Source organism: Haliotis rufescens, unplaced genomic scaffold, assembly GCF_023055435.1.
Source record: "Haliotis rufescens isolate VD_foot unplaced genomic scaffold, xgHalRufe1.0.p SCAF_44, whole genome shotgun sequence".
NCBI lineage: Eukaryota > Metazoa > Mollusca > Gastropoda > Lepetellida > Haliotidae > Haliotis > Haliotis rufescens.
Window position 1 is genome coordinate 1,320,785 of NW_025964157.1, and position 144,179 is coordinate 1,464,963.

Genomic DNA, 144,179 nt, shown 5'->3' on the forward strand with positions numbered 1-144,179 from the left:
CACTGTTATCAAGCAGGATGTTTTGATGTAAATCCTTACATTGTTATCAAGCTGGATGTTTTGATGTAGATCCTTACATTGTTATCAAGCTGGATGTTTTGATGTAGATCCTTACATTGTTATCAAGCTGGATGTTTTGATGTAGATCCTTACACCGTTATCAAGCTGGATGTTTCGATGTAGATCCTTACACCGTTATCAAGCAGGATGTTTCGATGTAGATCCTTATGTACATTGTTATCAAGTTTGACGTTTTGATGTAGATCCTTACATTGTTATCAAGCTTGACGTTTTGATGTAGATCCTTACATTGTTATCAAGCTGGATGTTTTGATGTAGATCCTTACATTGTTATCAAGCTGGATGTTTTGATGTAGATCCTTACATTGTTATCAAGCAGGACGTTTCGATGTAGATCCTTACATTGTTATCAAGCTGGATGTTTTGATGTAGATCCTTACATTGTTATCAAGCTGGATGTTTTGATGTAGATCCTTACATTGTTATCAAGCTCCACCTAGCAATTGAAGTTGTTATACATAAAGTTGTACATTTTCTTACTCACCAACTTCTAGAATGCCAATTAAACAGTTAATAGGCTCCTGGCTCCTCCTTATTAAGAAAATATATGGTGTGTCTTGAAGCAGCTGTCGAAACATTATTCTGTTATATTCCAACTATATCTTGTTACTACAAATTTTGGATGCAACTCCAAGATTCCGGATGGACAGTCTAAAAACACAACAACAGTTTACTGTTCAACATTTTATTTATTTGTATAATAAATGTTGATGTAACACCTACCCTACACCCCTCCAAACCAACATGGTACAATCCTTAACATATGACAGGTGATACCATACTTGATCATGGGGGGTGAGGTTGTGAACACAATGTTGTTATACCAAGATGGCATTCACAAATAGACACATTCTGTCAACAACAAAGTATTGTTGAAATTCATGAAAACAAAGTGCTTTGTCAGCATAAACCTTGCCAGGGCTTCTCTCCAAATTGAAATACACACCAACGATCAAGTCCTTTTCTGTCACTTTACAGAACAGCAGTAGTTCATATTATAGAAGTATGCACATGCATCAAGTAGTTCCGACCTTGCACAAATGACAAAAACACATGCAGATAAAGAAAGAACATAAAATCCTGTTTGTGACATGTTTAGCAAGAAAACAGATTTACCCTGAAAATATTCATGTTGAGGGGAAAATGTTTCTTTTTAAAAAATAAGAAAAAGAAGACTAGACAACATGCATCTTACACCATGCTCCATATAACTACACCAAAACCTCCTTCAAGCACAAGTTTATTTCTCAGTTTAGGGATTTGAGCTATCAGAGACAAAAACTGTTCTCAGAAAAATATAATAAAATAGCTTTTACATATTTTTATTCAATTTAGACTGAATAATAAAAAAGGATACCACTACAAACATACAAACTTAAAGTAACTACTTTTTAAATATTATTTGATCAAATGCATTATCCCAAACCTCTAATACTGCCAGATTTGACAAAATTTGGATTATGAATAAGCTGACTCGAAACAATTGAAATGTGAAAACATAAGTTAAATGAAAAGCAGAAATAAGTAAAATGTTTCAAAATAAGATTCATTTACAAGTGTTATCAATATCAATAAATAACTTAAAATACTTTAATCGATATCTTTGGAAAACATATCTTTAAAACTCCTGCATTAACAATAAACATATATATCAGACAATACATGTCGCTGTAAACACAGTTACTAAATGTCCTGCACTGTAAACACTATCAACACTTATTTCCCCCCACAAAACTCAAATTTAAAAAAAGCAATATTCAGCTACACACACAAAAATTACTTGTATTCCAACTGACCAAAGCTAAAAACTTATCAAAATCTAGTCTTTCAATAATACCACGTGCAGATGACCACAGAGTACGCTGATCACGGTCGGATTAACGAGATTGGTTAATGAGTGATTTCTGTAATTCATTGCAAATCAGGCGTGTTGGAGTTGAGTGCGACACTGTTGGATTGACGGGTCTAAACAGCACTGATTTAACCGGTTCCCATCTTTTGTGTCAGATAAAGCCGATTGTCAGATTAACAAGTGTCAGATTAACGAGATTTGACTGTAGTTATGTAGGAAATAATCCTTACATTTAACAAGTAGTTTGAACCTAAGTAGAAGCAGGGTTGCAGTCTCAAGAAGAACTAAGTGAACAAGCTTGAAAGCAAAAAATGTCACATCTTGGCTGTCAAATTCGGATTCATTAAGATATGCATGTTATTTATCAGTATATAAAAATAGCAGATATTTCAAAATATGTTTTTATATCACCTTCAATATTGAAATGCACCCATATTGGGAGACAGACTTTACAACACACACATCGGTAAGAAGCACTTAACAGCAGTAACACGACACACTTGGCTGAAACAGTTGCAGATACAGGAAGTATTGGCTTGAACTGAAGTAAAGAAAAACAAACGACAAATAGTCTTACCCTAGTAACCCGGGGCTGTTCCACAAGCGATCTTACATACTTACATAAGGCTAAAAAAATAATAGTCTTGGTTCTCAGGCAACGCACGCATCATCATAAAGTCAGCCGCATGTTTCGTTTTTATTTCCATTTTTAAAAAAATCAAAAAATCCTAATACTTAAATAAATGAGATCCAATTTAACATGCAGTTACTTCCCTTTACATGGCAGCAATAGGAGTTTGTATGCTTGTTGATGTAGGGAGGCCCTTTCCCAGGTTGATGGAACACAACTGTTTGTTTGGTTACATACTAGTTTGAACAAGCAAAAAAAACCCCCAAAAACTCACAGCACTATATTTTCAAAAGCCATTGCCTGAGTACCAATTCTTTCATTTTGAAAGCCTAACTTGCTTTGTAAACAACAAATCATACTATAATACACCATAATAAATAACTAAATTAACCATATCTTCAAGAGAGGAGCTTTTAACATAACAAAAGGTGTTTAAATTTGTACCCCACAAGAAAGTAGCTGACACAATCACGAGCCTGGAGACACCTTAACCACTGGGCTACCCTATCACCCCTTAAAACAGCAGACAAAATAATTAACGGTTGTGTGTAGAATAAAACTCCTAATTGCTGCATGTATTGCACAGTCGTTAAATGCTTGTCTTTTATTCTGTTGTATGTAATGTATCAAATCTTAATTAACTTATTGGATATTACTTGAAAACATAGTTCCACAATGAGTTGATTAGACAGATGTAATTTCATATGTATAATGAAAGCGCAGAAACTCCTCATTCACTTGAACTACAGGAACTCAACATATCAATAAAACATTGTCAATACTTCACAGGTTTCTACACACTGTGTTCCTCCATTATCTGTGAATTCACAGAGTAATATTTATTGTCATATGGCAGTGCATTTTATTGTTGAACAAAGAATGTAACTGTATTACACTGATTCTGTGGAGATGCGGTAGAAGCTAACTGCATTGTATTTACTAGATTAGTTGTCTGGAATGTAGTACTATTTAATGTAAGCAGTTGTGAGGAAGATACTATATATTGATGCTAGTGTGATGTGTAAGATTCCGGAATACCGTGGACTGTGATAGATTGTATAGAAACATGTGGAACATTCTATGTTGTGATGGCATCGTGTGGAAATATCCAGTAGTTAGAGAAACAAGGGGACAAGAGCGTGCCACCCGTATCTCTCACGCATTTCATTACATCACCAGTGTCTTTTTGTATTTGATACTGACCACTGTCATAATAGTATATACTGCCATTGAATATAGTACTACCACTCTATTGTGTACTGCCATTATCATTTCTGTGCAGTAATTTGTGTTGATTTGAAAACCTTGTGAAGTTTGAAAAACATGTGTTGATTGTATACCAGTTGTTGGTTGTTTGATGGTTTCACAATACATTCTTTTATGTACAGATTTCCATTGGCTGATATTGAAGCAATGTGTGGAGTAGATAGCCTCCAGGTCATGGCACGTATTCCACCGCGTGGGGATTCCGGGTTAGAATTTGTCCCCAGCAACCTGTGCTGGTCGTAGTGGTGGCCAAATGTATCGGGTGATCAGGCTCAGTGACTTGGCTGATAGTGTGTCATCATACTCCAACAGCGTGGATTGTTGTTGACAACATCGATCAATGGATTGTCCAGTTCAGACCCGATCATTTACAGATTGCTTTCGTATAGCTGGAATATTGCTGCAAGTGCAGCGATTTTTGGAGTGCGGCGATACACAACAAAACATGCTGCACAAGAGATATTACCAGTATAATCTGGTTGCTCATTGGTGCGAGTCCTCCTAGGTCTCCCTCTCCCAGGAACGAGGTCCTTGTCCAGGTCCTTGTCCAGGTCTGCCCTTAATTCGGTGGTAAAAAGTGACTACCTGTAAAGTGGTGCTATGTATTCACAGGTGATGGAGGAACATACTGTGTACAAACACTTGAAGTATTGACGATGAAACAAAGACAGTGTTGTGTTAAAATCCCAAGAGTAACCATCTGGACACAAAGGCCACGTATTTCAAACTCCTCTGGTTGACGGGAGCTACATAGAGGTTGTCTCTGCATTAGGGTGAGGATCAGGTATGTAAGGACCCTTTCAGGCCCATTGGAAACGTTAAATATTCAGAATGAAAATAATTGCACATGTTCAAATGGTTGACAATTAGACTTTCTTCCATCTTACACTTGTCAGTTCTTTACTTCTGACATCATCAATGAAATAAGAAAGGATAAAATGAGCAAAACGTTGATTCACAAGAAAGTTTGGTTATGAGCAAGAGTGTATACTTACTGAAAACCTCTATACCAGCCTTTTTGGACACATTGTATCATTGTGTGGAAAAAACTGTGCAGTTTTATTCATATGAACACATCTGATAACCTTTAAAATGATTTCTTTGACATTATTTCTCAGTCTTTAAATGACATATTCTGAACCAAAAACGTTAGGGATCAAGAAATATTTTTATATACCGTCCAAATTTGCAGAACCTTGGTCTTCACTACAAAACAAAATCCAAAACATTATTCATGACCCCTAACTACTTTTTTTCAGTAGAGAACAATAGAATACATTTCTCAGCAAAAAGAGCTGCAAGAATGCTGATGCGGCGTTAAACAATTTTGACTCACTCATAACGATGTCTAACAGTTTTGCTCATCTAGAAAGTGATGCAGATTCTGAGGGGCAGACAGACAGTCCTCATTACACCTCATTCTTGACTGGATACAGAAGAAGAAGTTCGCAAGTACCATTTCTGTGTTGTGTAACAAAATTTAAAGCCAGGAAGAAAAAACATGTGGACAGGCATAATTTACATTATTTTCTTTACCAATAAATAACTTTTTGAAACTATTACAATTAATTATAGCACTATGTAACTACACTCTGTATGTATCCAAACTATTTTGTGTCCGTTTCAACTTCACATCCATGATACAATTCCCAATACAATCTTATTCAACCAATCGTGTGTATTCATTATCAGTGTCATAATCATCATAACCATAATTTGATATGATGACAAAGCAATGTCCTGCACCTCCCAAATGAAGTACAGCACTTCGGCAATACTTCAATATTACTATTTCAAGTCTACAACATTGTTGCACCGAGAAGTCTCAACAGATATGTCCTGGTGGTTGTCATGGTGATGGCAGTGATGAGTATGATTGACAGGTGTCATCTAGATACGAGACAGCTGATGGAGAAGGTTGGAGGGGAGGATGGCTTCGAGTTTCTCCAGGACGTAACTCAAGGGCAGATACATCCAACTCAGCATCTGAAACAGCATCGCGTACATCAGTAAACAACATCTTCCGTAAATAGTTATCACATCAAACATCAACACAACTACAATAGGAATTTCCCAGGTTCCATATTGTGAGGAGTGTCGTTTAAAGTTGCTTCAAGTTATATTTCGTGAGCTCTACGTGAGAGGAAAGTTAATTACCATATTCGACGTAATAAGCGCCCAGGGTGCTCTCAAAATTAGAAATATGGGGCTCTTATTAGAATATTATTTCCGTGAAAAAAAGAGAGTTGAAAGATAAATTTCGTGGTTTATGCTGACAGCCTGAAGTGTTTATGTGCGACAGATATATTTTTGCAGAATTTAATTGCCCATAATTAAGGGTGTATATAACACACGAGTGCGTATTATACACAAATAAATAAGTCCTTTGTACATTGATCAATCGGAAGGGATGCAAATTGGGCTTCTCCACTAGCCAATATATCAGCAAATATCGCCGTGGGCGCTTATTACGTCGAATACGGTAGGTCTGAGGCATTTACCACTTTGGTGACCTCAGCCAGTACTGGTGTGGTGCTGACAAACCAACAAACATAATCAGGGCAAATAGAAGCTTTGAACCACGGTGATAGCTTTCTGGCACTACAAAGGACACAACCGTGGTGCAAAGGACAACTAGAAAATATTTCTAAAGACAACTACCTTTCCTGTTCCAATTTGATAAATACAGCCAGAAAGGACCTCCCATCTTGTCATTATAATAAAGATTCTTAAACAAGGTCACATGAAATTCAAAACAAACGTACAAAACGCTTATTGGAGAAAGATGCTTTGTACGTCAAATACAGAAATAACTTTGCAAACAGAAGTTGTCCATCCCAGTGTCAATTTTAGAGCAAGGGTGAGTATGTGAATTTTGTCAATGAACAATATTCCAACTAAAGCATGGATGCCAATAAATATCTGTATAAGGAGCACTGGTCTCATTCAACAAAGCAATCTCAGCACAAACACTCCTATACTTCAACAAGGGATACAATAATGATAGCACTAGAATCACTTGTAGAATAAAACCCTTAACTGCCCTGTGGATCTGACGTGTGATAATAAACATAATTTACAACAAAACTTATGATAACAATATTTACATGTCTACCACAAACAAGCATGAAATACTCATATCCCCTGCTAATACCACTATTTTCAGTCTAAATCAAAGTCGTTGCCATTGAAACTCGAACAATAATTTTTTTAAAAATTCCAAACTATCAAAACGCACCAGTTCACCAAAAGACTTTTCTATGTGCAAGTTTGGTTAAGATATCTCTCATGGTTTTTGAGTTCTGCTCCGGAAATGAAACCTGATGGATAGACAGAAGGACAGCACCCATTCCAATATCCCCATTCCACTTTGTAGCGGGGGATAAAGCGCCTGTCATACATTCAGTACAAGTTCTGATTCAAATAAACGTCTTCAATAAGCTTAGACAAAGTGTAGTATGTCTTGTTTTTAAGAGCTGAGATGGGTAACTCGGTACCCGGGTCGGGTGGGTACAGAGTAGGACCTGGGTACCCATAGGACAACCCAGACCCGTGGTTAGTCACGTGATATATTGTTTAATGACTAAAATTATCTGGAACTCTATGGTTACACTACAAGTCATTAATGTTCGCTTTTCTTTCTGACTATGCACCCATTCCTTCTGATTTTTCGTATGGTTGAATAAAGATATAACTTAAGTCAACTTCAGTGTATGCATGGCCAGATTGCTTAATACATGTATCTGAATATGTTTTGCCAGGTCTATGCTAAAAAAGTTCCCAATCGGACATTTTGAGACATCTCCTGAGACCTACAGTGGGTACTCGGGTAGGGTAGGGTAATAGGGGGGCGGGTACCCGGGTAGTAAATCTGGACTCGTCCCAGCCCTACTTGTTGTGTGTCAAGAGTGACGCAGGATTTATCCAGGATTCAAAAAGTATCTTAACATTGAATTCAATGCAATGAATTGGTCAAGTTTTCAGTGAACTACAGTCACCTCACCAAGCCATCACATTAATCATAAATATTAACATTAATGGAGAATTGTTTTACATTAGCTACCGACTTGAGTCTGAATATCTGCCTCTGAGCAGGTCAAGGTAAAATCATGGTGAAAATCTTACCGTTCTGACAACAACGCCCATGGGTTCTGGGTACTGATGTGTTAACAGCGCCAGCAGTGCAGTAAAGGAACACAGACCAGCAGTGAACAAGATGAAGAAAGGCAGCTCTTTCTTGGGGTAAACTGACACCTCGTGAAAAGCTGTGGACAGAGAAATAACGTCACATCCAATGCTGAATTTCATGTCAGGATGAGTGAGTGAATTGGATTTAATGCCACTTTGATTCTGTTTTTATTTGTCTGTTGTTTGACGCCACATTCAGCAATGTTCAAAAATCGAGTCTGGACCAGACAATCCAGTGATTGACATCATAAGCATGGATCCATGCAGTTGGGATACGATGACATGCATCAACCAAGTCAGCGAGCCTGACCACCCGATCCCTTAAGTCGCCTCTTACGACAAGCATGGGTTGCTGAAGACCAATTCTAACCCAGATCTTCACGTGTCTAACACTGCTTTGAATAGTATTCGAGTTATATCATTAGGGGTCAGCTTAAGTTTGGAGGAAAAACCGAAGTGATGCAGGTCTCAGATGTTAACCATTTTGGTGCAACTCACAAGGATGGGTATGGTGCCGATAAACCCAGAAACATAATCTGGCAAACCAGAATTTGAACCTACGTTCATAGGTTTCCGACATACCCAAGGGACACAACTCTGCACACCTGATTGCAGCAAATTAGATGACTGGACCATCCATTCCCCCAAATCATGATGGAAAAGAATACACCGACTGAAAAAACCAGCTGAAACCTCTGGTCCAATGGGTGTTCTTCATTTGGGACATACGCAGTACAATTTACAATACAGCAATGCTCTTTATACAATACAACAGCAATGCATGGGCTGCAGGTACCTCACCAAATTTTCTGGCGATGTTTTCAAAAAGAAATTATAATATATTTCAAATTCATCATATTTACAGAATTTGGTTTAAAAATAGGCAATGATTTCACCCCAATCCTAATGGTTGGGATCTCAGCCCTGCCCCGCCCCGCCCCGCCCCGCCCCGCCCCACCCCGTCCCCAAGGCCCAATGTGTCTACTCACAAGGCAGCAGTTCTCTGTCAGCACTTTCTGTACATGTGGGGTAGGGGTAAAACAGGTGCCCCTTCTCTAGTGGGTAGGGAATCATTCGGAATGCTGCAATACATAAGAGCAAATATATACAAATATTTTCAACATTGCAATACATGATTACAATTTTTGTAACAAAGGACAAGGTATGATACATCAATATTTTTGCCAATGGGAAACTATAAACAAGAAAGTTTGAAATATTGGAATGAAACTCATAAATCATGTTCAAGAGTGAGTTAAACACCACTTTGATGAGTATTTCAGACAAATCACAGCATGGCAGTGTGTGGGAGGAAAGCCCAAAGTGATGCAGGACCCATGAGGAAGGTGATGATTCTGACAAATATGACCAACTATGAGATAAGGGACGTTATGGGTGAAAAAAATCACATTTTGACTTCACATTATATTTTAAAACTACAGTATCTTTGTAACACAGAAACACACAGGCTTCAATTCTTATGTATTACAGAGATACTTGTCAGCAAACAGTTGGACCAATTTTCTGCAAACTCCCATTTTCAGATTCGAAATAATAACTGTTGGAATAATTTAGATATAGTGATTGATTAATCAAAAAAGACATGTAGGCTAAAATATTTTGAAAAAATGGTATTATTACATTACGACATGAGAAAAATAAGACATTTGTGTACCATCTGCATACAGTAAACTAAGGTTATAACGAACTCAAAGGGACCACTTATTTTAGTTTGTAATAACCGTAGTTCGTTATAAGTATATATACAACATATATACAACAAATGTCCGGGACTAAAAAATAAGTTGTTATATCGGTCGGTTTGTTATAAGTGTGTTTGTTATAAACATAGCTTACTGTAGCTCTACATGGCCATTTTTGCGGAAGCAGGTTGACGTCAAACGTTTTTTTATATGACATCACAACACAATTGTCTCAAAGCACCCACAAGGTCCCATTTCTCCTAGGGTCGCAAACAATGAAACATAATCACAGTGAATCTAGGAATGGAAACAACATTCATCAGTTTCTGGCTCCTGAGGGATGCTTCACTTGAGCAGCAAGGAATACTTACTGCCCTCCCACGTACAGTGGAGAAGATTCAGCGCACCCTCTACCCTCTTCCAATGCTGGAGGTGGAAAAATGCATACGCTAGAGCTTCGCTGTCCCCTCGCTTCAGTATATGTTCCGGGGGGAGCACCAGGCTCTTCATTTCTAATAAGTACTGAAACAAATGTGTCATGCATCTCTTTATCTCTTGTAACAATTTATCCAATGTGAACATCAATGTTTTTACAAATGTAATATTTGAGATAAAACTTTCTTAGTAAAGTTCAGATTCTCGTACTTTTGGGGGCTTGAGTCCCGTCCGGGATTAGGTGTCTGACTCTGGCGGGATTCAACCCCCCAAAAGTATAGAATCTATACTTTACTAAGAAAGTGTTATCCCAAATATAACATTTGTTACATTTGACTACTTTCTAAATGGCATTGTGTGTTCATCAATGTTGTTGTTCTCCCTATCATTTCTTCTTCCTCACTAATAATCAAGTGGTTTTGTTAACAAAAAATAATGTTCCACAGGCAGGTGATTCATCAGTAACTCTGCAGTAAGTTTTGTTTGTTTCTTTGTTTGTTGTTGAACGCCACACTCAGCAATATTCCAGCTATGACAGCGGTCTGTGAATAATAGAGTCTGGGCCAGACAGTCCAATGATTGACATCATGAGAATTGAAATACGCAACTGGGATATGATGACATGCATCAACCAAGTCAGCAAGCCTGACCACCCAATCCCATTAGTCGCCTCTTTCGACAAGCATGGGTTGCTGAAGACTAATTCTACCCTGGATCTTCACGGGACTCGATATCATGAGCAGTAATCATAACTCGAAAAGGTAACAACTATCAGTAAAGTAAAACTTGGAGCTGGTTTAGTTTGCTGGACTCATTAATCAGCACTATCAACAACTCAGCAACACTCAGCAGCCAACTAATACCCATTTACCTCTGTTCTTACATGAGGGAAAAGGTACTAGGGATCTTCCGAGGATGACTCATGAACTTCACTTTAAGGACACAGAGGAATATATCCAGATAAAGAAGGGACGTAACTCCATCAACCTTGACAGTCATTGGATTGCAGGCAATGGTGTTATTGTCAAGGGACACAACTCTTGTAAGGCTAGCACTATTTACCTTAGGAACATGTGGATTGAACTCTACTGCCCTGTGTATAGCTTCCACTGCTGTCATCTCGGCTGTGCTGAGACCTCGTTTAGAGGCTATATCAGGGGAAAATCTGGAACAACATAGTGGAGGTTGTGGCGAGATGGACAAACAGATTAATGTAATCATGTATTCATCCCAATACACAATTCTGTGTCCCAAAATAATTCAGGTGTACAGCATACTGGCTTCAAACTCAAAACTATTAACAATCCCTGGGTATCCATCAATACATTGTACAGAAGTTTGCCATGATAACATTTTAACTTTTTCTAGTAAATCTGGTCAATAATATGGTCTCTAGGTTCTATTTTGTTCCTTTCCTGTTTCACCCAACTCAGCAATATTCTTTCTATGTGACCGCAGTCTGTAAATAATCAAATCTGGACAAGACAATCCAGTGATTGATATTGTGAGCAACATCCCACACACGATGACACACAGGTAACCATGTCATTGAGTCGGACCACACGATCCATTTGGTTGCTTCTTAAAGGGGCACTGATCTAACGGACTGGTTGTTGCCTTTGTTATTGTTTTTCCCCCGTGAGTACCCGGATGATACGCAACGCAACTGAGCGTGACCAGAGACTGGGGTACCGTCTGCAAGGACAGCTAAATAAACTTGGAGGCTGGAGGCAATATTTGTTTTACGCATTTTTGAACACTGATTGGTTAACTGTGATCTATAAAGATTTCGACAAAGGGCGCATGTTAATTCATTTCTTCAGCCTAAACAAACAGACAAAAAGAACAAGGGAGCTCATCGGATGTCGTCATTTGGAAATACCCCAGATGGTTATAGTTTAATACTAAAAACAGTATCCATGCAGTGAAAGCATTTTCGGATTTCGGCTTGCGTCGATAATACGATTACTACTCCCTTGTTGTCATCCACGTTTTCTCGTATAACCCTACACTTATGTATTTGTCGTCATTCACTTGATGCTCAGTTAATGAATGGTAGCACCACTTATATTACCTGACAAAGGTTCCCATTTGGCATTTATTGTGTCTGGGGTAATTATTCAATCTAAATCCAGGTTTGAAGTGAGGTGAAATGTGTGTTATGTAATATGCACGTGGCAGCCCAGCAAGAGATGAATGATCAGTTGATTTACTTTTTTTGTAAATGAACGGATCGTTCCTAGTCATCAAAGGATTAACAGAAAATACGTTGATTGATTAATCACTGTTATCTTGCACAGTGGATATGTCAAGAGTGAGTGTTTACATGTCTAGGTTTACTAAAACAAAGGGAATACACTCATATCATGGCGCGAAGTGCCGATGTAAAAACAACATACTTTGTTCAAAGGGTTAACTGATAATACGTTGATTGATTGATCATTGTTATCTATCACTCAATGGATTTTTTAGGAACCGTGGACGCTATGAAAATAGTTGTCACGTGGGCTTTCTCAGCCGACCATTGAGACTTGACACCTATGTAAAACACCTGAAACAATCCAAGCGATCAGTTGAGAAACGAACACGGGTTATAATATCCCGAAACGATATACGGTATATCTTTTAAAATATTTGATTGTTACTGAGACACGTGACATCGAATAAGTTTCTTTGTACAGCTGCAGACGAGTGGGATATTGTTCCTTTGTGTGGATATTCACGGATACATTCCTCGAACAAGGAAGCTGCCTAAAACTTATACACATAAATTTGGTAGGTTGTAATTATGATATCTGCATTTTGTTTTCCTTCATTTGAACCGATTCGTTCTTGTTTCTCTACGTCTTGGTTGGGAAATTCTTCAATGCGCGATAGACGTTGTCTTCACAGGTCTTTTCCTTTGTAAGCGTGTATATATTACCGTCAATTTGTAAAATGTGATTCTCTCAGGCAATTTATAAAATGTGTAAATATTTCAGTCATTTTGACCAAACAATCTGTCCAGATTGATCAAGACGATCAAAAGGGCCTACAAACATCACAACAGATTATTATGTAGGATTAAAAGCCAAACAACTTAGAAATGTACTTTTCAACGTTACATTTTCAGTCTCTTGGTGATGACATTAAACATCAAAATGTTTAGAATTCGTTGTCATAATAATACAGATGGAAATGTTTTTCAGTCACTTTGTAAAATAACTGAATATTTAGACGTTTAATAAATTTGTTACACATTTGACAGTAAAAAAATATACACACTTTAAAAAAAGCATATGCTCAGGTGAAATATATACTTTGTGTTGCAAGTCAAAATAGTGTAAACGAAAATCGCAAAATTACCAAGCAAGTGACTTATCAAAACTTCGTCACCATTACCGATGCTACTCACAAAGATACCTACATTTCCTTATTATCTCGAAAACTGTATTTCATTTTGTTGATCAATGTGACCACACGCCCTTATTACTACCCATAAAAGTGACAAATGCGCTTACGAATGGCGCAGCAGAGGTCGCGAACTAGTCTAGATTTCTGCTATACATCCGGGTATTCACTGGGAAAAAACAATAACAAAGGCAACAACCAGTCCCGGGGAATTGCGTTAGGTACGTGCCCCTTTAAGACCAGAATACGTTGCTGGGGACAAAATCTAAACCCGTTGCTGGGGTCAAAATCTAAACCCGTTGCTGGGGACAATATCTAAACCCGTTGCAGGGGACAAAATCTAAACCAGAATCACCACAGAGTTAAGGACTCAATTGGGTGGGTACCCATACTTTCAAGTTAGTTCACTTGCAGGGATATTGGGAAAGAAATCATAAACCTGAATTCAGACAACTTTAATTCCAACTTTTGGCATAGACCTGGGGCCAAATATCAACCTCTGAGGATCCCCTGACAAATCCCTTAGTACCCATCAATAGATAGTACAGAAGTCTGCCACATAATATTTCTTGTATTTGTTTGTTTGTTTGTTGTTTAACGCCGCACTCAGCAATATTCCATCTATATGACAGCGGTCTGTAAATAATCGAGTCTGGACCAGACAATCCAGTGATTGACATCATGAGCATTGATCTACGTAATTGGGATCAATGACAATTATTAACCAAGTCAGCGAGCCTGACCACCCGATCCCGTTAGTCGCCTCTTACGACAAGCATGGTTGCCTTTTACGATAAGCATGGGTTGCTGAAGACCTATTCTACCCCAGATCCTCACGGGTCGCTTTTGTTTTGTAAGATAATTTGCTGTGAGTGCATCAAGCAGGGATGAGTGTGACACTTGCTACGTACTTATCTGCTACAGCTCTTGCTTTAAGTAAGGCTGCTGTGTAACATATAGTAGCTGACTTTGGGAGGCTGATATCTGAAACAACAACAAATGTAGTGGGTGAGTGAGTATGCTTCAACGCCACTTTCAGCATTAGTCCAGTGAAGGGCTTCATTATACTAGGGGTGTCACGATACATAAATCACGATATACATATTGACGTCAAATCTCATGGAAATGTCTTGACAATAAATACTTCAGAGCAGGTTCAAAAGGAAAAGCTAGCATTCGTTGTGGCTAATTTGAGTAGAGAACTTCAAATGCTAATTACAACACATTTTGCGATATCTGACTGGCAAAAACAACTACAAAAACAAGCAGTAAGTAATATATATCAGCAAGTGTATCGGCTTGTATGGATACAGAAAAAAACGTATTGTGTATCGTCACATGAAAATTCACGATGCACCGCTGCACCGATGTTTTGTTTCACCCCTATATTGCACCCATTTGGGGAATTGAGCCTGAGCATTCGGCGTGAAGAGTGACTGCTTTAACCACTAGGTTACCTCACCGCTCCTACACAGAAGGTGCTCGGTCAGCAAGGTGGTCCGGTTAACAACAGCATAACAGCAGCTCTATTAGGTTCTCGTGGATGTAGAAGCTAACACCACACAGCTACAACTCACCATCATATCTGGCCAGCACTGCCTGAACATCGGCGTATGCCTGGAGCTCTAACAGCAGCTCTATTAGGTTCTCATGGATGTAGAATCTATCCACACAGCCACAACTCACCATCATATCTGGCCAGCACTGCCTGAACATCGGCGTACGCCTGGAGCTCTAACAGCAGCTCTATTAGGTTCTCGTGGATGTTGAAGTTCATCAAAGGGAACTCCTTCATAAGCTGTAGAGGAAACAAAGAGAGGACAAATGTGTTAAGGGCAGAAAAACATGTTTCTCATGCCACACCAATTTACTCATTTTGTACTGAATAACATCAGATGCTACTTTTGGAGAAGGCAAGATTTGGATGCTACTTCTGGAGAAGGCAAGATTTGGATATTTTATCAACATGGATTGGCGCATCTCATCCTGAAATTTCTCCTCTCTTTATGACGAGAGATCCTTTTGTACTCCTCCCCCCTCTCCCACACCCCCAGCAAGGCATTTTATATAAAAAAAATACACATAAAAACAGGAAGTCATTACAATGTACAAATATTTTTGTCATCTATCATATTTGCTGAACAAATCACAAAAGCTGACAAGTGGCCTGGTTTTCCAATCATTACAAAATTGAAATAAAAATTGAGACATGATATATCAAGGACACAAGATCTCGAAAACATGTCCGAACCAACAAAACAGCTAGTGCAACTACTTACATCTCTCATCATTTTGACTGCTTCTCTAGTCCGCCCAAGTTTGCGGGCACACATTGCTAGCCTCCTCTTTATATAGACCAATACATTGGTATCTCGCCCTGCAACAGACAGAAGAAGACACATATAGAGGAGAAAGAATATTCTTACTGCCTCAGGAACATCACATAGCTGGACGCCATACACACTCTCCCATATCACTGTTTAAAATTATGCATTGAACTCAAGGGGTCCTTGTCATATCTCTTAATTTAATAGTAAAGATCAACCAGGTTTTTCTCACTAATGAAAAAAAGACCATAATTATGGAGCATGACAAATGTAACACGATGTCATAATGTCTGACTTTCAATGTAATATCTGACTCATGAAGTTAAAACAATGTCTGACACAAAATGCAACAATGTCAGACAAATAAATGCAACAATGTCTGACATAATACAACAATGTCTGACAAATAATGCAACATGTCTTACAAATAATGCAACAATGTCTGACAAATATTGCAAAAAGTCTTGTCTGACACATAATGCAACAATCCTTGACAAAATAATGCAAAAAGTCTGACAATTAATGCAACAATGCCTGACAAATATTGCAAAAAGTGACAATTAATGCAACAATGTTTGACACATAATCCAACAATGCCTAACAAATAATGCAACAAAGTCTGATAAACAATGCAACATGTCTGAATAATGCAACAATGTCTGACACATAATGCAACAATGTCTGACACATAATGCAACAATGTCTGACATATCATGCAACAATGTCTGACAACACAATGCAACAATGTCTGACACATAATGCAACAATGTCTGACATATCATGCAACAATGTCTGACAACACAATGCAACAATGTCTGACACATAATGCAACATGTCTGACACACAATGCAACATGTCTCACATATAATGCAACAATGTCTGACACATAATGCAACATGTCTGACAAATAATGCAACATGTCTGACAAATAATGCAACATGTCTGACACATATAATGCAACATGTCTGACACATAATGCAACATGTCTGACACACAATGCAACAATGTCTCACGCATAATGCAACAATGTCTGACACAATGCAACAATGTCTCACATATAATGCAACAATGTCTGACACATAATGCAACAATGTCTGACACATAATGCAACAATGTCTGACACATAATGCAACAATGTCTCACATATAATGCAACATGTCTGACACATAATGCAACAATATGTGACTTACGATGTAATGCTTCTAGCTGGGAGTTCTGGTGCTGAGTCTGCTGGGACTTCCTGTAGGAGGTCTCTGCTGCCTTGTATGCCTGCTTGAACATCTTCTCACTCTGGAACCAAGAGGTGAGGGGTGAGTGATATTTAACACTGCTGTCACACTCATGAAAATGAGATATTCTGTGCTAGGTTAGTGATAAGAGTGATGGCAGTTGTGATGAAATTTTGAAATAAAAGCATGCTAGCACAAAGTCATGGGTCCCATGTATTTATATTTGTTTTCAGAGTTCAAGCAATAGTGAACAAACTTCGGTTAAATGTCAGTGAAACTAAACATTTTGGATGATAATTACTGTTGAAACATGAGTTTGGCACTGACAAACCAAGGATCATAATTAGGGTAATCTGGGATTTGAACCTAGGACCAACTCTGGGATTTGAACCTAGGACCAACTCTGGAATTTGAACCTAGGACCAACTCTGGCATTTGAACCTAGGACCAACAAAGCACATGAAGTTGTGGCATGTTGAAATTGTGTTTCCTTTCATTGAATTTTTAAAGAAAATTGATTGAGACATTCTCATATTTCATTCACGCTGTACATGACGTTTCTCACCTCTAAAACAGTCTGACATTCTTCTTCTGCTAGAAGTAGCAAGGCTGTGGGACACCTGAAACATAAATATATTATCATTATTACAGTTAGTATTTCAGAAACTCTGTAACACTGAAATCTAAGGAACTTTCCTACTTTGGGAACCAATCTGTCACAGTGAGGTTAATTACATCCACCTCCCGTGATTCCATCTGAAGTATTTTCAGACATTAGTTACATATAACATGTTTCATATAATATGATTAATTTCTTTGGGAAAAACTTGTCTCAATCAGTCTGGGGTCTCTGGGTGCATAGCGTGATGGCATCTCCTTCAAGGGCCTGAACAAGAGAGCTCATACCATCCCACTCTCAGATGTCAGTACATCACAAGAAATGATTTCTATTGTTGAAGATAAATGCTATAAATATGATAATACTTTATTAAGCATCCCACATTAATGGTTGCTATCCCCCTACTGGACGAAGATGCAATCACAATATTATGTCAATCAAAGACCACTTTGGTACAAAGTTAGACTTCCATAATCCCTTTGATGAAACATAGCAAGAAAAGGTTTTTGAAACAGAAGGATACTTTTAGTAGTAGTGTGTTCTTAAATATTCAAACAAAGATCAAAAGTCACTGAAATGCTAGTTAGAAACAGTACAATACACAAAAAATGCCCTTCTTCAATCAATGTCTGCAAGAGAAAACTGACGCATTGTCATCTCTGAACTTTTGAGATTGCACATTGTTTAAGTTATCTTGGAACTGTCAAAATTTCTGAACATTTGATTTCATAAATTTTTAGGCCTTATTATTATTTTACACCCAAATTTTGATAATGATGACTCCCTGAATAGAATATAATAGAATAGAAGTCCATCTTACGAACAGGTGGGTTATTTGGTATTTCCTGCATATATTCTCACAATAATTACTTCAAATATATGTACCTTTTCTCTTAATCATGTTAATACAGATTGTCATATCTCTCTCACTCTTGGATGTGATCGTTCGGTCACAGCATTTATCTGCCTAGCCCAGCTACATCTATGGGGAACAACTTACTAGACATCCCTCTCAAAAATAACGTTGTCCAATATATGACGTCATCAAGCTCATATTCAAATCTCCAGAAATGACATCATGATAGAACAATGTTTTATCATGAAATAAACCACTACCGGTAATCATTCTTCTTTGTTCTTTGTGATTTATCATGTTGCTATCTTATATAATGACAATAATGGTGATATGACTTTTTTTAATGAAAATTAATAGAAGATAAGCTTTCTAAAACAGACGGGTACCTTTAAAGGTAAGTGCTATTTTTTCAAAATATTCAAACAAAGATCAAAACAGTCACTGAAATGCTAGTTAGAAATAGTACAATACACAAAAAATGCCCTTTTTCCATCAATGTATGCAATGAAAACTAACATGTCGTCATCTCTGAACTTTTAAGGGCACTGATGCACGCTGTTTTAGTTATCTTGGAACTGACAAAATCTCTGTATATTCGATTTCATGACCTTTTTTAGGCCTTATTATTGCTATCAATGACGGTTATCATGGTCATATCTAATGGTTGGTTGGTTTGTTGTTTTACGCCGCACTCAGCTATATTCCAGCTAAATGATGCCGGTCTGTAAATAATTGAGTCTGGACCAGACAATCCAGTGATTGATATCATGAGCATCGATCCACGCAAATGGGATCGTTGACATTCTTCAACCAATCCTGTTAGTCTCTCTCTCTCTCTCTCTCTCTCTCTATGTATATTTTGAGAACTTTTTAAAAATAATATGGAATCATGGAAAAAACCACACATAATGATAATGTTAATAAATAAGCTTAAATGCCCATTGTTATACTTAATCACAGTCAATATTCATGAAATGAAGTTAAACAGAAGCTTTAAAATTTTGTTTCTTAACACAATCTGACCTGTGAAGTGTATCATCCAACCCAAAGAACCCAACAAACACTCACAATGATATGATGTTGACTCTGATTTGCTAGATAGATCGTGATAACCTGCTTATATACTTTGCTTAGTATTGTAAACTAGTTTGCCTTGATAAATCAACCATTCTGTCCTTTCATTCATTCACATGGTAAACAGCATAAGAGTGCGTTGGGTTTAACGCTTTTAACAGTATTACAGTCATATATCGCAGCGTGTCAGCTAAATGCGAGAGGAACGCCCGAAGTGATGCAGGTCTCAGACGTTTACCACTTCAGTGAAACACACGAGCTTGGGTATGGTGCTGACAAAGCTAGAAATGTAATCGGGGCGAACTGCGATTTGAACTCACAATCTTATGTTTCTTGCGTGCCCATGGGACGCAATTTTGCACATGGAATCACAGCGCTTTAGACGACTGGACCACCGGCGCCCCCAAACAGCACAAGAAGACAGTTCACTGATTAAATCTTGTATGTTTTTTTAGTTGATATTATGAGACTTTTCTTTTGTATCATTTCAGGCTGTCAGCATTAACCATGGAATTTACGATCTCTCAACTCTGTTTTTTTTTACTAATAATTATTCTAATAAGAGTCTCCTATTTCTAATTTTGAGAGCGCCCTGGGCGCTTATTGCGTCGAATACAGTAGTTTGAATACAGCCAGGGCATGGACCCAATTTCCTGTGAAAATGTTGTGCAAGACATCTAAAGAGAGGGCCAAGTATGTATGAATTCATATATCTGGTTTGATAATGACGGTAATAGTGATTTGACTTCTTTTAAATGAAAATTAGAGGAGTGGAGGTGAGGAGATGTGAAATGGGGTTTAACGCCACGTCCAAGATTATTGCACTTACCACAGACGCTCTACCACTAGACCATGGAGGCGGTCTAGAGAGGACTGGGAAACAGGTAAGGGGAATTGTGTTTATAAACGTTGCAGGACTGAGGACCATACCATGAACAGCTCAGTCACAAAGGATGCTGACGTAGAAATCTTGAAACATCTTGTTTGACTTGTATTAATCAAACTTTGGATCATACAAACACAAACACCATAAAAACATGCCTTTATTAGACATGATTGTGACTTTGCATGATAATTCTTTATACTACTCTGGACTAATGTCCCTTTTTTCATAGTGCTTGCTCCTGGAGATCAATCCCCACTTTTAACATGGACACACCATTCAGAGAGTCCCCTTAATGCCAAGCAGAGTAACAACTACAACCATCTTTTAAAATCTATTGGTATGACGTGACCAGGAATCAAACCACAGAGTCTTCTCTCCAGGCAGACACTGTATCCACCAGACAATGGAGATGGTCACTTGAGACGGAGATGTTCACTTAGTTGAAGAAGGCGGCCAAGTTTTCCTGCCATAACTACAAGGCAACTTGGCGAGTTGATTACAGATATTAAAACAGGCTATAGCCAAAATCAATAATCACTTCCATTCTGGAGGGTCACATAGAAAATGGCTTCCCTTTAAATCACAATCAAGATCCACGTTGTAGGGTCCAAAGATGAGGTACAGTTATTTACGTGCAACCCGGACACGAGACGTCACGGCTGGTGATGCAACTGTTGTATTAGTAATGGCGTCTGGGGACACAGGTCAATCAATACGGAGCTATAAATACTCCCTGTACCCATACCAACTCCTGTCTGACGTAGTGGGATGAAGTAGGTGATCCTCCACATACACGCAATGAAGTCCTACATAAGTCGTGCTACACAATTAGACGGCAGGTTATTTTGGGTCTATAAAGTTATAGAATTACCCGTTTTTTGTCATTTGAAGGAAAAGGATTCAGATTGGAGTCATTTATAAAGAAGTGGGTTTTGTTGGGTGAAATGGTCTGTTGATAGATTGGCATCTGTGTTGGAGTTTTTGTGAGAAGTTTTGAAATTGTTTCTTAATTTGGAAGAGATCTATCCTTGTTTTTCCTTGTCAGGGCAGCAGAAGGTCGTTAGGTTTCTGAGTAGGAGGTGCATAGACAAGAAACAGGATCTATATTTTCAATAGAGCAAATGGTTTGTCAAACAAACAATATTCAATAGAATTTGACATTCAGAGATCATGAGGTTAAATTTTTGTACAATTAAATGTTAATGTCAATTTTCATTCTTTGTCATGTTTTGCTTAAGCCTTTACAATGTTGGACGAAGAGAAGGATTGATGTCTACAATGCTAAGGGGACCTCTTTTCCTCTTTTCTCATTAGCCTGGAGTGAGTGAGTGAGGGACCAGAGTTTAATATCTGTAAAGTACGAGCAGACCTTTCAACGTACACAGAGAACATTGTTCGTTTATTTGTTGTTTAACATCACACTCAGCAATACTCCAGCTAAATGACCGCCGCCTTTAAATAATTGAGTCTGGAGCAGACAATTGAGTTCGGTTACAATGGTATGCAATCAACCAAAGTTATATGATGTGTCTCCGAATACTGTTTGATACCAAATAGGAAGATCAAAAGAATTATGAAATTTACACCTTCAAAATATTTGCAAAACCTTCATTTAAATATTGTTGTTGTTATCACTGGTACTTAAAGAAAGTCTTTGTCAAGACATAGTCTGTGCCAAAAACGTTTGAGCCTACTGGACGAAACTTGTATTTTAGCATTATTCACAGTATATTTTAGTTCTAGTTTATGGACTGGTTTCAGCTGACCAGAAGAAATATCACTAAGCTCGGGCTTCAGACATGTGACTAAAAACAGACTGCATATATAGTTAAAGAAATTGACAAAGATAAAAAAATAGTTAATAATTCAAAGAATACTATCTCTATTACATCATAGTCAACTATCTTGCATTCTGGCTTTCATCACACGATGAAATCTTCAGATTTTCAACAGAAGTCCTCTTCACTGTCAACTATCCATAAGAAGTTGTCCAAGTAATAGTATCTGGCTACCCACACCTCATTCCCATGACAAAAATACATACCATGCTACAATAATAGGAATCATTAACCAGTTAAAATCACTGACTTGTTTAAAATACTGTGTCTATTGTATCAGTAATTGATATTTGATATTTTTCTCTGGGACATTTCCAATTAAAGAGCACCAGGAAGACAACCACATTATTCTCATTACGATGACAAGAAAACTCTTTTCCCACAATACTGGTACAGCGCCATTAGGAAAATGAGGCTGTGTGGCAGGATGCTATGTGATGTCATTGGAAACATGTAAAACAGGAAAAGGAAGTCGGCACCTGATATCCAACAGTATAGAACTGTCTCAATTCATCACAAACACAAGAGTCCACTTGGGACTATTTCAGGAAAATTAGGCATTGTATTTTTTTTCTTCAGGTCTTCAAAATATTTTGACTACTTTGGGTCCATTCTAAACAAAGAATTTTTAAATCAGGGTGTAGACAAGTTCTTTTACGAACAATTCGTAATAATTCATCTTAAATGCTGTTTGACAAAATATTGGATGTTTTGAGCCATTTGGAGCACGGATGTTTGCCTCTTGCAGTGTTTGGTAGTCATTTGGTATGTACTTCCTTCTGGAAGTCATGTGACCCTCAAGTATGGATTTATGCCGCTTTTAGCAAAATTGCAGCAACATCATGGCAGGGGGACACCAGAAATAGGCTTCACACATTGTACCCATGTGGGGAATCAAACCAGGATCTTCAGCGTAAAAGGGCAAACGCTTTAACCACTAGGCTACCCGACCGCTCCGACCCTCATTTGAACCGAGAGGTAGTGCTTTTTTTTGCTCTTTTTACGGCAGTAGAATTCATGAATGTTCAGTGAGTTAACAGTAATTAGTATGGTACGCAAGCCGAAGAGACTACATTGAGTAATCAGGTGAGGTGACATGTGGTCGTTGCATTCAAAATAATTTCACTTATGTAATGGAGGACATGCACATGTTGAGTGTGGCTGCTTATATTTGTCCATACTAATGCCAGCTTATTGAGCCAGCCCACTGAGATACCAATGCCACAGTTTAACATGAAGACCCTGCTCAGTCTAGTATACTGACTCCGAGCTGACTACCTAGTCCTTGTTTTATCTGCTCATTGCTGTCTCTGGGGAACAAAGACCATCATTTAAAGTGTTTTGGTATGACACTGTGGGTGTTGAATCACCGACCTTACTCTCTCCGGGCAGCTGCTCAATCCACTAGACTACAGTTACTTTTTAACAAATTATTATTGTATGTTATCATACAATCTGTTTTCCCACTAACATTAAAAGCATTCAACTCAGTAGGTGATGAATCAATAATTGATATAAATAACAACCTTGACAACAATATGAATCTGTTTATTTTGGAAAACACTGAATATCAAAATCAGAATAATATCAGCAAATTGCAGGGGCCTCGCAGATAAAAGGAAACATGACGAAGTAATGAACCTATGGCGAAAGAAGAAATTTCCTATAATATGTCTACAAGACATTCATGTTTCTAAAGAAGACAAAACATTAATGAGAAATGAATGGGGACTTCAAAGTATAATAGCGCCTTACAAGTCAAATGCAAGAGGAGTTGCCATTTCGTTTTGTAATACTTTAGAAATAAAAATCCATAAACTTAAACAAGATATTAATGGAAACTATATAACAGCAGATATCACAATAGAGGGCATAAGGTTAACTCTGACTAATATTTATGGGCCAAATCAAGATGAACCTGTTTTTAACAATACTTTATTCAATAATATTGATGAATTTGAAAACGAATCACTGGTTATATGCGGAGATTGGAACTTGGTACTCAATCCAGCTGTCGATTTGGATACTGTCTCTTGTGAATTGGAAATAATCAACTAATTACAATTGTATTGCCATGTATATGTATGTGTATGTATAGAGCATGCAAACGATCTCAGAACTGGGAAGGTTTGATACCCCAAATTGATACCCACATTTGCTACCTGAAATTTGAGATTTGATACCAAAGCGTTGGAAAGACTTTACCCCGAGATCGATACCAAAGCTTTTGAAATATTTGATACCCATGATTTGTGATTATTTGATACCTATGATTTGAGAAGATTTGATACCTGATTGGGGAGATAATAGTCCACATTGGTGTGGATAATTTTGTTCTGGGCGGACTTTAATGACACACAGTAATCAACCAAGTATAGACAAGACCAGAGTCAAGAGTGTTAGCAACGATCCATGCTGATTGGGTACAAGGACAGTTATGAATATGTTTTTAAGAACATTCATAATCAACCATAAAATATACGAAAAGCTACTCCATACTTGGAATGACAAACTTCATTGCCTGTCATGGGTCCTACAAACACATTCAACAAAACGCCATCCAGTCTGTCATCCACACCGAATTGCAACTGCTTCTGAATTGAATTGACCTGGATAGAAAGCATAATTCCACGATGTTCGTCTGTTCCGTTTGTGAGAAGCTAAACACCAAAGTGAGACCTAGACACATAGATTCATCTTCCCAACAGACTCACGCTTCCTGCTGACGTCTTCCCCAGACATGTCTGTTGAATTTCCTGTCACATCTTTAATGTATACAGCACCGTATCACCCGATAGCTTTCATCAGTTTAGTCACAACTAGACAAATATTTCCATCCCGTCTGACTCATTAATTAAGTAGGCTGCTGTGATTATTCCAGACATAGTGATTTTTCTTTCTTTTCCTGTTTTGATGTATGTTTTGTCTGATGAAGTTTGTGACGTCAACACATGAGGATTAAGTTTAGAAAGTTCTGACGAGAGCTCAAAGTCATGGACTTCGAATCAATACAAGTCTTTTGTCTGTCAATTACACGCAGTTCCGAGTAGTTATTGGCACTGTTGGTTGGATAGAGGGCCATCTATTTTAGACGACAAATGAGGGAAAGTGACATCCTTCATACAGGGTAGTAATCGTGATGGTGCTTTGGGCTCAAAATACCACAATGCTTGATGCAATTTGTGAGGAATGTGGTTCGGCAATTATTTTGTTAGCTTGTGTCTTCACCTACAAACACTTAGATACTGTGAAGTGGGAACTGACTGGTGGCACTGTCACCATCTATAAACTAGGACCTGAACATACAGATCATGGTCACAATAAATGTTCCAGTGTGGCGGAGACAGAGAACCATAGTGTCAGAGCTAGTGTCAGAGCTAGTGTAGATCTAGTGTAGAGCTAGTGTCAGAGCTAGTGTAGATCTAGTGTCAGAGCTAGTGTAGATCTAGTGTCAGAGCTAGTGTCAGAGCTAGTGTAGATATAGTGTCAGAGCTAGTGTAGATCTAGTGTCAGATCTAGTGTAGAGCTAGTGTAGATCTAGTGTCAGAGCTAGTGTAGATCTAGTGTCAGAGCTAGTGTCAGAGCTAGTGTAGATCTAGTGTCAGAGCTAGTGTAGAGCTAGTGTCAGAGCTAGTGTCAGAGCTAGTGTCAGAGCTAGTGTCAGAGCTAGTGTCAGAGCTAGTGTAGAGCTAGTGTCAGAGCTAATGTCAGAGCTAATGTCAGAGCTGGTGCTTCTTGACACACTAGAAAATGTTTTGCCTATGAAGATGTACATATTTGATATTAATCCATATGATTGAGGGAATTTCTGTACATAATGACAGTGTTTCTTATTTATCAGAGTGCTAACTGGGGAAGCAAACCTCTTTTCAAGACACAAGGAAATATGTTAAGAGTATTAGAGTTTGAGTGAGAGTGAGTTGGTGAGCGAGCAAGTGAGTGAGTATGTGAGAGGGTTGGTGAGTTAGTGAGTTGTGTCGGGTGGATTGGCAGTTGATGAGGTTGTCGGTTGTGGGGGGGGATGGGTGGTTGGGTTTGAGGGAGAATGAATCTAAGGGAGGGGGGGGGGGGGGGGGGAGGTGTGGCGGTGGTGGGGGGAGGGGGGCGCTTGTGAATAAATGTATGGTGTGCATCTGTGAGCATTCAAAATAAAGTAATCAGAATGAAATACAAAATATGCATAACTGAAATTGGGATTGTTTCGAAACAGCAACAACCAGGAAGTAATCACAATACAATTTTGCAACACTCCTGCAGCAACACCCACAAATAACGACAATAACACGCAGCCAGGTTATAAAAGGTCCAATGATAGTTCCCCACTATTCCCTCCCAGCAAAAAACTTAACTGAGCTGAATAGCATCAAAGCTTCACAGAAGCCACCCATTCCAGCTGACCAGGCCTCCAGATCATTTTAACCATTCCCATTGGGGATTGATAGTTTTCTTGGGATATTCAATATATTTTTACACCCTTGGTCTATTGGGTATTGTTACACCATTGATTAGATATTCGTTTAAACAATTCTGCATAAAATACCGTTTCAGGTGACTTCTAATTTGTGTCTCTTCATGTCCTGCCCTAAGTGCAACATGGCGCCAAAATTCACAACACTATACATGTCTGATTAACTAGAAGTGAGACATGGCAGCTTGTTCATGCATTATTCATTGCAGTTGAGTTCCTGTATGTATCATGAGTGAGTGAGTGAGTAAGGTTTTACGCCACTTTTAGCAATATTCCAGCAATATGCCAGCAATATGCCAGCAATATGCCAGCAATATCCTTTCTTTCTTATGTCAACCACACACATTGTCTGAAAAAGCAATTGAATGTTGTTTTACGCATCAGTCGGCAATATGAAAATTCTAATGATAAAAATAGGACTTGGACCAGACAAACCAGTGATTGATAGCATGAGCAACAATTCTTGCCAACATAAATAATGACACAATATCAGCCAGGTCATACACTGTAAACGGCCAAATCTTGATTTCCATGAACTGCTACAACATACATGGTATAGTAGGGACATAGTCTGTCATGGAAGCCAGTATATGTTTTCGTTCATTGTCTCTCCAAACACTTGCCCAATAGTATAAAAAAAATTGTAATGCCAAAGTTAGTTTGTTTCTTTAATTGTTTGGTGTTTAAAGCTGCACTCAGAAAAATTCCAGTTTCATAATGATGGTCTATAAATAATCAAGTCTGGACCAGACAATCCAATGATCGCCATCATGAGCATCAATCGATGCTATTGGGAAACAATGACATGCATCAACCACGTCAGTGAGCCTGACCACCCGATCCTGTTGGTCGCCTGTTACGCAAGTGGAAGACCAATTCTAACCCGCATCTTCACGGAGCAGAATCCGAAACAGATATCAGAGACGGCAACCAGTAGATGTACTTACTCAGAGTTTTTCTCCAGAGATTCGTGCGCAGCTTTTATCCTCGACTGTGGATTCCGCTCCCTCCATGCCATCTGCATGACTAAACACACAAACATAAACAAGTTGGCTGATAGTCACCAGTGTTCAAAACAAGGGGAGCTGGTGAGGTAAAACGGGTATAAAACTGCATTCAAGATTGTTGCTCCTCTATAGTGAAATGATATTCAAAAATCTCTATTTTTCCTTGAGGGGAGGTGAAATGGGGTCTAACATTGCATTCAAGATTATTTCATTTATATAGCGATATGCGTGTGCGTGTGCATGTGCATAATGTGTTTGTTGTATAATATCAGCAATATTCTAGCTAACCCACTGACCAAACAATCCATTGATCGATATTGTGAGTGAGTGAGTGAGTGAGTGAGTTAGGTTTAATGCCGCTTTTAACATTATTCCAGTTATATCGCAGCGTGTCAGCTTAATGTGGGAGGAAAGCCCAAAGTGATGCAGGTCTCAGACGTTTAACACTTTGGTGAAACCCACGAGCACGGGTATGGTGCTGACAAATCTAGAAACATAATCGGGGCGAACCGGGATTCGAATCCACAATCATAGGTTTCTGGAGTGCCAAAGGGATGCAACTCTGCACAGAGAATCGCGGCGCCTTAGACGACTGGGCCACCCGTGCCCCTGATCGATATTGTGAGCAACCATCCATGTTGCATACAATGACATGCCATCAACGCCCCAAGTATAACCCATTACGTCGCCTCTTAAGACCAGCATATATCTTTTACAGCTGTTCCTTTTTTTCCTTCATCAGTATATGAAAGACATGCCAAAACAAGTACCGTATTCGACGTAATAAGCGCCCCGCTCTAATAAGCACCCACGGCGATATTTGCTAATATATTGGCTAATGAACAATCCCAATTAGCACCCCTTCCGATTGATCAATGTACACAAGACCTATTTATTCGTGTATAATACGCACTCGTGTGTAATATGCACCCTCAAATATGGGGAATTAAATTCTGGAAAAATATATATGTCGTATATTAACATTTCAGGCTGTCAGCATAAACCACGAAATTTATCTTTCAACTCTGTTTTTTTCCACCAAAATAATATTTTTTTAAGAGCCCCCTATTTCTAATTTTGGGAGCGCCCTGGGCGCTTATTACGTCGAATACGGTAAGAGAAAAAGCAATATGAACTGTTACTTTTGCATATTTCTCAATACTAATATTTTAACACAAACAAGCAGCCACTGATCCTTCTCAACTTTACTTACTTTCATATTCTGGTTTTCCAGCATCATATTCACACGTGAAAAAAGTCTGATGATCTTGTGCAGAGAGATTCATGTCATAATATGTCAACGGATCTTTATTTGTTGCCCAAATAAAACGCTGGTACTCCGATCCACGGAATAGGTTGAGGGGATTCCGCCAAACTTTGCATTCTGGAAATAAGAGGCAAGGTTAGCCATCGCATGCAGAATATTGATTACGCCATTCTGATGTAAATATTGGCTGATATCAACCTACGTGACCTGGCACTTAACATCCCCTATCGAAACATGCCGCCAAAAATCTCATAAACATGGCTAAAATGTTGAAAGCTACATCTAGCACTGAGCAAGGAAGGGTCTGGAAAATCAAAACATAACGATCCAGAATACAAAAGACAGGGAATGAACGAAATGATTATTCAAGAGTTGATCAAAGCATCTCATGATGATATTGGAACATTTCAAAGGAATCTGCTGTTATCAATAAAACAGATATTCATGTATTTCATTCAGGCACACACTGAAGTTCAAGAATAACAATGTTTGTTTGATGAGAAGAAAAATATCCACGCCAGAGACAAGCCATACTGTAAATTCTTATTTACCAGGCGATTGATTTTTGTTAGTTAACAGGAAGATTTAAAAGGCATTTTTTTTTATCTACTTTTTTAATTTAAATTTCAAAAATTCAAATATCAGCTAAATATGGATTTTAAACATTAAACTTTTCCAATAGACATAGAATACTTCATTGCACACCATCATTCTTAAATTATGCAATCAAATCACAAATAAAGGCACTGCATGGTTGTGTAATTCTTTGAATTATTTATGAAAAAAAGTAAATCGCAAAAGAAACGTAAACTAACATGTTTTTCTGAAGTCTTCAAACAAAATCATATTGGAAATGAAAGATGAGGATCACAAATGAAGACAACTAACATCCCTTGAAACCACATTTTATGTCTTGGCTACAGTATCTAAACTGGAAGTTGTGATGAACCAAAATGGCATATCACTTGATGTGTAAAACCATATGTTACAAGATACATCACCAAATATTGATTTCCTGAAAACTACTCTTGCTTCATTATCAGCTTTGATGCTAGATTCCAGGCAACTGTATTTTACCATGACACTCACAAACACAAATTCTCTGAGTAGCTTTGACAATATGACACTTGAAACAATTAAATGCGAAAAATTACAAATCTGATAGCCAGTGATAACATGGTCTCCGCTTATTACATGACAGTCCACATTTCTTACTTCCCTGATGAAGCCTTAAAAATCTAGGCCTCAGGAACTCCATGACAGGGGGGGGGGGGGGGGAGGGGAGAGAACAGGGAACATATACTACTCAACATTTGCAAAGACCACACCTTTGACTGAAGAAGACGATTTTAGCAAATGTGGAGCAGTACCGGTATACATAGTGTCTCACAAACAATGTCACGGGTAGATTTAACACCAAATTTGTATGTAGTCAGCAGAGCTTGCTCCTTCTAAAAGTTACTGGCTCTTCTCCAAACTAAGAGGCCTACAACTAAATGGTGAAGGCCACGAAGTGGCCGAAACCTGGGGTCACGTAGCCACCTTGCAGGGCTCAGAAAACTGTTCACCCCTGAAACGCCTTTTCCTGCACTCTTGAGATTAAATCATGGCTTCCGTTTTGCTCAATCCGAGGTGATTTATGAGCAAATAAAGATGTTGTACACAACATTACCAAATGGCCGCCTGGTTGTGTCATTCTACCGAGATGATCTTGATACATCTTTCCAAAAGTTTACCATTCATACGATCTCATCCCCCCTAAATATTTTCTTTGTCACCAACATTACATGATTATTGAGCAGTGTCAAATAAAAAAAATTAAACATACATGAGAAGGGGTGAAATTTAGGATAGCCAGACGGGCCATCTACGTTATGTTTCAGCTCGCCCTTTGTAATCTTAACTGGCCTTGGGCCAGCAGGCCAGCAGTTAAATCAACCCTTGAATATTTCTCAAACTGCCAAATATCAATTATGATAAAGTGGCAACCCTTGCTACAAATATGCAATGGGCTTGGCCAAACATTCATTGAAAGCATCAAATATTTCTATTGAATTATGGTGGCATCAGTAGATGAGAAATGACAGTTTGTTGTCTTTACACTAGAATGTCAAGGATACGGCAATATAATCAACAACTCAAGTAAATGGCAGTCAAACAGACATACGAGGGTTGTGTGTAAGTAAATATTCTGTATTTGTCAATCATATATCTACATCTGAATAAATGAATAAACCATTAAGAATGGCATCACATTCATGTCAATTGAGTTAATCAATACAATTCCCAGAACTCATTGTATCTCGCCACCTTCTCCCTAACAGAAATAATTATTTATATTTCCACATGTCATATATGCATGCAATTTGAGTGAGTTCGTTGGGTTTAGTGTTGGGGTGTATATCACGGTGTGTCAGATTGATGTGGGAGGTGAGCAAGTCTCAGACATTTGGTGAAACCCATGAGCACAAGTATGGTGCTGACAAACTGGGATTCAAACCCCAAACCATAGGTTTCTGGTGTGCCCAAGGGACGCAACTCTGCACAGTTAATAGTGGCGCCTCAGAGGACTGGCCCTTGATAACCACCTCCGCCGCCGCCTCCTCCGAAGTTGTTACCATTGCCCCCATGCAAAATCAGCCAAAATAAGAACAGGGACTCTCTCAAATTCATTTAGCAGTATATTTAAGGTCATGGAGCATGTTGACAACAGAAAAAACAACAACCCCCAAATCCCACCATTCTATGTTTTAACCCACTCAACCCTTATTTTTAATCCCATTTCCAGGCAGGGTCCCTATATTGTTCCAAGTTAAGAGGCGGTATTGGCACTATTGGGATTGGTGAGGTGTGCTCCCTTAGCATGTGATGGTGGCACAGACGGCTCTTTCTTCTAAGGCAGCACAATTCACAGTGCAGAGTTGCGTCCCTTAGATGTGCAAGAAACCAGTGAATATGTGTTTGAATCCCAGATCCTCCCTCAAAACATTCCTAGGTGTGTCAGCACCATACCTGTCCTTGTGGGATTCACTTCGGACTTTCTGAGCTGACACACTGTGATACAACTGAAATACTGTTCAAAGTGATGTGATTTATTTGTTTGTTGTTTATAATAACACCGCACTCAGCAATATTCCAGCTATATGACCGCAGTCTAAAAAGTCAAGTTTGAACAAGACAATCTAATGATTGACATCATGAGCATCAATCTACACAACTGGGATACAATGACATGCATCAACCAAGTCAGTGAGCCTGACCACCCGATCCCGTCAGTTGCCTCCTACGACAAGCATGGGTTGCTGAAGATCAGTTCTAACCCGGACCTTCACGGGGTCCAGAGTGGTGTGGAACTTACCTGGCAGAGTCTGTTGTTGTGTTGTGGAAGTGTTGCCGCTGCTGCTGCTAGGGGTCTCAGTCGTCCCCTCCCCGCCGCCCAGGAGGGGGGATATGTGGTTGAGGGACACCTGCTCTATGAAGGAAGTTCCATATTTCTTGAAGTACCACCATTCAAATATCTGAAAGAAGAGAAAATAAATATGTAAATAAACTCTGGATGATATCAGTATTATATAATGCAATGGATTAACTACAATATCCACATGGGTTAGTGACACATCTAAGTACCCGAGAATAATGATTGTGCCACGAGGCCCTGAATGGTCTCTTGATATCTTATGATGCAAAAAGTTCCTTCACTTGACCAGAGTGAGGTGAGGTGAGGTGAGGTGAGGTGAGGTGAGGTGAGGTGAGGTGAGGTGGGGTGAGGTAAAAATGGGTTTAACGTCGTGTTCAAGATTATTGCACATATACAGCGACGTACATGCTTGTACTAGTCCGGACTGATGCTGATTTACTCTGCTAGCTCACTGAGATACCATGCTGCAGTTTAAGATGAATACCCCACTCAGACACAGTATACTGACTCCGAGCCGACCAGTCCTTGCTTTAACCCCTTAATGCCGAGCGCCAGACAGGGTAACAACAAGTACCATCTTTTAATGTCTTTTGGTATGACACAACCGGGGATCAAACCCCGAACTTTCAGTCTGTTAGTCCGTATATTGAAAACAAATAGCAAAACGCTCAAAAATGGCAAATTGCTACTCGTCCTTATGATACCCTAACTATTGGGTGGTTTGGCGAGGATAACAGGACAAGTGCCAATTTCTAATGCGGTACTTGGTACAACACCAAGACACACTGAATATTTCAGCCCTGTTGTCCAAACTGAAAGAACATGGTAGCACTCAAAAGAAGTTAGAACATGATGTCATCTGATTCTTTCATTTTGCTTTGTCATGGCAGTTTAACTACATCCATATGAAAGAATCGGTGATCTTCAATTCTTTTGCATAGTACACATCATGTATTCACAAGCAAAACTTTTAATCATTCATAAAAGAATTACCGTCATTGTAAAAAATTACTTATTTCATACGAGAAGATCAAGAAGACATTGACATTTCAATAAGGATGACGTCAGTGACAGCTTTAGGTACATCACGGACGTCAAAGACTGATACATTAATATAACACCAGATCCATAATTGTCCAATGAACCAATGGCAACCCATAATCCTAATATCGGAGAAGTAACTTTAAGCAAAAATACTAAAAGCTCAGAGACAAAACAACATATTTCACGTCACTATTGAGTGGTGACACATTAATGCATGGATTACTTTGTTGATATTTAAGATATAACAAAATCAGTCACTTTCCATCTTCAATGGACATAACAAGTCAGCTTGGGTAAATAAACTTCATTTCATCACAACAGTTTATGAAAGATATTATCAATGACACAATTTTCATATCGATAATTGTTAATATTTCTTCAGAACAACTATAATTCTGATTTTCAATTTTTTTAGGCAGCCCTAGTTAGAATAATTTCCACATAGAGTGAAATCATCAAGTCTCAACTAAGTGGGTGCTGGCCTGTCATATCCAACTGACACTGTCGTTACATTGGGTCCAGACAAAGATTCACATCATCAGTAATCGACCGCCTCCGTGGTCTAGTGGTAGAGCGTTCGCCCGGAGAGCGGAAGGTCCAGGGTTCGATCCCCAGCCGCGTCATACCAAAGACGTTAAAAGATGGTACTTGTTGTTACCCTGTCTGGCGCTCGGCATTAAGGGGCTAAAACAAGGACTGGTCGGCTCGGAGTCAGTATACTGTGTCTGAGTGGGGTATTCATGCTAAACTGCGGCATGGTATCTCAGTGAACTAGCACTATAAATCGGCATCAGTCCGGACTAGTACAAGCAGCCACACAAACACACACACGTACATGCACGTCGCTATATAAGTGCAATAATCTTGGACGCGACGTTAAACCTCAGTAATCTTTGAAGACTGAGCCTAAAACATTCTCAAAACATTCCTATTATTGATAAAATGAGTTGTGTTTACCCTTTTCACCCTTTTATCAATCTTACGGCAATGCCAAGGCTGGATAACGAACAATGAATAACTTCTGCTGCCATAATGACTTGCACAGTGAGATATTAAGTATAATCAAATATACGTCAAATCGTAAGTACTGCAAGACTAGCGGGGAGCCTTTATTCAATCATAGTGTTGATAGAGATTTTATTGTGATCATAAAGTTATAAATCCTTAGTGAATTATTAAACGTTTGAAACTTTCACAAATGTTTGACTGAACATATTGTGATGGGGTGGGTTGTGGAGCGTGGTGAGGAGTTTGCAGTGTGGAGGGTGGGGCGTAGAGCGTAGAGTGTAGGGTGTGGGGGGCGGGGCGTGGAACGTGGGGGATGGGGCATTGAGCATGGGGCATGGAGTGTGGGGCGTTGTATTTAAGCCAAAGGGACAAACCATTTCAGTTTCAAGGGGAGCTTGACTATTCTCAAAGTTATTTTTTCCATCCATATTTTCTCAGCTTGCCAGCCTTCACCTTGAAATGTGTTTATCTTATCGAAAAACAGACTCAAAAACAAATTACATGTATCTGGTTGACATAGCCATGATATATTTTACATTTTTATTTTGTCAACTTTATTTTTTCATCAACATGATCCTGTTACAGGAACAAAACAAGATGACTTCTGCCCATCTGTGGACATGAAATATTGAAGCATATTCAGGGTTTCAGACAGTACATGTTGACAATGACTCGTCAGATTGGTTCATTATGAAAACAACTTGTTTGATTGGTTCATTATGACACTGACTCTTGTCATCCATAATGTTCTATAGATTCTTTCAAAGTTGGTAATGATCCATGATTGGTAAGGATCCAAACTGGTAATTGTGCAATCAAAATTTCTAAATTTATGAAAATATCCTCATTCCCCTTGTCTCTGGCAAAATCACTGCTAGTTACAGAGAGATAAGCAGCTGAATCGCTGTTTCTTTAGCACAATGCAGATTCAGTTTACAACCAAGGTGAAGGTCAAGCAATAAGTGCCACATGTTACCTGGTTATTGGAACACATACAGTCTGTCGAAACTGAATTCTTGTCAAATTTGGATTTTGGTGAAAACCATTTTTTTTCAATTCCTCAATAAATTATCATTACTCAAACTGACCTATAACTCTCTAAATCAGACTTTTTACACTTGGGACTTCGGACTAAAATTACGGTCCTAACAATCAATTTACTATTGAAAAGAAGCTGTCTAAATCGGACTTGACCAGACCAGACTGGACCGGACGGAAAGTTCTCTCACTTTCAAGTAAGCTCAGTCATTGTCAGCTAAAACAATGATGCTAATCCTGCATGTAATCCTATCGATCTTAACACTTTGTTTTCTTAATTAACTGTTAATGAGAAACTCAGCTTAATTAGATTAACTCCATGAGCGTGTCAATAAATAAATAAATAACGGTAAACATAGCTTGTCCTTATCAATCACAAACGCTGAGGGAGCGGCAAAGAAACAATGTATCAAACTTAATCTTGGTAAGAAAGTTGCTTTCATTGAGGAATTTAAGTCAGAGCAAAAACCAAAGCATAAAGATTTATCCAATAAGTGTTAGCATCAGTAAGCAGGCTGTCTAGCATATTCTTTAATGTAGCGAAGACTATCTGCAGTACTTCCCACTTTGAAAAATGAATGATCCTGCTATGGTGAACTACTTACTTCACCTCGAAAATTATGACGGAGGACACGATTTTGAAATATAATCTTTAGAAACATAAGCAGTCTGTTCTCAATGACCTTTTAAGTAAAGAATGTTTTTATGTGTATTTAATGTGACCCCATGTACACGAATAAAGATGAATGATCGTTGCTTATCATTTTGTGTTAAGTCCGACATTTTTGTACTTGGTACCCAACCGAGTCCAAATGGGACAGATTCCACTCTATTGAGTTTAAGTAGATAATGTTCATTCTTATATATAATTTTCATATTTTATAATATATTAGATACAAACAGTGATTCAACATGTTCAAGAGGTATGGCGTTTTATTACAGTACAGTCACAATCTTGTTAAGCTGAATAAATACAGATGATACATCATGATGATGAAACAAATATTAACCCAAAAACGCATGTCAAAAAGCTCATTACAATTATTTGTTCTAAATCGTAAACCCGATATTTCTGTGAATTTTTACAACCAAACAAAACACAAAACTCCGCCAATCAGTGTCCTTTCCTCTGATCCTAGTGCCTCAATGGCTTAATCATTGATAATTGTCCCCTTCCACAATCAGTATAAATTCTTAATGATGTCTCCGTTATTAGGTGCAGTGACAAAATGAGCTTTTAGAAATCTCGGCTCGTCCTGGGCGGTGAACTCCGAGGCCAAGTTATACATCGGCGGCGGCCATGCTGGATCATCTGCCATCATTCTCCCTGTATTGCTCACTCATACATCTGTCTGGCGCCGGGGCCGAAAAATCAATACCCGATTTGGAGAGGTAACAGTACAAGCTAGAAATAGCCTGGCACTGTGTTTGGTATTTAGCCAACGATTCAGTATTCTATACATGCTTCCATGTAATGAGAGAATGCTTTATGGTGATATCTGGCATTATTAAAACTGACCCTGTTATATCATGGCGGCATTATACGATGACATTGGACCATCCTTGGCTTGTCTACAAGATCTGTGTATTTTATAGCTATCACTGTGGAGCAATGGCAGCAGTAGGCTATTACATTGTATACAGATAATAATCTAGGACTATGCCGGTCATGTTCTGGGATCTTCCTCTTTAGATTCAGCAGCTGATATTGAACATGATGCCATTTATGAAACTGTTTGATAGTGAACATTTAAAGATAAAATATAATATCATAGGTACAGTTTCCCTTGGTGCATATACAGTAAGCTATGTTTATAACGAAATCACGCTTATAAGAAACTGACTGATATAACTGACTTATTTTTAGTCCCGGCCATTTGTTGTATTTATGCTGTATATATGCTTATAACAAACTACGGTTATTACGATCTACATTTAGTGGTCCTTTTGAGTTCGTTATAACCATAGTTTACTGGATATGTTTTACATATGCTCAGAACTGGTAGAGATACATTCTGAGAAGTCTTTGAGGTCTTCAGCTACGGTATTTTAACAAAGGGATCTGCTAAATCTTTACTTTTGACTTTTTGTTAATGACAAGGAGCCCTTGACTTTCGACTTTTTTGGTGTAGCTTGGTTACAAAAGATAAAAAACAGTGAGTGAGTGAATATGGTTTTACGCTGCTTTTAGCAATATTCCAGCAATATCACGGTGGGGGACACCAGAAATGGGCTTCACACATTGTACCCATTTCGGGAATCGAACCCGGGTCTTTGGCGTGACGAGCGAACGCTTTAACCACTAGGCTACCCGACCGCCCCTGATAAAATACAAGCATCATAGACGACATAATGACTGACCAAGCTCAGGATTAGATTCTCCGGGATTCAGGATGGCATAATTCTTTAGGTACTAGAGCATTTGAGAATGATTCCTTGCTACAGTATGGGGCAGTTCTTGGTGATATGATACAAAATTTTGCAAAAATACATTCTTAATTTAATATTGTCTAAGTGCTCCTAATGGCTATAACTTATAGGGCTCACAAGGGCAGCTCTTAATTTGATCATGTATTGGGGTTATTTTTGTGGGATATTTTCGTGAACAGTTTAGATATAATCTCCATTGTCATCATGGTGACGTCATTATTAAAAGATGCTGGTGCAGCTCTCCATGTCAGGGTATTGTGAAATGAACCCAGGATGATACATGTTCCAACAGTCATAACCAGTGTTGGGAGTAGATCTGTGTGATGGATGTTTATTTGTTGATGGAGTCTGAGCATTGATCCACGCAATTGGGATACAATGACATGCATCAAACAAGCCTGACAACCCGATCCCGTTAGTCGCCTCTTACGACAAGCATACTCACCTCTTACAACAAGCATGGGTTGCTGAAGATCTATTCTAACCCGGTTCTTCACGGTTGAGTAGATCTTAAATTTTTCATGGTAGGTGTAAACTTTTGTGTTAGTTTTGTTTTTTCACTGTGTGCCTGCGTGCATGCATAGGTGTGTGTGCATAGGTGTGTGTGCATAGGTGTGTGTGTGTGTGTGTGTGTGTGTGTGTGTGTGTGTGTGTGTGTGTGTTAGCCTACTGAGATACCATTTCACATTATTCTGTTTCCAAGCCAACCAGTCCTTGTCTTATCCCCTTAATGCCGAGTGCCAGGCAGGGTAACACCAAGTACCATACAGTGTGGCTGGGGATCGAACCACCAAACTTGCACTCTCCAAGGAGATACTCCATTAACTAGACTATGAAGGTTGTCCTTTTTACCTTGAGTTTAAATATCACAAAACGGCTCTTAAATTCCAAATCCAACTGCCACACCATGGAAGCCAAGTGTATGACTTTATTGACCCACTGCGAGTTAATCCAACATTGATCCCTTCTGCACACAATCCCTGGAGCAGAAATAATCATTTCCCACTCATTCATGTGAAATATGTCCTTGTTGAAGGACCCCATTAGGGACTGGTCATTTAATGGTCAGAGGGACGAATTTCTTGTTCCAAGGATGGATATGGTTTGTTTGTTTGTTTAATGCCGCACTCAGCAATATTCCAGCTGTATGACAGCGGCCTGTAAATAATTGAGTCTGGACTACTCAGTCCATTGATTAATATGACAAACAACAACCCATGCTGTTGGGCAAGGTGACACACTGTTAACCATGCCTGCCCACCCAATCCACTTTATTTGCTCATTACCAACATAAGCTGCTAGAAACTAATCTTAACGCAGAATCCAAGCAGAGCTCCAAGGATGGAAACTGTATACAACATACTTTGTTTGTTTGTTTGTCGTTTAACGCCGCACTCAGCAATATTCCAGCTGTATGACATCAGTCTGTAAATAATCGAGTCTGGATCAGACAATCCAGTATCATGAGAATCAATCTACGCAATTGGGATACGATTACATGTATCAACCAAGTCCGCAAGCCTGACCACCCGATCCTGTTAGTCGCCTCTTACGACAAGCATGGGTTGCTGAAGACCTGTTCTGACCCGGATCTTCACGGGTAGGATACAATATGCAGTGATGGAACCTCATCTGACACTGTGCCGAAACATTTTGCCACTATAACCTGAACATGACTCATTGCACACTTGTGATTAGTATTTGGTGCTATTATGTGGATTATTATCAGTTACTTGACCGAACAGAATTTTGCTAGATTCGGGCTTTGGACAAGTGGCTAAAGTTGCACACTTGACATGAAGCCAACCCTGACAAATTAGTGAATGAATGTTGTTTAATTCCATTGTTAGCAATAATCCAGCTATCTGACAGGAGCCTCTAAATAATCCAGGCTGGACCAGACAAACCAGTGACTGAAAGCATAAGCAATGATCCTTTTGAGAAGTGTTAATTATTAGAAAATATTGCCAATTCTGTTTTTAACTTCAACTGCTGTGCCGTCTCTTTTTTAAATGCTACAATAACATTGATAATGTGTGTGATTTTCTTTGGTACAAATCCAAGGCTGAGGCTTCAGTGGATTGCAATTTTTTCTAGAATGCGCTGAAGCCAAATCAGCAGACATCAAACAGACCATGTACTATGTGTGATGGAAACAACCTACATCTTCCCGGGGCAAGCGTGTCCACTAGCCTATATCAAAGCCTAGTTTCTACCCTTGCCACATCAAGGCCACTTTTCTTGGCTCGACCCTGGTGCCACCTTGCGTAGTTCACGAGTTGTGCCCTTTGAAATGAAGATGCGATGTCCAATATGATCGCTGTTCTTATCTCATATAGCTTCACAAAGACGGCGACTACCATATGCGACGCCCTAGTCGATCAGATAATGAAAACATTCATGATTTCATACCTGACATAAAAACATAGGAAAAAGTTGGGTGGTTAAAAAGATGAAAAAGACATATTCGTGTCAACAAAGACAGGCAGTGGTAAATCACTTTCATACGAAGACGTAGATGGATGTAGACGTGGATGTTGATGTTGTGAAATGTTCTCTGATTGGACTATCGATATGTGCAATAGTCCTATCCCATTTGGCACAGGAGAGTGGGCTTGATGTGGCAAGGGCGGAAACAAGACCTTGATAAAAAGACTACTGGAAACTCTTGCCTCGGGAAGATGACACAGAGACTGATATTCCAACCCACGCAAATATCAAATGTCAGTATAAATTCCCAATTCGGATATAAACTTTTCTCTGTTCATTTCCATATAGTTATTACCATGAATACTGATAGCTTTGTAGAGATGACTTGTATTTCACTGATAATAGGAGATGAGGTCAGGTGAAATAGGGTTTTATGTCGCGCCCAGGATTATTGCACTTGTCCTAAGTTATACAGCGACTTGCATGCACGTGTGTGGCTGCTTGTACTAGTCCGGACTGATGCGGATTAACATTAATACCCATTTCAGACCCAGTATACAGACTCCGAGCCGACCAGTCCTTGTTTTAACCCCTTAATGACAAGTGCCAGACAGGGTAACAACAAGTGCCATTTCTTAATGTATTTTGATATGACGAGGCCGGGGATGGAACCCCAGACCTTCTGCTCTCCGGGCGGACGCTCTACCACTAGACCCAAGGGGCGATCACTGATAATTATTATGTCCCATATAGAGGAAGATGCCATAATGTGTAGTTTTACATTATTGTATTCAATGCAAAGTTACCAAAAAATGCCTCTGAAATAAAGGAAATAGTAACTTAAAAAAATATAGAATTATTTACATAACTGCGTTTATGCCAAAATTAATGATCACCAAAGATTTTTTTTTCAGATTTGAATTAAAATGACTGTACATTGTTAAAGAGACAGTATGTTGATGGTTCTGTGTGTTATGAAATCATGCATGATATAATTCTGAGTGTGACGTCACATGCCCGAATTAATTCTCAAGACAACAGAGCTCCGCACAGTGAAGCCGATAACACAAACGCTGCATAGAGTAACCTGGCTTCAGTCTTGTTCCTTAATTGAGGTAAATTAAAGAGAAAGCTTGTGTGTTTTTCTTACGGCTGAGATACAAAATACTAATTGTCAGCTTGATTAGATTAGGCACTGGTCAGTGTTTATCAAAGCCGAGATTACAATATAAATATGTCTTGGGTGTACAGAGCCAATAACTCTCCTACCCAGAGTCCCTTGCGGCCAGCCTGCTACCTCTGTCACATCGTCACATTTTACACAGTCCACTCATGTGTTTTCATCTATTTCATTTTGGACGAGTCTACACACTGATAAACATATTTCATGAAATGTTTATGTTTCCTTGATGAAATATCCCAAAATGTGTGTGTATTTATCCGGTCATCGAAGCCCTACAGAAAGCAAGCAATATAATTAGTCCCTTTTATGTGTAATGCTATATTGTCATGCACCTCACTGTCACAGTTGTAGTATAATATCTACCGTATATAATTATGCAAAACAAAATGTAAAGCGCATCAAAAGGCTTGCATTAGGCCCGCTTGTTCTGATTTCAGAAGTAGTGTGTTTGTTTACAAGCAAGAGGACAGTCCGGTCACATGTTAGGCCTACACCCGCGGTGTGGTCACAGGAGCAGAAACGGAATAAGGTGAGCACAGCCGAGTAAACTCAGGGGTTATTGGCCATTGTTTACAAATAACAGGCAAGTAAAGTCAACATAGCAAATTTGCAGACTTTTATACTTTAGGGCATACTTAATCACAAGTGGTCGACTTAAATTAAATTTGAAAAACAGACATGGTGTAAAAAAGACGATAAAAGACGATAAAAAATGACACGCGAAATCGTCCCCCCTAACAAAAACGAGTTCCTGCTGCCTGACCACTACGCAATTTCCACGATCTGGACGGCACCCAGTCTGCCTGGTGGTTTGTTTAGGGTTTTCCGACTTGTCAGGCACCTATTGTTATGGGGACAGATTTACTCCAGTGTGGTGATAGGTAAGACAATAGGAGGGGAACTGTTTTCATATTCTTTCTGGCTCAACTTCGGCAACAAATGCTGAATGATATCAGCATATTGTCTGGTGAACAGTCCTGAACACATGGGTGATCCTTGCATTCTGCAGAGTTACATCCCTTAGACACACAAGGATCCACTTGCCAGGGTTTGAATCCCAGATTTGTCCTGATTATGTTACTCACCAACTCTATACCCTTATAAGCTTACTACCTTGTTTCACACCACAGTAAGTAGTAAACATCAACAACACATCACTTTCGGCTTTCCCCCACATCAAGCTGATGACATTGACTACTACTTTACAAAATACTGCTGAGAGGGGAACCAATGAAGATTCAGGGTAGAATAGGTCTTCAGCAACCCAGGCTTGCCGTAAAAGGTAACTATGCTGGTGGTAAGAGGCGACTAACGGGATCGGGTGGTCAGACTATCTGACTTGTTTGATGCATGTCATCATATCCCAATTGCGAAGATCGATGCTCATGATATCAATCACTGGATTTTTTGGTCAAGACTTGATTATTTACAGACCGGCGCCATACAGCTGGAATATACCTGAGTGTGGCATTAAACAAACAAACAAACAAACAAACAAACAAACAAACTTAAAGCAGTGTCAAAACCAACTCGCTTCCTCACAACAGCTCAACAATATCCTAACAGCACTGGACATATCCTAACAGAATGGTTGTCAAGCTAATTACTCATCAATGACGTCAATCTGTTCCAAGTCCCTGCATCCACAGCACAAAACACTTGTGAGTGGAGTCATAATGATTTCAAATTGGCCAAATTAAGTCAGTCAGGAGTTAGCGTGGTAGATTTAAATGTTTGTACGGATTGACAGGTTATTGATTCGGACCATGCCCCCACTGCAATGTGCGAGATACACTTTAAAGTTCACATCTTGCTGTCTCCCTCTGGCCACAGCGTAGGATTCAGACATCCAATCAATAGTCTTAACCCATTCAGGGCTGATAATTAGCATGGACAGTCCGCCACGTGTTTGTATGGATCACGGTTGTGTCAGGAACAACATGACCAGCTTTCAGTTTACAAGGAACAACTGTTGGAAGAAGGTTCTCTTTGCTTCAAATAATGCAGTCTTTTAGTATTTAGAAGTTGGTTTGCAAAACATTTTGGCCCAAAAATCAATTTAGGTGGTAAAATTATTTCTTTAAAATTTCAACTTTGAGATTAGTGCCACTACCAATGAATAAAAATGGCAAGATACCGAATTATAAATGCTTTTTTTGCAAGAATACAGATCTTTATATGTATTATTTATCATTTCTTACAAACAGCTGTGAAAACATCTTATGTTCTCATTCTCCAAATTGTAAAACAGAATCAGAGAAATGTTTTTTTTGTCAAGTCCTTATTTTTTTTATCTAATTTCAGGTTGTTGTTTTTTCAGTCGGCCTTCTAAAACAACTAAAAACAAACATAAAGCCTAAAAAAGCTAACTGTTTTATAATGCCATAGTTCACTGGGATTTCTTCTATATGGCTTACACAAGGGCTGAATAGACCTACATATGAACAACTTTGGGGACTAATTTGTGGGAACATACTTAACTTGCCTTCAGATGGTAACAATTCCCAATTTCAACCAGATTGAAAATACACATATAGGCCAGGACAAACATATTCTTTGTTTAACAGATCTTTAAGGTCAATGTGTCGAAGAGTCAGAGGCAAAAATTAAGTAACAAACACCTCAGGTTAAATCCCTCCACTAACCTTGAAACAAACATCCATCAAAAGTTAACAAAACAAAGAAGATGTTAAAAATAGAATATTTTAAAACACTGGAATTTTTATTTATTTTTAATATTCCCTTGCCAAATGTGGTATAAACATGACAAACTCTTCTGTACACCAAAACAATCTATTGGTCTGGATTGTTAAAGAATTATCAAGAATTAAAGCAGGAATGGGACAATGGCATGTCATGAAGCGTAAGAAATATTTTCCGAAGTTCACTGCCCAGAGGGGCTTGGAATAACATTTGTTTGTTTGTTTGTTGTTTAACGCCGCGCTCAGCAATATTCCAGCTATATGACGGCGGCCTGTAAATAATCGAGTCTGGACCAAACAATCCAGTGATTGACAGCATGAGCATTGATCCACGCAATCGGGATCAATGACATGTATCAACCAAGTCAGCAAGCCTGACCACCCGATCCCGTTAGTTGCCTTTTACGACAAGCATAGTCGCCTGCTTGCTGCAAGCCCTTGTGATTTTTTACTAACCCTACTTTCTGGCAACAACCTACATATTCTGTGTTAACTTCGATGTATCTTGTAGGTTTTGAGACCATTACATTAACAAACAGGAAGGTGCTTGGCTGCTTGCTACTATATGTTTGTTTGAGGTGAGGTGAGGTGAAATTGGGTTTAACGTCGCGTCCAAGATTATTGCACTTATATAGCGACGTGCATGCACGTGTATGTGTGTGTGTGGCTGCTTGTACTAGTCCGGACTGATGCCGATTTATAGTGCTAGCTCACTGAGATACCATGCCGCAGTTTAACATGAATACCCCACTCAGACACAGTATACTGACTCCGAGCCGACCAGTCCTTGTTTTAGCCCCTTAATGCCGAGCGCCAGACAGGGTAACAACAAGTACCATCTTTTAACGTCTTTTTGTATGACGCGGCCCTGGATCGAACCCTGGACCTTCCGCTCTCCGGGCGGACGCTCTACCACAAGACCACGGAGGCGGTCTGTTTGTTTGATGTTTGTGGTGGTCCTAAGACTTTCACATGCATCATTCATGCTCAGTGTGCAGCAAAGGCCAGTATACAACGTTCCAAGGAACAAAATGATACCAGACTTCGACCCTAAATGACGAAATAAAAATGTCTTGACTAGTTTTCAATTGGCCAGTCGCGCCAGCCTTATGGAAATGTTACTAGCCCAATGTAAAAGTCACCAGCATTTGGCTAGCGGGCAGGCAGCTATTTCGAACACTGATAATTGCTGATGACATGTGGTGGTTGACAGATTGTGTTGTCCTGGAGCTTTTCTCCTTCAGACAACAATGAATTCTGGATGACAAACCACTGGACAATACCACTGACTCTCCAAGATGGGGTGTCATTGACTGGACATTTTAGCATTAATGTACTGACATAAACATGATAAAAGTATTACAATATATTAATATAATGATCAAATTAAACAGTGTTCCCGCTGGCTTTTGAAACTGCCAGTCCTGCTGTACTGGAAACTCTAAAAATGACCATGTTTTTAATTCTTTCAACATCATGTTAAATGCAATGATGTCATCTCTGAAGTAACTTAGTTAGATCTGCACGTCATACACACAAAGTCCAGTCACAATTTTCTCTTTTTTTTAATATTTCGAGACTAAAGCGCTACAAATATATGCCTTTCAGCCCAAACTATGAAACTGGCATCACTTGTCTTGAGCATGGCTTTTGCATAACAAAACAGAGGAGCTTTACTTGAATGACATAGCATACATGCAATCAAGATTGTGAGTTGAGGTCACATGGGGTGTAACGTCACGTCCAAGATTATTGCACTTATATTGCGATGTGAATGCACGTGTGTGTGGCTGGGCTGGGCTGGGCTCAGCGCGGCATGTGTGCGTGGGTGCGTGGGTGCGTGGGTGCGTGCGTGCGTGCGTGCGTGCGTGCGTGCGTGCGTGCGTGCGTGCGTGCGTGCGTGCGTGCGTGCGTGCGTGCGTGCGTGCGTGCGTGCGTGCGTGCGTGCGTGCGTGCGTGCGTGCGTGCGTGCGTGCGTGCGTGCGTGCGTGCGTGCGTGCGTGCGTGCGTGCGTGCGTGCGTGCGTGCGTGCGTGCGTGCGTGCGTGCGTGCGTGCGTGCGTGCGTGCGTGCGTGCGTGCGTGCGTGCGTGCGTGCGTGCGTGCGTGCGTGCGTGCGTGCGTGCGTGCGTGCGTGCGTGCGTGCGTGCGTGCGTGCGTGCGTGCGTGCGTGCGTGCGTGCGTGCGTGCGTGCGTGCGTGCGTGCGTGCGTGCGTGCGTGCGTGCGTGCGTGCGTGCGTGCGTGCGTGCGTGCGTGCGTGCGTGCGTGCGTGCGTGCGTGCGTGCGTGCGTGCGTGCGTGCGTGCGTGCGTGCGTGCGTGCGTGAGCAAGCATGGTTTCATGCCTCTTTTGCCAGTATTCCTACAATCTTGGGCGTGACAGGCGAACACCTTAAAACAAGGCTACCACTGCCCCTGCCCCGAGTGAGACACATGTTGTAGAACCTTTTAACAAGTTGCAGTAACTGGGAGGTTGCACAATGACCTCTGCAGTATTCACATACCTGTTCACAAGATATACCTGTACTCAAGATATACCTATACGTAAGACATACCTGTACGTTAGACATACCTGTATGCAAGACATACCTGTACGTAAGACATACCTGTGCGCAAGACATACCTATGCGCAAGCTACATTAGATAATTTGCAGTGCTGTTATCCTAATCACGCTAATGGGTTATCAAATTCCTTCATGTGTATTTGTACACAAGCAGGTTATGGAAATAAAGTTGGTGTATCTTAAACAATACAAGCTTATCTGGAGCTCTCAAGGGCTCTTGAGCCTTCTGGTCTTAGGGTTTGACTCAAAGATGACCTTAATAGTGGAGTACAAAGTGACTAGAGGTTAAAGTTAGGCATTTTGTTCCCCATGTGGAATAAAACAAAGACGTTTCACTCCCCGCCTAGACAACTTAGGAAATAATGTAATCCTTTGACCGGTCAGTAAGCCTCATCTTTTCTAATTTCACCTGTCTGACAATATTTTTCAGAATCACACGTAATAATATTTTTTAATTTTTGGGGGGGGTATTGATTAAAATGAGGCGTGATATAGATGTATTTCGCTATGTTCAATAACTTACCAATATAAGCCCTGATATGAGAGAGGACGTCCCTGTCAGCGCAACGTAGAACTTGGGGGTGAGAGTGTTGAGAAACATGGTTGCTGAAACAGAAGACACACATTACACATCCAATCTACATCACTGCATCGTATTGGAAAATTCAATCATGAAGTTTTTATATACAAGGAAACCCATCTGTAACAATGATGTTACATGTTACAGTATTGTATCACGATATGAAGCCAACGCTACAATACGTCAATTTAAGACCCCTGTATCTGATACATATAATACATTTCATTACAATTTAAATTGTAAAAACATGTGAATAATAACAGAAACTGTTCAAGTGCCAGCTAACATGGCTAATGCAGATTCTCTTGTATTTCATGGTTGGACATAAATAGCATACCGTATTCGACGTAATAAGCGCCCCGCTCTAATAAGCGCCCAGGACGATATTTGCTAATATATTGGCTAGTGAACAATCCCATTTAGCACCCCTTCCGATTGATCAATGTACACAAGACTTATTTATTCGCGTATAATACGCACTCGTGTGTTATATGCATTCTTAATAATGGGCAAATAAATTCTGGAAAAATGTATCTGTCGCACATAAACATTTCACAGTGTCAGCATAAACCACGAAATTTATCTTTCAACTCCCTTTTTTCTACCAAAATAATATACTAATAAGAGCCCCCTATTTCTAATTTTGAGAGCGCCCTGGGCGCTTATTACGTTGAATACGGTAACATTCACAGTGCCCTCTACCAATGTGTTTCTGCCCTACAATGTCCAATCTTTGATCTCTGAAATTAAGTAACAAATGATTCAGGGTTGTGATTCACCTGCTAAAAGAAAGAATATCAACCTGTGATATACAAGTATAGTATTGGGAGACGAATCATATCGCACCTATAGTATGGGGATACATATTGTATCGCGACCTCACCGTATTGTTACACCTCTAGGCTTCACACATACTTCACACTTTATAGGCCGTTGTTTTTTTTGTTTTTGTTGTTGTTGTTTAACATTAGCAATATTCCAGCTACAGGATGGCGGTCTGTAAATAGTCAACCCAGAGCTATAGATAAGCTTTTGGTTATTCATGTTAATTGGGTATTTTACCCAGGGGTTTGATTTTGATTGGGTACCCACAAGTTTTAGAGGGTATTCAAAGTTTTTTTACCCACCTGTTTCTTAACTTAAAACCTGTCTCGTAACAATCCCTGTAAAACATTTAAACCTACATTGTATGTGAATAGTAGTATACCCGTCTGCGTCTGCTTGTGGCTCTCCCGGAAGCAATTATTTGTTTACAAAACCTAGCATTGAAAGAAAGGCACTATTGTTTTAATAACCAATCAGCATGATCAGTGTCTTATTAAGATACAACATGTACATTGACTAGGCACGATGTGCTTTTAAATTGGCATCTATCAGTATGGTTTGTCGCACAAGCTTATCTGTAAGTGAACAAGTATTTGTCACAGAGTGACGAAATATCCCCCGCCATATACACCATAGTACCAAATATGAAGACAATCTAGCGATTAGTTCTTGAGATATCGCGGCAACACCGTTTTCCAACTCTAAAAGCAGATTTGTCTGCTGTGACCTTGAAAATGGGATCAAGGTCACCAAAACCGACTGGTGTCTGCGGAGTCTGTATATACACCATAGTTCCAAATATGAAGACAATCCAGTGTTTAGTTCTTGAGATATCGCGGCAACACCGTTTTCCAACTCTAAAAGCAGATTTGCCTGCTGTGACCTTGAAAATGGGGTCAAGGTCACCAAAACCGACTGGTGTCTGCGGTGTCTGTATATACACCATAGTTCCAAATATGAAGACAATCCAGTGTTTAGTTCTTGAGATATCGCGGCAACACTGTTTTCCAACTCTAAAAGCAGATTTGTCTGCTGTGACCTTGAAAATGGGATCAAGGTCACCAAAACCGACTGGTGTCTGCGGAGTCTGTATATACACCATAGTTCCAAATATGAAGACAATCCAGTGTTTAGTTCTTGAGATATCGCGGCAACACCGTTTTCCAACTCTAAAAGCAGATTTGTCTGCTGTGACCTTGAAAATGGGATCAAGGTCACCAAAACCGACTGGTGTCTGCGGAGTCTGTATATACACCATAGTTCCAAATATGAAGACAATCCAGTGTTTAGTTCTTGAGATATCGCGGCAACACCGTTTTCCAACTCTAAAAGCAGATTTGTCTGCTGTGACCTTGAAAATGGGATCAAGGTCACCAAAACCGACTGGTGTCTGCGGAGTCTGTATATACACCATAGTTCCAAATATGAAGACAATCCAGTGTTTAGTTCTTGAGATATCGCGGCAACAAACAGGTGAGACATACGTACGGACGGACGTACGGACGGACGGACGTACGGACGGACGGACGGACGTACGGACGGTCGTGAATACTATATCCCCCGCTTCGCGCTTTCGCGCGGCGGGGGATAATTAGGCGATCGGCTGATACACAACAATTTTATCTTACAGTTGTAATATACGCAATTGTTTCATCTAATGGTTAATAAAATATGCACCTTGATTAAAAACATAAGATGTGCAAAATATATGTCGACTCTCCGTTGGCGGTACACATGCTTTGCAAATCTTTCAGTCGACCAAAATCTGCACATTGAAATCCATGTTGTTTACAACCTGGATGTCTAGTTCGAGGCATGAATTTGATTGCACTATGGATAAACTTGTTAGTCCTGCCAAAATGTAACTTCAGAATTCCAGCCTAGTTGGTTAAGGGTTGGAACTGGACTTTTATAGTCAGTAAACTCCCTTGCCTCGGGAAGATGAGAGAGTCAGTGACTATAACAAACACCTCAGTCAGACGTATTCCAACCCTATCACAACAGTCCGCAAATCGAGACAAGCAACGCAAACCAGTGGTTGAAAGCATGAGCACCAAGCCATGCCAACAGTGCACAATGACACACAATCAACAAGGGTCATCAGGAGATGACATACCCACTGGAATGGTGCAATTCAGAACTGGATGGTGGATATAAGGATCGCTACATCCCCCTGTTTTTCAAACAAAGCGCATTATGACACACAATCGACAAAGACAAAGACACAGCGTCTGAGCATCCAATACATTTTGGTTGAGTTAGGTTGCAGGCAATCTCATTAAAATCAGATCTTAGGTCTCCCTTTCGCTAAACAAAGATCTGAAGACAGATCATGTCGGAACGACATTTCGCGAACTTTGCCCGCCCAATGAAATCACTCACAAGAAGTTGACATTGGCCAATTAAGAAAGCTGCTTTCTCAAGCTATACAGCACTAGTCGCGACTTCTATTCCAAACTGTGCTTTAAAAAATATTTTGACAGTTCTCGATTCAAAATTTGAAAACTGAACAAAAAACATTCTGGAATGTCTACTAGATGTCCGATATTGTACAGCAGTACCTCCTACTGTCTATAGGAAGTCTCCTCCGTTTCAAATGTTTATCCTACTGAAGCAAGAGATAGACGATGATTTTGACAGAATCAGTCATAAAGCCCATAACTGTCATTCGGAATACCCCCATTTTAACCTCAAAGAGGTTAAATGATAAGAAAACACATTCCGACTGTCACTTTTCTGATGCGGTAAGCGATGCTCTGATTGGTCGGATGAATGGTCATTCTGACATGACCTGTTGTGTGTGTGCGCGTGGGGGGGGTTGCATGTGTGTGTGCGTGCATGCGTGCGTGCGTGCATGCGTGCGCTAGTCCTGACTGATGCCGATTATTAATGCTTGCCCACTGAGATACCATGCTGCAGCTAAACATGAAAACCCCACTCAGACACAGTATACAGACTTCGAGCCGACCTGACCTTGTATTGTCCCCTTAATGCTGAGTTCCAGGACTACCATTCTTAACGTCTATTGGTATTACATGGACGGTGATCGAACCACCTCTGGGCTCTCTGGGCCGACGCTCTATCCACTAGACCATGGTGGCGGTCATATTGTACAAACATAATGATGATGCATTGTGTCAATGTTAAATAAAAGTCTGACATCACCGACATGAAAATTGGGACCAGATCTACCTAAGTAGTTGGTTAAAAGTCTGATGACTTAACCCTTATCAAGGTCAATTTTGAATATCGCTAAAATTAATGTAGCTGCAAAGATCAACATGTTTGTATCATTTGAAAAAAACTTGAAAATATTACATGTCTCAATCACACAAATACAAGCTATAATTTTATTGACTTTACATGATCCAAAACTGGGTTTAGGCCAAAACAACATTTGTGTGCCCATTGAACCATACAATATCTGGTCTTTAGTTTCATATATATGTGTACATTCACACTAACCAACATATATTTTTCTCAGTAGTTGATGCGTTCGGTACAAAAACCTGCTGTATAAATACGGAATAAAAATTAATATTAAACAGATCAGTAATGAACATGTTTCATAAATATCTATGACTTAGCACATGTAGAGGGATGATTAACAATCTTGATGACCGAGACTCTATATAATACTATCAAATTATACATTTTTATATTGCCTGAGGCTCATTCCAGCTGTCAAAGCCGACCCATATGTGACAAACGTGGAGACACGGAGAATAAACAATAACTTGGAAAGATGCCAAGTATAATAATAATAAGGGACATGACGGTTGCACGACTCAATATACACTTAAACAAGATGGGAACAAAATGATCAGGCATCTTTAGAGAAATAATCTTGATGTTATCAATTAGGAGATAAACATACTGTGTTTTCAATGTAGAGCTAGGTTACCTGGAGATTTTTAACCGAGCTAAATTGAATTTGGAACCAAACACGCAGCGTGAGGTTACAAATGTTAAATTTAGCGCAGTTAAATCTCCAGGTAACCTAGCTCTACATTGAAAACACAGTATGTTTATCTCCATTCTACCATGACTAAATAAAACGCGAACTCTTTGGTGTTACCAAATATACTGAGTGAAGCGGCATGGGTTGAGTCCATTGTTATGAGTGGGTTACTGATCTGATTTACGGAATCACCAAACAAAATATGGCTCTGTAAGTACTCAAGCAGTTTGTTTACACCGTAATACTTCACTAGAACATATGACAGGCATTGAAAGCATATAAACACGGCAACTTGGAAAGCTAACATGAGGTGGGCATCCCAAAATAAAACAAAGCAACCTTTGCAAGGCTTTCGCTCAATATCGCACGTCATTATTGTGATGTCATATCGCTCATTGTGACGCAAAAGATATGACGTCACAGTCATATATAGAAAAGCGCCAAAATTCCAAGCTCTCTGTTGTCTCCAAAATGTCAATACATTCCCTTTGTAGATTTCTATCGTGTCTTCTGCGCAAAATGTATTGCCACACATCCTTTGAATATTGTAGTAACGGCATCTGTGCATTTTGTAACCTATAATTGTAGATATAATTATTTAAATATGCCTACCGACAATGACTGAAAATAGTACTATTCTATGAATATTAGCTTCCGCGGTGATGTGGCCGTCAAACCAGCTGTTTCAATCAGAGGGGGTTCATTGTGATTTAATAGCCTCTGATTGACCAATCAGAATCGAGTAAATTCCAAATTCATGGTAGAATCTCTAATTTTCTACGGCAAATGGTTGTCGTGGCTTGATATATACCAGAAAGTGGAAAGTGCCCATAGCTCTAAGATGATCGTAACTCCCATACTTAAACGTAGACTTACGACAGTTATAGCACTACAATCACTTTGTGGAACGGAGCACAGCATTACTTTAAGATGAGAACCAAATGTGTAAAAGAAGGACATTTCTATGGCGACTGATAACATCACACTTGGTTATGACAGATATGCCCATCAAGTTGTAATATCAATATTCACTTTTCATTATATATTTAGCTCAAATTAAAACAGCATACTTTGTAATAAGATGATAAGTCTTAATAGTACATAGAGAGTTGCATGTGTATGCACTAGCATGAAGGGTGTGGGATTTGACATGTTTGATGTTTGTTTGTTTGTTGTTTAATGCTGCACTCAGCAATATTCCAGCGATGTGACGGCCGTCTGTAAATAATCGAGTCCAGATATTCTGTGATTGACATCATGACCATCGATCCACGCAATTGGGACACGATAACATGCATCAACCAAATCAGCAAGCCTGACCACCCGATGCCGTTAGTCGCCTCTTACGACAAGCATAGTCACCTTTTACAGCAAACATGGGTTACTAGAGACCTATTCTTCCCTGGAAACTGAGGCCCAATGTTCAAGGAGTAAGTGAGTTTGGTTTTAGAGATATTCCTTCATTATCACCACTGGGAACATGGGCTTCACACATTGTACTAAGGGGGGTTTCGAACCCGAGCTTTTGGTATGACAAGCAAATGAGGGGGGGGGGGTGAGCACACACCCCTTTTATTTCGAAAAAAATCTTTATTACCACCAAAGACAATAAATAGATCTTAATTGTGCACCCCCCCTTTTCAAAAAAGCTGTATCCGCCCATGGGGTTTAACATCGCATTCAAGATTAATGCACTTATGCAGCAACATGCATGCATATGTGTGTTTGTGTATGTGTGAGCATGGCTGCTTGTACTAGTCTGGACTAATGCCGATTTTAATATTGCTAGCCCACTGAGATATCATGCAGCACTTAAACATGAAACCCCACTCAGACACAGTATACTGACTCGGAGTCAATGTCTCTTAACATCTTTTAACATCTGGTACGACATGGCCGAGGATTGAACCCTGGACTTTCCGCACTTTGGGCAGACAGTCTATCACGAGACCACAGAGACGGACTATCCTGATAGGAAGTAGGGCTGGGACGATACACCAACTGTGCTATCCGATACAAATCACGATACCTTACTCATGATACCTTACTCACGATCCGATATGTATCACGATACTTGCATGTGCTCTTATCTGTGGTGCATAAGCTATCTTTTCCATGCTGACTGACTGAGTATGGTTTTACGCCGCTTTTAGCAATATTTCAGCAATATTTCAGCAATATCACGGCGGGGGGACACAAGAAATGGGCTTCACACATTGTACCCATGTCGGGAATCAAACCCGGGTCTTCGGCGTGATGAGCGAACGCTTTAACCACTAGGCTACCAGACCGCCCCCATCTTTTTCATAGACAGGATGGCCAAATACCTGGCACACTGATAATTTACAGTTGGCAGTGTCAAGTATGGCACAACAAATGAAAATATCTAATCACTATTAACTTGCACTACTGATTAGTGTTAAGTGGAACAGTTATTAAAGTTATTAAAGCAAACATTTAAAGTCAGAATTAATATTTTGTACTTAGTGTGCGACTGTGATCAATACTTGTATCGTGAAGTAAACAATTGCGATCCACCAATGCATCTGTGTATCCTCCCACTGCTAATAGTAATAGGAGTGAGTGAGTGAGTATGGTTTTACGCCGCTTTTAGCAATATTCCAGCAATATCACGGCGGGGGACACCAGAAATGGGCTTCACACATTGTACCCATGTGGGGAATCAAACCCGGGTCTTCGGCGTGACGAGCCAATGCTTTAACCACTAGGCTACACGACCGCCCCAATAGTAATAGGAAGCATCATCAACTATTTGAGAGAAAACGTTTGTTTTTTCTATCAGGAACAAACATCTGACCTTTACAGTTATCCTCAGCCAAAGGTCGTCAGACCCTCTGCTTGTAATGTTAACCTAGGTCTATTGTGACACTGAATTGACATCTTTATCATAACAATGGAAGTTATTTCAAGCCCAATTAAGAACCACTGATGCAGTTTCCAACTCATCATCCCGATAATTATATCATTGTTTACAAAATGAAAACTTGCAAAAAAAATAACATTGATCATGCCGAGTTCATATCAGGTCTGCTTCAGTCGAGAGTCACATTACTCGAAAGATAATATTCAGACATGGTGGCACTTAAACATGTATTTATCAATGGTAACATGTGTTAGGAAATTTGCTTTGTCCTTAAGGGCTTGTTTCGAAGCAGAATTGGACGTCAGTTTAAGCTTTGTTTGAAAGGACATAATATGAACGACATTGAACCTCCTTTCATAGATGTTGTTAGCAATGACTTCAATCAATGCTTTACACACCATTCCTTGTATTCGTGATGACATAGGGATTTAAACAAACACAGAAAAACATCCACTTTTGTTCTAGTTGCCATGGTTGTTATCTTGTCACATGAAAATTAATTAACACATTCAAGGACCACAGTGACAGAAATGGCTGCATGAGCCATTACCAATTTTTATCAATATCGGTTCACAAAGTAACAAAGACAAGATTATTTGTGATATTGACGAGGTCTGTTCGATGCAGACAAGGCAGAACACAGATGCCTAATAGCATACCATACTCACAATCTAGCATGTTGTGATGTCTGCTCATACAGTGAACGACTGACAGTATCCCACACTAGCTGTAGACTGAATGACAACCCACGTCACAGAGCTAGGCAGCCCTCGTGGACTGTGTCTTTCCAAGATGGGAGAAAGCTACAGCGGCAGACGTCTGCTGAAGACGACTTCCGTAATGATATTGATGCCCTGGTATCCTTCTGCCTGTCACATCACAAAATTCTTAATTACATGGTCAGTTTCTCGAGTCGAGACAATCCTCCATTAGCACACAGCATCACAGAAATATCCACATGCGTCAAAGTCAACCTGCAGCCAAGCAAACAGCATTGCCTGGGACATCAACTGTCAACTCCTAGCAGCGATGTCAAGAAATTGCAGAATGGACGCTGTGGTGATGGGTGACACAAATCCTGCGGAACGGAACGTTGTTGGTGGGTCAGTTAGCTGTGCTTACAGAAGGCAAGCCAGGCAACTTGGGTGTGAGCAATTTTGGCAGCATTCGGCTATAGTGAAACAGTCAGTATTCATCACTGGGAGAAAAATCAATGTAAATCCAATTGGGAGAACTTCACCGATAGAGATATAGTACCAGCTTGGAAGTGGCAAACTCGGCCATCGGATCTGCCAGTTCGACCCACTGGGGACAGGGGACCACGGTCATTTTTCCCATAGCACACGGGTGCTGCACTTTTTCATGCCTTATCACATAATTTATATCATTTATACTTAATGTTAATAGCCCAAAATTACATACCACGTAATTCAGAAAACAGTAACATATATATTTTTTGTCTATTATTTAAGTATCTTATTTATTATGTTTTTATCATTTAACATGTTTAATGTTATCATATTTTAGAAATTGATGAAAATCAATTAATATATTTTATCTACTGGGAATTCTTCAAATGATTAACCTGACAGTACATTGTTCATGTTTATGTAACTATGCCAAAATCCTAATTTAGCTGAACCGAATGAAACCTCAAGTTATACTAAAGACTGCATCTGACATGACACAAAATGGTCTCTTTGCTCCAGATTCAAATTACAAGAGCCAGACAGATACAATCTCTCAGCATCATCACTGGCGCAGTTCACTGTTCTGTGCACACTGAAGTCTAATCTGTCACTTTCAGTGTCACATCATGTCTTCATAATTCCTACAACCTCCCCATTACCAGTGAGTTGATGAGTACTCCACAATCAATATTGTGGAAAATTGTGAAAAAGCAAATTTCCTGTTTCTCTATGTATGATATATTCTAAATTCGTTTCAGATAGAGCAACATTTAATGATCAAACATGTTTGAAACGGTTACCAGTTCTATTAACATTTATTTTATAATGTTGAGACTGCTACTGCATCCTTGGGATGCAATTATTGGTCCATACAGTTACTTTTACAAATACATGCATGTTTTTCATATAAGCATCTCATAATCTATCAAAGTAGAGTAGTGTATTGTGCTACATTGTGTTATTGTGATACACTGTAAGGCTATTGGCAATATCATCTCCCGTATTCGACGTAATAAGGGTCCCGCTCTAATAAGCACCAACGGCGATATTTGTTTATATATTGGCTAGTGAACAATCCCAATTAGCACCCCTTCCGATTGATCAATGTACACAAGACTTATTTAATCGTGTATAATACGATTGTTATATGCACCCTTAATTATGGGCAATTAAATTCTGGAAAAATATATCTGTTGTATATAAACATTTCAGGCTGTTGGCATAAACCACAAAATTTACTATCTTTCAACACTGTTTTTTTCACCAAAATGATAATCTAATAAGAGCCCCCTATTTACAATTTTGAGAGCGCCCTAGGCCCTTATTATGTTGAATACAGTATTAACATTTCCATGGCTAAAAATGTTTAATGATTAATCGCCATAAACCAGTATCAAATGTTACAGTGAAATCAATATATACATATGGCTGTGTTGGAATTAAGGGATGAATAGGACTCTTTGCAATAATAACAACATCATAACTGACTGGGTTGAGGGGATCTTAACACAGGAATATTATCACAGTCATAATAAGTACACACCTTCATTGCAACCACCCCCCTCACTGTGAGTGAGTGAGTATGGCTTTACGCCGCTTTTAGCAAAATTCCAGCAATATCTGTTTGTTTGTTTGTAGTTTAACGTCGCACTCAGTTATATTCAAGCTATAATCCAGTCTGGGCCAGACCATCCAGTGATTGACATCATGAGCATCAATCCACGCAATTGGGATATGATGACATGCATCAACGAAGTCAGCAAGCCTGACCACCCGATTTCGTTAGTCGCCTCTTACGACAAGCATGGTGGCCTTTTACGGCAAGACCTATTCTACCCTTGAACTTCACGGGTCTCAAGCAATTATGGCTGGGGACATAAGAAATGGGCTTCACACATTGTACCCATGTGGGGAATCAAAACCGGATCTTCAGCATGACAAGCAAATCATCAACCACTTGGCTACCCCACCGCCCCTCCCCTTATAGTGGAATTTCTTTGCAAGAATAATTCTCAAGCATCCTAAGCTGTTTTAAGAGAGGATTAATTGCATTGGTTGATGGCGTGTAACTGTACACAAATGGCTTGGAAGGTTGCTCATGATATCAACCATTGGCTTTCTTGATCCAGCCTTGATTATTCACAGCCCACCTTCATATAAACTGGAACAGTAAAGATTCGGGGTAGAACAGGTCTTCAGCAAACCATGCCTTCTATAAAAGGTGATTATGCTTGTCATGAGAGGCGACTAACAGAATGAGCAGTGTTGAGTGGTCAGGCTCGCTGACTTGGTTGATTCATGTCGTCATATCCCAATTGCGTAATCGATTCTCAAGATGTCTACAATTGGATTGTCTGGTCCAGACTTGATTATTTACAGACCACTGTCATATAGCAGGAATATTGCCGAGTGGGGCGTTAAACAACAAACAAACATGGATACATCTGTTAGCACTGTCCCGTGTACAAAGAATTCCCTTGTTGGTACTATCATTGTCAATGATTAAATGTACTTCAATTTGCAGAAACATTCTGATAATCCAGCATTAATATCGCAAAACATGAACCAATTTATGTTTTACAATAATTGCATCAGTACTAAACTTCAAAGTAATGAAATAAAAGTGACATATGTGATATTAAATAACATATATTTTTCGATCATGTACTAATAATGCAGGCCTATACACATAGATGATCAGCTAGCAGATGATACACAGATATGGCAACAGCTGCATCTGTCAGTGATGGACATGAATGTATAATATGGCACTCAACATACCTGCACACATGTTCCCATCACAGCACATACAACAGTCGTGATAGGACTGTGCATGCTCTGCATTAGGCTTGTTTGCAAGATTTCAATAAACATGATAAATAGAACAATATATTTAGATAGTATTTAGTACTTTAACTCTCTTGTGTCATGTTTAAACAAGAGTCTTCTGGAGATGACATATCCCCCCGTCATGGTGCAATTCAGAAGGGGAATTTGGCTAATTATACCCTTTAATACTCTTGGTTCATTGCCATAAATTGGTGCCTTCAGTTCATGAAGAAAAAACTAATGCTGTTCAGTAGTTTTCAATATCCAAAATCATCAAAAAGCACCAGTACACCACTGGACTTATCTGTATACCAAGTTTCATCCACAAATATTCATAAAGTCCAACTTGTCATAAAAACCTAAAATAAAATAAAAAAGTGAAAGTCCACAAATAATCAAAAGGCACCAGTTCACCACTTGACCTATCTGTATAGCAAGTTTCAGCAAGAAATATTTAACGGTTTAGGAATTTTGCTCCAGAAACGGAAAACAGACGAAGCATGGATGTAGATGCTGATCGCTACATCCCTTCATTTCTCAAAAAGGGGGATAATACAATCTTAATAAGCCATGACCATGCTTACCAGTAAATGAATCATTCCTGCATTACTAATAGATGATGCAGCTGTGACACTCTGGGCTTTGAGTGTATGAACTAAAATGAGAGCATCATTAAAACAACAAACAAACTAAACGGAATTGTTGATTTTGCTCATGGCATTGACTATTTCAGAGTCCATGGAGGACGCAATGCTTCTGAAACTTTAAGGAATGAGTACCCAAAATTCAGTTGATAGAATTTGGTTTACATGAGCACTGGTATAGTGCTGGCAGACCAAGGATCATAATCAGGTAAAAGGACATGATCAGCGGATCCTGGTGTGCTAAGGGACAAAACAGTGCACAGTTAACAGCGGTAGAAATTGGTACCAGTCCTGTAGTCCTTGCCAAATTGCCCAATAGTTAAAGTATTATAAGGACGAGTAGAAATTTGCCTTTTTTAAGGGTTTTGCTATATGTTATCATTGCAAGGACTTGTGGACTAAAAATGTTAGTTTCTATTGCTGAGTTAATGGTACTGCCTTTGGACGCTGCCTCTCTTTTTCAGAATCTCATTCTGACAAAAGACAAAAATATATACGTTAGTTTCTTTTTAACTTAAGTTAAGAATGTCACAGCAACATCTGTTGTCATATCTTACACATGAGGAGGTTGAACATGCCAAGGTCAGGAGTCAAAGGTGAAGGCTGCACTGCTGGTATCCACGACTGCCACCAAATATTTGATTGTTTGTTCACAAGTACACACAGTGCTTGCAGTAGTACTCGCTTAAAACAGTAGGTAGTGTCCCAACGTCCAGTGCTGAGTGGTTCAGACAATATAACCAGCTGTAGATAGTGTTTAGGAAAACATCACACACCAATATCCAGTGCTGAGTGGTTCAGACAATATAACCAGCTGAAGGTAGTGTTTAGGAAAACATCACACACCAATATCCAGTGCTGAGTGGTTCAGACAATATAACAAGCTGTAGATAGTGTTTAGGAGAACAACATTCAACCACAGGTAGTGTTTAGGACAATATCACACTCATTCCACTGTCCAGTGATAAGGCCAAGGGAATATGACAACGGATATACTACCCAAGACTACTGCCTCTCCCTCCACACAGAATTCAGACAAACAAGTGAACTAACACCCAAGTCCTGTCATACATAATTTACAAGGATGAAACTATAGTAAGCCAGCTTCACAGTCTGATTTGATACCTGAGCTGGACAAGCTGTTAGTGTGAGTTCACACCAGCCTCATACGTGGCTACTGATTGGCAGGTCAGGCATGTTGATTGTTAGGATGGATACCTATTGTTACAGAGGTGGACAGTGGGAGGTCAGCAATTAGCAGCTGGACAGCACCAGGAAGGGTGATTAGTCTGCTGCAGACCTGGTCACACAAGACACTGGACACGAACTAGCCTCCATTGTTACTGGAAAGACATGGCCAGAATATCCCACACAATTCATATTACTGTAGTCTTTGTTCATTAAAATCAATAGTGGAGTATCAGGTTTGGCTATTGTTTAGCAGTATTTCTGAAGGGGATTTAATTATCCCTCGCGGAGCTGCACCTGAGGCCTGTTGCCCTCGTCATTATCACCTGCATGATGTTCGTAATGCTTTGATGTATCAGAACTGGAATTGCAGTTATTTCAATGTGATATCACTCATCCCTTTGTGTTGTTCAGATTACCAGTGACAGACTTCACCTTCAGCCTCTCTCACCACAACTAGAATAACAAATAAATGATCTAATGATATAAGAACAGCTTCTAAAAATACCTTTAATATCTTTTGTACTGGGTAACAGTGATCATGCTAGCCTGCTAGTGCTTGTCATTTAATGACCATTTACCGTATTTCCTTGATTACATGGCCGTGTGTATGTTTCTCTCAGGCACTCTTGACCTCCGGCGTTTAATCAAGGCCTAGTTTTTAGTTTCAATTTCCGACTAATGATTTGCTCAGTCCTATAATTTAACTGTAATTTAGTTTTCTTAAACCAGAGCTCCAGATTACCTTTTGAGCAATTGAGTTTTTACTCTTGGGTTTCTATTTTAATTGTGTTTTTACATTTTTCATTGGGTAACCAATATTTTTTCACTCATCTATTCATCACTCTATTGGGTTTTCCTGAAATTAGTGAACATTTTATTTTAAAAAAAATGAAATAATGTTTTAGATGTGTATAACTACTTTAAATATATAGGCTTGACTCAGAAAGTAAATTAGCTCGTAATTGTTTCGGAAATTAGCTCCTTTGTATGCATGCTGAAAAAGGTTCATTGGGTATTTACGCGAGCTGTTTTTATACATTTGAGTTTTTCATTTAATGCATGCATTTCTGGACACAAGTTACTTAAAAGTAATTTGGTTTTGAATATTTGTGTGTGTGTGTGTGTGTGTGTGTGTGTGTGTGTGTGTGTGTGTGTGTGTGTGTGTGTGTGTGTGTGTGTGTGTGTGTGTGTGTGTGTGTGTGTGTATTTTACGCAAATAAGCTGCTTATCTGTAGCTCTGTAAAATGCTTAAAATAATATAATAAGACAATAATGGGGAGAATTCCTTGCACAAAAACCACCTGGACTTTAATTGAGACCAGGTGATTAATGTTCTAAGATATCCCGTATGCCATAGTTTAATGGCTATGTGATGGGAGTCTAGCGTTATTCGAGGTCCTGGGTTCAACCAAGGAAATACGGAAACAGGGTTCATATGAGCGAGTGGTTATTGTTTTACTCCGTATCAGCATTCTAACAGATTCACGGCAATCATATAAGCATATAATCATATAACTGTTTTAGAAGATCTTATAGTTATGGAAACACATGACTTCAATGTTGTCCAAGAATGGTTAGATAAAAAATCTTAAATTATATATAATTTATTTGAATTTTTACGGCCCAGTCTGCAACACACCAGCTGTATCATGAAAGCTTGTAAATCCACTGGGCCAGACACTGGTTGATGTTATCAGCAACCCATCCCACCTCTTCCGGGTATGATGTCGCACAATCAACCGAGTCACCGAGTCTTGACCTTCTTCAATCTAGCTGCCTAGCTGTTGAGTGCTGGGGACTTACTCCACTCTAACAATTAGGGAACGTAAGACTAAAGACTTTTTCATATTCTTGGTTCCATGACTGCTCTGTAGGACCCCCAACCCGTGAAGATCCAGGGTAGATTAGGTCGTCTGCAACCCATGCTTGCCGTAAGAGGCGACTATGCTTGTCATAAGAGGCGACAAACGGGATCGGGTGGTCAGGCTGGCTGACTTGGTTGATGCATATCATCGTATCCCAATTGCATGGATCGATGCTCATGATGTCAATCACTGGATTGTCTGGTCCAGACTGGATTATTTACAGACCGCCGTCATATAGCTGGAATATTGCTGAGTGTGGCATTAAACAACAAACAAACAAACAAACCAACAAACAAACAAACATACAAACTGTAGGGACCCAGGTTACGTTTGGCACCAGCATCGCTTGACATAACAAGTAACTACACTTTCTCTCTCATGAACAAATAATTAGTACTTTCACAAGTTTTCAGCAAGCTTATGTACATATCGATCGTAACAGATTACACATGATCGTTTCAAGAAATAACTGAGACAAGATTTGAAATGTTGTCCCTATAGCACTGTAGAACAAAACTCCTCAGCAGTCAATACGACATTGCAACAAGAACATGATAAACGTGACATGTTGATTGATAAGATTCTATATCGGTGACAGTAATATGTCATCATGCTTCTTCAACTGGCCAATCAGCTTTGAGAAATACTAGAATGGAAATATGGCAATGTTGTAACACTTGATCCTTACGATTCCCAAGACTTGTGTTTCTTGTAACAGGCCATGTCTCGCTTGGGCCTCATGAACAATTTTCCATCTTATTTTTATTAGTTTTCCCTCATTCTGTCAAGTTGCAACTGATTTCTACTGTATTATATTCTTGGTGAGTTGAAATGGGGCTTCACATTGCATTCAAAGATTATTTTACCTATACAGTACGTGCATGCATGGGTGTGAGTGTGGCTGCTTGTACCAGCCCAGAATAATGCTTGTTTAACAGTGCTAGCCCACTAAGACACCATGCCGCAGTTTAACATGGATACCCCACCTACACAGTATACTGACTCCGAGCCGACCAGTCCTTCTTTTAGCCCCTTAATGCTGAGCACCAGGCAGGGTAACAACAAGTACCATCTTTTAACGTCTTTTGGTGTGATACAATGCGGACACAGTATCAAACCACAGACCTTCTGGGTAGACACACCGTCTGTTTCGTTATGTGTTTTGTTGTATTCGAGATGATGTACAACTCAAAGATCACAGGAGGCGTCTGCTTGAAGTTGGTTTACTGCGGAAGTCAGTACATGAAGTGACGTGATGTCCCATTGACATATTTGGGGACGTGATGCACAAGATGAATATTACATATCGTAACACCGTCCACTTGATTAGGAAGATGGCTGTTCTCGTTCTCAGTTCATTACGCTTACTGTGTATCCATATTGTTGAAAAATTTCATGTCAGTTGGGGAAATGTTTACGTCAATCTTGTGAATGAACTAAGTTGGTGAATGCGATCCACCATGAAACAAGGAACATTATCATACCTCCACGCCAGAATGATGAGATCTGATTGGTCCATGTGATCTTGATAAAATACTGTGTAACCCACCTTGGAAGGTAATAATTTTCTCAGCGGGGGAATAAATCTCTTACACCCTGCCACAAGCACTACAGGCTGCACGTGCATGTCGCACGCTTTTTCCAAGCCAATGGAAGTCACGTGACAGCACAAGTTAGTCCCGAACAGCTGTTTTCTATCAAATTTGAATTTGTGTTAATTATTTTACAATGACACATTAAAATATGTCGACAAGACAAATTTGTTGTAGCAGGATCACGAGGGGTACATGGGGTTTCATGCGTTCCTTGTTAGGCTTTATACGAGCCGGAGGCAAGTGGTATAAAATACCATGTATCCCTTTATGGGTGAAAAATCACATTTTGACTTCTCAATATATTATTAATCTACTCGGGAAGCAACTCGGGAACACAAAAATACAATTCACAAGTATTACAGAGATTCATGACATCAAACATTTCGACCCATTTTCAGACTTATAACTGTTTATGTAATAATTGCAGTTTTTTGACATAATGTCTGAAGATTTGAAAGTATACATGTATGCATGTATACATTACATTACGAACTAACCTAAGAAGCGAGTAATAAGATATGTTTGTACAGTGCGCACACAAGGCGATTTTTACTGAAGTAAGTTGACGTCAAACGTTTTTATGATGTGGCAGCACAACTGTATCCTAGCACCCGTAAGGTCCCTTGTCTCCTGATTGGTCACGTATATTGTTTAATGCTGCAGTTAATGAGTGAGCATTCTCATTACCTATATATTTCTTTTTAAACAATATTTAGTTCCCCTTGATACAGTGAACATGGTGAAAGAGGATGGACAAACAGGCATCTGTCGTTTTGCCGAGTATTACAATATGATTTAGGAAGTTGTTATTTAGCCCTCCGAGAAGAATTGCTTTGTTTGTAAATTGAACTATATGTCCTTGTACATCACTTAAGAATCATTTCAGATCTTCCCAAAAGTTGATGACAATTGTTCTTTCTAGATAAACATGGAAAAAGGTAAACAGTTGTTGGTGAGATATATGTAAGAGTGCATATTTTATTGTTTATATAAATATTTGCTCATAGTGAAGAAATGAGGCACAGAATCAACAATATTAAGGAATATTTCTTTGTCTAGGTTGACGTTGCCAAACAGGACAGTTCGAAGGTCATAACCATTAACATAATTAATAGCTTTCAGATTTGATCTCAGTGTAATTTGGAGAAGTAAATAGGTAGTGTAAACTTTACACTGTAAAGCACTTTCACTGAAAAAACAAGGGGCTGGCTATCGCTACAGATCATAGAGATTAGGGATTGAAAATTGTTAAGTAAATATTGATCAATTATCGATAAATATCGGAGAAGTAACTTTGAGCAAATACGCAAAAAAAGTCCCAAAGAAATCAACAAATTTCACTCCACTGGTGAGTGGTGACACATTAATGCAGGGATTACTTTGTGGACATTTGAGATATTACAAAAAAAGTTAATTTCCATCTTCAGCAATTGACATTATTGACAATCACAAGTCTGTTTGGGAAAATGTAAACTTTCTTTCATCATAATAGTTAATGTAAGATATTATTGATGATACAATTTTTATATCGATAATAATTAATATTTTTCCCCCATTGATGATAATTCTGATTATCAATCTATTTGCCAGCCCCCCAAAAAAACATGTGAACATTCAGCATTATCACAAACAAATCTTTCAAATTTGTGACCTATCAAATCACTGAACTATCTGATTTACGCGTGAACCAATACATAGCTTCCTATATCACAGCAGCCTGAGCAGACAATCCACTTTGGTCACCTCCTAAATACAAAACCCAGTGGAGTCCTCGGTGAGTGAGTGAGTTGGGTTTAACGCCGCTTTTAACAGTATTCCAGTTATATCGCAGAGCGTCAGCTTAATGTGGGAGAAAAGCCCGAAGTGATGCAGGTCTCAGATGTTTACCACTTCGGTGAAACCCACGAGAATGGGTATGGTGCTGACAAACCCAGAAACATAATCGGACCGAGGCGGGATTTGAACCCACAATCACAGGTTTCTGGCGTGCCCAAGGGAGGCAACTCAGCACAGCGAATCGCGGCACCTTATACGACTGTGCTAGGGACCAATGGATCTCCATGAGTCAAGTAAGCTGGTTCGTAACCTTGGCTGCAGATAATATTTTGAGCCATTGATCTCACATATATTCATATTGAGTATTGACAGTATACACTGGGTATTGACAGTCTATTGCAGGGTATTACGTTGACGTACAAACGTTGGGGCCCAGAGGCCAATAATTATTATCAAGGGTCCTTACAGGCAATATAAGGTCCTGTAAAGTAATGAAATGGTGTAGTGTACTGTACGTTTTGATAATTACTTTAGCCTGGAATGAATCAATGATCATATGGACAGTGGTCATGATTGATGGACAAAATGACAGACACCCATACCTGCTCTTGATGCACTGTAGGTACAATAAATATTATTGTGCATCCCTCGGGATGCTGGATATTCTTTTTCTGTATTTGTGCATTGCAGAAATTTTACACCTATGAGTAAAATAATTTTATCTTTAAAATAATTCTGCTTAAAATGCTATTTAGGGTGACTTCTAATTTGCTTCTGTGCTGCCCCAAATTTTTAACATTAACACACAGTTGTCGTATTACAGCGACATACATGTCCAGTCAACAACTAGCAAGATGTAGCGCCGTTTATGCATTATACACTGCAGCAAAGTTCATATATGTGTGGTGCCTGCATTCAATCACAGAAAATCTGTAAATATTCATGTGTATTTGCATGCAAGTAACTCATTGGTGATTTACGCAAATATGCAGCTTATCTGGAACTCTGTTTTGAGATTGCTTGTAACACTATATCAGTAATATACACCAAAGGTTAGACTTGCAAAAGTCTCTTAGGCAGTAATTATTTGTTTAAATCATAATTTCTAGATTATGTAACTAATAAGAACAAGTTGTCCCTATAAGAGACTGGAGTCCTTGGAAAAATATCAAGACTTGCCTATTAGGAGGACAGAATTACTACAAATCCATGGACTTTTCTTTCAGTACAGCCTTGCAGCAAGGCTAACCCAAGGTGTACAAGGGAGACAGTGACTGAGGCTGTAGACATGTACACCTAGTTGGAACTAGTTGGAACTATGACGATGATGATGATGATGATTATTATGATAACCGTGTAGTGCTGACAGACCAAGGATCATAATGAAAAATTGTGTCCGAATCTGGAAATCAAATCAATGAGCAACCATGAGCCTCGACTGCACGGTAAGCAATGATGCCGTTACCAGCTACTCAGACAATGAGGCCAACACGCCTGATTCGAGTCTGGTGGCCACCATTCCACGTACTAAACATGCTGAAACAACAGAATTGATGATTCTGTAACATCGCCCCTGAGATGCCGGTCAGTCTCTGTTTTAATGTCATTCTAAATGTCATCTCATGAAAACATATTCCAAGGCTTTATATTGTAAAGAGCAATAAGGTAGAAAATATCAAAAGGGGAGACAACTCCAAAACAATCCACTCATCGGGCCAGTGCAGAAAGGTCACAAGTGGCCCACTCCTAATCCTCCAGTAATAAAGTACTACTTGGATCATATGCAAATCTGCCTAATCTGCAGACTAATGTTAGCATTGTCAACAAAACATCAATGTTTATGTGACAGTGTGGTTAATAAATCAGTACAACAATGCTAAGCTGTTTACATAAATATAATACAATAATGTAACCAAATCCCTTTCACCATAAACCTGTACAAAACTGGTCATCAAGCAGCCATATAACTCAGGTCCTGCCTTCGCAACACATCCTATAGAGGCAGGTGAGTTCAGATTAGGCTGTGACGATACACCAACTGTGGATCCCATACGTATCATGATACCTTGTTCACGATCCGATACATATCACGATACTTGTACATGTTGTATGTGCTCTTATCTGTGGCGTAAGCCATTTTTCATAGACAGGATAGTATTATATACCTGGCAAACTGCAAACTGACGATTTACAGTTGGCAGTTTCAAGTGTGGCGCAATGTATAAAATATATTTACTTTTTCTCCAGTAATTTTCACTGCTAATTAGAGTTTGGTAAAGTAAACATTTAAGGGATGAATGACATTTTTTACATAGTGTGTGACTGTGATCGATACTTGTATCGTGAAGGAAAATATCGCAATCCAGCGATGCATTGGTGTATCGACCCACCACTGGATCACATGCACTGGCTATCATTGCAAAGACATCAATTTGTTATCAGTGAGTGAGTGAGTTGGGTTTTACGCCGCTTTTAACGGTATTCCAGTTATATCACGGCGTGTCAGCTTAATGTGGGAGGAAAGCCCAAAGTGATGCAGGTCTCAGACGTTTACCACTTCGGTGAAACCCACGAGCACGGGTATGGTGCTGACAAACCTAGAAACATAATCGGGGCGAACCGGGATTCGAACCCACAATCATAGGTTTCTGGCGTGCCCAAGGGACGCAACTCTGCACAGCGAATTGCGGCGCCTTAGACGACTGGGCCACCCGTGCCCCCTCAATTTGTTATCAAGCATCTTTATTAAGGGTGCTATGAACAGAGAGCTTCAGTCTTCCAGCAACGACATAGCAGTCATGAGGGCTGCTGTGACATACAGCTTGCTAATGTCTCATTTTGATGCCAGTAGTCAGCCATTGTGTACAACATGTCTCATCAAGTCCCTGCAAAAGAAATCTGGTACATCTACTCAAGGGACCCGTGAAGATCCGGGGTAGAATAGGTCTTCAGCAACCCATGCTTGTCGCGAGGGGTGACTAACGGGATCCGGTGGTCTGGCTCGCTGACTTGGTGGATGCACATCATCTTATCCCAATTGCGTGGATCGATGCTCATGGTGTCAATCACTGGATTGTCTGGTCCAGACTCAATTAGTTACAGAACACCATTATATAGCTGGAATACTGCTGAGCGCGGCATGAAACAACATGAAACAAACAACTTCTACTCAAACATGTCAAAGAATGAAGTAGAATTTTAGAATCATGATAATCATGATAATAATGTAACTCTCAAGCATATCAGGGCACATTGTATTTCATGGTTTATATAATTTTTGCTGACAAATTAGCTTTGTTAGGTGAAAGTAATATTAAAATAATTTTGGGACTCGATGTGTTTTGAATTTATTTGCAATGAATAAAGGTACTTCAGTTTTTCCATTTGATAAAAATTTCAAAAGTTTAATCTGTTCCCAGGGCATGATGTTAAACTTACAAAGTAGACACAATTTATGGATACTAACATCTGTGATACTGTAAAGGCGACATTTGTAGATAGAGACTTGACAACGGTATAACCGAAATGTCGCCCTAACAGTATTAAAGAAGTTGTTATCCATAAATTGTGTCTACTTTCTCATCCGCCAACTTCTAAGTAATGCCTATAAAACGATGTTAAGCTTATTTACATGAAATTTGTCTATTTCTGTACGAGAAAGAAGTACAAGAAAAGATCGAACTCCAGACCATTTGCTCTCTGGGTCATGGAAGCATCCACAAAGTTAGAGGAGTTGGGCAAACAAACATGTAATAAAATGAAAATTATTTCATTTTATGATTTGACTTTTGGACCAGCTTGGTCAAATCCGTACATCGAAAATATGTAAAACTAATCACTTCATCACTTTGTCACTTTACTGAACTAGACCAACATATCAACCACCAAACAAAATGAATATATAACATCTGCGGAATAAATGAATTAATGCCACACATTGTCATGAGTTATGAGCTCATTAAGTTCTATATTTAAATTCCCCAGCAGTCTTACACCATGTATATCATGCTGTCAAGATTTCCAGTACCAAATCAGTCTTATAAAAATCAGATCTTTAACTCTGAAATGATAAATCTGAATTAAGATCTGAGGAATCCTCTATGGACATGATGGAAGGTCACGTCATCTGAACCCAGAGATAACTTTGATCGACCAATCCAAATGGAGGATGCAAGGGTTCTCGACATAGATGTTTTGGCTTCTCTTTTTCACGACCTTGAAATTTTGGGAATTTTAATTGTACAAATGGAAACTCACAGAGAAAATTCTTTTGGCTGTAGATGCTATGGCGCTCAGAAACTACAGAGTCTATAAAATATTCACAATAAAATCATGGCTCCACCTTATATTTCTATATTTGGAACTTGTCATTTTAGTTCGTTTTAGAGATACAGAAATCACACATATTGGTTTGAACGCTTCACGGACTCGTACACAGAATTCAGAAGCCATGATGCAGATTGGCTAATTAAAAAGTTCATTTGATGTGACCTTCAATGGAGGTGTTCTCAGTGTGAGTGGGTAACGGAGCTTTGCACAGTATTCCAGTTATGTCACGGCGGGTCCGCCAAATGTGGAAGGAAAGCCTGCTTCGAAGTGATGCAGGTCTCAGACATTCAGCACTTTGGTGAAACCCACAGCGAGGGTATAGTGCTGACAAAACTACAAAAATAACTGGGGCTAACTGGGATTCGATCCAATAATCAAGGTTTCTGGCTTACCCAAGGGATGCAACACTGCACAGAGAAGTGTGGTGCCTCAGACTACTGGGCCCCCCATGGCCCCCAGTGTGTTAAGATGTTCATGCAGAGAGGTATCACATTTGTGTTAAAGATATTATTTTAATAAGATTGGTACCGAACATAATTCCATTTGTATTAAAATTTACTGAAAAAAATTGGGCTGGAAATATTCTTACTAACAGTAATAAACATGATAAATAACAGTAAGTGGATTTGGATTCATGCTGTTTTGCACAGTATTTCAGTTATATTAGGTCCTGTCAGCTTCATGTCTAACTAAAGCCCGAAGTGATGCAGGTCTTACACATGTACATCATCCGTTAAGCCACAAGCACAGTTTCTGAAACAGAATGGACAATCCTTATATCCCCACTCTGTCATAAAACTATTGATGTAATAGCCATTTCTCTCCCACAAGCATTTTGACTCAGTGAACTGCTACATATTTTATTGTCAGGTATAGATTTTCAACTGTCAGGGTCTAGATGAGCTTCTGTACCCATCAAGCTTACCTAGTGGTCAAAGGGAGGCAACTGTGAAACATTCCAGGAACAAATGCAATACCACAAAGTGAGACAAAAAGACATCCAGGAATCTAACAAAACTAATTTCATAATGCACATACTTTTATAATAAAATGGGAAAAAATATCATTGCCAAAGAATGAGAAATTGGCCTTAATATGGATTACAGTTTACTATTTTTCATATAATTGGAGTTGGCAGCACAAGGAAGGAATTAACTTCATCATCAACAATATTTTACCATAAATAAATAATTTTCCCATCTCTTGTGATCACCGAAACATCGCAACAACATACAAAATATGTCGTCATCAATATAACCTGCTTGCTCCAACCTTACTTCTAAAACCTCCATGAAATATCTTCCTAAAGTCTTTCGGAACATGGTGAAGAGTTTATTGGAGTTTATTGGGAGTTTATTGGAACCAGACAATTGTGAATATTCATATGAGTAGCATTTCAAGAATTCAGTTTCCATAACTTTGTGATGGAATTCAATCAGATCATTTCAGACCTATTGTTAAACATTTTATGCCCTTTTTGTTATCAAAGAAGTGTTAACTCACCATAAAAAGGCGTAAATAGTTACATATATTCATTGTAACAGTACTGATTTCATTTTCAAAGAAAAATAACCGTAATCCAGTTTCAGATGGCCATCGGTCCCTGGGCACAGACTGATAGTATCCAATATGACAGATGGTTTGTTTAAGTAGTCAGACTTTTGACTGATAGAAATTCTAAAAAAGTCCTCGAGCTTATAATTAAACAGTGAGGGTGAGTCCTACTTACATTATCAATTTATTTCACCAATGCACAGTCGTCAAAATTTGTAATTGAAATTCGTAGCAGCGCATATCTTTGCATCACTTACTGTAGCATAGGGAAACTGTCAGGAGCTATAGCTTTATATATTCATCCAATAACGAACGGTACTGCATTGATTTAATGTTATAGTTCATCCACCATTTTTGTTGATTTGACGAATTGACTTTTTCCTATTGACTAATTACATTCCTTGGGTCCAAGTCATTGAGCTATCAACAGCTATTTGTGTCAAAATCACTGAATCTTCACTAGAAAAGGAAAAATCAAAGTCGTACATAAGTAAATCAGTTTCATCTACTAACTGCAGAGCTCATGTTGAATTATCTTGAAACACTCATATCTTTAGAATCCCAAATGCTTTAGGAATATAGTAATGCTGGTATGACATTGAACACACGCCAAATGATATCCGTTCTGTGATCGGGGAAAAAGATAAAAAAACTAGAGGTAACTGTTGGAATTGGGAACAAGCTGTGCACGTACATGTAAGGGAGGTAACCACGAATGGCTTAACTACCTTTAGCTATGAAGAAGACATGGTGGAAACTAGTCTTTTGGGTTAAAACTAGGACTGTGTGTTGGCAAAAAACCCAAATGTATTTGAATATATTGGGATATAGGAAGCTAAAGCGTTTGACAGTGACTGACACTGATTGTGCATGTTCTTCATACTAAAGTGAGTGAGTGAGTTTGGTTTTAGCAATATTCCAGCAATATCACGGCAGGGGACACCAGAAATGGGCTTCACACATTGTACCCATGTCGGGAAGCTAACCCGGGTCTTCAGTTACTGATAAATATAATTTCATGACTTAAAGACTTAAGAGAGGGGAGAAGGTATGTGACATCTGGGAAAATATCCTTCCACATCAGAAATCTTTAGATTGATTCCAGGGTGGATAGTGAAAATGCTTAGAAACCAAAAAGGTCATATATAGCAAAATATTAATGAGAGGACATGTTTGTTGAACTTAATCAACATTTTTAATTTCGCAGTCAAGAAGTCCTTGTGATGTCAGCAGCTATGCTGGACGTAATGTAAGCCTTTCGGTGCACTTTACATATTGTTTTGCATAATCATATAGATATGCCAGCTATGCTCCCACACATCAAAGTCCCTGTATCGCTTGATTCCTGTTGGGCTTAGATGACAGCATGTGGAGCCATAACGGCGATGTAAACAAAGGATAAATATGCAAATGGAAAGAATTTTTACATTTTAGGCTATTTTCTCATTGAAAATTAAACAGATGAAAAACAGAATATCTTGAAAGGACTGACTGTGGTACTAGGATGGCTGCAAGGAACGCTGGGTAGGAGAGTGTTCTTCAATGTGGTTAGCTTCATACAACTGAGGCATTTATATTGGAATCTTGGCTCTGATACCCACTGGCTTCTTAATCAATAAAACTGGCAATTAGTATATTGTAACTTATCCATAAGAAAAACACACAAGTCTTCTCTTCAAATTGCCTCTAACAAACATGACCAAAGCAAATTATTACTCTGAGCCCTTGGGCTGTCGGCTTTGCTGTAAGGTCTATTGTTTTGGTTTGAGAATTGAATTGTGCACGAACTAAAGGTGCGACATCAAGCTCGGAAATTATTTCATGCATGATTTACAAACACCAGAACCGTCTCTATAGATGTTCTGGCCCTTTAACCCTTGCATCTGTAAGAATAATGTTAGGAAATTGGAAAGACTCCGCCCTTATCCCCTCTGTAGTTTACGTAGTATGCATTGCCACTCAATCCTTTTAATAACTTTTCCATATTATGGGTGGGAGTAGTGCACTTTACTGGGCGCACTTTTTCAGATCCAGTTAGCGCTGTGGGGGCTCAAACGTGCAACGCCGGCTCAGCTACTCTGCTAATTAATGCGTTAATTAGCCGACGCTCTACCTTTGGACTACAGGCGCTATCACGGTTGTTGGATTGTAAAGATGTGTAAGTTTCCCTAAGAACAAGAACGGGTGTTGGATCGTAAAGATGAGTAAGTTTCCCTAAGACCGAAAACGGGCGTTGGATCGTGAAGCGAGAGTCACCAGAGTGTGAGGCACGGTAACGATATAACGAGACAGCAGTGGCACTATAGCGCGGTAATTGAGCGGATGGTAGAGCTCGGGCTGCGACCGGTAAACTGCATAGTTGCCTTATGGGTTTTTGAAACGCTTAAGAAACATTCATAGTTTTCTCTCTAATCACATGAACAACTGTAACACCTCATTCGCTCATAAAAGACAACTTTCTTTTAAAAACAAGCCATCATTTGACTATTTACAATTTCTGTGTGATGCCACCCCCACCCCAACCCCCCTGTTTTAGCACGAGTAATTGCAATAAACATGGCGGTCTGAAAACGTATGCCATCCGGAAACCTATGATCCGTCGATATATGTTTTAGTGGAAGTCTACAGGATGGAAGTCTTCCCAGGAAATTAAGACCCGTTTAGTATTATATAAATATATGCATTTCACTTATTAGATATACCAACCATGCTAAAGGACAATGACACCACAATGTCAGAAATGACATTTGGCATACTTTGTATCTAAATATTCGTGAAAGTATGTCTGGCAACATTTGTTAACAAAACATATTTCAGAACTTGAAGTAAATAAAAGAGAGTAAAGATCACCTTCACACCACATAATGAAATGGATAATGGGCATTACCCATCTTTACAAAGTGATCACTGACAAAAAACGTGTCGGTTTTTATTTTGCAAAAAAGAAAGAAATATTCTCTTGGTTGAACAAAGTTTTCATTTCAGAGTTCAACAGTTGCGTTCACACGAGGAAATATTTTTAAAAAGTAATTAAATAACTTACCATATGACAAATTCTCGTTTAGTTTGAGAGGTCCACGCAAAATATAGATGACAAACACAACAAGAACGAACCACACTGCCCACAAATAGGTCCAGGACCACGCAATCCAAGACTTAAACTTGTCAAAGAATCTTGACAGGAAGCCCGCCATGTTTCGTATGACCGGATCGGAGCAAATGACTTTTTAGTTTTGAAATAAATAAAAAAATCGCAATGAATACATAGATCGTATAATTTAAGAATATGATATATCTGCTATACTATATCGTATCTGTTTACATTTTACAACTGATTTTCAAACGACTCTTTATTTGAATCAACTCGCCCTAAAATGAATTCCCATAAATATAATAACTATAAATATTTTATGCAGAATTAAAAATGCAGTCGTGAGTGTTATATCTTTCTTGCTTTTCAGCATCGCCGATTGCTATTTTGTTAAACAAACATATCAGTAAGCTACTCGTCAGTAGGAGACATATCTTTGTAAAGTTCAAGCCAAAACGGCTCTCAGCAAAACGACACAACATACTTTAATCAAACCGGCTGACGCCGTGTTGTTTGAAACTGTAACCCGCATGGCGGGGTGCTGTCATAGCGATGCGTTGGATGCGAGAAAAAGGTCAGGAAAAATCAACATGCTGTATCGTGTGAAGAATGCTGTATGTTGTGCTGAAATATGGTGGAAATATAGGGAAAAAATAGACTCAACAGATGATAATGATATGAGTGCTGAGTGTAAATAAAAATATCTTAACAAAAGTAAAAATCATTGTTTCCAAAAATTAAAGCACAAATACTGATACATAAATACTTTTTCTCATCGTTATTATAAATATAAGGTGTCGTTTTCGCTTGACCTTCAGTGGCCGTTTTCGACAAATGAAATAGGTGACGTTTTGCTGAGGTGACATTTTAGCCTGCACCCGTGTTAAACTGAGATGTAATGTTATCATAGAGTCTGTGTATAAGACAATTGTACATAGACCTTTAGTGTTATTAGATTCACTGTTAACTGCCACACTGATATACACCAGTAAAGTACACATATATATTATTTTACTTATGACGGGTCCCCAGTACTTCTGGTCTTAAGAGGCGAAGGTATTGGTCAGCCTGTTTGTCGTCTGCGTCCCTGTGTTAGCAGAGAAGTGTGAGTGAGTGAGTGAGTTTGATTTTACGCCGCTTTTAGCAATATCACAGCAATATCACGGCGGGGGACACCAGAAATGGGCTTCACACATTGTACCCATGTCGGGAATCGAACCCGGGTCTTCGGCGTGACGAGCGAACGCTTTAACCACTAGGCTACCCGACCGCCCCTGTTAGCAGGGGAAGGGAGTCTGGAGGTTGAGGGCGACGGAGCCGCACTAGTGCTCCTTGGTCCAACACACCACTTCGACCCTAACTTTGCCTAGATGGGTGGTAGAATGGGCTCAATTCTATCAATCGGCTTGTCATGCCCTGTGCATACACTATTTCGCACAAACGTTTGGTATTTAAAAATAAATTTATTCTAAATGTCTTTTATATATGTATCACTCTATCAACTTGCTTAGAACCCTATGTCCAGAAGGTGGAGGCTCATGGGCCAATCTGGTGATGCTGACCCCTGAATTCTGCTGTCTCCAGTGGAATGTCAGCCCGACTTTTTATTTGGTAGACAGCTAAAGCTGTTCGTGTCAAATTTGCTGGAGTATATACCACCACCCCTTTATCCTCGGGCTTTACTGCTTGGAGAGCCGCTGTACAGGATAAGATTGTGCTTGTTGGCACTCGATGGTGTTTGGGGAACAGGGGTGCTGAATCATTTTCCTTTCAACATGGCTACCCAACACCCTGGTTCAAAACGAAGATATATATATAGTGTGACAATTATTCATCTGACGAAAATACCCCCGATCTGACTATTGGCCACGTTTTTTTTAATAATTGAAGCTCGTGACAAAGAGTGGGTGAGTGAGTGAGTGAGTATGGTTTTACGCCGCTTTTAGCAATATTCCAACAATATCACGGCGGGGGATACCAGAAATGGGCTTCACACATTGTACCCATGTCGGGAATCGAATCCGGGTCTTCGGCGAAACGAGCGAACGCTTTAACCACTAGGCTACCCACCGGCCTTGTGACAAAGAATCCATAAAAGTAAATTCATTTGCAATCTCCAGATGTATCGCTGGTATCTGCGAAGAGGTTATAAATGTGCCCAAGCTTCGACCCGGTTCCCTACTTGTAGAATGCACAAAGAGACCACAATCCGTCAATCTACTCAAACTGAAAGAGTCTGTCAATATCAAGGCTGCTGTCTCTGAGCTCAAGACACTGAACTCATGCAAGGGAATCGTCCGCTCCAGTGCACGCTGTCTGTCTGACATGGGGGCGGTCGGGTAGCCTAGTGGTTAAGCGTTCGCTCGTCACGTCACGCCGAAGACCCGGTTTCGATTCCCGACATGGGTACAATGTGTGAAGCCCATTTCTGGTGTCCCCCGCCGTGATATTGCTGTAATATTGCTAAAAGAGGCGTTAAACCATACTCACTCACTCACTCACTCACTGTCTGACGTGACCGAGGATGAAATCGTCAAAGAACTTGCCCAAACAGTCTGTCAACGATTTACTGTCAAAAAGGATGGTGTGATTGAATAGACCAATTCCTGTCTCTTCACTTTCGCCCGTTCGAAGATTCCACAATCGATTAAAGCTGTTTGTTGCAGCACTGGAGTGGAGGTGTATATCCCCAATCCACTTCGGCGCTACACCTGCCAAGCGTTTGGACATGGATCCAAGTCCTGCCATGCCTCTGCTGTTTGTTGCCGCTGCGGTGACATCTAGATATATAGTGTTTACATTATGTTCACTTTATTTTCCAGGGGTGGTCGGGTAGCCTAGTGGTTAAAGTGTTCCCTCATCACACCGAAGACCCGGGTTCGAATCCCGACATGGATGCAATTTGTGAAGCCCATTTCTGGTGTCCCCCGCCGTGATATTGCTTGAATATTGCTAAAAGCGGCGTAAAACCAAAACTCACTCACTCACTGTATCTTCCACCTTCCTCAACTTTCCGCCAATCAGAGACCTTCAGACTTTGTATGATCAGCTCCCGAAGCCCTGTAAAACCATGGGCGATTTAAACGGTCATAATCCCCTATGGGGGAGTACTAATACAAATACTAAGGGAAAAGTCCTTAATCTCAAACATCGATTTATGCATCTTCAATGATGGATCTAACACATATCTGCACCCTGCCACTGGCACATACTCTGCCTTTGATCTTTCACTGACCGATTCAAATATTTTACACGAATTTGGTCCATGATGGCGTCTGTGGAAGTGACCATTTTTCAATAATACATACAACTATCAATTCCTCTGAAGAACCACCTTCAACAAGGTGGAACCTTACAAAGGCCAGTTGGTATTTATTCCCAACATTATGTACAGAAAAACCAACACCTGACAATTTCAGGAACGTTCCTGATACTATACATCTAAGTTCAGATCAATCAAATTCTACTGAAAACGAAAACATTCTTTAAGTCCCCTGGAAACCCTCATATACGTAGACCATGGTTTGATAATGCTTGTAAACAAGCTAAGAAGAATGTGAAGAAACCTTAGAAATATTGGTGTGAAACATGGTGTTTTAAATATTTGCATGAATTTGGATTGAGGGGCAGATTACCTCAGTTCATAACTCAATTTTTAAACAACAGACAATTTCAAGTACGAGTGGGCTCTACCCTGTCTGATCATTTTGACCAAGTTCAGGAAGTCCCTCAAGGCAGCATCCTATCTGTCACACTGTTTAGCATAAAAATAAATAGTCTCACAGATGGTTCACTTTTTGTGGATGATTTCAACACTTCCTGGCGTGGTAAGAATATGCATACAATAAAAAGACAGCTACAGCTCTGTCTTAACAAATAAAAAGAAATGGGCCAACGAACATGTCTTCAACTTTTCTAAATCCAAAACAAACTGCATTCATGTTTGTGGTAAACACCCACCGCATAAGGATCCAGATTTATTTTTAGATGGTTCTCCTGTCAGGTAGTAGAGGAGCCAAATTCCTGGGCCTCATATTTGACCATCATCTCACATTCTTACCACACATCAAATATCTAAAGGCAAAGTACCTGAAGGCTCTCGACTTGTTAAAAGCCGTTTCAAATTCCGATTGGGAAGGGGATCAGACAACCCTCCTTCACTTGTACAGATCGTAAATACGCTCCAAACTGGACTATGGTTCCATTGTCTATGGTGGAGCCTGCAAAAGCAATTTAGAAAAGAATAGACACAACACACAACCAAGGCCTAAGTCTCTGTCTTGGAGCTTTTAGGACCTCTCCTGTGGACAGGTTGTATGTGGAGGCCGATGAACCTTCCCCCCAACAGCGCCGCATTAAACTATCACTGCAATACGTCAATAAATTGCATTCAAATAAATCAAACCCAGCATTCAGTTGTGTTTTTAACCCTCAATATGAAAACTTGTTTAGAAATTTGTCAAACCCGGTTCCACCACTTGGAATCAGAAGTCAACCACACATAACTGCAGCTAAAATAATATAAATATCGTACCGTACCGACTTCTGTCTTCTCCTCCCTGGCAGATGGTGAAGCCAGCGGTAGACCTCTCACTTTAACACAGCTAAAAATGTCTGAAACAAATCCTTTGGTTTATCAACGAGCATATAACCAATTACGAACAAAATACAATTCTCACAGATCCATTTTTACAGACCCGTCCAAGGATTGTGGCAAAGTTGCAAGTGCCACCATTAATGGAACCAGAACTGTCCCCTCAAGAAACCCAGATACTACTGTTCAATCTTCACTGCTGAGGCCAAAGCTATCGTAACAGCTTTGACCTATATTAAACAACAAAACCAAACCAAAGATTTCATCATCTTCTCAGATTCATCGTCTTGCCTTGTCTCCTCAAATCATCCCATAATCCTTGACATTTTAGAACTTTTCAATGATCTTTCTACTGGTCAATGTGACTTCGTCTTTTGCTGGTTACCAAGTCATGTAGGCATAACAGGTAACCCCAAAGCCGATGCTGCTGCTGAAGCAGCTCTTGACAAACCGTTATCTTCACCCCTGATCCGTACTGTATAACCTGGAGTTGTGCTCAAGGTTTTAAATATATAAAATAAGATCATTTAAAAGTGATTTATTGTCCATGAATAATCTGTGTGTATGGAAAGTGTTAAATTGAATATAATATGAATGTATGTAAATGTATTGATGTGTACAACCATTAAATGTACCCAAAGTATATCATACGGGAGCGCAGGTGGCGACCAATTATATACACATGCACAAAAGTTTAGCGCCACCCACCATATTTGCGAGCTGTTACTTTTGGCACTTAATGATGACTATTATAACGAGATGTACGATTGTTATAAGCCGTATATGTAAACCTCATGTGATGCAAAAGTTGTCCCAAAGCAAGTTTATCTTGTGTTCCAAAAGAATATGAGCAGAAAGGAATTTTACCGAAGACCAGAAATTGAAGGATTAGAAAACATTGAAAAACTTTTTTTTGTCATGTAACTGTCATGATATCAGCAGACCATATCAGGTGTCACATAGACACCCTAGGGAGTGCAGAGTCTATTGCAAGACAGAAACGTCAGTAACGTGTGTTAATCCATGGACATTGACCACAGCTTCAACCCTACGCCTCTTATTTATTACAAGTCGTTGAATGCTTCTTTGAGGCAAACGGATCCATTCTTCATGAAGTGCGGCTTCAAGTTGAAGTGGCAAATGGATTTCGTCTGACTATCCTGAAAAGACGTCTATCCTCTCTGTTAGAGGTCTTTCTTGGCTACCAGACATATGCCTGTCATTGACATCATTGGTTTGACCATGTTTGACAATCAAACGAGTGATAACACTGTGATGACGACCCATTTGTCTTGCAATGGCCCTGCATGACATGCCAGCATTTTTCATGCCTGTCACTTGCCATCTTTCAGCGTTCGTTAACTTTCTACTCACCATGGCTGATTTTCAACCTCTATTGGAAGGGGAATCTCACACAGGAGCAAAATGCAACCACGTGTCTGAAACTTGAATTTCACTATTTATAGGGTGAAAATAGTGAAAATATCAACTTGGTCTCGTAGCTGTATGGCTGAAATGGTGCCGATGCGATTTTAACTCACTCACTTATTGCGGATGCCTGCATGGTCACTTTATATTTGAGACCGCCTCCGTGGCCTAGTGGTAGAACGTCCGCCCGGATAGCGGAAGCTCGGGGGTTCGATCCCCGGCCGCGTAATACCAAAGAGGTAAAAGATGTTTCTCACTGTGACCCTGCTTAAGGGGCTAAAACAAGGACTGGTCGGCTCGGAGTCAGTATACTGTGTCTTAGTGAGGTATTCATGTTAAACTGCGGCATGGTATCTCGTTGGGCTAGCACTATGAAATCGGCATTAGTCCGGACTAGTAAAGGCAGCCACACACACATGGATGCACGTCGCTTTATAGGCAGATATATGATACACTGCATAATACAGAGAATGGCTAGCTGCAGCATATGAGGTACAATTAAAGTCAAAAACTATATAAAATATCTTACAGATAACTTACATAATCTGCATTCACATATCCGGCAGTCCGTTACACGTGTCAACAATATGACGTCTGTGCTACGCCAATAATGGTCTTTGAGTTACGTCACCATGAATTGTGTGAATGTGGGTTTATATTAACTCGCTTAATTCTAGCCATATAGACAATAGGGAATGTAAATGTATTCGAACTAGTTGGACACTTTTTGCCATTCGATCTTTCGCACCTTGCTTTGTTCCTTATCTGTTCGGAGCCGTTTCGGCACAGCTCCGCTTTGATTCCCTAAATATGCTAGACTGGTTTAGTTGTGATTGTAGGATATTGCAGGGGAATCTCTGGGTCATGTAATAATCGTTCTTGGTTTGCCCATGTGTTGTCGCATTACTCTGGTAAAATTGCGGGTACAAATCTGTATGCAGGTGTCGTTTCTGTTCAAGTTGAGTCGAAATGTTACTCGTTTCTGCGAGCCTGTTATTTTTGACCGGAAGTTTTGAGTCGTAAGGTGTCTAATCACACCGGGAAAACTCACTCTCTAACTGGTTACATGTGCATGTTTAGGGTATCGCAGAGAAAAATCTAGAAAAGATATGCGGAGTAGCTGTGATTCGCTCGAAGCCTGATGTCCCTGGTCAGTAACTGTGTATAACAGCTTCCATGCTTAACGCAGAAGCGGGAACATCTTGCTCTGTGACTGATTCAACATATGTCGTATGGGACTCTAGGTCGGCTTGGCATTGTAAATAGAAATAGAACGTTACTTTGGCAATATTTCAGCAACACAACAGTGTAGTTTACCGGGCGTACCGGATAGTTTACAATTCTAACCCCCTTTCCGATCAAACACCATTCCCTAGGGACCGGTTCAAAAGTTCGATTTAGGATAGAATTCAAGTTTAGGGGTGGGGATGTTAATGGCCCTGCACCTTTCTATCCGACAAAATCAACTTTCCTGATTTGTTTTAAATAGTTCCTATTAGTAACTAAACTAAACTGATCCTATTTTCATGCTGTTAGGTGTTGTCATTAAATATATCCAGTCCTTTCGCAAGGTAGGGTTTTGTCAATGCCCGCACTAGTCCTTCTAGTTCTAGTGCAGTGTGTAATTTGGAAAGACAGATTTTTGTCTATAAAAATCCTGCAAATAATTTTCAAAGCCAAGCAAATAAACTTCTGTCGTTAAACATTCTGAAAAAGGCATCCCACATCAACCTTTTGGTCTGGTCTCTTAGGGTTGGGTACGTACTACTTAACCAATCAATCATCAATTTGTCATCCTTCAGGTTAGGCATACCTTTTCGATCCTTTGAGTTAGTTGTTAGTTTGGGTGTGGGTTTGCTATGTCTTTTGACAAATAATCCGCATCCAATGTAATTTTAGGAAAATCTAAATTTTGTCATGTGTCAAGGAGAAAAATGTCTACTGCATAAGTGCATGTTGGTAAACACTTCGGTGCGGATTGCTTGGTAAACAAGCACTAATAATTTAGGATAGTTCCCGTCGTCCTGTGGTAAAATGTTGGCTAATTAGATTAACTCATCAGCCTAGCTTAGCTTCACAAGCTTGCAATGTGAGTTTGATCTTTCACTCAGCGGTAATTGAAGTCAGAAAAAGTGCATTACTCCCATGTGGTCTTCAACTAGGTTTCATTAGATTATAGACAGGATCTGGCAACCCACAACACAAAGTATTGTTCATTTGGTGGTGATAAATTATATTAGATACTATCCCTCTTATTTGACCAGGATGCAACCTGGTTTTGTCTGGTGCAACTTGGCTTTTATGTCAACATGCACTTGGTGCAGGTTTAATCAACTTCCTTAAATCCAGCCCTGAGTTTATGTTAATCACTCTTTCAGACTGGGGTCTTTTCCGGAGGAACTATTGACATATGATATTTTGATGTTTTGAAGCAAATATATAAGACATGTTTGGAGACCAGTCTAGATGATATTACAATTTTGTCCAGATGATAGGTCTGTGTGTACTGCAATGGAATGCAAGTATCTTCTTTGCGATACGTATTGCAGTATTTTTTTTAGCTGAAGTGTTTGACAGTGAGTGACACTGATTGTACATGTAGATCCTAATTTCTTGTATACCAAAGTAAATATTACTAGCAATTTCATAAATAAACACTGGAACACGATTTTCCCCCGTCTTGTTTGCGACGATGTCAAAATTAGCTAGGTCAGTTGTCATTGTGTTGTCATGGATACAGGGGAGATAACAACCTGAGGGAAAAATCACATCAATGTTTTCTCTGTTTTGTCAATCAATTTTGAAGGGAAACATCATTTATGAATAAATTTCAGAGTAGATTTTAGATTAAACGATAGAAATAACGAAATTTGTGAAAAATAAATGTCATATACTGGAACACAGTAAAAATATTGAAATACGTACTGTTTTAAAAATGTACTGCTGTATACCATTATAGTGGTAATACCGTGCAGTCCTATAAGCATGACTAGATGATATTTAATGTAACAATGAATGTTCATGTGAATGCTATGATTTACAACGGTGAATAAATCTGTGTTTGCAGAGGAAGTGCTTGTAAGTCAAGACCATTCCAAGATGAGTGGATTTGGCCAATCTGGTTCTGGCTTTGGTCAGACAAATCCTTTTGGACAGATGAAGCAGACAGGCTTTGGCCAGACACAGTCCTCCATGTTTGAACAGACTCAGGCATCCAACTCCACCCAATCATCCGTTTTCGGACAAAGCTCATCGACAGGCTTTGGTCAAAATCCAGCACCCACACAAACAACATCTATGTTTGGACAGAGCTTATCAACAGGCTTTGGTCAAAATCCTGCACCTACACAAACGACAGCCGTGTTCGGACAGAGAGCATCGACAGGTTTTGGCCAAAATCCAGCACCCACACAAACAACATCTGTGTTTGGACAGAGCTTATCAACAGGCTTTGGTCAAAATTCAGCACCTACACAAACGACAGCCGTGTTCGGACAAAGTGCATCGACAGGTTTTGGTCAAAATCCAGGACTTACTCAGACATCTGTTTTTGGACAAAGCTCCTCTTCAGGTTTTGGTCAGACTCCGGGTCAAACACAGACGCCATCAGTTTTTGGACAACCACCAACTTCTAGTTTTGGTCAGAGCCAATCAAGTGGTTTTGGCCAAACTCAGTCAAATGTTTTTGGTCAAAGCCAACCAACTGGCTTTGGGCAGACCTCAGCAAGCACCACAGCTCAGTCAAATATTTTCATGGCCACTTCAGGAGCTGCATCTGCCGCATCCCAGTCCAACCCGTTTGCAACATCGTCAGTCTTTGGACAAAGTGGGAATCAGGGGGCATCTCAAACCACATCAGGTGGATTTTCTTCACAGCATGCTCAAGGGGCGGTGGCTGGGTCAGGGTTTGGGAGCAGCGGGGGCATGTTTGGTGCCAAGGACTCGAAGGTGACAGGAGCCTCAACCTTCCAGACATCAGCATTTGGAACATCGACAACCCCTACGTCATCTGCCTTTGGTGGAAAGAGTTCTGTATTTGGTGGAAGTTCTTCAAAAGCAGTATTTGGTGCAACCACTAATGCATCAGACAGATCAGGTTTTGGTGTTACCACGACAACTGGTAAATCTCTTTCGCCTGTGTTTGGAGGACCGCCTGTCACCTCTTCCATCTTCTCAGCAGCCACCCAGTCTTCTGTCTTTGGTGCCAAGAAAGAGTCAACTCCAGTCTTTGGCCATTCTGATTCAGGAAGTGTATTCGGAGGTGCGAAGAAAGATTCTTCCTCAGTATTCAGAGCCCCAAGCACCACCAGGGCATCCCCAACATTTGGTGGTGTCGGGAAAGGGAGTAGCACTTTATTTGGAGCCAAAACAAGTGCTAAAGCGACCTCTGAGAATCTGTTCAAATCTGCAGGATCAAGCAGCAGTGGTCGACATTTTGGGAAGAAATCGGACCTTCCTTCCACTGACCTCGTAACGGAGCAAGCTCCTCTGTCGCACACCTCGAGTGCAAGTCAGGCTACTTCAAGCAAGCCGATCTCAAGCGTGTTTGGCAGCAGTAAGGTGTTCATGGGTGGGGCAGGAAGCACAGGGGGGTTTCCTGTCACGGGGGGAAGGTCCGGGGGTCAGTCCGGTCCAGATGATGAGACAGGGGAAACAAAGCCTGGAGCCAAGACCTTGTTTGGAAAGACGACGTTCAAGTCCACAGCATCAGTGTTCCGTGAATCCGAGAAACCGAGATCAGAAGCAGGACTGTTTGGTGCTCCGATGAAGAAGGAATCAGGTAGGGTTGTCATTGATTGGAAATTTTAGCATCACTTTATTTCTTGCTGAACAAAAGAATCTAGGGATCATGAATATTTTGCTTTTTATAAAATTATGTGCTCAGTCTTGAAGTCTTCACAACAAAGAAGTATCCCCCCCAAATATTCTTGATCCATCACATATTATACATGTAATATATTATATTAACATAATTTTGTTTTTATCTGACTGTCATGGTTATGAGTTGGTAGGTAAATTGGACACAATTGAGAAAACTTTAAGTTGATACAGAATATCTTACATCATGTAGATAGATGTGAATGGTTGCTTTAAGTAATTGATAATGATGATGAATGTGTGAATTTTAGAGAATCAGTATGTGTTTCTCTTCTGTCTCTTCATCAGCCTGATTAATTTTGTTTTCTTGTGCTGTGTTGGAACTAGTAAACCTAGCCATCACTGGGAAGCTGCAACAATGTCTGACAAACAGACGTACCGTATTTGTTCAGCTTCTCCCTGTGGGTGCGGGCGGTCGGGTAGCCTACTGGTTAAAGCGTTCTCTCGTCACGCTGAAGACCCGGGTTTGATTCCCGACATGGGTACAATGTGTGAAGCCCATTTCTGGTGTCCCCCACCGTGATATTGCTGGAATATTGCTAAAAGCGGCGTAAATCCATACTCACTCACTCGCTCTGTGGGTGCTGTGAGCATGGCCAGTGACAATCTGTCATCTTTCCGAGGCAAGGGGGAGTAAACTGACTGTAAGAGTCCAGGTGCCGCCATTGCCGAACTAGGCTGAAATTTCTGGGCTCGATCGTCATGATCATAGCGCCACTGGTGGCTATTACAAGTTATTTCCCTTCTATGTCCTTCCTATTGACCAATCAGATTCCACCTCTCATATCACTTGCATTTGCTTCCAATGCTGTCGCCCAGTCAAGACGATCTAATCGATAATTAAGATCTATATTGTAACAAAACGGGTCTTACTTCACGTAGTACATGAAAAATCACGTGAGCACCTTGATCAAAAACATGAAAAGATTTGGAAAATATCTGTCAACCCTCAGTTGGCAATTTACGAACCAGATGTCGATTTTGATTGGACTATGCATAGACTTATTAGACTCGTTAGTCCAGCCAAACTATATAACTTCATTATTCAAGCCCAGTTCAGCAAATGTGGAAAATGGACTTACATAGTCAGTTAACTCCCTTGCCTCGAGAAGATGCAGTCTGTGGATTTAGCCACTAGTCCGAAGACCGAGTCTAGTAAGATGTATTTTGGCCTGGTTCAAGTTGTTTATAACAGTCCACACAATAACACCAAGATCTGCCTGGTCTAGTACAAATCATGTCAAGTGACAATCCCAGACTTGTAGACTCCAGTCTAGTCTGCAGTAACCATGGTAACAGGGACTTGTTTACAGGCAGCGGTCGTCTGTTTGGAGGGGAGGAACGAGAGACTGTGATGGAGGAAGATAGGAACAGGAAGAGGAGCATCCGAAGAGATGACGAGAGTAAGTACATGTGTACTTGGTACAACAAGGAGCGATTCTCACATCTGTGACATAGTTTCTGTCTGGGGCAGAGATTATTATGTCATGAAAATGAAAGTAGTACAATGTGTCTAATTTAATGAATATACAGCCACGGTGGCCTAGTTGTCAAACATGCCATTTGCTGTTCAGAGTTGGAGTTGTGTCCCTTTTCTGTTTTTAGACATTTTGAAAGGGAAGGTTTGGCTGTCCTCGAATCTAAATGGCTGGGGGAAGCAGGGGTGTAATAACTTTCATCATGTTCCCTCTGAGGCACTGTGACGAGGGGGGGGGCTGGGGGGGGGGTGGCCTAGCAGGGTTAGAAACTAACAGTTTTTGTCCACTAGCCCTTATAATGATAACATATAGCAAAACCTTTAAAATGGGCCAATTTCTACTAGTCCTTAGGATACCTTTACTATTGGGCAGTTTGGTAAGGACTATAGGACTAGTGCCAATTTCTAACGCTGCCTAGTGGTTTAAGCGTTCGCTTGTCATGCCGATGACCAGGGTTTGATTCCCCACATGGGTACAATGTGTAAATGAATACACAATGCCATTTAGAAAGTGGTCAAATGTGACAATTGTTATTTTGGGACTCAACCCCCAAAAAGTAAGAGAATCTGTACTTTACTAAGAAAGTGTTATACCAAATGTAACATTTGTTAAAATGTGTAAAGCCCATTTCTGGTGTCCCCTGCCGTGATATTGCTGGAATATTGCTAAAAGCGGCGTAAAACAATACTCACTCGACGTGACGGAGCGAAGGCCAGTGCCAAGTCAACCAAGACTTCAGGTTGAACATTATGAAGGCTTGGATCATAACTACTGTAAATTGTAAAATTAATGCATCTCCAAAAGAAAGCGACCGCTGGCCCCTAGCCAAAAATGCGACTCAATATGAATGTGACACCCCCCTCCTCTCAAGCACCAGTGGATTTATATATAAATAAATGTCCTCTGTCAGGTTTACAGGAGAATCCTCACCTTAATCCAAAATTACATTAATCCAATCACACACCAAATAGAACTGCTTATTAGCGCTGAGTAGTGTACATCTGCTAAAACAATACATGCATGTTGGCTCGTGTCGGCCTTCGACACAGTCGTAAAGAACAAAGACACTGTGTTGCGTGGGTGGTGTCTGTCTGGACTCACAGGTGTGATCAGTGGTGACTAAGTGTGTAGAACTCTTGTCTTGATCCCAGCAGTGACAATTCACAGGATGTAATTAGCGTTTGAATGACATTATTTATATACTTGTTACAAGCGCTGCTCAATAAACAGTGATGTGGAATACATAGTTGTTTGTTTTCAGCGTATGTCTAAGTTGGTATTTCTGCTATCCAAAATGTCTTATTGTTGATATGAATGTTATGTTTAATAATCCGAGCAAAGACCCCTCGCATTTTCCGCATTTAATTCACACTCGCATTAATATCAAGATTTACATTATATACCAGTGACCACTGGATATCAGTAAGCATGGTAAATTCAAAGCAGTACATAAGTAGGATTTCGTAGCTTAAGATACAGGGAGTAGGAATTGTGTTCCCAAGGCACCTCATTCTTGATGTTGTTTTCCTGTCAGCATGGTTAGGAGCAAACGCAATTATAAAATGAAGCAACCAATTTAAAGATGAATCGTCACTTTTAGTAATAAGAATGCTCCAGTAAAGTATGTTTATTCCTAAGTGAAGACCTCCTGTGGGGATTCTGGGTCAGATTTGGTCCCCAAATGGATCAGGTAGTCAGACTCCGTGACTTGATTGTCTTGATAATATGTAGGCGTGGATCGATGCTCACAACATCAATCACTTGATTGTCTGGTCAAGAGGATTATTTACCGGCTGTTGTCATATCATGCATATAGCTTGAATATTGGTGATTTAGGCGTTAAACAACAAACAAACGAACCTAGTGAAGACATTGAAGCATGTTATGTTGTGTTTTGTTGACCCAAATCCAAAAAGGTAGCAAATTTGGATTGGTATTAAAAAACTTAAATTGTTGCCATCACAAAACTTAGCCATAAGCAGGGTCAGTAATATCAATGACGCAAATTGTAAAACTTGGACAAGAATCATCAATTAGAGGGATTGTGATTCCAGAACACCTGATCGTACCTGTATGTACCTGTATGTACTGGAATGTACTGGAATATACCAGAAAATAATATCAGCTGGTCCCAGCTTGAATGATGTGTCAGATTTATGGTCATGTTTCAAGGCTGCAGTCTGATTTGGATACAGATCTGTGCTTTTGATTGCCAATATTGCATCCTTGATAAGAAACAACACTTGATTTTTTGTTCAGGTACCTCAAAGAGAGGCCGGAGCCTGTTTTCCAGTGCTTTGGGTGGTTTAGGTGGGCGGGGCATGAGGAGTGACAGGACAGAGACCCGCCCCTCTGTGAGTGACAGGACAGAGCCCCGCCCCTCTGTGAGTGACAGGAGAGAGCCCCATCCATCCACGTCCAGGTCGAGGGGCCAGGACATGGAGCCAGGACAGGGTATGTGAATCAATCGCTGACAGTCCACACTGATAAGATAAGAGATATTCCAGTTCTTTTCAAGGTTAATTTGGCAACTAATTCCGTGCAATTTCATTGGCTGTCCAAGCAATTTATTTTCGTCTGTTTCTACGAACAAAATAAAATTAGGTGTTGCCCACTATCGGACTGGGGGGCATGGGTAGCCCAGTCGTCTAAGGTACTGCGATTTGCTGTGCAGAGTTGCGTCCCCTGGGCACGCCAGAAACCTATGATTGTGGGTTCGAATCCCGGTTTGCCCCATTAAAGTTTCTAGGTTTGTCCGCACCATACCCGTGCTTGTGGGTTTCACCGAAGTGGTAAACATCTGAGACCTGCATCACTTCGGGCTGACATCAAGCTGACACGCCGTGATATAACTGGGCGGGGGATAATAATTAAGGGAATACTAAGTTGCAAAAGGCACATCTACACCATATGGTGATTGTGTGTACCAAGTTTTGTAAAGTTATTTCTTATGGTTTCTAAGTTCTGAAGGTTAATCACCATATGGTGATTGTGTGTACCAAGTTTTGTAAAGTTATTTCTTATGGTTTCTAAGTTCTGATCTGGAAACAAAACATGATGGATGATGAACGGAGCCCGTTTCAGTTCTGTATCACCTGCCAACTTTGTTGGAGCGGTATAATACTTGAACTGTGATGTAGTTGACTACGTGTTTGTATCACTTGCGTTTGCTTCACACAAAATGGTGGCGCCCGGTCAGTTAGATCTGATCGACAATCAGCATCTATATTCTGATAAAACGGGTCTTATATCGCGAAATGCATTAAATCACGTGAGCACCTTGATTAGAAACATGAAAACATTTGGAAATATCTGCTGACGAGTTGGCGGTGAACATGCTTTGCAAATCCTGCAATCGACCGAAATCTGTACGACAGTGTACGATTTTGGTGCACGATTTTGATTGAACTATGCATAGACTCGTTAGTCCAGCCAAAATGTAACTCCATAATGCTAGCCTAGTTCGGCAAGGGTGGAAACTGGACTTTTATAGTCATTTAACTCCCTTGCCTCGGGAAGATGTCTGCCACAAGCAGGTGGACAAACTGAGAATTTGTCACATTTGATTGCATATATCATTGTCTTTAAGATTGGACAATGGGCGGGGGATATAGATGACTTTGTCTTCTTGTTATGATTGTAAATAAATACTCACTCACTCATTCCACCGCTATATAGCACTGATTTTTATGTTGACTTAATAAAACTGGAAAAGAACTGTTTGTTTGGCATGTTTGGTATTGATCTAATTTTCTTACAACATCAATGGATGAATATTGTATCACTGAATGCCACTGGCATGAAACTCGCTCCCTGCTCACTCTTGAATAAGCAAATAATTGCCATGTTCATGTAGTGCATATATTTACTGGAAGTCCTTGCTGTAGAAGGAAGTCGTGAGTCAAGATCCAGCACCACAATGAGGCTGCGTAGACTGCCATCAGTAGCGGAGGACGTGACTTCAAAGATTGCCATCATCTGTAAGAGCATCCCCACCAAGTTCAACAAGGGCTCCATTCTGCGTAAACATTTCTCCAAGTACGGCTCCGTGTCCAAGGTGTTCCCAAATGTCAACAAGAAATCTGCAACCATTCACTTCCATGACCATGTAAGTTCAGAGTCTGTCATTGCCTTTCAGAATTCGGGGGCATGGGTGGCCCAGTCGTCTAAGGTGCCGCGATTCGCTGTGCAGAGTTGCGTCCCTTGGGCATGCCAGAAACCTATGATTGTGGGTTCGAATCCCGGGTCGCCCCGATTATGTTTCTAGGTTTGTCAGCACCATACCCGTGCTCGTGGGTTTCACCGAAGTGGTAAACGTCTGAGACCTGCATCACTTCGGGCTTTCCTCCCACATTAGCCTGACACACCGCGATGTAACTGGAATACTGTTAAAAGCGGCGTTAAACCCAACTCACTCACTCACTCACTCACTTTCAGAATTCTGTTTTGAAGTTTCACAGACGTTCCCCGCTTGAGATTTCTGACATATGAGTGTCAACGGCAAGGTTAAAATCATAATAACACAGTCAAATTATGTTCACACAGAAATCAGTTTTCTATTTCAACAAAAGTAAAACCTCTCCATATAGAAACTGAACGAAGCACATGAGCACACAAAATGCGAACCATATCAGTGTTAGAAATTGGCACCAGTCCTGTAGTCCTTGCCAAACAGCCCAATAGTTAAGGTATTATGAGGACTTGTAGAAATTTGCAGGGTTTTTGGATTGTTTGCTTGTTGTCCATAAGTGGATATCAACCTCAGTAGTTTGGATTATTTGTTGTCTAATACAGTAAACTATGGTTATAACAAACTCAAAGGGACCCCTAATGTTACAGTGATCCCTCGCTACAACACTACCTTCGGGGTCCAAATAATTGATGAGGGTTATAGATGATCAGCGGTTTAACGAAGGTCGAGTCGTAGGTGGTAGATGACCAACAAAACAGTATACATGCTCTGCCTACCTAAACGATCTACGTTGCACGTTTCAGAGTTTCAAAAAAGATTAGAATAGAAGTTATTTATGATTCATAGTGTGAAAAAAGATTTATCGAGTATTTATATGCGCTTTAGAAAAACCCAGGTGAATAAACAGGTATAACAAACTTGGTCAATAAAAGTATGAAATTTGATATAAAGCATCACTAAACATGATGATTTTACCATTAAAGATGTATTTCCTGCTCTCAAAGTCATTGTTTTATATGCAGAGATTAGAATAACCTTGTGTATTTTCTCGTAACTAAGCCGAAAAAATAGCAATCAGCTGTGCACGTGTTTCCTCCCAATCTACGGTTGATTCAGTTAAAACGTGCCCTGTGATACCACTTTAAAGACATTTGATGCAATGGTCGGAAGAAATTGTATCTGAAATTATTATTTTATCAGGAATAATATATTCCAATATGATGTTATTTTAGTTTCAGCTTCCACCATATATACTTAAATTTATAAGAACCATAAGCGTAGCAGTTTGGTACAAATTGTATGCAGGATATTTTTTGACATATGGAATGATTTTGACCAGTCACCGTAGGGACTTCCCACACTTCATGTATTTTGATTGCGAAAACGTTATGTTGACATTTAATTGTCAAACTGCCTCAAATATAACTTTTAGCGAGTCATGGTACGGCATTTATGATATGTGTATCCATTCTCTTGCAACTAAAGTTCGTTTCAAGGCGTCAATAGCGGTAATCTGACTGTGGTTGCTGTTAATTACAACGGTGAGTTAGTTGGAAAACTTGAGTTTATTGAAAATGTTTGTAAATTTTGGGAGCCATGCTTTACAGCGCGCTATAACCAAGTTAGCGCTATATTGAAGGGCGCAATAATGAGGGAACACAGTAGTTTGTTATAAGCGACAGTGCTGCGTATGTACAACATATATACAGCAAATGGCCGGAACAAAACAATAAGACCGCCAGTTCGTTATAAGTGTGTTAGTTATAAACATAGTTGACTGTATTACTGTGCTGACTAGGGAAACACTGTACTGTTAGACAGCTCCGTGTAAAACACACATCAGCGATGAAATTCAAGCAAAACCTTAAAGCATCCCCATTTACGTGAAGATTTGGGGTAGAATAGGTCTTCAGCAACCAATGCTTGCCGTAAAAGGTGACTATGCTTGTTGTAAGAGGCGACTAACGGGATCGGGTGGTCAGGCTCACTGACTTGGTTGATGCATGTCATCTCATCCCAATTGCGTGGATCGATGCTCATGTTCATTAAGTTCTGGGACCTAGATTGGTTGGTTGGTTTGTTGTTTAATGCCACACTCAGCAATATTCCAGCTATATGACGGCTGTCTGTAAATGATCGAGTCTGGACCAGACAATCCAGTGATTAATATCATGAGCATCGATCCACGCAATTGGGATCGATGACATGCATCGACCAAGTCAGCGAGCCTGACCACCCGATCCTGTTAGCCACCTTTTACGACAAGCATAGTCGCCTTTTACGACAAGCATGGGTTGCTGAAGACCTATTCTACCCTGGAATCTTCACGGGACCTAGAAGTGTGTGGTGGTATGGAATAAGTTATGGGACCTAAAAGTGTGTGGTGGTATGGAATAAGTTCTGGAACCTAGAAGTGTGTGGTGGTATGTAATAAGTTCTGGGACCTAGAAGTGTGTGGTGGTATGGAATAAGTTATGTGACCTAGAAGTGTGTGGTGGTCTGGAATAAGTTCTGGAACCTAGTAGTGTGTGGTGGTATGGAATAAGTTCTGGAACCTAGAAGTGTGTGGTGGTATGGAATAAGTTCTGGAACCTAGAAGTGTTTAGTGGTATGGAATAAGTTATGTGACCTAGAAGTGTGTGGTGGTATGTAATAAGTTCTGGAACCTAGAAGTGTGTTGTGGTATGTAATAAGTTCTGGAACCTAGAAGTGTGTGGTGGTATGGAATAAGTTCTGGGACCTAGAAGTGTGTGGAGGTATGTAATAAGTTCTGGAACCTAGAAGTGTGTGGTGGTATGGAATAAGTTCTGGGACCTAGAAGTGTTTGGTGGTATGGAATAGGCTCTGGGACCTAGAAGTGTTTAGTGGTATGGTGTTGCTGGTGTCTCATGCCCCGATCTATTTGGAATAATGCTAGAAGTGACGTAACACCTTTCTCAGTCACCTTGAAATATACACTGAAGTTACTCTTTAATTTCAGAAAACTGCTGCCGAGGCCAAGTCCCGTGGAAGAGTTCTGGCAAAGGGCATCCCACCGATGCAGATCTTCTGGAGTTCCCACTCCCCCGGTGTCGCGAGGTCAACATCAGTCACATCTGCAGCTTCACCAGAGGGGTCTGAGACATCACCTATTATGAACAGCGACACTGGTGAGGATTTCAGTAAATTTTCAGTTTCGATCAGCAACACAAGTGAGGGTTTCACTATTATGATCAGCGGTATCACAGGTGAGGGTTTTACTATTACGAACAGAGACAACACAGATGAGGGTTTCACTATTACGATCAGAGACAACACAGGTGAGGGTTTCACTATTACGATCAGAGACAACACAGGTGAGGGTTTCACTATTACGATCAGAGAAAACACAGGTGAGGGTTTCACTATTACGATCAGAGAAAACACAGGTGAGGGTTTCACTATTACGATCAGAGACAACACAGGTGAGGGTTTCACTATTACGATCAGAGACAACACAGGTGAGGGTTTCACTATTACGATCAGAGACAACACAGGTGAGGGTTTCACTATTACGATCAGAGAAAACACAGGTGAGGGTTTCACTATTACGATCAGAGACAACACAGGTGAGGGTTTCACTATTACGATCAGAGACAACACAGGTGGGGGTGTCACTTTATTTTCACTGTGTTGATGGCTCCATGGCTGTGTGTCAATCTGTTGAAAAATCTTCATCGTGTGATTGACATCCACAATTCAGGAATTTGGCAATGATGTAATAGAGGTAGTATTCCTTGAATTATTAACAATGATAACTATTGTTTGTTGTTAGAGACTGATGTGATACAGCTGGACAAACGCTGATTGATGCACAAACTCACTGACTCACATTTGTCGTAAGAGGTGAACAGTATCGGTGGTCAGGCTCACTGACTTGGTTGATGCATGTCATCATATCCCTATTGCCATGATTGATGCTCATGATGTCAATCACTGGATTGTCTGGTCCAGACTTGGATATTTACAGTCTGCCATCATTGAGCTGGAATATTGCTGAGTGCGGCGTTAACCAACAACCAAACCAACAGAACATGAATGTTGCTCTAGCCTTGTGTGACACTATGTGTGTGGTGTTAGTATTAAGTATGGCACTGACATCTGTGCTCTCTCTGCAGTTGAAGGTAAGAGTGTCAAGAAGTCCAAGTGGGATGAGGATGAGGTGGATGATGAACTGAGCAGTATGGCCGGGACTAGGGACATACAGAGAGCTGTCAGCAAGAAGGTCGCCCTCCCACGAGACCCGTCACCAGCAAGCTATGAGAGACATGGAGCCATGTCAAGCCACAGCCCAGGTCGGACCTCCCCCAAACCCAGCCCCACCAAGACCACTTCCGACACAGGTGATTGTAGCTTGACGTCTCAACCAAAGTCTCACACACAAAGGAAATTATGGCAACCCATTAAAAGCCAAAAATAGTATGAAAATAGTTGACATATATTTTGATTGCAATTGTGCTGTCTCTGATGGGTTAGAAGGTGGCAAACGATTGGATGTGGTTCACACTATCAATCCCTGTAGTTGCCCAGTTGATTATCTATGTAGACAGAGACACAGACAGAGACACAGACAGAGACACAGACAGACAGACAGAGACACAGACAGACAAACACCCCAAAACAACAGAAACACAACAGCAAAAACAACAACAACACACACACACACACATACATATTGGAGAAAACACGCTTTTTCCCGACCCCCAGGGCATGCTGTCTACCAAAACCGAGGGAAAGTGTTTTTCCATACTTGTAAACTGAAAAAAAGAAACTTAAAACAACATTTATCAACATTTTTATGTTTCGAACATACTTTCCATGAACCTTACGAAATGCGGGTAAAATATCTAAAAACCAGTGAGGCTTATCAACACCTCTGTAGCCTCGTGGTACACTCACTGGGCTATAGATATGAAGGTTGCGAGTTCGATCCTCGGGAATATAAAGAAAACATTTGTCATTTGATTTTACATTTCATTACATGTTACAATCTGAACGGAAGTTATATTAATAAAATACCCAGGACATTGTATAAAATCCCTGGGATATTATAGCAAATATGACTTGAATATCCTATAAAATCCCTGGGACATTACAACTTTCCTGTTTATGAGATTTAACCCGACTGGAAAGTATAACCTCACAATAGGTTTTAATGCCTATAGAAAGAAGTCTCTTACTTAATAGCGATCCCAATGAATAGGTTTATAAAATGGACTTATTCCTTGGGACCTGGGGAATTCTTTTGTCTAATACTATGAGAAGGTCAGTAGTCAAGTCAGCGAGATAGCACCCATGAAGAGCTGAAGAGTCACTCTCTCTCTGTGTGTCCGCAGTGTCGCTGAGCAGCCTCCGCACCGCTGTGGCCAAGAATGTCCATGACATGATCAAGATTCTGGACCAGCGGGACAAGTTCATCCGGGAAGGTGGGTCGCCATGCTGAGAGTGAGTGAGTGAGTGAGTGAGTTGGGTTTAAAGCCGCTTTTAACAGTATTCCAGTTATATCGCGGCATGTCAGCTTAATGTGGGAGGAAAGCCCGAAGTGATGCAGACGTTTACCACTTCGGTGAAACCCACGAGCACGGGTATGGTGCTGACAAACCTAGAAACATAATCGGGGCGAACCAGGATTCAAACCCACAATCATAGGTTTCTGGCGTGCCCAAGGGATGCAACTCTGCACAGCGAATCGCGGCGCCTTAGACGACTGGGCCACCCGTGCCCCCCCCATACTGAGAGGAACTGTGATGGAATAGTTGGAAAACAGAATATTATGAGTAGTTAATAGCTCTGGTCCGACCTGCATGGAACTTCATAGTTACCAACTGTCTTCCATTTTACTGTTTTTGTGTGTTGACTGTCGTCACACTGAAGGTACTTGTCTGTAGGTACTTGGGGACCATCAACTGATGAGGTGGGGTGTTTGGTAGTGAGGTGGGATGTTTGGTAGTGAGGTTGTGTGTTTGGTGGTGAGGTGGGATGTTTGGTAGTGAGGTGGGTGGTTGAGAGTGAGGTGGAGAGTTTGGTAGTGAGGTGGGATGTTTGGTAGTGAGGTGGGATGTTTGGTAGTGAGGTGGGATGTTTGGTAGTGAGGTGGGATGTTTGGTACTGAGGTGGGTGGTTGAGAGTGAGGTGGGGTGTTTGGTAGTGAGATGGGTGGTTGAGAGTGAGGTGGGATGTTTGGTAGTGAGGTGGGGTGTTTGTAAGTGAGATGGGGTGTTTGTTAGTGAGGTGGGATGTTTGGTAGTGAGGTGGGATGTTTGGTAGTGAGGTGGGGTGTTTGGAAGTGAGGTGGGATGTTTGGTAGGGAGGTGGGGTGTTTGGTACTGAGTAGGGATGTTTGGTACTGAGGTGGGATGTTTGGTAGTGAGGTGGGGTGTTTGGTAGTGAGGTGGGATGTTTGGTAGTGAGGTGGGGTGTTTGGTAGTGAGGTGGGATGTTTGGTAGGGAGGTGGGGTGTTTGGTATTGAGGTGTGTGGTTGGGAGTGAGGTGGGGTGTTTGGTACTGAGGTGGGATGTTTGGTAGTGAGGTGGGGTGTTTGGTATTGAGGTGTGTCGTTTGGAGTGAGGTGGGGTGTTTGGTAGTGAGATGGGATGTTTGGTAGTGAGGTGGGATGTTTGGTAGTGAGGTGGGGTGTTTGTAAGTGAGGTGGGGTGTTTGTTAGTGAGGTGGGATGTTTGGTAGTGAGGTGGGATGTTTGGTAGGGAGGTGGGGTGTTTGGTACTGAGGTGGGATGTTTGGTAGTGAGGTGGGATGTTTGGTAGTGAGGTGGGATGTTTGGTAGGGAGGTGGGGTGTTTGGTATTGAGGTGTGTGGTTGGGAGTGAGGTGGGGTGTTTGGTACTGAGGTGGGATGTTTGGTAGTGAGGTGGGGTGTTTGGTATTGAGGTGTGTGGTTGGGAGTGAGGTGGGGTGTTTGGTAGTGAGGTGGAATGTTTGGTAGTGAGGTGGGGTGTTTGGTAGTGAGGTGGGGTGTTTGGTAGTGAGGTGGGGTGTTTAGTAGTGATGTGGGGTGTTTGGTAGTGAGGTGGGGTGTTTGGCAGTGAGGTGGGGTGTTTTGAAAATCCAATAAACGCTGGCTGAAAGCATGAATGGGCCTCAAAAATACTGGGAATTCTTTGGGAAGAAATTAAGCTGTGACATTTAAAAGCCCTAATAGTGATAATCAAGATAAAGGCAACCTATTAATAGCCTGAAATAGTGCGTGCCATCAGGGTACCTTGAACATTAGACAAACCGACTCAGGCTTGCAAACTTTCTATCCCTGGTACGTACAATGTGTGTGTTGATCCATCACTCCAGGACGCACCAAGCAGTCCAACCTGGCCACAGCGCGGGCGTTCGTGGGGACGTGTATGGACATGTGCCCGGAGAAGGAGAGGTATGACAGGGAGGAGAAGCGCCGACTCGGCATGTTTGAGTATGTTCCTGGATCGGAGAACATCGTGAGTGTTTAGATTTTCATTATCTTTTCAAATCACATGTTTAATCAACATTGGGGCAATATGTTGCAAAACATGATTTTTTTTATGAAATAAAAGTCTATGTTTTGTTATAATAGAATGTTGATTTAGGGTTGATCTTTCACTTGTGAATACAGCTGTGTTTTTGGGCTATTTCCCGACAGCCCGGTCAGAATCCCCGCGCAGATCACTCCCGTGTTGTGAAAGAGTATAGCAGATCGTCGGCAGATCAGGTAGGGAACTCTACTCATTTACAGGGCGTTGGGGTAGCCTAGTGGTTGAAGTGTTCATTCATCAGCCCTAACACCCTGGTTCGAAGCCAATTTCTGGTGTCCCACGCCTTGATATTGCTGGAATATTGCTAAAACCGGCTTAAAACCGCACTCACTCGCAACATATCTACAGCCCTGTGGTTAGCGACCCATGCTTGTAAAGAGGTGATTAAGGGGTGGGGTGGTCAGGCTCACTGACTTGGCTGATGCATTTCATCATATCCCAAGGGCACTTAATTTGTAATCCTGGATAAATCGCTGTGACAGACCTTGGTCATTGTTGGTGTTTCTGCAAATGACAATGCAGGGTTTTACCTTGACTTACATTATTGGGGGTCCAGGTGACCCCTAATAAATAACTTTAAGAGTCCCTAGTAGGCAATGTGAGGGTCCAGTAAAGTAGTGGAATGGTACATTTTGATAAGACCCGTGAAGATTCCGGGGTAGAATAGGTCTTCAGCAACCCATACTTGCCGTAAAAGGCGACTATGCTTGTCGTAAAAGGCGACTAATGGGATCGGGTGGTCAGGCTCACTGACTTGGTTGATACATGCCATCGATCCCAATTGCGTGGATCGATGCTCATGCTGTCAATCACTGGATTGTCTGGTCCAGACTCGATTATTTACAGACCGCCGTCATATAGCTGGAATATTGCTGAGTGCGGCGTTAAACAACAAATCAACCAAAACCAAAACATTTTGATAAATACTTTAGCCTGGAATGAATCAATGATAATGTGGACAGTGGTCATGATTGATGGATGAAATGACAGACACCCATAACTGCTCTTTATACCCTGTAGGTGCATTCTGAATATTATTGTGCGTCCATCAGGATGCTGTATATTATTTTTCAGCTCCTATTTTCTACATTTGTGCTAACTGCATGCACATTTGTGTGCCACGTAAGACCGTGATAATGTCCTGTAAAATAGCATTATGGGTAAGGGAGGATGAGCCTGTGTTGACTGTGTGTGTTTCAGGACGAGCCCCTGCCCCACGAGCTGCGCCCGATCCCCGTGTTGGTGCGCACCATGGACTACCTGCTGACGGAGATCGCGGACAAGGGCACGGACGGACGCTGGATGGACTGGTATGGCTTCCTGTGGGACAGAACACGAGGAATCAGGAAGGTTTGTGTCGGAGGTTACCAGTCACTGAAAGTCATTTGTTCTTCAGACAAACGGTTGTGTGGCGATTGCTTGTTTCTTTGTAATCATGGTTAATGCATTTGTTAACTGTAACAACATACATGATCTTCATTCTTGGCTTTGTCATCTTCAGTGTCTTTTGTAATTGTTCCTTGCCTTGCCTGTGTTTCTTCCAGTATGTGAACACAATGATATCCGTAGTTAATGTACAACTAAAGGCTGCGACCTCCCCTCACGTCACTAGTTCATCTGCCAAGGGTGGCTTCCTGCCACTCCTCTTTTCTCCTCTCCCACTTCCCTTTTTCACCTCCCTCCTTTCTGTTCCCCCATCCCAATCTTCCTTTGCCTTACCCCTCCCTCCACTCCCTGCCTTTTCCCCTCCTCCCCTTTCCCCTTCCTCTTCTCGTCTCTTCCCCTTTCCTCTTCTCCCCCTTTCTCTTCTCCCCCTAATTTAGAAAACCCTCACTTCTCCCTCCTTTCCCCTTCCTCTTCCCCCTCCCTCTTCTCCCCCTAATTTAATAACCCTTCCTCCTCCCTTTACCCTTCTTCTCCCCCTTCCTCTTCCCCCCCTAACCTCCATTTCCCTCCTTCTTTCCCCTTCCTCTTCTCCCCTTTTCCCCTAACTTCCATGACCTTCAATCCTACCCCAAACTAAACTTCAGACTCCATGACGTGTGTCAACGTACTGATACCTTGGATCATTGCTCCTAATGCCATTAATTGCCCCAGACGCCATTATTTACTGGCTGCTGGCTAGAGCTGGCACTCAGCTGAGAGCGTCGTTGGACCCCGAACCCAAACATCCCCTGCTTCTGTTCCAGGACATCACCCAGCAGCAGCTCATCAACCGGGAGGCGGTGGAGCTGCTGGAGAAATGTGCCCGGTTCCACATCTTCTGCTCCGAGCGCCTGTGTGAGGAGGACATGCACGTGTTCGACGAGAAGATCAACAACGAGAACCTGACCAAGTGTCTGCAGACTCTGAAGGAGATGTACCATGACCTGGATGTCAAGCATCAAGTCTTCTGTCCCAATGAGGCAGAGTTCCGCGCTTTCATTGTCCTCATGAATCTCAATGAGGGGGACACACTCAGGTAGGGCTCTGTTGGAACTGTGGTGGTGTTAGGAGTTCAGGAGCTGTAGGGATCATCATGGTCATGTGACAAAAACAGAATGGCAGCCGTTGAAGTCTGAATGAAGACTTAATCTGAATAGTTTCAACAAAGTAGGAATAAGAATGGATGCTGTTTTGATTGTTTTGTTTGTTTGTTTTTGATGGCATTCATGGCCATTGACACACATTACAATGAAATTTAGATAATGACAAAAAGGTAAGAATATTTTGAGAATCTCTCCAAGAAATGAGATGAATTGTTGATTTAACCAATGTTCATATATTCTCACAAGATTATTTTTGTAATGCTGAAGCATTCAAAGGTTCTTAATGTGATAATCAAGTTGATGTTCGAGACCATCCTAAAACTCTTGGGTTAATGATGGGTAATATTGCGTGTGCTTTTCTTGAGCATTCGGCTGAAACGTTTGAGCCTAAAACATATAATATACACGTACAACATCTTTGTAAACACCACCTAAATGTTGCTTTTGTGTGTTGTCATAAACAGTCAAAGGGGCAGTCGTGTAGACTAGTCAGCGTTAGAAATTGGCACTTGTCCTGTAGTCGTCACTGCCAAATTGTTAAGGTATCAAAAGGACTAGTAGAAATTTGAATTTTTTATGGGTGTTGCTATATGTTAACTTTATTAAGACTAGTGAACTAAAGGTAGTGGTGAAGGCGTTGGTTCGTCACACCAAAGCCCTGTGTTCGATTCGATTGTGTACAATGTGTGAAGCTCATTTCTGGTGTGCCCTCCCATGATGTTGCTGGAATATTGTTAAAAGCGGCTTTAAACCATCTTGGCTCATAAACGGTCAGAACATATATGTCTCACAAACTTTCCTTCTCTCAGACACATGTATATTGATCAGCAGTTCCACTTGTTAAGACTCACAGTCAAGATGTTAGAATTGAAAAGCAATTTCATATTGTATTGTTGCTATGATAAGATGTCACAAAAATTGTGTAGATGTTTTTTAGAGACATGTTAGCCTTGCGTCTGCATTTGGTATTGTTATAAGTGAAAAAAAGAACAGAAAGAAAATCAAGTACTCCTATAGTCATGATAGTTCTATAAACTTGATCATTCGTAAATAATTTCTAGTTGTACATTGCCAAGAGGGCCCTGGTTCTGTGTTATGTTTCTTATGTTGGTTTGTTTACAGAGAAGTTCAGACGCTCAGGTCAGAGGTCCGCAACAGCTGGGAGATCAAGTTTGTCATCAAGGTGTACACAGCACTCAACAGCAACAATTACGTGCGCTTCTTCCGTCTTGTGAAGGAGTCATCTTTCCTGAATGCTTGCATCATCCATCGGTACTTCACGCAAGTCAGAAGTCTGGCGCTGCAGACGATGATCAAAGCTTTTGGAGGGAAGAAATCCCAGGTTTGTACAGTAAAGCATCAGGGGTGTTCTAGCTGCTGGTTCTCCAAGTGAGGACCTATGTGGTGTAGTGGATAGAGCATCTGCCCTGGGTGCTGAGGGCTGGGTTTCAATCCCTGTTGCGTCATGCCATAAGATGTTAAAAGATGGTACTTGTTCCCCTGCCTGGTGATCAGCATTAAGGGGGTAAAACAAGAATTGGTCAGCTCTGAGTAGTATAATGTTCCTCAGTGGGGTATCCATTTTAAGCTGCGGCATGATATCTCAGTTAGCTTACCCTCACAATAAAATCAGCATAAGTGAGGCACATTGCTAGAAGTGCAATAATCTTGAACGTGACATTAAACCCCATTTCACCTCTCCTTATTCACAGTTTTGTCTAAGATGCTGCAATTCATTCTGCAGAGTTATGTACCTTAGGTCTGCCAGTATCCTATGATTGTGGGTTTGAATACCAGACATTTCATAATTGTGGAAAAACATCCTAGACCTCTGGTATTTTGGAATGTCCTCTCACATTCAGCTGACACACCGTGATCACACTGAAATAACAATCACTCACTCAGCCACTCGCAGTAACTTGAAGCATGGTGTTTTACACTAGGGTATTTTGTCTCCAGGGATCTTAGGAGGTGCTGGTTACCATAGTTACAAGGTTGTGTCAGGATGCACTGGTTGTGGGTTTGGTTCTGATGTTTGAGTTTGTTCCTTGGTCTAATGGCTGGCGGTTCGTGCTGTTGGTTTCAACATTGTCATCTTCCCATGGCAAGACCATCCACTAGCCTTTTTGTCCAAGTCTTGTTTCCACCTTTGCCACATCAAGCCCACTTTCCAGTGCTAAAAATGATTGGACTATCGCACAAATCGATAGTCCAATCGGAGAACGTTTCACACAAATCCAAGACTGGTTCATATTTGTATGAAGTGATTTACTGCTGCCTGATTTTGTTGACACAAATATTTTTCATCTTTTAAACCCCTCAATGAATGCCTGTGTCTGTCTGTCAGGGATGAAATCACCAATGTTTTAGTTATCTGATCGACTAGGTTGTCGCCTATGGTAGTTGCCATCTTTGTGAAGCCAATATACGAGATAAGAACAGCGATCTAATTGGATATCACGTTTTCATTACAAGGGGCACAACTTGTGACCTATGGTGCCAGGATCGAGCCATGAAAAGTGGCCTTGATGTGTAAACATGCATAAGAGGGTCAGGAATAATTCAGCCTGTGAGTGCTAACATTGACCGTGTGTATATCTTACCCAATAGCTGCAGTTCTCAGATCTGATGTGATGATTGTGCATTTATTTTCAGTTCCCACTGACCGAACTTGTGAGGATCCTCTCCTTCGATGATGTCAATGAAGCAGCAGCATTCTGTAGTTTTTATGGCCTGAGAGTTGCCGATAGCGCTGTCGTATTGGACAAGAACTCTTTAATGGTTCCAGAAAGTGCCTATTCTCCACGCAGAGCTATAACACTGATCGAGTCAAAGAGAATGGTTCCTGTCGGAGAGGTGAGTGGAATTGTGGGTGGGTTTATCCCATGCTAGCAACACTGTAGGTATATCACGACAACCTGTAAAGTAGTCAAGCTCCAGTTGTTGATAGCATGAGCATCAATCTGTGCAATGTGGAAATCCATTTGCCAGACCCGTGAAGATCCGGGTTAGAATAGGTCTTCAGCAGCCCATGCTTGTCATAAGAGGTGACTGACAGGATTGTGTGGTCATGCTCGCTGACTTGGTTGATGCATGTCATGGTATCCCAATTGCATGGATCGATGCTCTTGATATCTATCACTGGTTTGTCTGAACCAGACTCAATTATTTACAGACCGCTTTAAACAACAATGAACAAAATCACTTTTCATGTACGTCTTTTATAGGTTAGAAATAAATGCAGACACAAAATATATAACAACAAACACACCCAAAAAGCAAACAAAAACCAACAATATGATATTACTGAAATTATGTGTTAAACCCAACTCACTCACTCACTCATCCTCCATGCTGTCATTGTGTGGTTGTCCAGGTGATCAGTGGGTCGGCCCTCCCTCCTCTCCATCTGCCAGAACCTCACTGCAGCTTTGATGACAACGGCAGGTTCAGACTTGGTCAGGATATCCTCAAGTATGGTACGTTCCTTTGTGTTCTCTCACTGCCGTGATATTGTCAGCTTGCTTGTTCCTCTAATTATGTAAGAATTGGCGCTGTCCGTCCGTCTGTCACATATCGTTTCCGGAGCAGAACTAAATAAACATGAGAGATATCTTAACCAAACTTGGCACATAGACAGGACGAGTGGTTAACTGGTGCCTTTTTATAGTTTGGAATTTAAAAAAAAATTTTTTACAAGTTTCCGTGGCAACAATTTTTATTTAGACTTTTATTTCTTGACTGTTTATATCCATTCTGCTGCTTGTGTGTCAGATGGAGCCAAGGGCAAGAAACAGGTGGAGAAGTCTGTTCCTGATAAGAAACCCACACCAGTGTCAGCAGTGGTGTTGCAGACACCAGCCTCTCCATCTACACCGGTGCAGTCTCCGCTAGCCGAGACCACAACCCAGGAGGAGTCGGCGGCAGCAGCAGCAGCAGCAGAGACTGCACAGTTTTCTAATGAGGTGGGCAGTTATTGAGTCCATGGATCACAGTGTTATCCTGTTACACCGGAACATGAGTCACAAAACCCTTCCATCTCAATGATTTTCTAACTGTAGTGTTCAGGGGAGATTGCTGGGTAGCACTAAGGCAAGGGTGGCCAGGATTTGCAGGTACCTATGATCATGGGTTGATATCAAGAATCACCCTGATAATATTTCTTCCTTGGTAAGTGAGTGAGCAATAACTCACTCACTCACTCACTCACTCACTCACTCACTCACTCACTCACTCACTCACTCACTCACTCACACATACTCACTCACACCGCCTCACTCACAAACTCACTCACAAACTTACTCACAAACTCACTCACTCACTCACTCACTCACTCACTCACTCACTCACTCACTCACTCACTCACTCACTCACTCACTCACTCACACAAACTAACTCACTCACATACTCACGCACTCACTAATTCACTCACTAACTCACTCACACTTACACACTCACACACTCACTAATTCACACACAAACTAACTCACTCACGCAAACTACCTCACTCTCTCCCCCACCTTTGTACACGTTGTCCCTGATGATTGTGTAATTGCCGTATTGCCTGTGCATATAAGAAGATGAATGTTGCACTGGCCTTGTGTGACACTATATGTGTGATGTTTCAGGCTGTGAAGATGATTGCAAAGGAGCTGTTCTGGGAGGTGATCGATGAGTTTGTGAAGGAGATCTCTACAGGCTACGTGAGGGCGGTGCAGCTGTACCTGGATGCTGGGAAGAAGACAGTGGAGGAGATTGTTGTCATTGGTACGGCAACGCTCATCAGGTGAGAATCTGCACTGGTGTTTGTGATGTTACAGACAGGTGTGCCAGGTGTTTGTGATGTTACAGACAGGTGTGCCAGGTGTTTGCAATGTTACAAACAGGTGAGTCAGGTGTTTGTGATGTCACTGACAGGTGAGTCAGGTGTTTGTGATGTTACAGACAGTTGTGTAATGTGTTTGTGATGTTACAGACAGGTGTGCCAGGTGTTTGTGATGTTACAGACAGGTGTGTCAGGTGTTTGTGATGTTACAGACAGGTGTGTCAGGTGTTTGTGATGTTACAGACAGGTGAGTCAGGTGTTTGTGATGTTACAGACAGGTGTGTAAGAGGCGTTGTGATGTTACAGACAGGTGAGTCAGGTGTCTGTGATATTACAGACAGGTGTGTAAGAGGCGTTGTGATGTTACAGACAGGTGAGTCAGGTGTTTGTGATGTTACAGACAGGTGTGTTAGAGGTGTTTGTGATGTTACAGACAGGTGAGTCAGGTGATTGTGATGTTACAGACAGGTGTGCCAGGTGTTTGTGATGTTACAGACAGGTGTGTCAGGTGTTTGTGATGTTACAGACAGGTGTGTCAGGTGTTTGTGATGTTACAGACAGGTGAGTCAGGTGTTTGTGATGTTACAGACAGGTGTGCCAGGTGTTTTTATTTTACAGACAGGTGAGTCAGGTGTCTGTGATGTTACAGACAGGTGTGTCAGGTGTTTGTGATGTTACAGACAGGTGTGTCAGGTGTTTGTGATGTTACAGACAGGTGAGTCAGGTGTTTGTGATGCTTCAGACAGGTGTGCCAGGTGTTTTTATGTTACAGACAGGTGAGTCAGGTGTTTGTAATGTTACAGACAGGTGTGCCAGGTGTTTGTGATGTTACAGACAGGTGTGTCAGGTGTGTTTGATGTTACAGATAGGTGTGCCAGGTGTTTGTGATGTTACAGACAGGTGAGTCAGGTGTTTGTGATGTTACAGACAGGTGAGTCAGGTGTTTGTGATGTTACAGACAGGTGAGTCAGGTGTTTGTGATGTTACAGACAGATGTGTCAGGTGTGTGTGATGTTACAGACAGGTGTGTCAGGTGTTTGTGATGTTACAGACAGGTGTGTCAGGTGTTTGTGATGTTACAGACAGGTGTGCCAGGTGTTTGTGATGTTACAGACAGGTGTGTCAGGTGTTTGTGATGTTACAGACAGGTGAGTCAGGTGATTGTGATGTTACAGACAGGTGTGCCAGGTTTTTGTGATGTTACAGACAGGTGTGCCAGGTGTGTGTGATGTTACAGACAGGTGTGCCAGGTGTTTGTGATGTTACAGACAGGTGAGTCAGGTGTTTGTGATGTTACAGACAGGTGTGTAAGAGGTGTTTGTGATGTTACAGACAGGTGTGTAAGAGGTGTTTGTGATGTTACAGACAGGTGTGTAAGAGGTGTTTGTGATGTTACACACAGGTGTGCCAGGTGTTTGTGATGTTACAGACAAGTGTGTCAGATGTTTGTGATGTTACAGACAAGTGAGTCAGGTGTTTGTGATGTTACAGACAGGTGTGCCAGGTGTTTGTGATGTTACAGACAGGTGAGTCAGGTGTCTGTGATGTTACAGACAGGTGAGTCAGGTGTTTGTGATGTTACAGACAGGTGAGTCAGGTGTTTGTGATGTTACAGACAAGTGTGTCAGGTGTTTGTGATGTTACAGACAGGTGTGCCTGTGTTTGTGATGTTACTGACAGGTGTGTAAGAGGTGTTTGTGATGTTACAGACAGGTGTGCCTGTGTTTGTGATGTTACAGACAGGTGTGTAAGAGGTGTTTGTGATGTTACAGACAAGTGTGTCAGATGTTTGTGATGTTACAGACAGGTGTGCCAGGTGTTTGTGATGTTACAGACAGGTGTGCCAGGTGTTTGTGATGTCACTGACAGGTGTGTCAGGTGTTTGTGATGTTACAAACAGGTGAGTGAGTTGTTTGTGATGTTACAGACAGGTGAGTCAGGTGTTTGTGATGTTACAGACAGGTGTGTCAGGTGTTTGTGATGTTACAGACAGGTGTGTCAGGTGTCTGTGATATTACAGACAGGTGTGTAAGAGGCGTTGTGATGTTACAGACAGGTGAGTCAGGTGTTTGTGATGTTACAGACAGGTGTGTTAGAGGTGTTTGTGATGTTACAGACAGGTGAGTCAGGTGATTGTGATGTTACAGACAGGTGTGTCAGGTTTTTGTGATGTAACAGACAGGTGAGTCAGGTGTTTGTGATGTTACAGACAGGTGTGTGACGAGGTGTCTGTGATGTTACAGACAGGTGTGTCAGGTGTTTGTGATGTTACAGACAGGTGTGTAAGAGGTGTTTGTGGTGTTACAGACAGGTGAGTCAGGTGTTTGTGGTGTTACAGACAGGTGTGTCAGGTGTTTGTGATGTAACAGACAGGTGAGTCAGGTGTTTGTGATGTTACAGACAGGTGTGTGACGAGGTGTTCACAGAGGAGACAGAGAGGCAGCAGCAGGTGTTGGCTGCGGAGCTGGAGGATCGTCGATGTCGGATGTCAGAGGACATCTGCCGGGACCTGGTGGAGGACGTCACACAGCAGGAAGCTCACAGTCTCGCAGTGGCTCAAGTCCGGTGAGAGGCCTTTCATATTACATCAACAAGATGGTTACTACAACTGTTACTGTCACCCAGTTACTTATTGCTCCCAAGTCATGCTAAGGGACCGACCATTTGCTGAGGGGGAGGGGGGCTTCGGACTTTTTTTTATTATCAAGAACAGATACTTCGTCAGCTTTGGTTTCAGCCTTTTTTAGATTTTTTAAAGAAATACGCCTTGCAACAATGCAATTTTTGGGGCGGGCAATTTCTCTCTTTTTTTGTCAATGGTCTGAAGGATCTTTTTGCTTTTTTACCAAGCATTTTCAGGGGCACCTTAATTTGGGGGGGTTAAAATCCCAGCCCCCCCCCAGAATATGAAATGGTCAGTCTCTTATGCCATGATGAAATAGGATAAGAGATGATAACTTAAAAGTTACAGTGATTCCAGTATTTGGTTTTAAGATGGTTCCTGTAATTCTTGTAAATACATTTAAACGGGGAAGTGGGGTAGCCTAGTGTTTAAGGCATTTGCTCATAACACCAAAGGTTCAAATCCTCACATCGGTATAATGTGTGAAGACCATTTTTGGTATCCCCTACCATGAAACTGCTGGAATATTGCTAAAAATGGCATAAAAACATCCTCACTTACTCACTTTTAAAATGCCTGTTTAACATTGTTTAATCTGATGTTGCAAATATCCCATAAAAATCAGCTGAGACACAGAGGCTTAAAGCAGCGTTAGAAACTAACAGTTTTCACCCACTAGTCCTTATAATGATAACATATAGCAAAACTCTTAAAATGGAAATTTTCTACTAGTCCTTATGATACCTTTACCATTGGGCAGTTTGGCAAGTACTATAGGACTAGTGCCAATTTCTGGGCTTATAGTGTGCATGATGCTTACATCTGACTTCAGGGAGGTTCAAGCCCAGCTGAAGAAGGAACGCGCAGAGCGATGTACGACAGTGGTGACGGACGAGGTTGTGGAGGACACCCTAGCCGGGCTCATCCACGAGATCAGTGGAGAGGTCCATCGCATTGATGTCGTCCAGAGACTTGCTAAACTGGAAGCCATTGAGAGACAAGTGAAAACCCTGCGTTCATGTCGCTTCCTGCAGATCTGGAAGAGGGAACATGCTAAACGGGTCAAACTGAAGCGGGCGATGTTGGCGTTCCCGTGTGCCCCGAGCACGCAGGATGTTCACTCACAGCTGCAGACGCTGTTGCCAGATCGTTGCAGCGATGGAGTGGTCAATGGGAGGATGTATGTCAACCAACAGGCAATGGTTACCATAGAGACGCCTATGGCCATTGAGAAGCGAGACAAACTCTTCATTGCGAGACACTCGCTGATCATGCTGACCCATCGGCTATTAAAGGAGAAGGCGTGGCAGCCGTTAGACATTCCTGCTGTCGCTGGAAAGGAGTTTGAAAAAATCTTCCTCAAACAGAGGGATCCAGAGACATATATTGCAGGTTTGTGGGAAGTTTCATTGTGGCCACCTTGTACAAGACTTTCCCAAGGGATGACCAGGGGGAGCTCTTCCCAAAGTATGACCAGGGGGAGCTCTTCCCAGAGTATGACCAGGGGGAGCTCTTCCCAGGGTATGACCAGGGGAGCTCTTCCCAGAGTATGACCAGGGGGAGCTCTTCCCAGAGTATGACCAGGGGGAGCTCTTCCCAGGGTATGACCAGGGGGAGCTCTTCCCAGAGTATGACCAGGGGGAACTCTTCCCAGGGTATGACCAGGGGGAGCTCTTCCAAGGGTATGACGAGGGGGATCTCTTCCCAGAGTATGACCAGGGGGAGCTCTTCGCAGAGTATGACCAGGGGGAGCTCTTCGCAGAGTATGACCAGGGGGAGCTCTTCCAAGGGTATGACGAGGGGGATCTCTTCCCAGGGTATGACCAGGGGGAGCTCTTCGCAGAGTATGACCAGGGGGAGCTCTTCCCAGGATATGACCAGGGGGAGCTCTTCCCAGAGTATGACCAGGGGGAGCTCTTCCAAGGGTATGACGAGGGGGATCTCTTCCTAGGGTATGACCAGGGGGAGCTCAACCCAGGGTATGACCAGGGGGAGCTCTTCCCAGGGTTTGACCAGGGGCGCTCTTCCCAGGGTATGACCAGGGGAGCTCTTCCCAGAGTATGACCAGGGGGAGCTCTTCCCAGGGTATGACCAGGGGGACTCTTCCCAGGGTATGACCAGGGGGAACTCTTCCCAGGGTATGACCAGGGGGAGCTCATCCCAGGGTATGACCAGGGGGAGCTCTTCGCAGAGTATGACCAGGGGAGCTCTTCTCAGGGTATGACCAGGGGGAGCTCTTCCCAGAGTATGACCAGGGGGAGCTCATCCCAGGGTATGACCAGGGGGAGCTCTTCCCAGGGTATGACCAGGGGAGCTCTTCCCAGGGTATGACCAGGGGAGCTCTTCCCAGGGTTTGACCAGGGGAGCTCTTCCCAGAGTATGACCAGGGGAGCTCTTACCAGAGTATGACCAGGGGGAGCTCTTCTCAGGGTATGACCAGGGGGAGCTCTTCCAAGGGTATGACCAGGGGAGCTCTTCCCAGGGTATGACCAGGGGGAGCTCTTCCCAGGGTATGACCAGGGGAGCTCCAGGGGAGCTCTTCCCAGGGTATGACCAGGGGAGCTCTTCCCAGGGTATGACCAGGGGGAGCTATTCCCAGGGTATGACCAGGGGGAGCTCTTCCCAGAGTATGACCAGGGGAGCTCTTCCCAGAGTATGACCAGGGGGAGCTTTTCCCAGGGTATGACCAGGGGGAGCTCTTCCCAGAGTATGACCAGGGGGAGCTCTTCCCAGGTTATGACCAGGGGAGCTCTACCCAGGGTATGACCAGGGGGACTCTTCCCAGGGTATGACCAGGGGGAGCTCTTCCCAGGGTATGACCAGGGGGAGCTCTTCCCAGGGTATGACCAGGGGGAGCTCTTCCCAGGGTATGACCAGGGGGAGCTCTTCCCAGGATATGACCAGGGGGAGCTCTTCCCAGGGTATGACCAGGGGGAGCTCTTCCCAGGATATGACCAGGGGGAGCTCTTCCCAGGATATGACCAGGGGGAGCTCTTCCCAGGGTATGACCAGGGGGACTCTTCCCAGGGTATGACGAGGGGGAACTCTTCCTAGGGTATGACCAGGGGGAGCTCTTCCCAGGATATGACCAGGGGAGCTCTTTCCAGGGTATGACCAGGGGGAGCTCTTCCCAGGATATGACCAGGGGAGCTCTTCCCAGGGTATGACCAGGGGGACTCTTCCCAGGATATAACCAGGGGAGCTCTTCCCAGGGTATAACCAGGAAAGCTCTTCCCAGGGTATGACCAGGGGGATCTTTTCGGGGATATGACCAGGGTGTTGCCTACTTCCTCCCTACCTCCCTCCCTCACTCACTCACTGCTTGATCTGCAGAGACAGCCCCAGAGATAACATGGAAGCTGACCGTGTCGCTACCGGACACAGCGGCGGTGACCACAGTGGACTCGGATGTTGGCGAGCTGGTCAACAAGTGGCTGTGTGCAAAGTTGCAGAGAGGAGATGTACCTGACAACCCGCATCTCAAGTACAGGGTCAGTATAGATAGGCACTGTATTAGCACTGAGTAGGACATAAAACACCATTCACTCGCTCACTTGCTGGCTCACAGATAGGTGTCATTCTTTATGACTTCTAAATCTATCTGACAGTACGGGTACCGATTTAGACGTAATGAGCACCAAGGGCTCTCTCAAAAATAGAAAAAGGGGACTCTTATTATAATATAGTATTGGTAAGAAGAAAAAACAGAGTTGAAAGATCATGAATATTGTGGTTTATGCTGACAGCCTCATATGATACAAAAGAAATGTCTGTGCATATTATACACGATATATATTTTCCAGAATTTAATTGCTCATGATAAATGGTGCATATAACACACAAGTGCGTATTATGCACGAATAAAAAAGTCTTGTGTACACTGATCAATCGGAAGGAGTGCCAATTGCGATTGTTCACAAGCCAATATATTAGCAAATATATAAGAGCGGGGCGCTTATTACATCGAATACGGTCATTCAAGATTCATTCCATACATAAGGAGTCCTAGTGGGGATTCAGCTTGATAGTTTGTCATAATATCAATCACTGGTTTATCTGGTCCGAACTTTGGCATGTACAGGCTGTCATAATATAGCTGGAATATTGCTGAGTGTGGCATTATCAACAAACAAGCAAACAAAACATGCATAAAGAAATAATTATTATTGTTAGTCTATTTCCCGAATCATTAGGTGCCAAAACACAAGGTTTGTTCCTTTAACTATTAAGTTGAGAGCTGTTCATCAGCCTGAAAGTACAACTTGGTGTACCTTACCCAGTAATTCTTAACCTCTGATTGGGGGCACAGGTGGCCCAGTCATCTAAGGTGCCACGATTTGCTGTGCAGAGTTACGTCCCTTGGGCAAACCAGAAACCTATGATTGTGGGTTCGAATCCCGGTTCGCCCCGATTATGTTTCTAGGTTTGTCAGCACCATAGCGGTGCTCGTGGGTTTCACCGAAGTGGTAAACATCTGAGACCTGCATCACTTCGGGCTTTCCTCCTACATTAAGCTGACACGCCGTGATATGACTGGAATACTGTTAAAAACGACATTAAACCCAACTCACTCACTTAACCTCTGATTTGTGTCTCTTGATTTCTTTTGTCCACTATTTTTAATTTTGTTCTCTTAGGGCGAGGTTTTGAGTTTGTACCATTCCATGGTAAAGAGACAAGGGAAACAACCCCTGCAGGTTGGAGTGTGTGTGAGGACGGTGATGGGAACTCTCAACAAGAAGGAGGTACAGAAGGTGGAAGACAAGCGCCTCCTGCTGGGCAGTGCTGGAATCCTCTTCGTCCTTCCTCCGGTTGACGACAACCAAGCTTACTGGAAGCAAGCCACAGCTCGTCTTGCAGGAGTTCTACACGCCAAGCCCAAGTCTCCTGCACTACCACTGGTCATTGTTTTACCAGAATCAGCCAATGGGAGCTTATCTGTGAGTGAGCTGATACAGAGGCTAGAGTTAAACAGTTTCCAGGATGATGGACTGGTGTCGGTCGTGGACAAACTCTCTCTCCCTGCAGGTGTAGTGGAGCTGGAGGCCGACCTTCCTCAAGCCGCTGACAGGGTGAGTGCCGTTTGTGAGTGCGTGAGTTTGTTTAGTTGTTGTTTAACACCACACTCAGCAATATTCCATCTATATGACAGTGGTCTGTAAATATTAAGTCTGGACCAGACACATCCTGTGATTGACATTGATTGAGCATTTATCTACACAATTGGGATACGATGACATGCATCAACCAAGTCAGCGAGTCTGACCATCTGATCCCGTCAGTCGCCTCTTACGACAAGCATAGTCGCCTGTTCAGCAAGCATGGGTTGCTGAAGACCTATTCTACCCCGGATCTTCGTGGGTCGTTCAGAAAGTACATTATGGACAGGAAGACCCCCACCTTGTGGCCAGATGGATGGTGTTCTTCCCCTTGTTCTGCTTGACCACGTCCTGGACGAAGGCCCACACGTCGGAGCACACCTGCTCCCAGGAGTTGCAGTCGTAGTCGTAGTAGCGGAAGCGAGGGAGCTGCAGCAGGGAGATCTCCTCGTACAGGTGACTCAGGTGCTCCGACGTGTTCCAGTGGGATGCTGGCAACTCTGCAACACACACCTCTCTACCCCGGATCTTCACGGGTCACCAGCAGCTCCTGATGGCCTTATTATTCACATTGTTAAACCATCCGGTGATCCCTAGTTAGAGCTGGTCCCCCAACCTATGCTTGTTGTGAGAGGTGATGCATGGATCGAATGGTCAGGCTCAATGACTTGGTTGACTGCTTGCATCGTACCCAGAGGATATCACAGGATTGTCTGGTCCAGACTCGATTATATACAGGCCTCCATCATAGAGCTGGAATATTGCAGAGTGCAGCGTTAAACAACAAACACACACACATGTACTAGGACTGTATCTGTAGATATTTTTACAAATTGTGCACATTGTGATTAATATTACCTGTTTAAATATTGTGGCAAACATGTACAATTAAGCCTTTCACATCACATTATTTTGTAGTGAGAATAGCCAATAAGGTTTCCTGTACATATATACTTGAAATAGAGTTCTTATTGTTTCTCAGTATTTCTCTACTTGATGTCAACAAAAGGGTCTTATGTTTGATCACAGTTCATCTGTTTTTCATATTATTTACATGAAGTAACTTTCCATGAAATATGGTCCAGTGTCACAGAATGAATTGTTGTTGATGGTGTAACTGTTGTTCTGTCTCATCGTGACACATTCATTGTGGTAACGTGAACAAGTCGGGTGGTCCTGAACTCCTTTTGAGTATTATCGTTTTAAGTATTCTACAACCCTCAGGGAATGAATTTCCCCATATGACGTTAACCGGTTGTTTTTAATTCACATCACAGAGGAGTAGATGTGTCAGCACTTAGAATGAGCAGTAACATTGCAACAATTTTGATATTTCTGTTTCTATAATGGGAAAGTTAACTTCAAAATGCTAAATAATGTTCACCACATGTGGTTTTCTTGGCAAATACCAATTCGATAAAACTGTTGATATTCGCCTATTCAGAAACATTAGGGATGAATTGACTACATGTGGTATGATTTTGTGTTTGGTTGGCAGTTGTCGGAGAGTGTCGTGTGGCTGGTTGAACACATGGCGGAGTTGCCAACGCTGCTGACGGCACGGGTGGATGACTACGTGGAGGAACTACTACTGCAGGAGTACTTCACCCCCGTCCTGCACAACCTCCGTCGCAACAAGGAGAGACACACACTGCACCAGGTGAGAACCGACTCGACACAGGCAGGGAGTTACTGCGGCAGGTGTAGAGGGGGACACTTGTTTCTTGTGTCATGTTTGACTAAATGACTGTATGTGACAGGCTCCCAACACTTGTGTCCTGTTTGACTGTATGTTACAGGCTCCCAACACTTGTGTCCTGTTTGACTGACTGTATGTAACAGGCTCCCAACACTTGTGTCATGTTTGACTGTATGTAACAGGCTCCCAACATGTGTGTCCTGTTTGACTGTATGTTACAGGCTCCCAACAGGTGTGTTCTGTTTGACTGACTGTATGTTACCTGCTCCCAACACTTGTGTTCTGTTTGACTGACTGTATGTTACAGGCTCCCAACACTTGTGTCCTGTTTGACTAAATGACTGTATGTTACCTGCTCCCAACACATGTGTTCTGTTTGACTGACTGTATGTTACAGGCTCCCAACACATGTGTTCTGTTTGACTGACTGTATGTTACAGGCTCCCAACACTTGTGTCATGTTTGACTGACTGTATGTTACAGGCTCCCAACACATGTGTTCTGTTTGACTGACTGTATGTTACAGGCTCCCAACACTTGTGTCATGTTTGACTGACTGTATGTTACAGGCTCCCAACACATGTGTTCTGTTTGTCTGACTGTATGTTACCTGCTCCCAACACTTGTGTCATGTTTGACTGACTGTATGTTACAGGCTCCCAACACTTGTGTTCTGTTTGACTGACTGTATGTTACAGGCTCCCAACACATGTGTTCTGTTTGACTGACTGTATGTTACAGGCTCCCAACACTTGTGTCATGTTTGACTGACTGTATGTTACAGGCTCCCAACACATGTGTTCTGTTTGTCTGACTGTATGTTACCTGCTCCCAACACTTGTGTTCTGTTTGACTGACTGTATGTTACAGGCTCCCAACACTTGTGTTCTGTTTGACTGAATGTATGTTACCTGCTCCCAACACTTGTGTTCTGTTTGTCTGACTGTATGTTACAGGCTCCCAACACTTGTGTTCTGTTTGACTGACTGTATGTTACCTGCTCCCAACACTTGTGTTCTGTTTGTCTGACTGTATGTTACCTGCTCCCAACACTTGTGTTCTGTTTGTCTGACTGTATGTTACCTGCTCCCAACACTTGTGTTCTGTTTGACTGACTGTATGTTACAGGCTCCCAACACATGTGTTCTGTTTGTCTGACTGTATGTTACCTGCTCCCAACACTTGTGTTCTGTTTGACTGACTGTATGTTACAGGCTCCCAACACTTGTGTTCTGTTTGTCTGACTGTATGTTACCTGCTCCCAACACTTGTGTTCTGTTTGACTGACTGTATGTTACCTGCTCCCAACACTTGTGTTCTGTTTGACTGACTGTATGTTACCTGCTCCCAACACATGTGTTCTGTTTGTCTGACTGTATGTTACAGGCTCCCAACACTTGTGTTCTGTTTGACTGACTGTATGTTACAGGCTCCCAACACTTGTGTTCTGTTTGTCTGACTGTATGTTACCTGCTCCCAACACTTGTGTTCTGTTTGACTGACTGTATGTTACCTGCTCCCAACACTTGTGTTCTGTTTGTCTGACTGTATGTTACAGGCTCCCAACACTTGTGTTCTGTTTGACTGACTGTATGTTACCTGCTCCCAACACATGTGTTCTGTTTGTCTGGCTGTATGTTTCCTGCTCCCAACACTTGTGTTCTGTTTGACTGACTGTATGTTACCTGCTCCCAACACTTGTGTTCTGTTTGACTGACTGTATGTTACCTGCTCCCAACACATGTGTTCTGTTTGTCTGACTGTATGTTACCTGCTCCCAACACTTGTGTTCTGTTTGACTGACTGTATGTTACAGGCTCCCAACACATGTGTTCTGTTTGACTGACTGTATGTTACAGGCTCCCAACACATGTGTTCTGTTTGACTGACTGTATGTTACCTGCTCCCAACACATGTGTCCTGTTTGACTGACTGTATGTTACAGGCTCCCAACACTTGTGTTCTGTTTGACTGACTGTATGTTACAGGCTCCCAACACATGTGTTCTGTTTGACTGACTGTATGTTACAGGCTCCCAACACGTGTGTCCAGTTTGACTGAATGTTACCTGCTCCCAACACGTGTGTCCTGTTTGACTGTATGTTACAGGCTCCCAACACGTGTGTCCTGTTTGTCTGACTGTATGTTACCTGCTCCCAACACTTGTGTCATGTTTGACTGACTGTATGTTACAGGCTCCCAACACTTGTGTCATGTTTGACTGACTGTATGTTACAGGCTCCCAACACGTGTGTTCTGTTTGACTGACTGTATGTTACAGGCTCCCAACACTTGTGTCCTGTTTGACTGTATGTTACAGGCTCCCAACACGTGTGTCCTGTTTGACTGTATGTTACAGGCTCCCAACACGTGTGTCCTGTTTGTCTGACTGTATGTTACCTGCTCCCAACACTTGTGTCATGTTTGACTGACTGTATGTTACAGGCTCCCAACACTTGTGTCATGTTTGACTGACTGTATGTTACAGGCTCCCAACACATGTGTTCTGTTTGACTGACTGTATGTTACAGGCTCCCAACACATGTGTTCTGTTTGACTGACTGTATGTTACAGGCTCCCAACACGTGTGTCCTGTTTGACTGTATGTTACAGGCTCCCAACACGTGTGTTCTGTTTGACTGACTGTATGTTACAGGCTCCCAACACGTGTGTCCTGTTTGACTGTATGTTACAGGCTCCCAACACATGTGTTCTGTTTGACTGACTGTATGTTACCTGCTCTCAACACTTGTGTCATGTTTGACTGACTGTATGTTACAGGCTCCCAACACTTGTGTCATGTTTGACTGACTGTATGTTACAGGCTCCCAACACTTGCCATGTTTGACTGACTGTATGTTACAGGCTCCCAACACCCTGATAACTCTGTACAACTGTGCGGTGGAGCATCTGGCCGAGGTGGCATCAGCAGCCTCCCTTGCTACACTCTCCTGTCCGATACCCGAGTTTGTTTGGTGCTACCAGAAAAAAGGTAGGCCAGTGTTGTCATTGCTCGCTGTGTTGAGCCCTTAACACTTTTTGACTACTGTTAGTATCGACATGGTATGAAGCTGTGTCTGATATTTACTCTCTTCTGTATGTTCATTAGTTACAGATATCCCTGTCCTCTAACTTGCTGCAAATTTCTGTGCAGAGTTCATCCTATAGATCCTATATCTTGAGTTTGATTCAATGTTCCACTTCCAACTTAGCTTAATAAGTCATCAGTATTTGACATTGGTTGCAGCAGATTCCGTCATCTTTGTGTACCGGTACATCCACTAATAGCATCAACTGGTATGCCAATTATGTTTTGACAGCCGACACTAATTTATTTTCAGAAGCCTGTTTGTTGATGCGGGAGGTTTTTTCTTCCAAAAGGCAATAAAATACCACCTACATGTTCCTAATGCCCCCCTTTCACTATGACCACGAATATCCTGAATCACCCCGAATAGGACATTTTCCATGTCCATAGATAAATCTCAATCATTTCTTGAAGTTCTTAAATGAATCTTTGATTCCCAAAGATTGGTACAGTTCGCAGGAGTTCGTCGAATCAGCAAGAAAGTTTTTGTTTGTCAACGCCAAAGGCCAAAGGCCTGGGTTCGATTTCCCACGGGGGTACAATGTGTGAATCCCATTTCTGGTGTTCCCTGCCGTGACATTGCTGGAATATTGCTAAAAGTGTCGTAAAACCATGCTCATTCATTATTCCAAACTGAGAAACAGATTTCTCAAAAAAAAAGTTTTGTGTTTTGTTTTTATGTCCATGAGTTGTGTTCACCAAGTCATGTGACCAGTACAAGTTGATGTGGAACCTCTAAGTCATGTGTGTGTTGCAGAGTTGCCAGCATCCCACTGGAACACGTCGGAGCACCTGAGTCACCTGTACGAGGAGATCTCCCTGCTGCAGCTCCCTCGCTTCCGCTACTACGACTACGACTGCAACTCCTGGGAGCAGGTGTGCTCCGACGTGTGGGCCTTCGTCCAGGACGTGGTCAAGCAGAACAAGGGGAAGAACACCATCCATCTGGCCACAAGGTGGGGGTCTTCCTGTCCATAATGTACTTTCTGTACGACTCTGTCAGGCTCTCTGAATTGGTTGATGTATGTTATCGTATCCCAATTGCTGGATCCACTAGAATGACCATTTCATTTTGTTTAAATGGATGGGGAATTTGGGTGAAAATAAAGTTTGTCTTCACTTTAAATATGGGAATAAATTTGGCAGAGAAAAGCAGGGAATGTAAGAACTACTCTACTACTGGCCATAAGTGACAGAAATGTAGTTGTGCTTTCATTTTACTCTACTCACGTTTTTATCAGGATACTTATTATTTTTTCACAATGATTGCTGATAATATGTAAGCAAATAGGATGGAATATGGAATATCCATATTGCTTTCGAAAGTTGAGCTGTATGTGGACTGCCATTATAGACTGTTGTCACTTTTGGTCAGAAAAGAATATTGCGTTTTTTAAACATATTTTTAATGTTGGTGAAAATGTACCATTAAATCGTAGATCATTGGTTTGAGGTTCATATGTTTCCTTCAACCTTGACCTGATGAGACTCACCTGTAGGATGTTGTGTGTCTTCAGGATCAAGAGTTTGCTGCAGAAGGTACAGGAGGAATTTAACGATGTGTGTTACCTGGTGGAGGGGGAGGACAGGTGTGAACCCACCTACGTCAACATGCCCTGGACGGATGTCATCGACGCCTGCATCACCTACAGACTCACCTGTCTCCCCATCATGGACAAACATTCACAGGAGGTGAGCACGAGGCGTCATGGTCAAACTTTCCATGCATTGCCAAATCCAAAGCTCAATTGTAGTAAATTGATGTGAAATTGAAGTACCAATACTTAAGCACCCTCTCCAACTGTTGTTTAACAAGTCATATCTCCCCTGTTTCAGCACCCTGTCTAACTGTCATATAACATGTCATATCCCCCATGTTTCAGGACCCTCTCCAACTGTCGTATAACACGTCATTTCTCCCTCTCCAACTGTCGTATCTCCCATGTTTCAGCACCCTGACTAACTGTCGTATCTCCCCTGTTTCAGCACCCTGTCTAACTGTCGTATAACATGTCATATCTCCCATGTTTCAGCACCCTCTCCAACTGTCGTATAACACGTCATTTCTCCCTCTCCAACTGTCGTATCTCCCATGTTTCAGCACCCTGACTAACTGTCGTATCTCCCCTGTTTCAGCACCCTGTCTAACTGTCGTATAACATGTCATATCCCCCATGTTTCAGGACCCTCTCCAACTGTCGTATAACACGTCATTTCTCCCTCTCCAACTGTCATATCTCCCATGTTTCAGCACCCTCTCCAACCGTCATATCTCCCATGTTTCAGCACCCTCTCCAACTGTCGTATCTCCCATGTTTCAGCACCCTCTCCAACTGTCATATCACCCATGTTTCAGCACCCTCTCCAACTGTCATATCACATGTAATGTTTCCCATGTTTCAGCACCCTCCCCGGGAGCTAGTGGTGTATTACTCGGAGGATGAGTTCAATGACTTTGCCGCCCCCGAGTCCTGGAAGGAAGCCATGTTTGACAGCAATATTGATTGTAAGTGAATTGCGATGGTGTTGGCTGACCCTGAGCAATCCACAATCAGCTACTCTCAGACTTTTGCAATTAATGTACTCAGTCATGTTGTAGGTCCAAAACTTGCAAGCATAAGAAAGAAAATAAGACTTTTTATCAGTCATATGAACATGTCTCATAATTTTCATAACAATATTTCAAAATTTTCCATTGCCATTCTTAATGTTACCAAATTATTCCCTTAGATAAAAATGTTCGGAGGTAACGAAGGCTGATAACACACTGATTGATTGACATGATTTCTCTCTTATGAAGGTCTGACAGTTTTGGAGACTGTAGGGAAAGCTGTGGAGAAGAAGCACGAGAAGTGTGCAGCCATGTCAAAGGAGGAAGAGACCCCAATCCTCATGTCCATGACGGAGGGCTCCTACGAGACAGACATGCACCGGTCTCTAATGTCAAAGTGTTCCTCTCTGATGACCTCCATAGCAGCAGAGAAGGAGAAGGATCGCAAGTTTGAGAAGTACCTGGAGTCTGTGTTGCTGGAGGGAAATGTAGGGATGGATGCCGGGATGGATGCCGGGATGGCTGCCGGGATGGCTGCCGGGAACTTCCTGGCTGCTGCATCAGGCGGGGCCTGTGACTGGTACCCTGCTGCTGGGAGGAACGCTCATCAGGCTCTGGGGAGGAATGGTGTGAAGGGGCCAGAACAGAACTCGGATACGGAAGTGGAACAATGTGAGGAGGATGTGGACATGACCATCGGTGGGAGAATGAGCAGCCTGCAGGACAAGGTGGATGCTTTCAGACAGGAGAGTCACCTGTTTGAAAAGAGGCTGGAATTCTTGTTGAATTCGTAATGGAGATTTAGGTTCATCAGCAGCCATGTGACTATGGAGGCGATGCAGCTGATGATGATGCCGTTGGTCAGGTACCTGTATCTTCTTTCATGCTGTGATCTACACTGGATGACTAGTTCTCAGTTGGCGGTCATGTTCAAGCAGTGATGACACATCAGAGCGTTATTCCTTCTATGACAAAGTTGTTAGTACACAGTGCTTCTCACCGACACATTTGTCTTTGACACAGAAAGTGCTGAACTAGGATCCTTCCTGTACCGGTGCATGAACAGTTTTTGTGCGTTTCAGGTTCATAAAGAGATGTCAGTTTTGTACCAGTGTGGAAGCAAGGAATCATGTGTTTTGTCAAATCTATTGTATAGTCATGGACTTATCATGTCATGAATTCATCGCAATATTCTTGATTCATAATCTCTAAGATCAACAAACTCACATATTCACATAAGTCATTTCCATGCAGTTATTTATGCATATTGAATGTAGAAATGAATTTGCATTTGAACAGTATGTCAACGTGCTTTCATATTTTCAAGGTGTTTGAGCCTTTGCAAGAAACACCTTGAAAATAAATGTTTTGAACGCCATATTGTGTCTTTTGTTTCATTTTTACAATATAACTACACTAAATGTGTATGTGGAAATTATAAAGCGTTTGCTTGTCACACCCAGATCAATAACCAACAGAGGCAGAACATGTGAAACGCTTTCTGTTGTCTGCGGACATGATATATATGGAACATTTCTAAAGCTGGAGGAAACTCACACATAGTGATGACACCCATCTGATGCACTTTGGGTAACTGACTATATCCAGCAGCAAAACATCACCAGAATGCAATGTCCAGCCCTAAGTCCCGACCTGTCCACCACAGAGTACACCTGGGTCAGGATGTGAAGACTTGTGAACTGAAGGCAATGGCCACCCCTTACCTTAGACCAACTGGGCCAGGCACTGCAGGAGGAGTGGACAAGAATCACTCAAATTGTCATTGGGATTGTTTGTTTGTTTCTTGTTTAACGCGGCATTCGGCAATATTCCAGCTATATTATGGTGGTCTGTCAAAAATTTGAGTCTGGACCAGACATTCCAGTGATTGATGTCATGAGCATCGATCCTAGAAAATGGGATACAATGACATGCATCAACCAAGTCAGCGACCTTGACCACCCGATTAGTTGCCTTGCACGGCAAGCATGGGTTGCTGAAGACCCATTCTACCCTGGATCTTCACAGGTCGGGTCACTTCTAATTAAGAATACAACCTTCCCGTTGCCATCTCTCTTCTTCAGACAACCATTGAACTAGAGTAAACTACATTATAACGAACACGCTTATAACGAACTGATGCATGCAATTGTGGACGTAGACAAATATTACATTATAAAAAAGGCATCTAGCTGTATATAAGGCCATGTAAAAAGGCAGGCTTTTTAAAACTAAGGGTTGGAAAATAAACATTTCAAATGATCTTATGTTGTAATATCGGGACTTCACTCAGCTCATTTAATTGTCACCACTTTTTGCCTGTTAAACATTATACATCAACCACAAGTGATATTCCCTCTGAACAACCCAATAATGTTTTGAATGAATAATTGATGGCCATGAAGATGTGTGTGGCTGCAAAGTACTTGAAAGAGGAGAGGGGATCAGCTATCACAAATCATTACCCAGACGTATCCTGCAGAGCCGTCTTATGAGGTAACTAAATATACAATTAATAGATCTAATTGATAAGTGTAGGTGAGTATGGTTTTATGCCGTTTTTAGCCAAACTCCAGCAATATCAAGGCGGGGAACACAAGAAATTGGCATCACTCAAACCGGGTCTTCGGCGTGACGAGTGAACGCTTTACCCACCAGGCTACCCGACCGCCCCCTAATTGGTGATGATGGGTCCTAGAGTGTGGGTGAGATGGTGGGTGCAACTGTCAAAATATTCGAAACTGTAAACGGATAATAGTTCCATTTCAACGGTTGATGCCAGTGCTGTATCCAGAAACAATATATTATAACACTTTATCTTCCTTTTTTCATTATTAGAGGTTCTAAGCAATATATCTAGAATTGATCCGCATGGTTATTTTCCGTTTTTCGACTTGTATAAACCCTGGAAACTGGTCAATACAATTTGTTAGCCGGTGCAGGTGCGGCAGGGAAATCAGTGTTAAACAGACCATTCTCACCTTAAGGTATCCAATACTGCGATTGTAAACCAGTTTCTAAATCTCTTTATTAGGGGCCTTCCAAGCAGGTGTAAGTTGGCTTCATGAATTGAAACAAAAACAGTACATACCTACTTAGGTTTTCATGCCAGGTGAGGTGAGATGAAATGGAGTTTAACGTCGTGTCAAAGAATATTGCACTTATATCGCGTTGTGCATGGGTGTGTGTAGTTGTATGTACCGGAGTGATGCCGATTTATAGTGCTAGCCTACTGAGATACCATGCCGCAGTTTAACATGAATACCCCACTCAGACACAGTATACTGACTCCGAGCCGACCAGCCCATGTTTTAGCCCCTTAATGCCGAGCGCCAGACAGGGTAACAACAAGTACCATCTTTTAAGGTCTTTTGGTATGACGCAGCCGGGGATCCAACCCAGGGCCTACCGCTCTCCGGGCGGACGCTCTATCACATGAACACGTGTGCGTGCGTGCGTGCGTGTTTTTCGCTCTAGATACGTTTTAAAGTCTACACGTTGTAATTGATATACTGTACTCGTCCCTGTCAGATATGTTTTCTTAATTGCAACGAATGTACTTAAAAACGTGTTTTCGGGGGAAAGCGAGAGAGTTCTCTCTCGTTAGATACGTTTTGAAAAAACACGAGTAGCAATTAAAGAAACGCTATCTAACGGAGACGAGTGTAGTAATTTATTTATTACTCATTTAAACTCACTATACTCGTCAATGTCAGATGCGTTTTCTTAATTACAACGAGTTTTCTTCAAAACGTATCGACCAGTGAAAGCGAGAGAGTTTTCCCTCGTTACATACGTTTTGAAAAACACGAGACGGAGACGAGTGTAGTAATTTATTTATTACTCACCTAAACTTTACACATTATCTACAACGCACGTTGAAAAAAGACTTTGTCGGTTTAAGCAGCTTGAAGGGTGGCGAATGAATACGCATTTAGCAGCTGCTGATTCTACCATAGACTGTTTCTTCCCCCAGCTCTTTTCTCCGAGACGATTGTAAGTAACTTTAAGATGACTGTATCATGTTAAATACCATTAATATACACACAAAAAACAGTTAGATCACAAGCTACATCATCTGCATTCAAGGGACAAAATTAGCTTAAAAACTGTGTTCAATGTTTGCAGTGGAGCGACTCAGTGAAACGGGACCTCCTTGTATCCGGCCAGGTCATGTTAGCTGTGTGATTCAAAACGCGTCAGCAGATGGTTAACATAACATGTTATGAAATTGTTTGTAATTACCGTTGTTCAATTTCGGAGCCTGAAAAATTCACCACAAGAGATTGCATTTTGAAGACAATTCTTGTGATTGTCCATTTGGTCCAAGGGACGCTTCTTTCATTTACTACTAAGTTGAAGGTCGTAAGAGACGCGGCGATTAGTGAGCGAGTGAGTTACAATTTAACGTCGCATCAGCATTATTTCAGCCATATAGCGACGAGACCAAGTTGATGTATTCACAAGTAAGTCATTTATGCAAAGTAATATTTTAGAATAAAATTTCGTCAAACACATTTGGGATGCGGCGAAAAATGTCGTGAGGATCTTACAAAAAAGATCTAATAGTTTATTAGTCATATCTACCCAGTAATCGTCGAGAGTAAGTTAGAATACTAGAAATAAACATGGAATACCGAAGTCCTATTCTACCCACTAATCATCGAGAGTAAGTTAGAATACTAGAAATAAACATGGAATACTGAAGTTTTATTCTACCCAGTAATCATCGAGAGTAAGTTAGAATACTAGAAATAAACTTGGAATACTGAAGTCTTATTCTACCCACTAATCATCAAGAGTAAGTTAGAATACTAGAAATGAACATGGAATACTGAAGTCTTATTCTACCCAGTAATCATCAAGCCTAAGTTAGAATACTAGAAATAAACATAGGATACTGAAGTCTTATTCTACCCAGTAATCATCAACAATACGGTATATCAAATTATTGGCTTTGGACTTTTCTACCCTCTAGCCTACTAAAACTTCTCAGGATTGATAGACACTACCGACAAATTACTTTTGGGTGTGGATCAAAATCTTGTGTGTCCACCATGTTGGGCGATATATACACAGCATCTTGGAGGCATACTGTTGATAAACTTGAGTATGGTTGACCTTGGTATTACCCGCAATTCCACCCGAAGAGCTACCCAGGGGGCTGAAGTTAGCAGCGGGTTTCGTTATTCGTTATTCGAATAACGAAAAACAAGCCAGCACCGGGTTCGTTATTCAAAGGCTGTATATTAAACAACTACAGTAATGTGGTCAAATATACTGAAGCTCATTTAATATATGACAGAAGGTTCGTCTTACATCATCATCCAAAAGCTGTTAAGTTATTCAGTACTTTTGAATAACGAAAAACAAACTAGCACCGGGTTCGTTATTCAGACTTGGTATAACAAATATAAGATACCGTATTTCCAGTGGGTTCGTTATTCGTCATTCGTTTTTCGAATAACGAAAAACAAGCCAGCACCGGGTTCGTTATTCAGACTTGGTATAACAAATATAAGATACCGTATTTCCAGTGGGTTCGTTATTCGTTTTTCCAATAACGAAAAACAAGCCAGCACCGGGTTCGTTATTCACAGGATGTATTTTAAACAACTACAGTAATGTGGTTAAATACACAGAAACTCATTTAATATATGACAGCAGGTTTGTCTTACATCATCCAAAAACTGTTTCGTTATTCAGTACTTTTGAATAACGAAAAAACAAATCACCACCAGGTTCGTTATTCAGTTAATGTGCAACAATTCTTTCAAATATAAGAAAGTCTATAGTCTATCTCCCAACAACTGTTAAGCTATTCAGTACTTTTAAATAAGGAAAACTAACAAGCACTTGGTTCGTTATTCAGTTTATGTCAAAGAAATTTCAGTGTATATAACCACATTTCTGTAGTTGTTTAATATACAGCCTTTGAACAACGAACCCGCAGTTGGCTTGTTTTTCGTTATTCGAAAAATGAAAAACGAATAACGAATACACTGAAAATACGGCCTCTGAATAACGAACCCGGTGCTGGCTTGTTTTTCGTAAATTCGAAAAATGAATAACAAATCAAATGAAAATACAGCGTTTGAATAACGAACCCCGTGCTGGCTTGTTTTTCGTAAATTCGAAAAACGAATAACGAATCAAATGAAAATACGGCCTTTGAATAACGAACCCGGTGCTGGCTTGTTTTTCGTTATTCGAAAAACGGATAACGAAACACGAATCCGCTGCTAACTTCAGGCCGCTGGGCTACCCTACGTTGGGCCACTTTGGCGGGTGATAGGTCTTTGGAGTAAATTCTACTCCCAAGAACATCCTGCTGATGCTCTATTGTGGACGCTACAATGTCCGTATGCCTTCTCGTCGGATATATTTGTTATGACCTGGGCACGTTGTGGTCTGGCATTGTCATCTAGAAGTTCAAAATTTCTGCCGATAATCCTAGCGTTTGAACAACGAAAGGACGCAAAATGTCGTCAACATATCGCTGGCAATCTTCCCGAGGCAAGAGAGTTAATTGACTAGAAAATTTTCCACCCTTGCCGAACTTGGCTGGTATTATTGAGTTACATTTTTGCTGGACTAACGAGTTTATGCATAGTCCAATCAAAATCGCACAACAAAATCGAAATGCGGTTCGTAAACTGTCATGCAGATTTCGGTCGATTGCAAGATTCGCAAAGCATGTGCACCGCGAACTCGGCGTCAACAGATATTTTCCAAATCTTTTCATGTTTTTTATCAAGGTGCTCACGTCATTTGATGCATTTCGCAATGAAAGACCCGTTTCATCACAATATAGATCTTGAATATCGAACAGATCGCCATTTTGTTTGAAGCAAATGCAAGTGATACGAGAGGAGAAATCTGATTGGTCCATAGGTGAGGCTTAGAAGGGACATAACTCGTGATAGCCACTGGTGGCGCTACGATCGAGCCCAGGAATTCCAGCCCAGATGGGCAAGGGTGGAAACTGGACTTTGGTCAGTTTAACCCTCTTGCCTCGGGAAGATGATCGCTGGCCATTCAAATGTTCATTCACAATAACCGCCTGTCATATGTGATAACGCCCAACATCATGACGCTACCGCAAAAACACTGATCAGGCTAATACTGCTATATGCCAACAGCATTTTCTGTCATCTATGATTCCATGCCAAACCATGTTTCGTCTGTAAACATCGTGTTACGCCGATGGCGCCCAGCCCGCACCAATCTTTGCCGCAGTGGGTAAGCTGTTAGGGTCACATCCTTTAAAGGCGCCTTGCTTTCAGGCGGGCTGCATAGAGACGATATGTAACGGCAAATGTTGAAATAAGCCTTCCTGTTATTGTACGGAATTCTCTTTTAAAAACAAGAGCGGATTTGAATCTATTGCGCATTGCAATTAATGTAATGAGACGGTATTCTCTCGGTGTCGTTGTTCTTAGCCTGCCATGCCCAGTTCTCACTGTCACCAACCTCATTGACCTTTGTCCCACATTCGAGAAATTACTCTTTTTGATTTGCCAAACATCTGAGCAACTTTGGATAGTGACGTACCTCACACGTCAATATCCCAAGATGTCAATATGGGACCCACAATTCGTCATTTTGTTGCTTCACTGAGACACGGTAGCGAGTGCATTTTTTAATCGTGTACTTATCTCAAATGTATTAGTTATTGCCAGTTACCATCTAGACACACAAACTTCAGCTTGTGTGCACGTGCATCACATGCTGTTCATGCAGGATATAAATGTACCCCGAAGCGATAGCTTCCTTCAAATCATTAGTTCAATTATTTTTGTCGGTAATAAATCTATTGCTCCAGTAGGGCTGAAAACATAGTTTCTATTAAAATTCCAATTTGGATGTTTTTCCCACTTTTCAGTGGACACGTTTAAGTTTATATTATGGACATGATAAGATCCTCTGCGGGAGGGTTTTCCCCATGAATATATTTTAGAATAATGCGTCAGGTGGACTTTTTGTATGATTTCTGTATGAATGGAACGGTGACCTTGTCCATATTGATTTAAGTCTGTCATATCATAAATGCAAAATATCCAGGGAAATTGTTACAGTATTTCTCTACTACAGTGATGAGAAGCCACACGAGGCAACAAAGTATGTGTCTATTTTGTTTTGAGTAATGTCACGTGGTGAAAAGCCACAAACCGTTTTCATGCCTGATGATTGTTAAGGAGACATGAGACTTGTCGTTGGCGTCTGGTGGGTGATCCCAGCTGTGGCGAGTCTGGAGCTTGCTTTGCTGCAAAGCAAACAACCATACGGTCCGAAAATGTGTGCACTGCTCTGTGAAGGATCAAGCGAACTTCTATGTTCATTCTCAGCAACAGAGTTATCATGTAAAGTGTTTCGAAAGGCAAGAGCTGTGGTGGCGGCCGCCGCCAACTCGTCGTCCGAGCTGAACAGAACGCTGGTAAGTTTACTTTTGTTTTGGAAACTGTGAGATTAAGTTTATATTATTATCTTTCTCTTTTAAATATTGAATACTACTACCAGTAGTACTACTGCTGCTCGAACACTGGAGGAACTCCATACAGTTTCCAAAGAAAATGAACCACAAAACGGAAATAAACAAAAATCAAAAGAAAAAATGGTTTCAAATTAAATTGAATGAAAAAAGGAAAGATGTGTCCTGGATAGAACTTTGTTTAAAACTGCGTTTCTTCGGGACAATCTATGTCAAAACTCCAGAGATCAATTTGGTAAAAAATAAAAAACAAAACACAAGACAACAAAGGTGAAAATTCTCTATCAAATTCTTGATTCTCTAAAGGCTAAGTTAAAGGTTTGGACAGAAAGAAAAAGAAAGTGGGATAAGAAAAGTAATTTCATAAAACAAAAAAAATTGTTTAAATCAAATGAAAAACAATTTTACAGGCAATTAAATGCAACGAAAGGAGAGTGATGAGAAAAGACCCACCACGGATTCTAGTGAAAGGTTTTGGAAACAGTTGTGGTCTATACCCGGCAACTGTAACCTCGAGGAACCATGGGTAGAGGATTACAATAATAGTGTACATGAAAAATTAAGGTCACCATTGGTGTGTTTCATTACACCTGATTGCTTAAAACAATGTCATTAAAAAGTCCAAATCAAATACGGCGCCAGGGCCTGATGGTATTCGAAACCGATACTGGAAACTGTTCCCTTGTGTCCAAACGCCATTACTTCCCTGTTTTAATTCTCTTGTGGATGCAGGGGATGTTCCGCCTTGGTACTGCAAAGGGCAAACAATACTTCTCCCAAAGAAAGGTGATCTGAAAGACCCTAAAAACTTCCGCCCAATTACTTGTTTGAACACACAGTACAAACTATTTACAAGGGTGTCTTACAGATCTCGTGTCATCGTACAGCGCTTCGAATGACATTATCTACATGGAGCAGAAAGGAGCCAGAAAGGGATGTTGGGCTTATAAGGATCAATTGCTGATTCAGAAAATGATCCTTGAAGAGACTAAAACTTACCACCGTAACCTCTCAATGTGTTGGATAGACTACAGAAGGCTTATGATTCTGTACCTAACGAATCGATTTTTATGTCACTGGAATGTATTGACCTCCCCGAGCGACTCCTTGTTTTACTCAAGTCTTTAATGAATTGCTGATCAACTCAACTCGAGATGTATTCGCAGGGGCAGGTGGTGACTTCAGAACCAATTTCTATTAGAAGAGAAATATTTCAGGGCGATTCTTTCAGTCCTTTGCTTTTCTGTTTATCCTTTAATCCTTTAAGCTTTTTGCTCAGCAAAGAGGAATGTTATCATCCTGGACCTCCTCAGCACAGATCCCCAAAACCCCTTACTCACCTCCTTTACATGGATGACCTTGAACTTATTGCCAATGGAGGATTCACACTAAAAAACAGATTCTCCTAGTCGAGTCCTTTTCTAATGATATCAGTATGTCCTTTGGACTCGACAAATGCACCATTCTTCATCTGAAACGTGGCAAGGTAGAAGAGGGAGGATCAGTCAGTTTACTTGGAAGTGGAGTTAATGACCATCTCGTGGAAGGTTAAGCCTATACGTACATGGGGATGCAGATTAGGGACCAACTCCAGAATGCCGATATCAAAGAAAAACTTCGGGCAGAGTACAAATGTAGACTTAAGAAAATCTGAACGCTCAAAATAAAGTCAAAGCCACAAATACGTATGCTGTGCCCGTCCTTTCATATTCTTTTGGTGTTGTTGATTGGACGGAATAAGAAATTCAGGGTATTGACAACCTCACAAGAAGAATCATGTCATGTCATGAGTGTCAGCTAAGCGAAGTGCCATATCAAGTCAGCCCAGACTCAGTTTTTCAAGGAGAGGCTTTCAGAACGACCACTGCATCAAGTTTATGTGCAGTGTGTTGAGAAGATCAGCAATCCCGCAGAGTCCTTGGATGAAGTCGTTTTCCCAGAAAAGTGATACAAAAGGCATTCTGTTTGCTGCTCAGGGCTAGTCACTTCCAACTCGAAACGATCAATGTGTGACACAGAGGTCAATCCATGGTACGACCCGGAATATGTAGAGGGCGTCATGGAAAATGATCAATACAAAATCCTTTGGAATAAGCCCTTATACAGTCTCAGACGTATCCAGACCAACAAACCTGATCCTGTCCTTTTGGATAAATCCAATGAAATCATTTATATCATTGAATTTTCTGTCCCTTTTGACAGTAATGTGATTGACAGGATTGAGGAAAAACATGGCAAAACATGGTTTGGTACCTCCCAATCTGTTGACTGACATTGGGAGATAACCGGGTTTGCTACCAGGAATACAGCCCTTCTTACAATCTGGGTAATGCAGAGGGCTGCAGTGTTGGGGAGTCTTCACATTCTCCGAAAAGTTCTGGGTTTGGCAGCGCTTCCTTATAATAATAATAATAATAATAATAGTAATAATAATAATAATAATAATAATAATTGATTTGTAATGCGCCTAATATCCATCGACAGTTGCTCACTGGCGCTGTGACAGAGTTAAAAAGTAATGTCTATGTACATATGCCAACAATCAGGAGATCTATTGAAAAGCTGAAGTGAAGAAGTGGGTTTTGAGGAGAGACTTAAACGTTTCCTTAGAACCAGAGTTTCTCAGATTCGAAGGCAAAGAGTTCCATAACTGTGGACTGCAAAAAGAAAAGGCATGGTCAGACATAGCAGAAGTAGACAGAGGCTGATACAGTAGAGTTCCACCAGAGGATCGGAGAGCATGATCAGGAGAGTACAGGGATATAAGATCTTTGAGATAGTCGCTATTGTTGAGGCAGTCGTGAGTGATGATACATATCTTATAGTTTATACGAAAGGAGACTGGAAGCCAGTGTAGTGCTTTGAGGACAGGACTGATGTGATTGGATCTTGGAACTTTAGAGATGCATCTTGCTGCAGAGTTCTGAATACGTTGTAGCTTTGATATGGCTTTCATGGGAAGATTAGCATACAATGCATTGCAGTAATCCAGTTTGGAGGTCACAAGACATTGCATGAACAATTTAACTGTTGGAGTATCAAGTAGATGGCGGACTTTACTGATGTTATAGATGCTATGGTGGCATGCTCTGCTGGTAAGTGAAATATGAGTGTCAATAGCCATTGTTGAATCAAAGGTGATTCCCAGATTACGGGCACTCGCAGTTGGGTACAGAGTGGTATCACTAATATGAAGGTATACAGAGTCTGGGTGAAGCTTTCTGACTTGCTGTCGCGAACCAAGGATTAAAAACTCAGTCTTCTCTTCATTGAGTTTGAGATAATTGAAGCTCATCCAGGATCGTATGTCATCAATACAGCGCTAAAGGGTGGCGAGGTTCAGAGACAGTTCGGAAGTTTTAAAGGAAATGTAGATCTGGTTATCGTCCGAATAGAGGTGGAAGTTAAGAGCATGTTTCTGGATGATATCTCCAACTGGCAGGATGTAAATTGTGAATAGCAGAGGTTCAAGGACTGAACCCTGTGGTACACCATAGTGACTTTTGCATGTTGTAGAATGACGATCATGGATCTTAACAGACATGGTCCGGTCAGACAGGTAGGACTGGATCCACTGGACAGCTGTTCCCCGAATGCCAAGTCGTGTGTTGAGTCTTTATAATAAAATTGCGTGATCAATAGTATCAAAAGCAGATGAGAGGTCAAGGAGAACAAGAAGAATGGTTTTCCTCTGCCCAAAAAATGTCAGGATGTCGTTGTGGACCCGAACGAGTGCTGTCTAAGTACTGTGACTTGACTTGTATGCAGACTGGAATTTTTCACCAAGATTGTTTTGTTTCAGATGATGAGCGACAATCTTTTCCAGGCATTTAGACACGAACGAGAAATTGGACACAGGTCTAAAGTTTTTGAAATTGTCGGGATCCAAACCAGGTTTTTTGATGATGGGAGTGACATGAGCATGTTTCAGTTCACTTGGGAACTTGCCATGAGACAGAGACGTGTTGATTATGTCCCACATAGAAGGTGTCACGTGATCCATTATGGTCTTGAATAGCCAGGTAGGAACTGGGTCAAGTGAAGACGTCTTGGATGGAGCATGCTTGATAGCGTCCGATACGACTATCAAAGAAACGTGACTTAAGGAGGTTATTTCATTTCCAGAAAAAGAGTTGTCATCAGGGCATGGTCTAGATTCAGAAGATTCCTGACGTTTCTCGTCCAAAATATTCCTGATTTTCAGTATCTTGTCATTGAAAAATGATGCAAATTCATTTGCCAATGAGAAATCATCATCACATTCTGGAAATGTTGCTTTTGGAGTCCCTTTCAACAAACCGTTTAGAAGTGAAATGGAGAAGTCCCGTTCACTGTCTGGGCTGCGTGTAGAGGGGACAAGGGCCCTGAGCTGATGATGAGCCTAAACCCGGATCACCAAAAAACTTTTTGCTGCATTTTTTATTTTAATCTGTAAATAATAATATAAATGATAATGATGATGATGATGATGATGATGACCTTAAAGTCCAACATTGCCGAACTCGATTTGAATTCCTGGGCTCGATCGTAGCACACCAGTGGCTATTACGAGTTATGTCCCTTCAAAACTTCTCCTATGGACCATTCAGATTCCACCTCTCGCATCACTTTGCATTTACTTCAAACAAAACGGCGGCACCCAGTCAAGACAATCTGATCGATAATCAAGATCTATATTGTGATAAAACGGGTCTTTCACTGCGAAGTGCATCAAATCACGTGAGCACCTTGATTAAAAACATGAAGAGATTTGGAAAATATCTGTTGACAACAAGTTGGCGGTGTACATGCTTTGCAAATCCTGCAATCGACCGCAATCTGCATGACATTTTAAGAACCGGATTTAATTGTGCGATTTTGATTAGTCCAGGCAAAAATATAACTCCATATTACCAGCCTATTTCGGCAAGGGTGGAACTCGTCATCTCAATCAAATGATATTTGAAAGCCGACATTTTCTTTCAGTTAAAGTTATTCTCTCCATCTTCCAGTTTCAGTTGGGAGGTTGTGATTGGAGGTTCTCAATTCTCAAGTTTCGCCAAATACTTACTTTCATATTTGAATAGTTTTCGAAATTCAGGGATTCTTTTTTAGCTGTCGTATACATGGCTCCTTTGGACGATCTATCTTGTGTGGCTTTCCCGCATTGTAAATTGATATCATTTAATTTGTTGTCAACCATATGTTTTAGATGATTTGGACTTTGAAAACTTTGTTTTTCAAAGCAATCACTCGTGTACATGATGCTCACCTGAGCGTCGATTAATATGTCCTTCATAACTGTGAAGGCGACGAACTGCTTGTGTCGTAATTGTGTCACGTATGTAACTTTGAAACAGAATTGACTGTAAATAGTAGGTTTTGCAAAATGATAAAACAAAAACCTACTGCCAATGAAGTTCTTGGTGAAATAAATACGGAGGAAAATAAAAGGTATGACACACGATTAATTTTCTTTGAAGAAACGCATATGGCAAAAGATCTTGAAGTATATGAAAAAGATTTTAATATTTCGTGTAAACTGAATCATAGCTGTGATACTCCAACATGTACATGCAGCTAGCTTAGAGGTTCAAAAACTGTAAAAATTGGAGAATTCATTCATTAGTCAAAACAGGCTTCGCAATTCTCTGTACAGCGTTGCGCCTTCAGGCATACCAGAAATTAAATTATTGTGAAGTCAAATCCCGGATTGCCCCTGATTTTGTTTTCTGGTTTGTTAGCACCACCCGTGCTCTTGGGTTTCACCAGAATGGTAAAACTCGAAGAGCTGCATCACTTCAGGGTGTGCTCCCATATCAAGCTGTATATATGCTGTTATACAGCTAATCAAGACTACAGGTCAAAAGCTGAGTTTAACCAGCTCAATCAGTCACTCAAAACTGTAATTCTTAAAACTGAAATTCGAAATAATAAATATTGTCAGCTAATGTCAGACCAATATTCACAGATTCAACAAACAAGAGAAGTGACCACTGTCCGCCGAAACAACTTCAGAACGAGAGGACGTAGACGCATAAAGAGTAGGTACAATACACCGATAACAACATCGATGTTACTGATTTCCACAACCACACTAGGCAATAAATCACTGTTTTTTCACTGTTGTAGAAACCATAAGACCCGACATCTCCAGCAACCAATGCTTGCCGTAAAAGGCGTCTATGCTTGTCGTTAGAGGCGACAAACGGGATCGGGTGGTCAGGCTCGCTGGTTGATGCATGTCATCGTATCCCAATTGCTTAGATCGATGCTCATGATGTCAATCACTGGATTGTGTGGTCCGTACTCGATTATTTACAGACCGCTGTCATATAGCTGGAATTTTGCTTAGTGTGGCGTTAAACAACAAATGAACAAACAAACAAAATCACCATGAAGAGAAGATTCATGAATTTCAACTTCTTTAGCCTTTCAATGTCATTGCCCATCCTTATTCGTAGATGCTACAACTTTAATAAGCTACTGATATTTGCTGCCTTTGGAGTGAGCCACATGCCTATGTCACAGTCAGCCTGGTCATGCATTGTGACCCAATCCCAATTTCATTCTTACGACAAGAAGGCATTGACCTTGCAGTAGTCGATACTTTTATCATCATTAATCAATCTTTTAAAGCAGCACCACGCGGGCCCGGGTTAGGCATGGTCCACGTGGCGCTATTGCTTGTCCTAAGAGGCGACTCCTTTTGAAAAAATCATCCTATCAGTCTCTGTTTTTGCGTGTCGTTTTACCCTAGCAAATTGGGATATTTGTCGTCATCTCAATCACTGAAACTGCAGTGTTATAATACATTCAGGTACAGGTTTAAAATTGCAGGGTTGTGGTAACCTAATTTTCAATGTGGCAATTCATTTTTGGGAGAAAACACGTCAAAACATCTGAGAATGTATTACATGTTTGAGAAACTGCAAATATGAACTGTCTTCTATATCCGACTATGACGTGCTACCCTTCGTGTCGCCCGCCGTGATATAAAAAAAGGGGTAAAAACGGCGTAAAAAAAATAACTCTCACTCGTTCACAGAAAAAGTTCGCATCAAAGTTTTCAGTTCCGGGGATGGAAAGATTAATTTCAATCAACACTTCGAAAAAAGGACATGGGATGCAGCTTTGCGGATCTGTCAGTCGGAAGGAGGGTCGTTGATCAAGATTAACACACACGAAAAAGAAAATACTATCACACACAACATGGAGAAACACTTTTTTGGCAGAGGTATGTTCTTTATTCAAAACATTCGTCTTAGGTGAACCTCATAAATCAATTACATACTCGTAACCCACGCGATCGAAGGGCGGTTGGGTAGCTTAGTGGTTAAAGCTTTCGCTCGCCACGCCCAATGCCCAGGTTCGATATCTCGTTTCCACCATCGTGGTATTGCTCGAATAGTGCTAAGGCTGCAAAACACGATACTTGCTCACTCGCTAATCCAAGCGTTAGTGAATGTGCATTTATGCCACCGTCGGCACTATTCCAGCTATATCACGGAGGTATATAAATCATCAAATCATTTGTTAATCATTCATCATTTCTGTTCCTGTAATGCCATATGTAGAATAAATGTCTTTGGCGTTTCCTTGTGGTTAGTTTGTTAGCTTGTCACTCCGAATAATAGTGTTTAAATTCCAACGTGGTACAATGTTTAAAGCCTCGGGAACCTTGCTATGGGTGAGGGTAATTTCCAACTGAAGCGCTCTCCTTTTGTAAAACATAATTGCTTTTAACCTGAAGTTTTGATTTTTACATTTTGACAGTAAATTATGCCTACACGTTCCAATGCTCTTCAAAATAATTCCACACAAACAGAAACGCATAATAAAAAAAAATCAATAATATATGTCAGAATTGTACATACAAAGATACAGGAATCATGAATATAATGTTCTCTGGTGGTACGAAAAATCGCCATTGTTACTATCGCCTTAATGCAGCTAAATCAAAATGCAGTTCTCAAACGTACAAAGCCGCTAAAACGAATCTACAACAATCCACGTGACCATTTCACGTGTGCGATCTGCACGTGAAACATAAAACAAACCCTGTATAAGTAGTTTTCGTGTACCTGTCCTCTTTTGTCTGGCGATTGCACAAAATGAGGAACATTTCACGACTGAATGAAGCAAAAAGAAACAACGCCATCGTTCGCTTGGAATAGGCTGAATCCAGGTCGGTCGTTGTCACGGAGTTTCATTTATCAACGCTAAGCTTCGACAGATGACTTTCCCAGATCCGGTAGACCACGTGACCGCCATGATCAAGACCCGCTACATCCGGGTTCCTCACCTACGACAAAGGACCACCACGACAACCTCTGTACATCCGCCTTACCAGGTTTGGGTAGTTCATACATCGAGGAACCGCTTACAGGAAATAGGTCCTCGACCCAGACGGCTTGTTCCAGGTTTCACATTAACCAACCAAGATAGTCGACTTGGACGTCAGTGGTGTCATGTCCATAGAGTAAGGATTTTGAGGTGCAAATAGAAGATGTCGGGTGTATTGGCGTCAACATGAATGTTGGCGCATCCAGGAAGTAACGGCAGACGTTGTGTGATGGCGTTGCCAGCAATATCACACAATGGCAGTACCAATTGTGCCGAGATGAAATTCTTCCAACGCAACATTCCAGCATTCCAGTGCCAGATCACACACACATGACACCTCACAACCGCATCCAGACACAACGACATTCAGGTCGATCTCGATATCCAGATGTGAACCCCATCGAGAATGTGTGGCATGAGTTACAGTCCGTTTGACTCCAAATGAGAACGATGAATTGCAAATAACTCGAAATCCAGGAAAGTGAATGAAACATCAATACGGTACCTGACCATGAATGCCCTGTACCAAACAAAATCTGAATTTTGTTTTTTTTAAGACCCATGACGGATGAAGTTCTTTAAGAAACTGTCATGTAATTTTGTATAGAAATGTGTACATGACACGTAGGGGGGACAAACTGTGGAAGGCACAGCGCAAGCACGCATGCACTGCACGTTCTGTGGTAGGGGAAATGACAGCGCGCTAGAGGGGCCGTCTCATGATAATTTCAGTCGCAATCTGACTCGCTCATGCCATAGATCTCGTCGTCGGAACTGCTGGTGCCTGAACCGACTGCCACTATTATATGTTGGACTGTTGCTGGCCGTAGTCCATCTCGTGACCAATAACGTGGCTCTATCTCGTCATCGACTGTGGCCACACAACGCCTCCATGTTTCTACTGTTACACGACCAAGGGATTCCTTTACGAACTGTTCAACGTCTCGTAATTTGAACTTTGTGTTCGATCGTCCAATGTCACCCTTGACGATGTCCCATACCAACTCGATTGGATTCATGTCGCAGTGATAAGGTGCCAGTCGTAAGACAGCGTGACCCTGACTCTTGATGTAACTGTCAACTTTATACACGGGGTCAGGTTTCATAGTTTTGATGATTTCATAGAGCTGTGGTTTTGTCGCTGGAGAAGGAAAGGTAATGTTCCTCCGTTGCAGCCAAGTAACCATGTCTCCTTTACGGTTATTAGAGGTTGGAGTCTTGCTTTCTGGATCCTGCGCACTATGATACGGTGCATTGTCAATGACAATGAGAGACTTGGTAGACAAAGCGGGGACTAATTTATCTTTCACCCACACCAGAAATACATTTCCGTTCATTTCTGTGTGGTAGTCCCTGTTGTCTTTGGCCTTGGCTCTAAAGACAAGGTCACAGTCTGGGAGAAAACCCTGACTAGCAGAACCAGCATGGAGAACTATGAGTCTTTCACCCTTTCCCATTGGTAACTTTCTACCAGACTCCTTACAGTCACCACTGGGTACCCACTGACTGCTGGCTTTGTGTGACACATTTACCCATGTCTCATCTAAGAAGACGGGCTCATATCCTTCTTCACGTTTCTACTTGATGGTACGAAGGTAATGATTTCGGAGACACACAACACAGCCCTATTTTCTCGAGTTATCTTTTTGTATTTGTAACCAAATGTATGCAACAGCTGCCATAGTTTGTACTTTGTAACACGTAAATTATGGTCAGTTTCAAGGTGTTTCTTCAAAATTCTTAGGGACAGGTACTTATTTTCTGAGTGCAGTTTAACAATTGCACGTCTGACTTGATCCCTCTGAAAACTGTCTACTTTATCAACCTTGCGTGGTTTTGAAATGTCCCCGACCTCCTTGGCCTGACTATTTGTATCTCGTGGACTAACAACATTTTTAAGTTTCTGAGGGGACATACCAAGAGCTTTTGAAGCTCGTTTCAAGAATTTATTTATTGCATAAAAAGGCTTTGCTCTTTATGCTTCACTTCTAAAGAAATCATACACACTCAACATCAACTGTTTAACATCTGCTGAGTAGCGCATCTTGTCAATGAATGAACACGGTCACTGTGTAGCACGTGCAGACCGTGCTTGCGCTGTTCCTTCGACGGTTTGTCCCCCCTACGTGTCATGTACACATTTCTATACAAAATTACATGATAGTTTCTTAAAGAACTTCATCCGTCATGGGTCTTAAATTAAACAAAATTCAGATTTTGTTTGGTACAGGGTATTCATGGTCAAGTACCGTATTGATGTTTCATACTCGTTTCTGGATTTCGAGTTATTTTGCAATTCATCGTTCTCATTTGGAGTCAAACGGACTGTAGATAGAAGGGTGCGACGGCATCAATCACAACCGCACTGTCAGAGCGGTCAATTAGACAACAATTCCCCAAGATCCAATTTGTAACCTTCTTGCTTCCATTGGAAATTCCTGACTCCCAGCGTGGGCACACACAATACTGACTACAGAAGACCTTTTGAAATTCCCATGGCGGTTTTTTTTTTTATAGTGTCTACTGTGATAGCGTTTGTCATTTATTTGTCATCTGAGAACACTCATCTGTTTTCCGTTGATCTACTAAATGTATCCATCAAATGTCACCAAAAATGCATTCGCTTTCCTTGTTTTTGAGAATATAAGTAGTCATAAACTGAATACAGATAACAACTTTAAGATCAATAAATAAGTAGTTATCCACATCAATCATCATTTCTAACTTCATGTTAATATCTAGATGCAATTCAAAGAAGACTTCAAATAGGTTCTTTTTGACAGAGACGAATGTTTTGTTCACATCTCTTCTGCAGATTATGTGTGGATTGGTCTGAGGGACATTACAGACACCAACACATTTGTGTGGACAGACAACAGTTCCTTGACATACCACCACTGGGGTGAAGGCCAGCCATCCAACTTTTCCAAGGGGCGAGCCGGTACACACCCAGAGGATTGCGTAGCGCTGGTGTCCCAAAAATTTTTTGGTGTGCAGTGGGAAGATCGCTCGTGTAGTGTGAAGAATAAATTCTTGTGTGAAACAATAGAATAGATAGGCAACGTTTGATTGTATTTACTGAAGCTTAGATGTTTGGATTTGTGTATCCCCCCGTGTTGATTATGTCCTATTGAAATACCTATGTTGGCTATTGTCATTGTAAAATCATCACACAACAAAAGAAACAGTTGCAAAAATGACCTTATGATAAAACAAGCTATTCTGAACACATTAGGATTCTAAAACATTTTTAAAAAAAATATGTTTAAATATAAATAGGTGTATAGTACAGGTCTGTCCTTCATGGTGAGGTGAAGTGAAATTGGGTTTAACGTCGCGTCCAAGATTATTGCACTTATATAGCGACGTGCATGCACGTGTATGTGTGTGTGTGGCTGCTTGTACTAGTCCGGACTGATGCCGATTTATAGTGCTAGCTCACTGAGATACCATGCCGCAGTTTAACATGAATACCCCACTCAGACACAGTATACTGACTCCGAGCCGACCAGTCCTTGTTTTAGCCCCTTAATGCCGAGCGCCAGACAGGGTAACAACAAGTACAATCTTTTAACGTCTTTTTGTATGACGCGGCCCGGGATCGAACCCTGGACCTTCCGCTCTCCGGGCGGACGCTCTACCACAAGACCACGGAGGCGGTCTCCTGTCCTTCATGGGGGGCGGTGGGATAGCCTAGTGGCTAAAGTGTTCGCTCGTCATGACGGGTTTTCCCCACATGGGTACAATATGGAAGCCCATTTCTGATGTCCCATGCTGCGATATTACTGGAATATTGCTAAAAGCGGCGTGAAACAATACTCACTCACCCACTGTCGTCTAAAGGCGAGATAAGGTGAATGTGTGGGGTTCAATGTCTCGTTTAAGTTTACTGCACGTATATATAACTAAGTGCGTTTGTGTGGGGCTGTTCTTTCTGGACCTACGGTTTGCTCCCTGGAGTACCATGCAGCAGTTGAACATGGATACCCCCTCAGAGACAGAAACTTCATTAGACCAGTCTTTGCTTTTATCTCTATAACGTCGAGCTCCAGGCAAGTACCACCTTCTCACGTATTTTGGTATGACACAGCCAGGGGATCGAACACGACCTTGAGGCTCTTAAGGCTTACGCTTTATCCACTAGTCCACGGAAGCGGTCGAATAAGTAATTTGCCATCAAACAGATACCAATGGGTAGGAACGTTGGTAAAACAAACTATTTGCATAAGGCCATCTATTAGACTTTGTGTGTTTCCTTTTCAAGTTCAACACTGAAATATTTCCTCGTTTCTCCATGAGGGAGTTTGATAGGGCAGCTTTATGACATGCCACTGAACGAGTCCCTCACATGATGATCCGCCACATAGTTTGTGAGGGTCCCTGTTGCAAAGAGAGTATTATTCCTTTCTGTATCCTTGGATGTGCAAGTTTTACTAATGACCCAGAATCAATTACAGCTGTTTCGTTGCCATGTCTTTGCTTATATTTGTGTTAGAGATGGGCAGGATTTCAATGTTAGAGAAGCACTGTGAAATGCTCTTGCTTTGCCTGAATGTGAAAATCAATTGTACCTTTCATTTATTGTATTGACTTGTTTGAATATATTAACACTATCTTTCTGAATCTGTAAACTGTTTTGATGTTTATAAGCCACGCTATGTAATATATGTATGAATGTATGTAATTCTTTACTATATGATATGAGACTTATATCTTCCCATACTTTTCTGCTTATTAAAAATCATAATTTATTTTTTATCGTTTTGCTTGCATTTACGATTAAAGTCTTAGATGTAGGCTTATTTAGACATTAGGTTAAACCTGACATCATCACTATTTGAAAGTTATTCATTAACATCGTCTCCCCGAGGCAAGGGAGGTAACTGACTACAAAATTGCAGTTTCCTACCTTGTCGAACTAGGCTGGAGTTTTGGCTCTGCTAACGAGTCTAAGCATTGTGCAGTCAAAATCGCGTGACGAAATCGGCATCTGGTTCGAAAACTGCCTTGCAGATTTCGGTCGATTGCAGTATTTGCAAAGCATGTGGATCGCCAACAGATATTTTCCAAATCTTTTTATGTTTTTAATCAAGGTGCTCACGTGATAAGACGACCTCCGCGTAACAGGACCCGTTTTATCACAATATAGATTTTATATTATCGATCAGATCGTCTTGATCTTGGTCGCCGCAATTTTGTTTGAAGCAAATGCAAGTGATATGTGAGGTTGAATCTGATTGGTCAACAGGAAAAACATAGAAGGGACATAACTCGTAATAGAAGCTGGTGTGGCTACGATCGAGCCTAGAAATTCAAACTTTGTTCGGAAAGGTGAGTGAGTGTGGTTTTACGCCGCGTTTAGCAATATTACAGCAATATCACGGCGGGGGACACCAGAAATGGACTTCACACATTGTACCCATTTCGAGAACCGAACCCGGGTCTTCGGCGTGACGAGCGAATGCTTTAATCACTAGGCTACCCGACCGCCCTTGTTGGGAAAGGATGGAACTTGAATGATGTTGTCAGTTCACTCCCTTGCCTCGGAAACATGTATAAAACCATGCTTTTGATACAGTCAGAATCGTACAGTGGTC

At 41.2% G+C, this 144,179-nt stretch overlaps 2 protein-coding genes across 16 annotated transcripts; one reads left to right on the forward strand and one right to left on the reverse strand.

The window, feature by feature from the left end:
• Positions 1–750: 750 nt before the first annotated feature.
• On the reverse strand, positions 751–75,349 carry LOC124136039 (suppressor of tumorigenicity 7 protein homolog). 3 transcript variants are annotated; one of them, XM_046501794.2, is made up of 15 exons: positions 75,198–75,349; positions 47,455–47,537; positions 32,476–32,635; positions 29,064–29,234; positions 27,791–27,869; positions 17,668–17,722; positions 17,064–17,163; positions 15,826–15,923; positions 15,233–15,344; positions 14,458–14,530; positions 11,219–11,321; positions 10,093–10,243; positions 9,008–9,100; positions 7,956–8,095; positions 751–5,816 (listed from the first exon to the last, which is right to left on the reverse strand). In XM_046501794.2, exons 1-15 carry the CDS (start codon positions 75,346–75,348, stop codon positions 5,721–5,723), a joined length of 1,665 nt encoding a protein of 554 aa, XP_046357750.1. In that variant the 5' UTR covers position 75,349; the 3' UTR covers positions 751–5,720. The 3 variants fall into 3 exon arrangements, with proteins under 3 accessions (XP_046357750.1, XP_046357753.1, XP_046357752.1); XM_046501797.2 differs by lacking the exon at positions 75,198–75,349 and adding an exon at positions 60,402–60,949; XM_046501796.2 differs by lacking the exon at positions 75,198–75,349 and adding an exon at positions 55,850–56,401.
• A 6,918-nt stretch (positions 75,350–82,267) lies between these two features.
• LOC124136041 (germinal-center associated nuclear protein-like) lies at positions 82,268–123,144 on the forward strand. 13 transcript variants are annotated; one of them, XM_048383065.1, is made up of 29 exons: positions 82,269–82,417; positions 84,335–86,047; positions 87,459–87,548; positions 89,796–89,852; positions 90,063–90,077; positions 91,511–91,544; positions 91,701–91,731; positions 94,796–94,964; positions 95,952–96,176; positions 97,170–97,259; positions 99,136–99,278; positions 99,461–99,529; positions 100,554–100,703; positions 101,543–101,814; positions 103,004–103,223; positions 104,537–104,737; positions 105,258–105,360; positions 105,656–105,846; positions 106,510–106,667; positions 109,107–109,271; positions 110,162–110,721; positions 112,663–112,820; positions 113,967–114,401; positions 115,927–116,088; positions 118,993–119,119; positions 119,973–120,171; positions 120,733–120,907; positions 121,619–121,721; positions 122,016–123,144. In XM_048383065.1, the coding sequence occupies exons 2-29, from the start codon at positions 84,367–84,369 to the stop codon at positions 122,558–122,560; spliced, it is 6,528 nt and encodes a 2,175-aa protein (XP_048239022.1). In that variant the 5' UTR covers positions 82,269–82,417; positions 84,335–84,366; the 3' UTR covers positions 122,561–123,144. The 13 variants fall into 13 exon arrangements, with proteins under 13 accessions (XP_048239016.1, XP_048239018.1, XP_048239015.1 ...); XM_048383059.1 differs by having other exon boundaries at positions 82,268–82,417; positions 91,511–91,731; XM_048383061.1 differs by having other exon boundaries at positions 82,268–82,417; positions 91,514–91,731.
• Positions 123,145–144,179: the final 21,035 nt, after the last annotated feature.

Bases quoted from the DNA above. Each gene is read 5' to 3' on its own strand.
- LOC124136039 (XM_046501794.2), bottom strand. From the start codon at position 75,348: ATGGCGGGCTTCCTGTCAAGATTCTTTGACAAGTTTAAGTCTTGGATT. The intron at 17,723-27,790 runs GTAAGTACATCT...TTTATGTTTCAG, and splicing joins TCTCTGGAGAAAAACTCTGA to GTGTCCCACAGCCTTGCTAC. The intron at 17,164-17,667 runs GTGAGAAACGTC...TCTTGGTTCCAG, and splicing joins AATGTCAGACTGTTTTAGAG to AGTGAGAAGATGTTCAAGCA.
- LOC124136041 (XM_048383056.1), top strand. From the start codon at position 84,367: ATGAGTGGATTTGGCCAATCTGGTTCTGGCTTTGGTCAGACAAATCCT. The intron at 103,224-104,536 runs GTTTGTACAGTA...ATTTATTTTCAG, and splicing joins TTGGAGGGAAGAAATCCCAG to TTCCCACTGACCGAACTTGT. The intron at 104,738-105,257 runs GTGAGTGGAATT...GTGGTTGTCCAG, and splicing joins GAATGGTTCCTGTCGGAGAG to GTGATCAGTGGGTCGGCCCT.